General features: G+C 42.7%; 5 protein-coding genes, 1 long non-coding RNA gene and 7 other non-coding genes across 13 annotated transcripts; 3 read left to right on the forward strand and 10 right to left on the reverse strand.

The window, feature by feature from the left end:
• Positions 1–2,004: 2,004 nt before the first annotated feature.
• Positions 2,005–39,634, forward strand: KLHL20 (kelch like family member 20). Its single transcript, XM_060232457.1, has 12 exons — positions 2,005–2,083; positions 2,547–2,612; positions 13,238–13,811; positions 16,847–17,005; positions 20,758–20,852; positions 23,851–23,966; positions 25,871–26,054; positions 28,072–28,215; positions 28,333–28,466; positions 29,273–29,481; positions 30,890–30,996; positions 37,840–39,634. Exons 2-12 carry the CDS (start codon positions 2,590–2,592, stop codon positions 37,922–37,924), a joined length of 1,830 nt encoding a protein of 609 aa, XP_060088440.1. The 5' UTR covers positions 2,005–2,083; positions 2,547–2,589; the 3' UTR covers positions 37,925–39,634.
• Positions 39,635–40,527: 893 nt separating this feature from the next.
• CENPL (centromere protein L) lies at positions 40,528–54,875 on the reverse strand. Its single transcript, XM_060232459.1, has 5 exons — positions 54,632–54,875; positions 50,806–50,955; positions 43,687–43,935; positions 42,432–42,971; positions 40,528–40,774 (listed from the first exon to the last, which is right to left on the reverse strand). The coding sequence occupies exons 1-5, from the start codon at positions 54,650–54,652 to the stop codon at positions 40,703–40,705; spliced, it is 1,032 nt and encodes a 343-aa protein (XP_060088442.1). The 5' UTR covers positions 54,653–54,875; the 3' UTR covers positions 40,528–40,702.
• On the forward strand, positions 54,831–81,970 carry DARS2 (aspartyl-tRNA synthetase 2, mitochondrial). Its single transcript, XM_060232458.1, has 17 exons — positions 54,831–55,121; positions 56,774–56,873; positions 57,734–57,800; positions 58,118–58,219; positions 66,973–67,068; positions 68,520–68,643; positions 68,729–68,775; positions 70,244–70,350; positions 71,062–71,131; positions 72,447–72,626; positions 74,295–74,402; positions 74,773–74,835; positions 76,529–76,681; positions 77,842–78,060; positions 78,737–78,847; positions 79,555–79,630; positions 81,176–81,970. The coding sequence occupies exons 1-17, from the start codon at positions 54,992–54,994 to the stop codon at positions 81,361–81,363; spliced, it is 1,941 nt and encodes a 646-aa protein (XP_060088441.1). The 5' UTR covers positions 54,831–54,991; the 3' UTR covers positions 81,364–81,970.
• A 1,191-nt stretch (positions 81,971–83,161) lies between these two features.
• Positions 83,162–93,871, reverse strand: LOC132567689 (uncharacterized). Its single transcript, XR_009555113.1, has 12 exons — positions 93,819–93,871; positions 91,701–91,735; positions 91,405–91,447; positions 90,472–90,508; positions 89,326–89,387; positions 88,674–88,712; positions 87,893–87,920; positions 87,507–87,552; positions 86,519–86,564; positions 85,362–85,409; positions 83,854–83,886; positions 83,162–83,662 (listed from the first exon to the last, which is right to left on the reverse strand). It is a non-coding gene; the product is annotated as an uncharacterized LOC132567689 (long non-coding RNA).
• LOC132567885 (small nucleolar RNA snR60/Z15/Z230/Z193/J17) lies at positions 85,063–85,137 on the reverse strand. The gene has a single exon (XR_009555150.1). It is a non-coding gene; the product is annotated as a small nucleolar RNA snR60/Z15/Z230/Z193/J17 (small nucleolar RNA).
• Positions 85,673–85,751, reverse strand: LOC132567874 (small nucleolar RNA SNORD79). The gene has a single exon (XR_009555139.1). It is a non-coding gene; the product is annotated as a small nucleolar RNA SNORD79 (small nucleolar RNA).
• On the reverse strand, positions 86,784–86,844 carry LOC132567895 (small nucleolar RNA SNORD75). The gene has a single exon (XR_009555160.1). It is a non-coding gene; the product is annotated as a small nucleolar RNA SNORD75 (small nucleolar RNA).
• Positions 87,759–87,836, reverse strand: LOC132567882 (small nucleolar RNA SNORD47). The gene has a single exon (XR_009555147.1). It is a non-coding gene; the product is annotated as a small nucleolar RNA SNORD47 (small nucleolar RNA).
• Positions 88,015–88,078, reverse strand: LOC132567894 (small nucleolar RNA SNORD78). The gene has a single exon (XR_009555159.1). It is a non-coding gene; the product is annotated as a small nucleolar RNA SNORD78 (small nucleolar RNA).
• On the reverse strand, positions 91,151–91,232 carry LOC132567884 (small nucleolar RNA snR60/Z15/Z230/Z193/J17). The gene has a single exon (XR_009555149.1). It is a non-coding gene; the product is annotated as a small nucleolar RNA snR60/Z15/Z230/Z193/J17 (small nucleolar RNA).
• Positions 92,852–92,931, reverse strand: LOC132567883 (small nucleolar RNA SNORD74). The gene has a single exon (XR_009555148.1). It is a non-coding gene; the product is annotated as a small nucleolar RNA SNORD74 (small nucleolar RNA).
• Positions 93,872–94,030: 159 nt separating the features above from the next.
• On the forward strand, positions 94,031–113,522 carry ZBTB37 (zinc finger and BTB domain containing 37). The gene is made up of 4 exons (XM_060232460.1): positions 94,031–94,223; positions 103,071–104,021; positions 106,443–106,542; positions 110,929–113,522. Exons 1-4 carry the CDS (start codon positions 94,129–94,131, stop codon positions 111,415–111,417), a joined length of 1,635 nt encoding a protein of 544 aa, XP_060088443.1. The 5' UTR covers positions 94,031–94,128; the 3' UTR covers positions 111,418–113,522.
• A 16,531-nt stretch (positions 113,523–130,053) lies between these two features.
• Positions 130,054–141,402, reverse strand: SERPINC1 (serpin family C member 1). Its single transcript, XM_060232461.1, has 6 exons — positions 141,008–141,402; positions 136,770–136,985; positions 134,821–134,958; positions 133,150–133,543; positions 131,272–131,336; positions 130,054–130,308 (listed from the first exon to the last, which is right to left on the reverse strand). Exons 1-6 carry the CDS (start codon positions 141,380–141,382, stop codon positions 130,135–130,137), a joined length of 1,362 nt encoding a protein of 453 aa, XP_060088444.1. The 5' UTR covers positions 141,383–141,402; the 3' UTR covers positions 130,054–130,134.
• Positions 141,403–142,105: the final 703 nt, after the last annotated feature.

Genomic DNA, 142,105 nt, shown 5'->3' on the forward strand with positions numbered 1-142,105 from the left:
AAAGAATAACAGGCTTGCCTAGGTCACCCGGGGAGTCATGGTGAGTGTGCATTACTTGAACCCGGGTCTCTTAAATTGTAGAGCAACACCATGCAGATTGTGCACCCCTCTCAACTGCCGAGGTCTGTATGCCAGTAACAGTGTGTGCAGCCGAGACAGAGGTTTTGTCTCTTCTGCTACTCTCTAACGTGAGCACGAAATCTAACAGCTTAGTGCAAAACAACCACAAGAATAATATCCGTTGGGGAGCGGGGGAATACCTTATATAGGAAAAGAACAGCCTTTCAAATGTCCTTTCTTCACTTTCCCTCAGTCTCCGAGTCTGTTTAAGGCCCCTCTTTGCTTCCAGCTACAGAGCCACAGGCGATGCTGGCTGTCGCCATAGCAACGGCCCAAAGGTGGAACTCGGGCGTCAGCGCTCGAAGTTCCTCCACGGATCGCTAACAGGAAGGGACAGGTTCCGGCTGACGGAGAACACGGGTGGGGGTGGGTGGGTGTGAACTGGCTACGGGCAGTTTCCGGGGCTTATAGGAGCTGATGCTCTAGGAGAAGCGGGCAAACAGCGGCTCCGCTCGCTCCCTCTTCTTCTCCGCCGTCAGCGGTAGTGCCTGGGGCGGGCACCTTCACTGCTCTGCAACACCAAGGCGGATGTTTCTTTAGTGTAAACTCCCGTTCCCAGCTAGAAGGTCAGTTCCGGGGTGGTGTCAAGTGGAGGGGAGTGAACAGGGTGGGAATGCAAAAGCTTTGAGGGATGGGAAACGGGGAGGGGAATAACGTTGTAAGAGCCTTTGCTGGATCGTCGTGCCGAAGGTCCATCGTGTATTCTGTTTCCAATAGTAGATAAGGAGGGGATGATTCAGGAAAACCCTCAAGCAAGACACGAGGGCAATAGCGTTTTTCAGCAGCTATGATTCAGAGGTATACTGCCGTTGTATGCAAAGGTTCTGTTTATCTGTGCTATGGGATGGCCGATGATGGGTCCATTAGCAAAAAGAGCTGCCGAAGCTAATGGGCATTATCAGGTGTGCGGCACTGTGTGTGTTAATTGCCACAGACTTTAGGAGGGTGTGGTGTTGATGAAGCAAGGAAGTTAGTGAAAGGAAACCTATGTTTGAGAAAAATAGAAGAGATGTTATTGGGAGTGAGACTACTGTGTGAATGGTATCAGACATCTTGGAAATAAATCACTGGGATTATGGTCACTTTTTGGATCCATTTTTGGATACATTAATTTAAAACTTTTGCATACTTATTGCTTTTCTTTAGAGAAGAGATTGGATTTATACCCTGCCCTTCACTGGGAGTCTCAGAGTGGTTTACAATCTCTTCTCCCCCCCCCCCCCCGCCCCCAACAGACACCCTTTGAGGTAGGTGGAGCTGAGAGAGCTCTCCAAGAACTGCTCTTGAGCTGAGAGAGTTGTGACTGACCCAAGATCACTCTAGCAGTTGCAAGTGGAGAAGTGGGGAATCAAATCCGATTTTCCCAGATAAGAGCCTGCACACTTAACCACTACACTGAACTGGCTCTTTAGACAGACATGACTGAAACATTACAAATTAATATCTCTTCAATGACTGGGATGGTGTATAACAAAATATGAATCTAGTAGCATATTAAACACCAGTAGATTTTTCCAGGGTACAAGCTTTCATGTGTCAAAACTTACTTTGTTGAATCAACACTGGATATCAATGGGGTGACATGTCGCAGCCAGATTGTCCTCACATCCGACTTACTTTGTCAGATACCCTTGTTAGGTGGCATAGGAGTGTGCCCTCATTCTCTGCATATTAACCAGTAATGCAGTCCACTGCATAGTTATTCCAGTCTAAAACCATTGAGTTAGACTGGAGTAACTCAGCAAATGATTGCACTATACAGGTATCCAATGTTTTCATCTCATATCAGTCAGGTGATAGAATCTTTCAAACGCTTAGGTGATATAATTTAATGTTTAGGTTTACCTGCATGATCAGTCATCATGATTCCTTTTTTTCTTTTTTAAGCCAATGGATAAAATGAGTTGAAGTCAGGAATTTTTGATATACCAGGGCTTGTGACTCACCTCCACTTCATCACCCAGTGAGTAACTGTGATTTGTGTTTATCCACCCATCTCTGCTTTGATTTCTTTATATTCCATTTATAATTAAACTGAATATTGAACATTCTGTAACCATAATGGGATATGGGAATTGTGCTTGGAAGTTATTAATGAACATATAGTAAAATTTCTGGAGTATGTGCTACTGAGCTTTCACCATAGGAGTATTTTTTTAAAAAGTTTGATAATGTTTTATTGTGTATATATAATGTACTTAGATTTGCAGCCTTAGGTGCATCTATATCTTGTAGGTGGCAGTGATGTAGGTGGTAGGGATAAATCACATTGGAAGTAGAATTTAGCAATTGAAAAATAACTGAAATACCACAGCATTCAATTAAGTGCTTGTTTTGCTGCTGGCAGATCTTTGGATCAGTCATTTACCTAAATCTAAACTGTAATGATTGGCAAGGTTGTTACAGACTGTTTTTCCCCCCTTCAGGTCTGGCATAGAAGCGTGGAGCAAAAACTTCTCTTTGCAGTGCATGGACGGAAAGCCAATGCGCAGGTAAGATGCAAATGACAAAAAATTATCTGATCAGACGTTGGTTCTGCTCAGCCAGTACTGTATGCTGAAATCATTTGCACTGGAAGGTAGACAGAAAGCTAATTCAATTTGATACAGAAAGTAATTATGGTGGTTGCGTTAGGAAGGTGGTGGTGAAAAGTGCCATCAAGTTGCAGCTGATTTATGGTTGACCCCTCACGGGATTTTCAAGCCAAGAGATTAACAAAGACGGTTTGTCATTGCCTGCCTCTGCATAGCAATGCTGGATTTCCTTAGTGGTTTCCCATCCAAGTACTAACCAGAGCTGACCCTGCTTAACTTCTGATATCTGACAAGATCAAGCTAGCCTGGGCCATCCAGGTCAGGGTACATTAGGAAGGTTCCCAATGACCAGTCAGGATATTTTCTGTGGGATGATCTAAAAGCTGATTGACTATGGCTGCATTATGAGCTTTTGCCCTTTGAAAGAGAAGACACAGATTGTGTTCCCTTTCCCTGAAGTTGGAGAGGTCCCACATCCATTCCTACAAAACTTGAGAGGGATCCATGTTCATTTTAGCTGGATGGGTGTGAGAAGAATTTGCCCTCTTCCCCTGATGAAAGACTAAAGCAGGGGTGGCCAACGCTAGCTCTCCAGATGTTTTTTGCCTACAACTCCCATCAGCCCAAGCCATTGGCCCTGGACTAGAGAATGCTGTGGAATACCCTTGCATGCTCCCAGGGTTTCATGGAAATATGTCTGAGAAACTATTTTATCTTGTAGCACAGGCCTCTTGGCAAGGCATAGTGTCGTATGCAAGATTGTGAGCTGCTATCAAAAGATATTGGCAGGTGAACACAACACAGTCTGGTGGAAGGCTGCATAGAATGTCTGAGCCTTTCTAAGTCCGGGAACTGACTATATGAACTCTGAATGATACTATGCATTGTAAAAAGCCTTTGACTATGTGAATTTAGGGGAAGGTACTTGTGAGTTTCCTGCATTGTGCAGGGGGTAGGACTAGATGACCCTGGAGGTCCCTTCCAACTCTGATTCTGTGATTCTATGACTGCAGCTGTCAACTTCAATGGCTGCACGAGCAATCTGCAGAGAACCTCCTTCCATCCACTCTAAGCTCCATTGCTCTCCTGATTCTCTGTCTGGTTAGTTACTACAGTCAAGGACTTGCACCATCTTGAGCTTTCTTTGTGTGCTTCTTTGTAAATGGGGGGGCAATTATGTTTTGACTGTACTCAGAATGAAATAGAGCCTCAAACCGGATTTATCCATGCCCTTGGCCTTTTGGTAAATAATTAAAGAAGCAAAATAGCTATGGGACTGTTTTTACCCACTGTGACTTAAGGATGGAGTGGAAAAGAGACTGCGTATGCCCCGTTTTCTTAGAAATCTATATGGAGCAATTTGAGTGTTCTGCTACCAGTAATCAGTTAAATTTACCATTTTTTCCTGTTGCATTAATTTGAGAGGGAAAGAGGTGTAGGCTTTTACTTTGTCTTATGGGTCAGTCAGAAATTGTTGCGAAAAACAGCAAGCGTTGCTAGGAGTTCTCATGAGCTTTGTCATTTTTAACATAATTAGCAACCCCTTTACAAAAATACATTCTAAGTCATGGGAAAGCAGGCATACAAATTAGCTGTTCCATGCTTTTCACTTTCTCAGATGAACTGATTTTGCAAGAACAATTGACCAGATAGTAAGGTAAAGGGACGTGCATGCTCATATACACACGCATATACACGCACATACATATAAATAGATTTGGAATCAGTTTTCATTTTAGGGGATCAGTCTGTCATTAGATATTGCCCTAATTAAATGTTTTCAAATGTATCTAGTACTAAGAATTCCACTATTTGCAAGCAGATGAATCATAGGCTTATGAAACGCCTAACTGTTGTAATTTAGACCAGACAAAAGGCATGGGTTTTGAAATTGGCAGCATGCCCATCAAAATATTGTTGAAATACAATGCTGTCTGGAAGGCAGACACAAGGTTAACCAATATCATCTGTGCACTGGTCTGTTATCTGATACATGCTGCATTCCTTAGCACACTTATCTTGGAGTAAACCCTATTTATCATAGTGGAATTTGCTTCTGAGCCGACATGCATAGGATTGGGTGCTGATGGAGCACTTTCAAAACTGTTTCAGCCATCGATAAAGCCATATGAAACTGACAGTATAGTATTGCTGGCATTTCACACCACTGACACTGAGTCATTTGTACATTTTTGTCACAAAATGTGCTAGAGGAGCTGAGATTGCTCCAGTATACTATTGGATGTGGTGGTTTTGTCATTCCACTTCTAATGTGTAGGCAAAGTCACTGGACGTAAGCAAAATTACTGGACAGACAGTCTAGAATGAAGGCTGGTTTTATGAAACATTTTTTGCAGGTGTTTTTAAACACCTCACTCGTAAAGGTTTTGGATGTTACTCTCTCATTAGCTGTTCTCTTAGCATCAGCTAAAACTGCTAATCTTCCTTTTGGTTCATCTTGGTTCTAGATGGGACATAGTAGTAATGGTACAGTTGACATTTCAGATTTCTGTTCAGGGAATTAGCTAAAACATTATTTGCTGAATAGCATCTTTTTTGCAAAGGAAATTGCCTCTCAGCAGGAGCAGTTAAATATACTTCCTTCTGGGTTAAAATCATAGAATTGGAAAGGGTCATAGAGGACATCTAGTCTCAATCCCTGCTCAGTACAGGATCAGCCTCAAGGAACACCTGGCAAGCATTCATCCAAACACTGCTTGAAGACTGCCTGTGTGACTGTGGCAGTGACATAGTTGTGTGACCATGATTTCATTTCCAATTTTCACCACAACTCTATTTTTCCAAAAGTATAATGCCATCTCTCTCCCGCCTCCCCCCAGTGGATTTTGTTGCAAGTTTTTCTTGTGCTATTCTCCATTTGGTATTTTATCACTTGGCATATTAAACAATATTTTTTTAAAATTTAGAACAAGTTCTAGGAGTTATGCTGAGGCGTAAGCCCCTTTTCAAATGGGTAACATTGATCCATATCAAACTGCTTCACTCTCCAAATCAAGAATAACTTGGTGTTTGAGACTCCCCAAACTTAATAACCTTAACTTCAAAGTATGGTGGATTCTCAACCTGCTAGCTGAGTCATTCATGTTCTGCCGCTCCCTCAGAATATGGGCATTGCTTCAGGAGAAAGAGAAGCCCTTTTGTTGCTGTGGAAAGGAAATGGCAGAATCCTCCCATCCTGGAGGTTGTAGATCAGCTGTGGCTTTGTCTGTGGTTTCAGGATAAGAGTGCTCTTCCTGGACTAGCAGTTGGTGTTTGTTAGTTACATAGGAGTGCAAGACTCCAGTTTTTTGTTTCATTTTATTTGTATTTTACGTTTGTGTGTGCACACACACCTGGAAGTCATGGCAAGCTCTGTGGCTGCCCCCTAGCATGGCAGATATCCAGGGAGGTGGCTGAATAAAGTCTGCCCCTGCCTCCAGGCTCTGGTATTCCAAGGAGGTCTCCCATACAAGTACTTGCCAGAGTCAGCCCTGCTTAGCTTCTGAGATCTGATGAGACTGGGCTTGCCTGGGCTTTCCAGGTCAGAAAGATGCCAGTATTTTTAACAGTTGCATAGACGAGGGAATTTTGGAATGTGTAGCACATTATGTCATTACAGTGATAAAAGCTGCACTGACCCCTGTGCAACTTGTCGTCCCGTGGTTATCTATTTCTAAATTGTAGGGTGATGTCAGTACAAACATAGTAGAGAGAGAGAGAAGGTGTTTTTGTGAAGACAACCTGTTCCTGATGTATGCATTACTTGGATGCACCTCTTCTAACCTGTGCAGTGATTTCAATCAGGGCCTTACAAAATACGGCCTGCATTACTCAGATGGCTGCCTCTTCGATACTTGTGGTAACGCGCAGGAAAGCGTGCATAGCTAAGTGCAGCCCTGCAGATGATGCAGATGATTTGGGCCTTTGCGGTGTGTGTGTGTTTCAAATCCCCACCACCTTTTCCCCCCCAGTGCCTGGCCTCTGCTTTTCATGCCTGTTCTCCAGCCATGCATTTAAGGATGGGCTGTAATCCCAGAGTGTCTGCGTAACTGAGTGAGACTCTCTCTCTCTCTCTTTGCATATATAATTTCTCTCCATTCTCCCACTTGGCTCTCAGGAGCAGCTTGTCTGCAAATGTGGGGGTAGCAGCTGCATTAACAAGTCAAAGTCCAAGGCTTATTTTTGTATCTTGTGTGTTTACAGAGCTCTGTGTGCTTAATATGGACAAGTGCCATTAACTCAACCATCCTGTCTTAAATTTGTTACTGAATCTCAGTCTCTGCTATGTAAGTCAATTTGCTGCTCCTTTTCCATTCTGGAGGAATATATAATGGGCCTATAAGGAGTTGTTTCCAATAAAATGAGTCAGGCTCTGCACAAGAAATGGAATTTTCCTGCTTTTCTCCCCCTGCACACTGCTGCAACCCCCGCCCCTCCCAAGGGTGTATCTGTATAGGACTGCATGCAACACGGGGGGGGGGGGCTGCAACAAAAGAAGCTGTGGAAATCCTTCCATCCCAGTTTCTGCTGGTGGAAAACAAGCATTGAATAGTGTTGTTAAAAACCATCAGATTTCCCAAAAGACTAAAATACAAAACAACAAGCTACCGTCTCTTCCATCATGGCCAGTACCCGCAGTTGTCCCCCAATTAGAATGGCTTTCAGCCCTGCCAGGGAATACTTATTTGGAGGTTAAGTGCCACTGAGTTCCATGGGACTCATTCCAAATTAGATTGAAGCTTTACATTCAGGGCTGCATGTACTTCTGTACACATGCTATCCAGCTTCAGTGCTGAGAAGTATGGAGTTCTGCAACCTGCGTGCATCTTGAAAAATCTATTTGCATAATTTTGTTGAGCATTAATATATTTGGTTCTGCTGGTTGGGAGGAGCTGTGCTGGACATGGCCTTGCCACCAGCTGCTGGAAACCTTATTCAGTTGACCTGGCACTCAAATTTAGAGCACCTCTTCAAAGCCATAAGAACTGTAGTTTGTGGTGGGGGGGAGGAATCTGATTCTCAGGGCTCTGGATTGTGTGCTTTTGCAGAATTACAACGCACAGCTTTACCGATTGTGTTCCTACCTTTGGCTTTATCTAGAAACACACTGTAAGGGAATATATTTTTAATTCCTTGCATGTTCCTTTTTCTAACCACTAAAAGTATTTATTTAACTGTGCAAGGATCATTGTTAGCTGATCAAAAACGGTTAAAGCTGAATTAAAATTCACATAAAACAGTTAATTAAAATGTAGGGCAAGGAGAAGAGATCCAGAGAGCACTAGATGAAACAAAAAAACTTTCACTAGATGGTGGAAGACAGTGACAGAAGGGGGCAGAAAGATATCCCTGGGGAAAGGGTTCCATAATTTTGGTAATAAAAGTGAAAAGGTCCTTTTTGGCTTGCTACCTGCCTAATCTCAGAAGGTGGGGCACCCAAAAGAGGGGCCTTGAAAGGTGACCTTCAGATATGCTGGTCCCAAGCCACATAATGCATTACACCAGCACCTTGAGTTGGATTCTGAAACATATTGGGAGCCAGAATCAGTGGGACACGACTGGAGCGATGTGGCCCCTAATGACCCACTCCAGCATTCTGTACCAGTTGAACTTTCTAAACATTTTTCAAGGGAAGCCCCACATATAGCACATTGCAGTAATCTAGATATTAACAGGTCATGCTCCACAATGACCAGATCTTTTCTGTCCAGGAAAACTGCCGCTGGCTTGGGAAAAGGCACTCCTAGCTGTAGCTGCAGCTGCAAGCCTAGATCCTGATGGACTTCCAAGCTATGAACCTGTTCTTTCAAGGAAAGTACAACTCCCATCTAGAACAGGTGAAATCTTAAATTCTGGTTTAGGCCTTCTGCTCACCAGTAGCACTTGGATCATGTCCAGATTAAGTAGACATAGAATAAGACAACAAGCAGCCTTATCCATGTGCTCGTTAACCTTCTCAAAAAACCTTCCAAATGGTTGGTGAGGCAGCATTTCTCTTTGCAGTAGCCGTGCAGATTTTCCCCTCGTGTGGAAAGAGAGAGGCGTTCTAAAGCAGCAGCCTTTCACACTGTGTAGCGTGGAACCTGGATTCTTCAGAGCCTTATTATAGGTTCCCAATACTTGATGATTAGCAATGGAAATGTTCAGCTACTACTGTTCTTCCCCAGGATTCAGCAGCTGCAGGAACTTGTTGGAATATTCTGTGGTGCACTTAACTTAGAGTTAGAGTAAAGTTTGTAGGCCAGAGGCTAGCTTTTTGTTTCATCTAGGGTTGCCAGATCCTTCTTTGGAGCTTGCGGGGGGGGGGCATTTCTGGAGGGAACAGGGACGTCCTCAATGCAGTGACATCATCACATTGGGGACCAGCACGCTACACGCCTGAATTCCAAACTGCAAATTTGCTGCTTGGAATTCAGGTACGCATGTCCCCCCCCTCCCCCGCCTCTTGCAAAAAGAGGGGGCTGCATGCACATGCACTCCAAGTGTTGAATTCACTGCTAGGAGTTGGTGTGTGGCTGTTGGCCACCCCACTCCCTTCCTACTTGCAAGATTTAAAGGGCCCTCCAGCTGATCTGTGGGCCATGTGCTCCCTCCCGCCCATCAGCTGGAGGGCTCTTTAAATCTCACAGGAGGGGAGGGAGAGGGGTGGATGCTGCTGGGGGTGGGGCTTTCCCCACTGGCTGGCGATGGGCAGGAGCCCCGTGAAATTGGGGGATCCTCCACCCCCGCCTGGGAACTGACATCCCTAGCTCCAACAGAGCATGCCCCAGCGTCTTCCCCCTCAATGTGCTAGAGTTGAATAGACTAATCAGTGAGGTAAGAGTCCCCTCAGCAAGAAAGTGTGAAAAACTGTTTGTTGCATGAATAGGTGAAAAATGAACAGAGCATGAATAGGTGAGAAAAGTGTGTTTTTCATTGACTTTCCTAAGAGAGCTGCTATGATATAGTGGTTGGAGTGTTTGACCAGAACTGGAAAGATGCAGGTTCAAATCCCCACTCTGCCATGAAACTTACTTGGTGACCTTGGACTAGTCGCTGTTTCTTTCAACCTAACTATTCTCACATGATTATTGTGATGGTAATATGAAGGAGGGGAGAAACCACATATAGTGCTCTAAGCATATCTGGGGGAAAAGGCAAGATAAAAATGTAATAAAGAGAAGGCTCTCTGTTTCTTTAAAGTATTTGTACACGCACATTTCTCACAAAAGCAAGCAAGCAAGAAATTACTGTTAAGACCTCTACAGAACATAAACTGAAATGATAACCATGCATTAATATAATGTGCGCGTATTAAAACGTTTACTAATCTCAGAAATAACAATGTTTACCACTTGAGATAGTTCGCTAGTTGTAATTCTCAGAATGTATGTTATAATTTGCCCTCACATTTTTCTATATATAAGTCAGACCTCTAGATAATTAGGAATTAGAATTATTGAGCTCAAGATAAAAATGTGCAGAGTTATCCATGAGTCTCCTTTAACAGGACATTTCCAATATCCTGTTCTTTTCTCTTGAGGAAGTTTCACTTAACCCCGTTAACTATCTATATACAAGACACTTCTAAGATGGGAGGTGTTCTCAGCAGAAGTAATAAAAATAACGGCTGAATCTGATGAAGAGAGAGGCTTGTCATATAATCAATTATTAAAGATTCAAGGTGAAAAAATTGAATTAAAATCTGCTGAAGAGCTGAGTAATAAGTATGATTGGTTTCAAATGCAACAAATAAAAAGTTTGATGGATATCGACATTAAATCTGAAGGAATTAGACGCGAACAAACAGAAATGGAAAAGGTTCTGTTCGGTGGTAACGAAAAATTAATATCAAAAATATATGTTATTGTTGAAATGGTCTACAGAAGAAGAAGTAGTAAAACCTCAAATGATTAAATGGGCAATTAATGTAAATAAGGAAATACAGATGGATACATGGGAATATCTTTGGAAGAACTCTATGAGAATATCAGCATGTCAGAGTATTAAAGAGAATTGTTTCAAGATGATGTATAGGTGGTATATGACTCCTAAAAAGTTGGCAAAGATGAGTAAGAAGATGTCAGATAGATGTTGGAAATATAAAAAACATGAGGGTTCTTTTTATCATTTGTGGTGGACATGTGGAAAAGCGAAAAAGTTTTGGCAAATGATACAACAAGAAATATCTAAGATTCTGGGATATGACTTTTAAAAAGTAGCAGAGACTTACCTGTTGGGATTACAAATGGAAAAATTTCCGAAAGAAGATAGAACTTTAATTTGGCACTTGCTCTCAGCTGCTAGGACATTGTATGCGCAGTTGTGGAAGCAAGAAATAATACCAGAGAAATGGGACTGGATTTTGAAAGTTTTATCGTGGAGTGAGATGGATAAATTAACAAGAACACTAAGAGACTATGAAATGGAAGTGTTTAAAAATGAGTGGAAGAAATTTAGAAGTTATGTAGAGAAAGAAGGGACAATTTTTTAACAATAAGTATTAGGGAAAGTTAGAATATGAATTTAGATTTTGATAGTTAAGGGTACCTTTATAAGTTAACTTTAAGTATATAGCTTTGGCGGGAGTCTAGTAATGGAGGGAGGGGGGCATAGAAAATATCATATGGGTTAGGGATAGAGGTGATATAAATAGATATTGTTACCATATGTTATCAGTAGAAATTGTTTAACAAAAAAGATGGGAGGTGTTCTCAATTTATACTCTTGATACAGTGTATCCTAGAGGTCTTGATGACAAATTGGAATGGTCAGTGTTTTTATAAATAACTAGCTCATATTTTTCTTAGTAGGGTTTTTTAAAGGTCTTTATTTAAAATACTGTCGCTTGCATCAGTTATATATGTCATTAGCACCAACACTTTATCTAGTCATGGGACTGTTTTCACTCATCACCATTTTATGCTTTGCTATAACAGCAAATGCTTTTGTTTAATCAAGGTAATTATTTATATTGTTATATTAATTATGCATAGAAGTTGGATTTTGATACATGTATCTAGAGGAATTTTAAAGTGGTTGCTACTATTACACACAATATGTAATGTTATCTTTTTCTCAGATTTATGTGGCAAAACATGAACCACTTATTTGATCTCCAATTAATGTGAAGATTTAAAACAAACTGAAGAAGGTTACTTTTCGAAACAAGCAGTACCTGGGAGCAACGTTCCCTCTAAGCTGAGTTAGTGTGAGCTAGCTCACAGTTTTTTAGCCTCCGGCTCATACATTTTTGTCTTAGCTCAGGAGAAACGGCCCCAGAGCACACTAATCTATGCAGTAGCTCACAACTTTAATGCCAGGAGCTCACAAAGTAGAATGTTTGCTCACAAGACTCCACAGCTTAGAGGGAGTATTGCCTGGGAGCTCATCCTATGTAACCTTCAAGTTTGTATTTAAGTGGAGTTTTGGACATTGTTACATACCGCTCACAGCATTGTTACTTCAAATTTCTGTGTTTAACACATGAAAATTATATATACACATTATGTTTATGTGTGGTTATTATTTTAGCTCTCATTTTGTAGTTTAAACTGTGTAGTTTCTGTCTTGCATGTTTTTGTACTGGGACCTCTCTCTCCTTGTCTGTTTTGGCATTTCTCTCAAGCCATTTGGGAGCCAAGGCAAGAAACACCAAGAATTAAACAATTTTTTTTTGTAGTTGAATTCTGTTCAGGAAAGGGGGGAAATGACTGTCCTGTTGAAACAAAATTAACGGAATTTGTTAAGAAGAAAACAAAGTTCGCCAAGGAATATGTGAGGTGTCAGGTTGTACGGAATTGTTGCTCAGACTGATACTGGGGGAGGGGGGAGTCTAAGTACTGCTGAAGGGTGGGGTGACAAAATCTCTCTTGTAGGGTTTCCAGTCTGGAGCCTGGAGTTCTCCCACTTTTACAACTGATCTCCAGACGACAGAGATCAGTTCACCTGGAGAAAATGGCTGCTTTAGAGGAAGACTATAGCATTGCACTATATTGGGGTCCCTCCTTTCCCTGAGCCCCACTCTCTACAGGCTCCACCTCCAAAATCTCCCAGAATTTCTCAACCCAGAATTTCTCATTTTGTAGTTTAAACTGTGTAGTTTCTGTCTTGCATGTTTTTGTACTGGGACCTCTCTCTCCTTGTCTGTTTTGGCATTTCTCTCAAGCCATTTGGGAGCCAAGGCAAGAAACACCAAGAATTAAACAATTCTGGCAACCCTACTTCTGTGACTTCTTTGCCCTCTTTATCTAGAGAGGTCCCAGCAGGCTGCGATAAACAGCTGAGCAGCTGTATTAAAACAACTGGCTTTTTCAGTGTCTTTCTAGTATATAGTCTGAAAATTCTCTGTATTATAAAACCTAAAAGATATGCCTATCTGCATGAAATTTGGTAGGGTGACTGTACCCAGCATGAGGTATAATAGATGCCGCCGCCACTATGTGCATTTGTGTGATGACACACCAGTCAAATCATATCTTCTAGCCTGTCTGGAAACTGGGAGTCGTGGCTCCAGCCTCTCTCTGCCTGTGGCAGACTCCTGTGGCCTTTCTTCAATCCGTGGGTTCTAAGTTCTAACTATCTGCCTTGTACTCCTTCACCAGGTGTGCCAGTAATCGAGCAGGCGAAACCGGAATGGACGTCACAAGCCGCTGCACTCTCGGCGATCCCAACAAGCTGCCAGAAGGGGTTCCACAGCCCGCTCGCATGCCTTACATCTCGGACAAGCACCCTCGGCAGACACTGGAGGTCATCAACCTGCTGAGGAAGCACCGGGAGCTGTGCGATGTGGTGTTGGTCGTGGGGGCCAAGAAGATCTACGCCCACCGGGTGATCCTGTCAGCCTGCAGCCCCTACTTCCGAGCCATGTTCACGGGGGAGCTGGCAGAGAGTCGGCAGACTGAGGTGGTGATCAGAGACATTGACGAAAGGGCCATGGAGTTGCTGATTGATTTTGCGTACACTTCTCAGATCACGGTAGAAGAGGGTAACGTCCAGACCTTACTGCCAGCCGCCTGCCTCCTCCAACTAGCCGAGATCCAGGAAGCCTGCTGTGAGTTCCTGAAAAGACAGTTGGACCCTTCCAATTGCCTTGGCATCCGGGCATTCGCCGATACCCACTCATGCCGGGAGCTGCTGAGAATTGCTGACAAGTTCACGCAGCATAACTTTCAAGAGGTGAGTGGCCCCGATCTGCACATGCAGCAGAGTGAAGTGGTAGGATTGGACTGAACCATTGTAGATTGCAGTTTTTTGTGGGGGAGAAATCACTCTCTTGAATGTTCTTCTATGTGGGAGAACTGTCTGCAAGTATAAAATCAGCAGAGCAGGGACAGAGCGGTGCTAGGAATTTTTTTGTTTTGGGGGGGATTGGGATTTTTTGTTTGTGTGAGTATGTGTGCACCTGGAAGTCATGGCAACTTCTGGTGACTGACCCCTATTGGGGGCCTGGAGGATATTCAGGGAGGTGGCTGAATAAAGCTACCCACTGCCTCTCAACTGCTGGTATTCCAAGGAGGTCTCCCCTTCATGTACTTTCCAGAGTTGATCCTGCTTAGCTTCCGAGATCTGACAAGATTGGGCTTGCCTGGGCTATCCAGGTCAGGGTTGCTAGAAATTTCGTTAGTATTTTATTTTAATTTTTTTCCAAGGAGCTTCTAAAATGTGACCAACCATTGTGTAATTTAAGCCTACAAGGGTTGGGTCCTACCAAGCCATGTACAGTAGCCTGCCAGGTGCTTGACAGTCCCAGTATCAGACAAACAGACCAGAAAAGTCAGATGTTTTATCAGTCTGATGATGGTCCAGAATGTGTGTCTGATGGACTGCACTTGGCAGGGTAGGCCATAAGTATGTGGCCGGTATAACTGATGTAAAAATAAAACAAGTCTCAATCCTAGAAGAAGAAATTTAGACTCAACATTGATTTATATTTTTTTTAAAAACCCATAGGGGATTACTTTTTGTATTGAAATATTCCAGTGACAACCCAAGCATTATGGATTCTGAATCTGATCTAGAGTGCTTTGCTGTAGAAATTTGCTGTAGATATTTGCAGGGATCTCCTTGCCCTCCCTGTCTTATATCCTCAAATGCATGTCTTCTAGAGTGATTTGAGGAGGTGACTTCATGCTTCTGCACTAACCTACACTGCATAATGTGAAAACTTACTTATAGTGGACGCATGGACTTCAGATGAAGAAGCAGGGCCTTTTTTGTAGCAGGAACTCCTTTGCATAGTAGGCTACACCCCCTCTGATGTAGCCAACCCTCCTGCAGCTTACAGTAGGCCCTGTATTAAGAGCCCTGTAAGCTCTTGGAGGATTGGCTGCATCAGGGAGGTGTGGCCTAATATGCAAAGGAGTTCCTGCTTACAAAAAAAGCCATATGCAGAAGTAACCTGGTTCCTATCCTAGTCCCTCCCTCTCTTCCTTTCTCTTTCTCTCTTATGTTGTTAGAATTCAGTGATCAATTAGTATTAAGAAACATAACACCCTTCTATTAATGGTGTGGAGCAGATGTTCTCAAGAAATGGTGTTGACTGTCATGTCTCAGTGCACTGGATTAGTTCAGCAGCACCAAAGGGCATTTTGTTGTGGCTTTCGTTAACCGTTACGAGGTCGTACTGTAGTTATATAACTGCATACAAGGGAATTGCTGACAGCAGCAATTTTGGCTCTGAACACACAGTACGGGGCCTCAGCCACCTTTTTCTCCACTCCCTTTTTAAAAGCCAGTTGGGAAGACTGAGTTTGCCTGTCCGTCGAACAGTCCACTTGGTTGTAGTGAATTTAGGCAGGATTCAGACTTGCATAACTTAGGGCCGCCGAGGACAAATTGTAGCTCACCACCTGCTGGCAGCCTGCTTGTTCTTGCAAATCCCAGGTAGAAAAAAGCAAGTAGTTGATCAAGCTGCAGGACACCCAGTGCCCAGACCTTGTTGCAGTCCATCCTTTGGCCTTCCAGGAAACAGCAAGCAATTAGGGAGACCTCCTGTAGTTCACCAACCTGCAGTGGGGGAATTAGGCAGTGTCTGTTCCCCTATTCCGAGCGCAAGGGTTTTTCCGAGTCCTCTCATGTGCTCTGAGAAATGTGCTTTCTATCCTGGGCCCAGGAATTATTAACATGTTTGCAAATTGTCAAGGGCTTGTATTTCACAGCCCTTCGGTCCCTGGCGGGGTTTTTTAGAAGTCTCTTGTTTCCTCTGTAGTGAGTTTGCACTCATGCCCCGCGTGTGTATATTTAGAGAGAGCGCAAAGGAGATGGGAAGGGAGGGGTGGGAAATCAGAGGAGTCCACCTCCTTGCCCTGAGACACTATGTCTTCTGCTGCAAACCAAGGCCAGGAAGGCTTTTCAGATTTATCCAGCAGCATTTCGGTAACTTTTATTTGAGACTTGTTACGGTCTGGATTCTCTCTCTCTTTTTTTGCATTACTAGTAACACTGCTTTATTAGCAGGTGCCAGTCACTATTCAGATGTACTGTTCTCCCACTCACCACTTATGACTGGAAGAAGGCAAATAGAAGACTTCAGTGGTGCAATCCCAAACAATCATATCCTTTTGAGTCCATTAAAATCGGTGATCTTAGAAAGGCGTAACTCTGTTTAGGATTGCACCGTAAATCGCTTGCAGCACTGCCTTTATCCTCGATGCTCTGTTAGGCTCAGTGGTCTTTATTTCTGCAGAGAGCCAGTTTGGTGTAGTGGTTAAGTGCACGGACTCTGATCTGGGAGAACCGGGTTTGATTCCCCACTCCTCCACTTGCACCTGCTGGAACAGCCTTGGGTCAGCCATAGCTTTCACAGAGCTGTCCTTGAAAGGGCAACTGCTGTGAGAGCTCTCTCAGCCCCACCTACCTCATAGGGTGTCTGTTGTGGGGGAAAGAGATAAAGGAGATTGTAAGCCACTCTGAGAGCAAAGGTGGGATATAAATCCAATGTCACCTTCTTCTTCGTTATACCCTGAGAAAATGGAGGCTGCTGTAGTGGCCTGCTCATTGGAACATGGCCTTTGCTCTTCCTGCCAGTCTAACTTTGATCTGTATAGCGTGCTGTAAAGCTGCCGAGCATCCTGAGGCTTGGACACCCTGCTTTTACCAAAGCCTGTGGGAGCAAAGGGCACCCAAGGGCTCTGTGGTGCTTCTCTTTCAGATGCTTTCAACGGTTCTCAAAAGTTTCCCCGCAACCCTGTCTCTCTCGCCTCTCTGCACAGGTGATGGAGAGCGAGGAGTTCATGCTGCTTCCAGCCAACCAGCTCATCGACATCATCTCCAGCGACGAACTGAACGTCCGGAGTGAAGAGCAGGTGTTCAATGCCGTGATGGCTTGGGTGAAATACAGCATTCAGGAGAGGCGGCCTCAGCTCCCCCAGGTAGCCATTCTTTATGGGAGTCCATGGATAGAGGATCTGTGTACATGGTAATTTTCATGTTAGCAAAAAAAACGAAGAGACTCAGCTAAGTTACAGCAGTGGATAAAGATAACAGAGGGAGTGAGGAGGTATGTTTTTGCACATGGCCAAAGTCACGGAGTGGCCAGACACCATTGTGTGGCAGAATTTTTGGCTTAGGTGGGGATGTGAGAATTTCTGTTCCTCTCGGTATACTCTCTAAATATGCTAAGGCCCATATTCGAGTAAGAATGGACTCTGGTTCTGCCCCAGAAGGCATTGCAGTCCAGCTCTGCCTGTGTCTCATGAACACCCTGTAACTAGCCAAGTGTAAACAGTTACAGATTCAGGACAGGCCAGCCAGTGCTAGCTAAATGATGCTTGATCTGTCCCACAGGCGCATATTGTCTATAGTGGTGTTAGTAGGAAGGGTCTGCGTATTGTTGCTTGTATGACCTTCTTCCTGGCACCCACCTTAGAAATGCTTAGCAACAAAAGGATATAAAAGATGTTAATTTTAGGAGCTGGGTGTTGCCTTTTTTGATGGCCAGTTGAACCCTCCATTTAGGCATCCAAGAAATCTCTTTATAATTGATAAATATGTGTATTCTGTTTGACATATGCTTTGAGCAATTGGTTATCTTGGTATTTAGCAGAATAAAGTAGAACAAAATGAAAGCTTTTGTCTTTGTCTCTGGGTGGATCTCCTGCTATTCCACAAATGGCCCAGGGGCCCAGAATATATCAAATACTCCCCCCCCCCCGCAATCTCAGTTTCTGCCTCTACCCTTTGGTTTAAGGAGCTACAGCAAACATGCACAGGTGATATTTTGCCTGTAAGAAGGAAACCCAGTCTTGTCTTTGTCCTTGAGAACAAAGAAGGGGTGCTAACTCTGGGTTGGGAAATTTCTGTAGAGTTCAACAGGAAGTTCATGCTCCAAAGCTTCCATTTTCTCCAGGGGACCTGATCTCTAGTCCGGAGGCTAGTTGTAGTTCTGGGAGAACACCAGGCCTCACCTAGAGGTTGGGCAGCCTGCTGCAAAGGCAGTGGATTGATTTATGAGTGCTGGTCGTTAAAAATAAAAATATTAAATAGCTTTATGCTGGGGGTAAAGTGTAGATGACTGGGGAAGACAATGACAAACCACCCCGTAAGAGTCTGCCAAGAAAATGTCAAGATTTGACCTCACCCCTTGGGTTGGTAATGATTCGGTGCTTGCACAGGGGGCTACCTTTACCTTTTAATGGGAAGTCAGCCGAACTCAGGAAGGTAGTCTTCATTTTCAGAGCCATAGGAGAGGTCAGTCTCTGAACAATTTTGTTGTGGGAGGGCAAACTACAGTAGGGCACACCAAAATGGGGTGGGGGAGAGAAACAAAAGGAACAATTGGAGAAATATGTGAACTAGCTGGATATGTCCTTCCTTTGCACCTTCTCCCACTCTGTCTTGGCTGATAGGAATGGATGAGAGGGCATTCTTGGTCCATTAAGCTACACTGGGTTTTCTTTGTTGCTTTCATGGACTTCTGTAAGCAAAATGGGGACAACTGCTTCCTTGCTTCCAACCCCTTCCTTTGAGGGGGTGAACAAACATGTGGACAAAGGAGACCCGATAGATGTTGTTTACCTTGACTTCCAGAAAGCTTTTGATAAAGTTCCTCATCAAAGGCTCCTTAGAAAGCTTGAGAGTCATGGAGTAAAAGGACAGGTCCTCTTGTGGATCAAAAACTGGCTGAGTAATAGGAAGCAGAGAGTGAGTATAAATGGGCAGTCTTCGCAGTGGAGGACGGTAAGCAGTGGGGTGCCGCAGGGCTCGGTACTGGGTCCCATCCTCTTTAACTTGTTCATAAATGATTTAGAGTTCGGAGTGAGCAGTGAAGTGGCCAAATTTGCGGATGACACTAAATTGTTCAGGGTGGTGAGAACCAGAGAGGATTGTGAGGAACTCCAAAGGGATCTGTTGAGGCTGGGTGAGTGGGCGTCAACGTGGCAGATGCGGTTCAATGTGGCCAAGTGCAAAGTAATGCACATTGGGGCCAAGAATCCCAGCTACAAATACAAGTTGATGGGGTGTGAACTGGCAGAGACTGCCGAAGAGAGAGATCTTGGGGTCATGGTAGATAATTCACTGAAAATGTCAAGACAGTGTGCGTTTGCAATAAAAAAGGCCAACGCCATGCTGGGAATTATTAGGAAGGGAATTGAAAACAAATCAGCCAGTATCATAATGCCTCTGTATAAATCGATGGTGCGGTCTCATTTGGAGTACTGTGTGCAGTTCTGGTCGCCGCACCTCAAAAAGGATATTATAGCATTGGAGAAAGTTCAGAAAAGGGCAACTAGAATGATTAAAGGGCTGGAACACCTTCCCTATGAAGAAAGGTTGAAACGCTTAGGGCTCTTTAGCTTGGAGAAACGTCGACTGAGGGGTGACATGATAGAAGTTTACAAGATAATGCATGGGATGGAGAAAGTAGAGAAAGAAGTACTTTTCTCCCTTTCTCACAATACAAGAACTCGTGGGCATTCGATGAAATTGCTGAGCAGACAGGTTAAAACGGATAAAAGGAAGTACTTCTTCACCCAAAGGGTGATTAACATGTGGAATTCACTGCCACAGGAGGTGGTGGCGTCCACAAGCATAGCCACCTTCAAGAAGGGGTTAGATAAAAATATGGAGCAGAGGTCCATCAGTGGCTATTAGCCACAGTGTGTGTGTGTGTGTGTGTATATATATATATATATATTTGGCCGCTGTGTGACACAGAATGTTGGACTGGATGGGCCATTGGCCTGATCTAACATGGCTTCTCTTATGTTCTTATGGTATGCTTTAATACCCAGAATAAGGTAAAGGTAGTCCTCTGTGCAAGCACCAGTCGTTTCTGACTCTGGGGTGACGTTGCAGAAGGATGGAAGGCTGAGTCAACTTCGAGCCGGCTACCTGAACCCAGCTTCCTCCAGGATCGAACTCAGGTTGTGAGCAGAGAGCTTCAACTGCAGTACTGCAGCTTTACCACTCTGCGCCATGAGGTTGCTCTAGGGGTAAAGTTAGGGAAGTTCATACCAGTGGACAAGAGCAGGGGAGGGCCAATTCAGGTAGACTACCACTGCCTCAACGATAGACCTGGCAGAGCATTGACAGCACCAAGTCCCCCAGGGCCCAGATCTCTCTTGAGACAGTGTTCCACCAGGCCAGCACCAGAGCTGAAAAGGCTTTATGAACTTAAGAGATCTTTACTGTGGCTGGAATTCGGATGCTTGTTTTAAGACATCATTGTAAGATGGATCAGGAAGAACTAAATTTGGGTATGAATTATCTGGCATCGACTGTTCTTTGCTGTCAGCAACCAAATCAGAATCCAAAACCACGGTCTGAAGCTCTTTTTGTAACTTTGGCTTTTGCTAACGGTCTGTGGTTTGGCACAGTGTTGGAAAGGCAGGACCATAGTTTTGGTCATTTCTCAGCCTCCAAAGGCTACAGTGCAATGAATTTATGGAGAAGCCAGGTTCTGAGAGGACAGAGGACTAAACTGGACGTGCTGCTTTAAACCTTGGGATTCCTGTTGTACAGATGGGTGTTGACTGTCAGTAATCAAGCCTGATGCTTTTAGATACCTGGTAACTACATCCACAGAGAAGGCTGAGAAACTCCATAAATGGTGGTGCTTGTCAGGCCTCCTCTGTGCCCTGGTTGCATCCTCATTTCCCCCTCAACCATCTTCTGCTTGCAGGTGCTGCAACATGTCCGGCTGCCTCTGCTCAGTCCAAAGTTCCTGGTGGGCACAGTTGGCTCGGATCCGCTAATTAAAAGTGATGAAGAATGCAGGTAAGATTCCCTCGGCAGAGAGAAACCTGTTACTATTTTGGGGTAGTGGTGGTAAAATCTTCTGGAAACCTTCCTTCAGAAGATGGATTTTTTTTTCGGTGTCTTGTTATCCTGTTCTGAAGATCAAGGTATGTTAGCAAAGGCACAAGACAAGGTTGCCCTCTATCTCCGTTGCTATTCATAATGACTTTAGAGATCTTGTTGATCCAAGTCAAAGAGGATAAAGAAATAGAGGGACTGAAGTTGAAAGGTTTTTCTTCCAAATATAGGGCCTTTGCGGATGATGTGATGCTTATTAATAAAAATCCATTACAAAAGTGACACCTTTGTTGCTGAAAAAAAAAGAGTACGGAGAACTGGCGGGCTTTTATATAAATGAAGAAAAATCGAAAATCTTAACAAAAAATTTATCATTAAGCAAACAGAAAGAGTTACAAAGTGTTACTGGATGTGAAGTTACCTCAAAAGTAAAATATTTAGGTGTGGAGATTACGATGAGAAATATTGATTTATACAAGAACAATTATGAAAAGCTTTGGCATAAAATTGAAGAAGATATGTTAATGTGGAATAAATTGAATTTATCCATGCTGGGGAGAATATCTGCAATTAAAATGAATGTTCTACCAAGAATTATATTTTTTTTCCAAACTATTCCAATAGTGAGAGATAAGAAACAATTTAATCTTTGGCAAAGAAAGATTTCAGAATTTGTATGGGCGGGTAAAAAACCAAGAATTAAAATGAAAATTCTGACAGATGCGCAAGAAAGAGGTGGCTTTCAACTACCTGATTTAAGGTTATATCATGATGCAGTTTGTTTGGTATGGATTAAGGACTGGATAACTTTGTTTAACAGAAAATTATTGGCATTAGAAGGCCATGAAAATGTTTTTGGTTGGCATGCCTATATGTATTACGGGAAGGAGAAGATGGATGGATTCTTTTCACACCATTATATAAGGAGGAATTTGTTGAATACTTGGAAATAATACAATAAATATGGTGATGAGAGAAAACCACTTTGGATTGTGCCAACAGAAGTTATAAATGTATCTTCAAATCCACAGGAAGCAAAATGTTTATCATATAAACAATTGCTAAAGATACATGGAGGCAAAGTGGAAATGAAACTGGTCGAAGATTTGCAGGATAAATTTAATTGGTTTCAATAGCAACAAATTAAAAGCTTGGTAGAGAATATTAGAAATACAGGTATAAGGCATGAACAAACAGAAATGGAAAAAAGCTGTTGGGTGAAAATGAGAAACTGATTTCAAGGACTTATAAGCTGTTATTGAAATGGTCTACAGAAGAGGAGGTGGTGAAACCTCAAATGATAAAATGGGCAATAAACTGTAATAAAGAAATACAAATGGAGATGTGGGAACACCTATGGAAGAACTCTATAAAAATATCGACGTGTTATAACATAAAAGAACTGTCTGAAAATGCTGTATAGGTGGTATATGACACCTAAAAAATTAGCAAAAATGGACAGTCAAGCTTCAGATAGGTTTTGGAAGTGTAAAAAACATGAAGGTTATTTCTATCATATGTGGTGGACTTGCGAAAAGGCAAAGCAATTTTGGCTTATGATTCAACAAGTGATTTCGAAAATCTTGGGCTATAATATCAAGAGAGCACCAGATGTCTTTCTGGTGGGATTACAAATGGAAAGCTTTCCAAAGCGCGACAGGGCTTTGTTGTGGTATTTGCTTTCAGCTGCGAGAACATTGTATGCGCAAATGTGGAAGCAAGATAAAATACCAGAGAAATGGGACTGGGTCTTAAAATTACTGAACTGGAGTGAAATGGACAAACTTACTAGAATCTTAAAAGAATGTAACTTAGAGAAATTCAAAGAAGATTGGGAGAAATTTCAAAATTATGTGGAGAAACAATGGAAAGTAAAGAGACATTTAGTAGTTTTTGATAATATCAATTGAACTTTTAATGGGAAGAGGAAATGTGAATATCGATATTTGATTTAATATGCAAGCTAGATGAATAAGAATTAAGTAGAGGATAAAATATAATAATTACCCTTGTGTTAAGATAATGGTAATTTTTAGTGAAGATTCTATAATTGTAAATTTTACCTTTAGATTATTTTTTATATATTTTAAATACCGGTGGAGGTCATGAATTAGAGGTGGGGGGGGGGAAATTTTGTAATGTATTGGCTGATTATTTTTGGTGTTTAATAGAGGTATACTTTTCAATATATTGCAAAAATAATAAAAATTGGTTTTCTGAAGATCAAGGTATGTTTGCTGACCATCAGGAGGTGGTGTATATAAACAGACTGAATAAGGTTAGAAGTTACCATGGGAGTATGTGGATGGGAATATATATGCAATATCATCTTTCATTGGTGAAAGCAGATGTATGTGTATTCTGCCTGCATGCGTAAATGGGTTGATCCCGAGAAAATATCACCTTACATCTTGGTAGCCAATACAGCAAGAACTGTCTGTATGAGTGACTCTGAAGTACATACGTCCTCCATATTTTCCATTTCCTAGCACAGTCTTCTTTCAAATGTTAGACTCCCTTACTCCGTTTCATTCAGACAGGTTGACTAGTTAGCATTTTTAATACATTGTGACTGTTTACAGTTGGCATGACCTTGATCTATGGCTTTTTCTAAGTAAGCTGAGCTACTAGGAGCATATCAGTGAAAAACTCGTTAGGATTTATGGTGCTGACTGTGAATTGTCCTCTTTAGAGTGCATTGCTTCTAATTTTAAAATTGCCACTTTTACAGTGCAATCCTGAGCAGTTACTCCCCTCTCAGCCTTTAGTGGACTTAAAAGGGCGTAACCACTTACAATTTGCACTATTAATCTGAGTGTTCAGAATATGTAGGGAACTTTTGAGTGGTGTATTCTGTTTGGCTGCTTGTAGTTGGTTTACATTTTAAAATGATGGATGGGGCTCTTGGCGTGAGAGTAATTTGGTGGAGATAAATGTATAACCTGACTGTCCTGTGCAGGGACCTAGTGGATGAAGCCAAGAACTATCTGCTTTTGCCCCAAGAGCGACCACTGATGCAGGGACCAAGAACTCGTCCACGCAAACCCATCCGCTGTGGAGAAGTGCTCTTTGCAGGTACGTAAGATTCCGCAGGGCTTGAAAGGCAGAGATATACCACCAGGATTATGGTTGAGGATAGCAACAGCTCATATTTAGTTTGGCCCCATCTTTCCCCCTCTCTCCTTTGGGGGTTAGGACAAATCTGGCTTATTTAAGGCACTGGCTGGAATGGGCTATTCATTCATTCATTCATTCATTCATTCATTCATTCATTCATTCATTCATTCAATTTCTATCCCACCCTTCCTGCAAACAGGCTTAGGACGGGTTACAACATTAGGTTGAAACAATAAATCAAACATTAACATTTGTAAAACTATTATTGAATTTGTTTTACTGTCTTTAACTAGTTTTCAGTGTGACTGTATCACTTGTATGTGACTGTATCTCTTAGGGGAGATTAAAAATCAAATAAATAAGCTATGGTTCCAAGACAAGCTATGGTTCCAATAAGCTATGGTTCCAATAAGCTATGGTTCCAACAAGGGTTGTGTTTCCTATGCCTTACTCTTTCTATAGGCATAGGGAACACAACCCTCGTTAGCTGCATAGCTGTTGCTGTAGTTTCCAGTAACGTGTCTTGCACAAATTTCCTAACCTCGACAAAAAGTGCTTTGTATTATATAGGTATGTTTTTCTCAGGTTTTACATTGGAACCCCTCCCCTTCTAAGCTTTCTCTGCTACCTTCCGCCCTTTCCCCCAAATACATCACCAACCATCAGCCAGCATGCATAGATCCTTGATTCTGCATGAAGAAGAGTTGATTTTATACCCCATTCTTCACGATCTGAAGGAGTCTCGGAGCAGCTTACAATCTCCTTCCCTTCCTCTCCCCACAACAGACACCCTGTGAGGTAGGCAGGGCTGAGAGAGTTCAGAGAGAACTGTGACTGACCCACGGTCACCCAGCTGGCTTCATGTGGAGGAGTGGCGACTCAAACCCGGTTTTCCAGATTAGAGTCCACCATTCTTAATCACTACTCCAAGCTGGCTGTCAGCTTGGTTCTCAATCTATAGGAAGGTTATAGATTGAGGCATTAATCCAATGCCGACATTTGGAAGAGGAGGGAGAAAAAGAGAACATATGTGTCATCTTTCTAAAGCCCCACACTGCACAGAAGCATCATTAGGGCAGCACAGAAGCTCTTTTAGGCTGGAAGAGGGATAGTGGATAAGAACCAGTTCCATGAAGCCAGTATTCATTTATTGGATTAGATCTCATGGATCCATCCTACTAGCAGTGGCTTGTTCCTTTTTTCATAAGCAGTCTTTCCCTGACACTGGAGGCTGAAGACCCAACAAGGTGCATTGGTCAGAGTGTCAGACTAGGGTCTGGGAGACCAAGCACCACATTTGGTTGTACAAGAGGTGTCTGTTGCATGTGGCTTTGGTTAGTGCCCAGCTGTGTGCCCTTCTGGATGGAAAGCATCCCTTCTCTGGCATGCAGCCTCACTGGGCAATGTTGGACCAGGCACCCTCTCTCAGCCTAACCTAATTTACAAGGTGGTTGTGATAAAATGGAGGAGAGGAGAAGGATGTCAGTCACCTTGAGTCCCCATTGAGGACTGCTCCTCCTCCTTCTTCCTTTTCCTCTTCTTCCTCTTCTGTTTGAATAATTGCAGGGTCCTCCTTGAGGACTCATTCATTTTACCCACACTTAGGCTGGCAAAAGGAAGGATGCACAGCCAGGTTTAGTGCCCACCCCATCTTTGCATCTTTTTCACCCTCCTGTACCTGGAGCAACACCAGAGTATGCTTTCCAGAGTAATGAGGAAGCAATACTTCTGGCGTTGAAGGTCAACTGGAAGGAAACAGCTGGGCACATGTGGGGTTTCTGACCTTTCTTTCCTCTTACCTTATTTATTTTTAAATGAAATTGCTCCTGTCCACCATTTGGTTTCCCATTTGACTTCCACAGTGGGCGGCTGGTGCAGCGGGGATGCGATTTCCAGCGTTGAGCGTTATGACCCTCAGACCAATGAATGGCGGATGGTGGCTTCCATGAGCAAAAGGCGATGCGGCGTTGGCGTCAGTGTCTTGGATGACCTTCTGTATGCAGTGGGGGGCCATGATGGCTCCTCCTATCTGAACAGTGTAGAACGGTGAGTCACTGCAAGACAAAATTGCAGGCTCCCTAATGCTTATTTGCTTGCTGGAATAATAGCAACTGATAAATAACTGATCCAGCACCACATTTGAATGTACAAGAGCTGTCTGTTGCATGTGGTTTTGGTTAGTGCCCAGCTGTGTGTCCTTCTGGATGGAAAGCATCCTGCTGCAATGATCTGCCCTCTGGTATACAGATGTAAAACTCCTAGAAATCCAGAAGGCCATTTTTGTTTTCTTTCCCAGGAGAAAACTGAAATTTAGGAGAGGGAGAAAGGGCTAAAATATACACAGCACTTTTTTTTCTTATAGAGAGAAACTTTCTTATAGCTTTAGGACTAGAAATGTGTTTTGCATCATTCTAGTATATAAATTTGTACTGTTTGGTGTAGTTATTACATTTTAGAAGCATGTTTTGCTTCTTTTTTTGCTGTCAAGTAACAGCTGACTTATTAAAGGGTTGGAACACTTTCCCTCTGAAGAAAGGTTAAAACGCTTGGGGCTCTTTAGCTTGGGGCAACGTCAGCTACGGGGAGACATGATAGAGGTTTACAAGATTATGCATGGGATAGAGAAGGTAGAGAAAGAAGTACTTTTCTCCCTTTCTCACAATACGAGAACTCGTGGACATTCAATGAAATTGCTGAGCAGTCAGGTTAGAACTGATAAAAGGAAGTATTTCTTCACCAAAGGGTGATTAACATGGAATTCACTGCCACAGGAGGTGGCGGCGGCTACAAGCATAGCCAGCTTCAAGAGGGAAATGGATAAGCATATGGAGCAGAGGTTCATCAATGGCTATTAGCCACAGCTTATCATTGGAACTCTCTGTCTGGGGCAGTGATGCTCTGTATTCTTGGTGCTTGCGAGGGGCACAGTGGGAGGGTTTCTAGTGTCCTGGCCGCACTGGTGGACCGCCTGATGGCACTTGGGTTTTTTTACCACTGTGTGATACAGAGGGTTGGACTGGATGGGCCATTGGCCTGATCCATCACGGCTTCTCTTATGTTCTTATTGCAACCCTGTAGGGTTATCAAAACAAGAGATGAACAGAGGCGCTTTGCTATTGCTGACCTCTGTGTAGCAACCCTGGACTTCCTTGGTGGTCTCCCATCCAAGTACTAACCAAGGCTGACCCTGCTTAGCTTCTGAGATCTTACAAGACCAGGCTAACCTGAGGAACATAAATGTGTTTTATATAATTGTAATATATAAACTAGTACTGTATGATGCATTTATTACATTTAGAAGCGTAAGTGGCTGAACTTTATTCAAACAATGCAGTTACATCCAGTTGGAGGCCTAACATTGCGGTAGTAGGGCAGACAGAATTTACCAATGTGGTACCATGCAGGCCGAGTATCTCATTTAAATTGGGCCCTCAAACCCTCTGTGTGCACTGTACAGCCATAGCCCAGGCATGTGACACATTGGTGTGCTGATATTGCACAAATAGCCGAACACATAGTGGTCCAGTTTAAAAGAGACTCCAGGTGTGTGCAGTGTTACACCCAGTAATTTCTCTTCTGCTGTAGGTCCTGTTTAAATTGAGCCTTTGGGATAGAGGAGCAGACTTCACCTGGAAGAGATTTGCTTGTGCCAGTTGAGATAACAGGGATCTTTCTAAAAGACTCATTTCCTTTATTATAGAAATCATGTAAATCCTTCCTGTAAAAGGTTCCTCTCCATACGGTCTGCATTATTCATAAATGGAGGGACAGTGGTGTTGAAGCACGCCCCACAAGCAGCTATTGGTCTTTCAGACAGCTTTTGGCTCTTTCCCAAACAGATTGCACCTGCCTTCTGCCTAACGGATCTCAGCATTGTGAGCTATCAGTAACTCTGGATATTGAGTTGATCTGCTCTGTAATGTATCCTTGCTGGGCATCGTAGCTGCATTCGGATGTCACAAGCAGAATCAGAAAGGGCCTGCAATGCGAAGCCCATAAGCAAAGCTTTAGAGCTCTAGGGAGCACCGGGATGAAGATTTCACCTGTTTGCTGCCCTTTTTAGATATGACCCAAAGACGAATCAGTGGAGCAGTGACGTCGCACCCACTAGCACCTGCAGGACCAGCGTCGGGGTGGCAGTTCTTGGTGGCTATCTGTATGCCGTGGGTGGCCAGGATGGCGTCTCCTGCCTCAACATCGTTGAAAGGTATTCCCTTTTTTAAAAAGTGGAGAGGGAAGAGCAATATGTAATTCAAGTGTTTTCAGAAGGAGATGGAATCCCTGGGTGAACTTTCATTGAAATGCTTTTGGTGTCTTGCTTCAGGTATGACCCAAAAGAGAACAAATGGACTCGAGTGGCTTCCATGAGTACCAGGCGACTCGGGGTGGCTGTGGCTGTACTAGGGGGCTTCCTTTATGCTGTCGGGGGCTCTGATGGGACATCTCCTCTGAACACAGGTATCTCCCATATAGGAGCTTATCTCTTTCTGTGAGTCTGCTGTCACCTGGTTGTCCATCAGAATATACTGAAGTTCTTTGGAGTGACGTATTGGAGAAAGTTGTTGCTTAGAATATAATAGCACCCAATAGACATCACGATTGTCCAGCTCTGGGTTTTTTTGTAAACCAAGTTGTTTTGCTTCATTAACTATATATGAAATAGATGCTTGGATTTTCATCTGCCTGGTAATCAGTTGAAGAAATTGCTTTTGCAACTGAAGCCAAGCATTGGCATGTGTCTGTGTTAGGGGGAGAACCCCATTTCATGTTTCTCTATTCACGTACAGAAAGGTCTGTCAGCTGCTATTTTCTGTGATAGCCAATTTGACCTTCCAGGTTGAAAGACAATGTTTATATGAATGGCAAGTGGTTGAGAACAGATCAGATCCCGTAAACCCCCTCCCTGCTCTATAGGAAACCACTGCAGGGAAGCTGCATTAACTATTCCCTGCAGTGTAGGAAAGCATTGCGGTGGGGAGAACAAAAAATTAATGGTATTTAATCCAACAAGGAGAGGTCTGTTGCCTTCATGTCCTGATGATGGGCTTTTGGAAGCATCTTGGCTGATCCCTGTCGAAACCAAATTTTGAACTAGATGGGCTGTTTGCCTAGTCCGGAGGGCAGCTGCTGTAGTCTTATTGAAGGAAGGAAATAGGAATGGACAAATGCTTGTTTTAGTCATTGATGGTTGGTTTGGGTGTCATTGTTGCTTTGTAAGGACCTTTAAGAATCTGTTTAATCAATTATATGTGGTTCCTCTGCAGTGGAACGGTACAACCCCCAGGAGAACCGTTGGCACACAATCGCGCCCATGGGTACCCGGCGTAAGCATCTAGGCTGTGCAGTATACCAAGACATGATATATGCAGTGGGAGGTAGAGATGATACTACAGAACTCAGCAGCGCTGAACGATACAATCCCAGGACCAACCAGTGGTCTCCCGTGGTGGCCATGACATCACGCCGTAGCGGGGTAAGCTTGGTTTGATTTGGCTACTGTTGACTACTGTTGCTACTGAACTATCGTTATTTAGACTGTAATGAACTGAATCGACTGCAATGAATGTGAGGAAGGCCAGTGTGATTCTGAACTGTAGGTAAGGAGATTTCCTATGTCAGCAGATGACACCTAAGTGCTTAGCATTTTGGAAAGAAAAAAATGTAGCTAGCAGCGCAATGATTTTTTTTATTCCCCAGTTCGTGTCCGTTCCAGCCTCTCTTTCCATTTGAAGCTTTCAAGTGGCAAAAGAAATAAAAAAGCACAGTGCCACACCCACATGTATTGTATGAGTAGGTGATGTGGCATTTCACATGTGTAGGATGCCCAAATAGCGCAATAATCCTTAAGGAACATATTTTTTAATGAGCTTAACAAAGGGGAAATAATCTACACCTTGGATGACCTGTGTAAGTATAGTCTGTCCACATGTGCCTGATCTGGGCAATCCTCATCCTTCAAAATGAGTGGGGTGGGTGGGTTAAAGGATATTGTGGACCTTTATCCAGTGGAAGGTTTACACTGACAAGGAAGGGACATTTGTCAGTGGAGCAGCCCAAATATCCCCTAATATGCTTCTCCTAGGGGATGGGGCGAACCCCAGGAATGGGATGAGGGCAGACTCAGAGGTTTATAGAGGGAGGAGGGAATTGGTAGAAAATTGTAGGTATCTTCCATGGGGTCTGCTAGGGTTCTGTTCATGTGCCCAAGCGTTTGGTTGAGAGATGGGTCCTGTTTTCCCCATCTATAGGTCATACGTATATTGAAGTGCATGGGTTAGATCCTATCACAAAGGTTTGCTTGCAGACTCTTCCTGCAGCCATCCAACTCCTAGCTTACGTTGCTCTTGGTAAGCCCCCTATCTCTTAGGAATAGTATCTCAGAGGGCATTTTGAAGGGGGGAGACAGAGACATCACACTTTTGTTCATGGCATTTAGATGGGATCTAACCTTGAGTGTTTAGACGAATAGCCTGATCAACAAATTAGTTAGGTGAAAGCCCTTTCAGTTTACTACTGGGGTCCAAAATACCAAGACCAGAGCTCTGTTTGCAAAATGGAACTTTTCTGCTTCTCCCTCCCCTCAGCGCTGACTTAGTGCTTGCCTTTAGATGCTGCTTCTGAAAGGTGGGGGCTCCCAGGAACAGTGCTGGGTGCAGAGTGGTTCAGTGGAAGGAAGGGATTAGCAATAATTGACCTGCTTGCCACACTAACAGAAGTGCTCTTCTGCTGGCAGAGAACAAGAGTTGTGTTCAATTATCCCTCACCAGCCCACTCTTCCAAAGAGACAAATGTGTCCTACATACTTGAATCTATACTTGATCTTTTCACCAATGCCTTTAGAGAAAGATTTTTTTTAAAGAAAAAAAACAATTATCATCTAGGTTGGTCTTGCTGTGGTGAATGGACAGCTCATGGCTGTGGGCGGCTTTGACGGAACAACGTACTTGAAGACCATTGAAGTGTTTGATCCAGATGCCAACACATGGAGGTAAACTTTTAAAAAACAAAACAAAATTTCCTTAGATTCATTCCGGAAAAGAAAATAAATCAGCGTTGAGAGTTTATATCATAAAGATATCAACGTTGAGCAAACCAGTTTTCAGTAAATGAAACCTCACAGCACCATAAATCAGACAGTTTCATTGAAGGAGTGAGATCCTGATAATCAGTACAACCATTTTTCTTAAAGCATGAAGTCTTGTTTTTCCAGCCAAAGGAATAATAGTTTTGACTTCTGGGAGGACATTTATGAATAGTTCCATATCCATATATATTTTTTTACATATTCTAATAAAACTTCCTTAACTTTTTTGTATTCTTATATCCACCATTTCTGTGTTAGTTTGTAACATCTATCACAGGGAGTACTTGGCCTGTTATCAGTGTTTTCTATATTATCCAGAGCTTTTTTTCCCCCCTGGAAAAAGAAGTGCCAGAACTCTCAAGAGGGAAATCAAAGAGAAACACACAGGTGCCCCTCATGAACTTTTAAACATTTTTTGAGAATTTTGTTTCCACAAAATGGTTCCTGATCCCTGTTCTGCTTCATTCCCAGAAAAAAAAGCCCTGATATTATTCTCTGCTCAGGCAATGGTCTAGAGGTGACTCCTTCAAATGGAATGCCCTGTTTCACTAATCCACCTTGAACTGAGAACATCTGTTTTTTTTAGGCAGTCTGCCTATCTTCATACCAGTTCTTTGGTTTGTGACAAAACCATCCATTCTCCTTGGTTTGGCTCATTCCAGACTGAGCTGAGGAGGAGGAGGTTTCCCCTCAAAACAGTGATGTTAGTGCAGCTCTTTGCTCAGTAAAGGTGAACAGCACAGATGCATCATTGCCTTGTGAAGTCCGCCATTGCCTTCACATAGATGACTTCTAGATTTGTTGTATATCCTCTAGTATGCAGTTCATAGAAATGTCTTAAGTGAATGATGATACAATTAAGCGAGCAGTGCTAAATGGTCATAAGCTTTCTCAGCATGAGACTGTGCGCACTTTTGTTTGGAGACATAGCTAGATCTGAAGCTTTAAAAGGGTTTGGATTATTCTGGTGGTTGCTGAGATTAAATTCTTTAGGTTTGTGCTGGATAAATACCTTGCATTCCTACCATATGTAACCCTGCTAAAGGTTGAATGTTCAAGAGTGCTGAGTATTTCACCCATACCTCCTGAAGAACAGACTGTGTACTGTAGATTTCTGACTGCTCCAGACTGGAATAAAGTTCTGTAGTCTACAATTCCACAGAGGTTATTATCTCTGAAGACACTGAGCCCTGTCTGTCACCAGTGCCTCAGAATAGGCCTGTGACGTTTCTCCTGTGCGCTGCATCTATGCCAGAAGCATTTGAACCTTCAATGAAACTGTGGTGTGCCTAATTCAATCTAAGTTATGGCTTCCCCCCACCTGGCTGCCCCAGTGTTGCCCCACAGTGGAAAAACATGTTTACTCAAAGTTCTTGAATTCTGTCTTAAATTTATCCTGCAAGAACTGCACTTGTTGCTGAAAAATATTCCTTTGGCAATACCACCTTGGATCAACAGGCCTCTTCGGACTTCTTCCTCTGCAGCCTAAAACTCTGATTACAGAATGAGAGTTGTAACCAGGTGGTGAAACTGGAAATTGGGATAGGCTTCCAGAGGAACTGTGAACATACCCACCTACCCCACAGCAGTGAGCTCTTCTTGAAGTTTGTAGTGAAGGCAAACGGCAAACCTTTAATGTAATTATTTTGAGTAAGGCTATGAATGCCCTGACTTGGGTAGAGCCAGTTTGGTGTAGTGGTTAAGTGCACGGACTCTTATCTGGGAGAACCGGGTTTGATTTCCCACTCCTCCACTTGCAGCTGCTGGAATGGCCTTAGGTTAGCCATAACTCTCGCAGGAGTTGTCCTTGAAGGGGCAGCTGCTGTGAGAGCCCTCTCAGCCCCACCCACCTCACAGAGGTGGGGGAGAAGATATAGGAGATTGTAAGTCACTCCGAGTCTCTGATTCAGAGAGAAGGATGGGGTATAAATCGGCAGTCGTCGTCGTCTTCTTCTAGGCCAGGCTAACCAGTCGCATCAGATATTGGAAGCTAAGTAGGGTCAACCCTGCTTAGTACTTGGATGGGACACCACCAGGCAAGCCCAGGGTCACTTTGCAGAGCTACATCTGATGTTTTGTCCTATGCTTGGTCTTGGAGGGGGGATCTAAGCAGTTTTTGTGGCCAGGATTTGACTGCCTCCAAAACTGAGAGGCCCAGGTTTGGGGTCTTTTGAGAGCCAGCTGGTGTAGTGGTTAAGAGTGGTGGACTCTAATCTGGTGACCTGGTGTGATTCTCTCACTCCTCCACATGAAGCCAGCTGGGTGACCTTAGGTCAGGTACAGTTCTCTCAGCGCTCTTTCAGCCCCACCTACCTCACAAGTTGTCTGTTGTAAGGAGAGAGAAAGGAAGGCAATTGTAAGCTGCTCTCAACTCCTTTGGGTAGCGAAGAGTGAGGTATAAAACCAACTCTTCTTCTTTGGTGCTGATGAGACCCATGTAAGAAGTGCTTTATCGTAAACCTCAGTAGAGTCCTGCCCAGAATTAGTACTATTGTGTCCAAGGCCTGAAAAGGTTTATTTCCAAAGTGTAGATAGAAGCCTGGAGGAGTTGTTGCGTGTGGCCTGTTGCATCAACTTTTGACAATAAAGTCTCTGTGGTGTTGTCTTCCTGGGCAGAAAAAAATGCTTATCAGGTCTATCTGTGGAGGGTCATTTGCCCCTCCCCACAACAACCAAGGCTCAGTACAGATATGGAATCCATCTGTGCAAATGTACAGAACTGGTCAAAGGGTAAACTGGGATTTGGATGCATATCCATTTTTTTTTAATTTTATTTAATTTATATCCCGCCCTCCCTGCCGGAACAGGCTCAGGGCAGCTCACAACATAGAAATCCACAATAGTAAAATATACCAGCTATAAAATAATCCATTCAATAAAATTATACATTCAGAATTAAAATCAGCATTACATATCGTTTGGTGCTAAGATCTAGGTATTATTCCATTTTTCAGTGTGACGGCATTCCATCTGCGCTGTAGGCACTACGTTAGTTAAAGGCCAGCTTGAAGAGGATGGTTTTGCAGGCCCTGCAGAATTGGCCAAGATCCCGCAAGGCCCGTATTTCTTCTGGTAGCTGGTTCCGCCAGTGGGGGGCGGCGATCGAAAAGGCCCTTTCCCTGGTGACTTTCAGTTTGGCCTCTTTCGGCCCGGGGATTACCAGTAAGCTTTGAGAGCCAGATCGAAGTACCCTCGGGGGAATGTATGGAGAGAGATGGCCCCTAAGGTAGACAGGTCCTTGACCATATAGGGCTTTATAGGTAATAACCAGCACCTTGTAATGAATCCTGGCCTCATGTTCTGCACTAGCTGTAGTTTCCGGGTTTGGCACAGGGGCAGCCCCATGTAGAGGGCATTACAGTAGTCCAGCCTCGAGGTGACCGTTGCGTGGATCACTGTTGCTAGGTCGTTGCGAGCCAGAAAGGGGACCAACTGCCTCACCCATCTAAGATGAAAGAAAGCGGATTTAACAGTGGCTGCTATCTGGGCCTCCTTTGTCAGGGCAGGCTCCAGTAGTACCCCCAAGCTCTTGACCACTTTCAGTGGCTCACCGTCAAGCACTGGTAGGGGAATTTCCCTTCCTGGACCGCCCCGACCCAGGCAAAAGACCTCTGTCTTCTCTGGATTCAACTTCAACCTACTCAGTCTGAGCTGCAGCGCCAGAAGTAGATTTTCTGGGACACAGTCAGGCCAGCCATCCATCAGTAAATAAAGCTGGGTGTCATCAGCATATTGGTGACAGCCCAACCCATACCTCCACGCAATCTGGGCAAGGGGGCACATGTAGATGTTGAACAACATCGGGGAGAGAACTATCCGCTGTGGCACCCCGCAGTTAAGTGGGTGCCTCCGGGACAGTTCTCGCCCAATCGCCATCTTTTGTCCCTGACCATCAAGGGAAGAGGAAAGCCATTTCAAGGCCAACCCCTGAATCCCCACATTGGCGAGGCAGCAGGTCAGTAACCAATGGTCGACCGTATCGAACACACACAATAGGTCTAACGGCATCAGCACCGCCGAGCTGCCTTGATCCAGATGCTGCTGAAGGTCATCCATCAGGGCGACCAGCACTGTCTCCGTCCCATGACCTGGGCAGAAGCCGGATTGGTGGGTGTCTAAGATGGAAGTGTCATCCAAAAAACTCTGTAGCTGTAACATGACTGCCCTCTCAATAATTTTACCCCAAAAGGGTACATTTGAGACTGGCCGGTAATTTGCCAATTCGGCTGGATCTGATGTAGCTTTTTTCAAGAGAGTGCAGAGCACAGCCTCTTTAAAAGGTGTTGGAAAAAGTTGGATCTATTTACGATGTCCTGTATAGGACATCTAAGCTTCCTCTGGCAAGCTTTGATTAGCCAGGAAGGGCAAGGGTCCAGATCACAAGTTGTTGGGCGTACATTGGAGAGGATTCTGTCAACTTCCTCCAGACTGAGCACGTTGAAGCAATCCAGAGCTGGTCTAGAAGACAGGCGAAGAATATAAAACACTTCAGTGCATATTACATAGTAGAAATTGACTGTGGTTCTAATGTAGCTAGGGCAGTGGTCCCCAGCATTGTGCCATGGTGCCCACCAACACTTTCCTGGTGCCTGGAATTTTTTTTTTTAATGTGGGGGGGCAGGTGGTTTTTTTGCCCAGCAAGGCTTCTCATGGGCCATTGGAAATCAATTGAAGAGTAACTAAACATTGTGTGGTTGGCACTATTTCCTATGGCAACCATTTTGCAGTTGGCTCCACCACCGGTGGCAGCCATTTTGTGGTTGTCAAAATTCCGAAGGTGCCCACAGCCTTAAAAAAAGTTAAGAACACCTGATATAGGGCCTCACCATCACTTCTGGAACTGAGAGTATGACTTAAGACAACTGCCAGAAAGCGAGGTAGAGTGAGACGCTTCCATGGTTGTCCTGTAAGCAGGAACGTTCTCATAGTGGCCTGGGAATCCTTACTTTTGAGGAGTTTTGCAACTGAATATGCAGTGCTAACAAAATGCTCCAGAGATTGAATCCAGACTAACCTTTCTGCAGGCAGAAAGCTTTTGACCCATGTTCAACTTGAAATGTATCCCCACTGAAATCCTGTTCCTGGATAGAGGTGATTCCCTAGGAACACAATTTCAGGGGGCATTTCAGGCTCCTATGTGAGGGAAGAAAGGGAGAACTACACTCCATGGGAGCAAGTCCCTGTGCCCACATTAACTTCTGGTCTGGGTTCAAGTCCAGGACACAGGAGAAAGCCATGCATTGTTGATAAAAATTGAATTGTGGATCCAAAGCCAGGTGGCCTGTGCAAAGGGTGTTCTGATCAGAACTTGTACTGGAAAGCTGCTGCTTCTGTAAGTCTAAGTAGAATAGGATTTCTAGCTCCTATTTATATCCTTGAAGAGCATTTGCTGCTTGATGAATCTGTCAGGTGCAAAAGGACAGAAAGAAATTAAAACTCCCATGTGATACCAAGCTCATGAACTAACATTTTCTTCTGGGATTTAATTTTTCTGATAACACATGTAGATAAATAGAATAATATATATATACACACGGCACATTAATCTTTCCACTGAGAGATTTTCCATGTGCACAGCTGACACTGCTTTATTACTGAGGTTTGTGTGTCTTAGTGTCAAAGCAGATGAGATGTGTGGGAGAGATATGGCAGGAACTTCCTAGGGCTTAAAGCTAAGTTGTAGAGGAGGGAAGAGTTTCAGAATCCTTCTACCCTGGTGTGCTTGGATTAAAGTTCCAACCTCAACTTCAGCTGTGCAGAGCTTCAGTGGAGCTTTAAAAATGTCAAAATCCAGACATAGATCTCCCAGTAAGTTTAACACAGGCGTGTCAAGCTCATTTGTTGTGAGGTCCAGATCTGTGCTTCCAAGGCAGATTTTTTACATTTAACCCCATAATACAACAATGAGTCATTAATTCAGTGATGTACTAAACACTCTCAGATTAATATTTTTACACTTAGCCGTTCAGTTAATAACTGAACTCATTCTCATTCTTTATAAGGTAAAGGTACCTTATTCCCAGAGAAGTCTATCTGGGGCAAGAGACTTTATTTATTTATTTCATTTGTTAATTTCATTTATATCCCGCCCTCCCCCACCTTGGCAGGCTCAGGGCGGCTAACAACATTCCATAAAAACATACAGTAATAAATAAAGCCTTAGATTTACAATATAGAACAATAAGACATTAAAACATTAAATTAAAACCAATCCAATAAATACAGTTATACTGCGGTATAGGTCTTTAGACCGCATTGGCGGATCCTTGATTACCGTTTTTCTTAGCAGTCCGAATATGCTAATTTAAAAAGGGTGGTCTTGCAGGCCCTGCGGAACTTTAATGCAGGGGTGTCAAAAACCTACCTAAGGAAATCTCTAGTTTGAAGCTTGTAAAAAAAAAAATTCCAATAACTTTTATTGCATCCAGAATGAGAATGAAACACTTGTTTTAAAAAGTGAAGGCTGAAACACACCAGTTCTGTAGAAGATGCTGCTTTTTATGATGTCTTATCTGATCATGACCCTAGATAATTAAATCTACTTTCAAAACATATAAATATAGATTGCCATAGAGTTTGAATAAGCCTTAAAAGGAGATAAATTTCAACTGGGCAAGCTACAGCTTATTTAATATTGAAGGTTATTGTTGTACTCCTTATCATCCCACTGATTTTATAATATACCCATTTGAATAGTCTTATTTCTGCATTTGCTGTTGTGTAAGAATGTGCTTTTTTTCCTTGCAGACTCTATGGAGGAATGAACTATCGTCGGCTTGGCGGTGGTGTAGGAGTTATCAAAATGACACATTGTGAATCCCATATATGGTAAAACAACCGGTGAGAGGAATCCCCCTCTGTGTTCATTCCTGTTGAAACTGGTCAACCTGGTGACCTCTGAGCTCTCTGAGGCTCTAGTAAAAGCAAGATCGCACTTATATTCTTTGCTGGTGCCTCTTCCTGTGGGACTGTAATGGATGTTGAACGCATTTCCCCCTCCACTGCTACAATTACAGAAGACCATGCTAACTTCTCCAGCAAACAGTCTGGAGCACGCAGTTTTCCTTGTCTTACCTGTTCTCCTCTTCCATCCTGATTTACTGAAGAAACTGGAATTTGGTGTCACTCTAGTCACTTTAGTAACAACCTAAGAACTCAAAGTGTACTAGAGGTCTGCCAAACAAGGGCCCATTCAGCTCTGTCACAAATGGGCAAGACATCTGTCCCGAACGTGAATGTGTGTCAGTCATAGCCCTCTTGACAGGGTTGTCAGCCACGTTCACATCTACTCTCATCTCACTGAAAAGTAGTTGCATAAGACCTCATTTCAGCAAAGGCAAAGTAAAGAGGATGCTGCAGGTAGGTTTTGCTTAAATTAAATGACCTACAGTGCTAACCGATTTTTTTAGCCTTTTTCTGTTTAACTTTTACTGTATGTCTTTTGGATACTATGAAAACACCTTATTTTGTAGGCTAACTTCAACTGAATAGATTCTGACTATTGCATGCAGTTTTCCAGCTGAAGCTATTTATAAATTCTGATCGCTACCTGGATTTTGGAAAGCAGAATGTTATACCTTAAGACGGTCAGCCTCACTGGAAAACTGAACAAAAGATCAAAATACATAGGAAGAACAGGAATGTAACTTGGTACTTAGCGGTGGGGAAGTTTTGATTGCCCTGAACATTTGAGATGAGCAAGAGCACACTAATAATGTTCTTCCTTTCAGGGAAGAATTTTCTGAGACTGTGTCCTTTTGTATCAGTAACGAGGCTCATTTTCTGCATACATCATATCTCGTCAACTTAGAGGAAAACTCCGGTATAATACCCCATGAACATGTGTGCTGCAATTAAGCAGTTGTTGAGACAGAGAAAACAAGGTACCCTTTAAGAAGCAGTTGACCTTTCTCTTCTGTTCATTTTAATTAATATTTCAGAGCACTCTCGGTGTGTAATTTTTGGGCTCAGAGGCATGATAACTGCCTTATTACACTTCTGAAAGAAGTGCTTAGAATTAAAAGTATTTGCCACCTTTTTTTCTGCAGCATAGCTGTTCCCTCAATCAGTTCAAAAGATTGCAGCCTTAAAACATCTCAGATGGATTAACTGCTGTAAAGATTCCTCACCCCAAAATTTAACTGTATCACTGTTGTAGCTTGCTTGGAGAGCATAGAATCAAAGAGTAATGCAAATTGACCAGTTATTGTACAGAGGTCTGCCAGGGCCTTGACAGGCCATGAGTTCTGCAAGCTGGAGCAACACCCAGATGTTAAGACCTTCTTTATGTAGCTTTAAAGCCTCCACAGCTTTAGTGTATTTGGGTAGATAAAAGTTACAGTTAACATAAGTGGCTGTTGGGGGGAGAAGTTCAGAGGTGAAAGCCCTTCCTTTTGCCCTAAAGGTTGGCATTCTTACGTTTACATTTTGAACATTTGCACCTTTACAAAGACAAAGTATTCTGTAAACAGTTGTTTACATGTATCATTTGTGCTTTTTCTAGCATGAGTTAACTTGTATAAATAGCATTACCTTAATAAAATCTTGTTGGGGTGTTTTTGTTTCATTCTCAACCAAAATAACATCTGGAGCAATTTATCCATTGTGGTATCCTAAACTTCTGGTTGAATGAAGGTGACAGGATCTCTCTAGCCTTTTCTCAATTACTGGGGTCCTTGGGTTAGAAGCCATGTCATTTTTTAGCACTGTGTTTTTCCTCCCCAAGACCAGCTGAACCTTGGGGGTGGCTTATCAAATCTTTATTTGTTCAGCATTTGGATCAATGGGCATTTGATGAGTCTCCCGTTTTTTCTCTGCCCTTACGTTTCATACACGTAGCACTCTTCCTGCAGCCCTGGATTTCCTAAGATCTTCTGCTGGTATTGAAATTAAGTCAAACATCCTGTTGTGATACTCTCAAACTGCTTATACTATAACGTAACATACTGTTTTTCAGGTTTGAAGGAAAGGGTGGCTACTTAGGTACAATGGACAGCAAGTTATTCACTGCTATGACAGTCTGCATGGCTGGCTGGCTGTGTGCAGCAAAGTGCAGGAAATTGCACTCATAAGCAAATTTTCCTGCCTTCCCCCCATTAGCCTATTGTTCCCCCTTCACAGGCAGCTAGGAATAATGTGGAGAGTGAAGTATATAATCCTGGCAGGAGAATTTTCCACTATAAGAGAATATGAGAATCAATCCTATAATGCATATAATCTACAATGGTTGTACATACACCTGCGCAAAAAGTTCCAGTTGTGGGGCTTTTGGTCGTGTGATATAACAGAAGGTTGAAGAGCTAAAAGAAAGTCTCTTTAGATTCACAAAAAGACACCTGATAGTAATACCATATTTCCTTCATATAACAGAATCTGTACTTAATGGGACAATGGCAATTACAGAAATTGACTCAAAGTAACATATAGAACAATGTGTTACTTGGAAGGTACAGTTTTTTAATTCAATGTGCTACACAGATGCAATCCTTTTCACTATATACATACATTTCATATGCTATATAAATAATGTGGTATATTAATAAAAAGAATTACACCTTCAAGCAGTTTTCAAGCAACAAGCCATCTTCACACTGAACAGGTAATAAGTGCATCACAGTATTTTTGTAATTGCCAGTTCTGTCATCAGTGCCAGGATTTCCAGCAGATACGCAGAATGAAGAATCTGTTTTTCAAAACAAATGCAAGTCAGATCAAAGCAGTATATAATAGTCAACTAAAAGCAATTATTAAAAATCACAACCCATCTCCAGTTTTATCCAGAGCCTTCCAACTACACAAAGGCCTGTTGGGTTTGGCATATCCTTGCTTTATAGAGCAAAGAAAGAAGTCCGTGCTCCAGTCCCTATTCTGATTTTCAGTGGTAACAAGATATTGGAGATTTTCTAAGCAGACCTTATTTTGGGCAGGAGCTCACAGAACAGAGCAGCTCTGGAACCTGAAAATTTTATCCTCTTTCTTCCCCCCGCCTCCCAATACTTGTTTCTAGGCTCCATTGTTCAAATCCCCTGTGAGAATTTTGCTGAACTCTAAGATTTGACAAACTTCCTAACATTTTTCCCCACCAAAAAATGGGAAATAACCAAAACACATAAAGCAGACAGATGGAAATCATCATGCCACTGTAGGCACACAGGAGAAAGTAATTTTAACAGTATGATGGAAGCCATGTTCCCTCTAAGCTGTGAGCAAAAATTCTACGTTGTGAGCTACTGCATAAATTAGTGTGCTCTGGGGTCATCCTTCCTGAGCTAAGACAAAAATGTGTGAGCTGGGGGCTAAAAATCTGTGAGCTAGCTCATGCTAACTCAGCTTAGAGGGAACACTGGATGGAAGTAAGGTTTTATGACAATTATAATTCAAGAAGCATTTTAAGGTGGATGCTGAGCTGAGTAATTTAGTACACCGTCCAGTGATGTCAGGAGTGTGGGGCATATACAAATTAGTTATGAAAATAAGTTGTGCTAATGAACTCCAGCACCTCTTTTTCTACAAAATGACCTCTGGTTCTAAGCAACAATACCTACCAATAAGTTCCTTGGTGCCCATTTGCTTCTTCCTCAAAGCATCTCTTTCCCAAAGCAAACAGCTTTCCTCTGCCTCCCTGGAGCAAGTGATGCTTGCTCCAGTAGAGACATTATTTTTGTGCCTGCAGGGAACACCCTTTCAGAAACAGCTGCTTCCACTGCAAGAGGATGTCTGTCTTGCAGTGTCACAACATTTTGTGATTGGTCTCAGGCTCCATGGCAGACATTCCGTAGTGGTGCCCATTTCCCATTATCAAAGTTCCCAAAGTGGCTACAGACTCATGGAGACTGGGAACTTCTAAAGTCTCCCCATTCTCTGTGGAAGCTGCAGTTACATTCTTTGCAGTGGGGACTGCCAGCTGGTGTAGCTCACCATGCAGAATGGCAATTTTGTTCACAAGGCTCCCTTGACTCTCAGCATCAGGTGGGAAGCCTTAGGAAGCTACTAAAAGGAAATGGAGGAAGATCTGCCTCTATGAGTACCTCGTGTTCATGTTTTACAGGGTCCAAACCTTTGCTTTTATAATTACTAGAAGCAATTAAAAGTATTTTGTTAAAATACAGGATTATGAGATATAACCTTTTTTCAGGGAAGGCCCTTTTTACTGCATGGAAAGCACCACTATGGGATCTAAACCAATGCTCAGAAATAGTTGAATGGTCAACTGGTTAATTCTTTTTTGACAGAAAGATCAACTAGCCAATCCAGTGAGAAAACAGCCTCCAACGTTAAAAGATAGTGGAAAACAATAAACCCCATCAATTGACTTGCTGCCAGTTAGGCAGGCTCCATACCTTTATTTTCCCATCAGAATGGGCGGAGGCTACAGACGTAGAGACTTTCACCAGTCTTGTGGCTGACAGGTAGATCTTGAAATGTCTATAAAAGTGATAGCAAAGGCCATCCATGAATAAGTCCACCTGTTCTTGTAGAACTTCTTGTTGGGTGGTATGGATTGAATCCCAAAGGGCTTTTGCATCTTCAGCATGGATGGCATACAAAATGTCCAGAGGATGAGGAGTGCCAGGAACAGAGAAAGTCAGCTCTACTGCTCTTTTGTGGTGCTCCATCTTGTAACCTGTCCACATTGCAGCCATCCAAGCAAGGTTGAGGGGGCTGATAGTCAACAGGCTGAAGGAACAGTCAAAAGTCTGCTGAAGCCAAGTTCCAATGATGGCTGTGAGACTCTCGGCCCCATTTACAAGGAACAAGGGGAAGCAAGTAAAATCCTCCACGATTGTTTCTAGAATGTCATCTCCACGGATACAACAGAAACAGCCCATCCACAGCACTTTGGGTCCTGCCACTTTGGCCCCTGCATTTTCAGCTGTAACCTGGGTGCAGGAAGAGAGTATAGAGAAGAGGGAGAGGTTTATTTTGATATAAAATACACTTGCAAATTTTGAGAACCCCTTTCTTGAGAAACATTTTAAAACCAAACAAAATCAAGACTGGGCATCAAAGAAGACTGCAGAAAATGACTGCAGATTTATACCCCACCCTTCTCTCTGAATCAGAGACTCAGAGCAGTTTACAATCTCCTATATCAGGAATGGCCAACGGTAGCTCTCCAGATGTTTTTTTTGCCTACAACTCCCATCAACCCCAGCCACTGGCCATGCTGGCTGGGGCTGATGGGAGTTGTAGGCAAAAAACATCTGGAGAACTATCGTTGGCCACCCGTCTATATCTTCTCCCCCCACAACAGATAGCCTGTAAGGTGGGTGGGGCTGAGAAGGCTCTCACAGCAGCTGCCCTTTCAAGGACAACTCCTGAGATAGCTATAGCTGACCTAAGGCCATTCCAGCAACTGTAAAGGGAATCAAATCCAGTTCTCCCAGATAAGAGTCCACACACTTAATCACTACACCAAACTGGCTCCCTTTAGCCATGCATCATGAATGTTCACAATCAGCCCAGGCTGTCCAAGAGCTAAGCAGTATAATGACAGTGGCATACATGAGCAAAATGATTGACTTTTATAGTTTTTGTCTGTAAAAGCATTCTTCAGAAGCATTAAGAAAAACCCTTAACTACAGTGGTGCCTACCTGAATGAGGACTCCTGTCTGGTCCCGTTCTGAGGTTTTCAACACTGAGAGCAAGGAGAACTTCACTTTACATGTAAGGTTACTTTCCACATGAACAGCAAGCCCTTTTTGCTTTTCAGCAGCAATAACAAAACCCAGCTGTCTGGAATACTCCTGCAGTCGATCATAAGAAAATTTGTATAGAGGAGTGCTGCTGTACAACGTCAGCTGCTTGCAGAGAAAGAAGTCTATCTGAGCACCAGCATTTACCTAGGATGGAGAGAAGGGTCAGCTTCATAAACCATATCCATGATTTACATCAGAGTGGATTTGATTTAAATCACTAGTCAGTAAGACTTGATTTAAATCATAGTTTTCTACATAAAGACTCATATTCACAATTAGATAAAGATTTCATTTTTAGAATTAACAACTGTTCATATTAGTTTTACAGTTTTATATAAAAATATTGGGTTTTATTACTATTAGAAACACATAAATAGGTAATTATGAAATTATTGAGGTGAAGTATCCTCAGTTCAATAGATTAATCATTCATATTTGGACAACTTTTCTGCTGTACTTTATTGGAAGGAGAAAAATAATCATTACCTTAATAATAATTTAAATTGTTTTATTCAACTAAAACAATAATACTATATCATACGTTTGCTTAAACATCCATGTTTGTTAGCTGATGTGGTTAAACAAAATAAATATTTTTTTAAAAAACAAACTGTTAGCCCAGCCTACATTTGAAAAACTTAAATACTGGGGACTTCCAATTTTGGCGCAGCAGTAGCGGACACGTTCCCAAATGCTCTTGCAGGGAACGGGCCGACCACACTTTTTCGGGGGTCTCCTAAAGTAGGAAGACCCGGTAGGACCCCGGTTGGGGGGTTCTTGAGGCAGGGGGGGCAAGAGGAGAGAAGAATGGGAACTCTTGGTTCTCTTCTGAACTCCTGAAACCCCAAAGCCTAGGCTGTTGCGGATGCCATTGGTGGAGAAGCTGTGAATGCCAGTGAGGAATAGAAGCAGAGGTGAAAGTATTTAAACAATGAAAAAGTCAACAAAAAAGACTCTTTAAGCAAGGTAAATTGGGACCTTTTGATACTTATTTTTATGAAGGCACTAGAACTTGGGTAATGCTGACTGACTAATTGGAATATTAAGAAGAAGAAGAAGATATTGAAGAAGATATTGGATTTTATCCCGCCCTCCACTCCGAAGAGTCTCAGAGCGGCTCACAATCTCCTTTAACTTCCTCCCCCACAACAGACACCCTGTGAGGTGGGTGGGGCTGGAGAGAGCTCTCACAGCTGCTGCCCTTTTAAGGACAACCTCTGCCAGAGCTATGGCTGACCCAAGGCCATGCTAGCAGTTGCAAGTGGAGGAGTGGGGAATCAAACCCGGTTCTTCCAGATAAGAATCTGCACACTTAACCACTACACCAAACTGGCTCACCTTTAAGAATTAAAGGCGGAGATGGTGCAGACCAGGAGAGAAGGGCGGAGAAGACGGAGAACAGAGGAGACTCTGATTAAAGGCTCAGCACAAATAGACTGACTTTGTAAGCAACTTACAAATTGTGGAATTTTGGATGTATTTCTTCATTTTGGATGGATGGACGTAATTTGTAGCCAAGGCAATTTCCTTAGTTGGTATTTTGTTTTGTTTTGAATTGGGACGAATGTGTTGGAGTGCTAGTGGTTGTAAGCAAAAGTGAAATGAACTGACGAACTGGGAATTATAGTGCAGCGAGAAGATGAAAAGAGAAGAATCAGAGGAGGAAGAAGCCAGGAGAGAGAAGAAAGAAGACAGACGATCTAGAGAACTTTTAAAAAAATTTCAGGAGAGACATTGGACTGTATAGAAAAGTTTTGCAGGTGGCTGCTTATGAATGTAAAATAGAAAATATTAACAGAGTGTGGAATGTGTGATAAGGAGTGGATGTGGGAGTGCTTGGGTTAATATGGATAGGTGACTGGTGTAGGTTGAAATAACAAAGCATGAGTGAAGAGGGGAGGGTGTGAGACACATAGCGTGTGAGTGTTTAATCATTACAAAACAGAAGTAATTAATTGTTAAGTTTGATTATAATTATTTAATTAGTATTTGATTAACTATAATTAATTATTATAAAATATAAATAGCTAATTTAAGCTGCTTTATTGTGATCCTGTGATCTAATGAATTTAGTAGGTTAATTTGAATCTGAACAGGGAAAGGAAGAAATATTAAATCTATATTAAATAAGTAACAGCCCAATCTAGGCATAAGTGGCAGCTGGCCGTGGCGTAGCTGCTGCGCCACTAGTAGACTTCCTGAGGACTTCGACACGCTGGAGCGTGGGGAGGGGAGAGGTGTAGCTTGCCATGAGAGAGACGGTCGCCATGGCAACGCCACTGGCGTAGGTACGCAAGGGAAGTGAAGGCAGCTGGAGGGGAGGGCCAGCTCACCCACCCGCATTGGCCAGTCCTGGTGCATGTGCCACGGCTCATGACAGAGATGGGGAGAGGTGGCCCCAGAGAGAACAGAGGCAATGATGGGCAGACCATCAAAGACAAAGGAGAGAAGTCCCACCAACACAGGGAGGAAACAGGAGGGAGGCTGGGCATGTGCGCACGAGAAGCCTGGCTTGGTGGCGAGGCGGGGATAGGGTGAGACAGGCCCACACGGAACCACGGAGAAGCCGTCAATCCCCTCACACGCTCCTGCTGTCAGAGACTCTGCCAATGGCAGGCAGACAAGCAGGAAGTACCAAGTGCAGGAGTTCGCTGTCATAGACAGCGGCTGGAATGTGTGTGTGGGGTGAGCAGCCCAGCAGCAGACACCCCCTCACCCAGAGACCCCCTGTGCTGTCCTGACACCCCCTGCCATGTGCACAGAACATCTCCCCTGGGGGCCGCAAAACTCAAGAGTGCGAGTGCATCAGCCGCAGAACTCTGAGTCCACTTCATCAGCCCCCCCCCCTTAGTGCCCTGCGCACAACAGCCCCGTGGGAAGGCTGAAGGGCAGCACTCCCCTCCCCAGTCCAGCCACGTGGGGGGCAGCATGGCAGCTCATAGACCATTCCCACCCCCCAAAACCAAATCTGCCCACCCTCTCAGGCATTCCCTCGGAGAGGCCACTGGCGGGGGGGGGGGGGTTGCCCAGGGAATGTGCAGCAGATGCCAACAATGGAATGCCATCTATTCTTCCTTATGTTCCTCACCAGGCGTCAGACGTTCAAAATAATCAACCATTGGTATCGCACTCCAGCAAGATTATCTGCCTTTTCTAAAGCTACTTCACCTTACTGCTGGAAAAAGTGTGGCTTTAGAGTCACTTTTGCCCATTGTTGGTGGGAATGTCCTTCCATTATAAGCTTTTGGAACATTATCCTTCACTATATCAAGCTTATCACCTCCTATCGGATACCTCTCAATCCATCTCTGATATTTTTGAATTTATGGGACACTCTCATCTCCAAAGCATGTCAAGATCTGATTACCAGCCTACTAGTTGCTGCTAAAGTGTCTATTGCCTCATTTTGGAAGGTGTCAACTGCCCCCTCACTGACCACATGGTTCACTAAAGTGTGCGATCACTTTGTACTGGAGAAAATCCAGTTCAATTTGCAGAATACTGACTCATCCAGTTTCTATGCTAAATGGTTTCCTTTTGTGGACTACATTAACTCTCAAGAAATCCCTCCCTATAACTCTTTCTGCATGTCTTTGCTTCTAATTCTTAACTGTTGATTGCTATCTTGGTTTTCTGGCATAGGGGTAGAAATTTTTGAGCTCATATTCTGACAAGCTTTTTCTTTCATCCTTCTTGCATTTTTCTATAGGCTTTATCTCTCTTTCAGTTTTATTCCCCCATGTATAAAGATACGTTCTGCACTTTGAGGCAAGGAACCCATTTAGGATTTTTTTTTTTCGGGGGGGGGGGGGGAGGAGGGAAGGGGGTTGTTTTTTCATAAGCGAGATCTGTTTATTGTTTGGCATCAGCACTTTTTCATAAGCATTTATTTATTGTAGTGAATTTATTTGCAGCAGCATGTCATTTTTTGTTGAATGCTTTACATATTTTGACACCGTTCTTTCTCATTTTTTCCACAATAATTTTTATTGGTCGTTTTGTTACGTAGCAATACAAACTTATGTATTATTTAACAGTATTAATAAACAAATACTTTTCCATGTCACTCTTGTCAAACTTGTTACAAGTAAATAAATTCTATTTACCATAAATGAAAAGCTTCTATAACAGTAGGTGTCTCAGATCTTTCTTGTAGGAATTCTAAAATTGGAAACTAGACAGTCACTATATCAGAATGGTAGTTAGAGTCCCTTAATGGTTTCAATTTGTCATTAAGTTTTGCTAGGATATATAAATTCCAGAGTTTATTGTACCAGGTTTAAGGGCGGAGTTTTGTCAATTTTCCATGTACTGGCTATTGTTGCTCTAGCTGCATATCTTTCTTGTACAACTTTGGGAGCTTTGTTCTCTGGTCTAAAATTCAATAGCAAAGCTTCTGGTGTCATAGAAATATTTTGTTGAGTTAACGAGTATGAATGTTATTTAATACTGCTTTCCAGAAGGTTGGATTATGGCCAATGGCTGGGGCTGATGGGAGTTGTAGGCAAAAAAACATCTGGAGAGCTACCGTTGGCCACCCCTGGCTTATACCATCTATTGCCCTCCCCCACAGTGGGCTACAACGAGCCAAAATATTTGTTTTTTCATCTGAAATATGTGCCTGCCCGCCTGTGTATTTTTTTTGAGCTATGTTTTATTTGTCTATTACTGAGTTATTGCTGTATTTTAACTATTTTATTATGACTGTGATCCACCCTGAGCCTGTATGGAAAAGGGCAGAATATAAGTCAACCAAATAAAAATAAATAAATAAATAAATTTGGTAATTGCATTCCACCAAAAAGTTTTTGCCTATAAGGGGTTTGAGCATTGATCCTATGCCTTTTATTTTGCCATAGAAAGTTTAATAATAGTTTCTGCCAGTCCGTGATTTGTGTTTTGGATATTTGAATTGGGACTGCTCTAAATAAAAATACAAATTTAGGTAGAATAAAAGATTTAATTAAATTGTATCGATCGTACCATGAGTAGATTTGTTACCATTCTTTCTCATTTGATATATTGTACAATATGGATAATTAATAAACTTTTGAAAAGTGAAAAAACCCCACTATCCTCCATAGATAACTCTAAAACTGTAGACAGGAGGATGGTGATCTTTAAGGTGGATAGTTTCCAGAATCCTTAGTGTTGATGATGAATTCCCCTAAACAAAAACAAATCAATGCTGTTATTTTATTATTTATACAATTTCTGCTTATTGTATTCATTGCCATGCAGCTCTGCCCAAAAAGGAATATTTGCTTTTCTTCATAACTGTATCAAAATGACAGTAACATGCAGTAATAATAAGAAATATAATTTTGCTCAAACATGACAATTCAAGGCACTCTTTAAGAAATATGATTAAATAAAAATGTTTACCAACCTGAAGATCCTGCCTGTTCAAACATGTTTCTGTCGTCATCTTCATCATAGCACTTCTCATGATGTTGCCTCATTCAGGTCACCAGGCCTTGCATTTCTTTGTTGCAGTGTTTGCATTTTGCACGTATGGCTGCCTTACCAATAGGTAGAGGAATTTCATTAAAATATTCCCAAACTGGGTCTCTTTTACGGCCTGTTGCCATTATAGGTTTTCTCCTCCAGGGAAAGAATAATGTGATAAACCTTGGGTTATACACACAAAAGATCCAAAGTGGAGTATTCTGCTCAAAAAGTTTCACTTTCATTTTTACTGCTTGTCCCTCCCTCCTCACACTTAAGTTTCTTCTTGTGCAGATATATTCCACTCCAAGCAATCTTTTTCTATTCATTGAAGTTTTTGAAACTTAGCACTTAAGGGGTTGATTCTGTGTACATAGGTTTGTAGAACAATGAGATTAAGGTCTTTTTCTCAACTCTGTTCATTTTATAACATTTTTGCTGTGTAGAAGAGGCATGTGATCTTTGTACAGACAAATTACAGTTTTGAGAACTGCAAAACCAAGCATCTGTGTTCTGTGATAATATCTTGTAGACAGAGAAACTGCCCAGTAATCTTACAGAAATCTCTAGAAGATTTCATTGTGAATGGATTAATAGAATTTATTACCAAAAAAATTAAACATTGCATGAATATACAGCCTTATGCTTCAGAATTAAAAACTAATCCTTATTTCATGATGGAATAACCTTTGGATGATAATATCCAAAGCATTTTATTTAAAAAATCTGATTTAAATTTTTAAAAATCCAATTTTTTTTAAACATTGATTTTTATCCATCTTGATTTACATTTGCCAGCCCCAAGTCTAACAGTACAGAAAATAGTACCATAAAAAGCAGTTGTTATCATTTATGATATTCTTAAAAACTCAAGATAATTTGCAAATAATATGATTGGTATAATCCACACCTTATGCACTGGACTCAAAGGTGTTAGGCAGAAGAAATGTCCACAATTCCCACTCTTGAGTGCCCCTCCCCCAGCAGCACCCCACAGTGTCCCTGAAAGTCTTTCCACATTCAGGAGTGGCTTTGGGGTTGGGCAAGGGACTGCAGAAAACACAAGGAGGCAGGAAAGAAGACCTATTTTACAAACAGCACTCTGCTTGAAGTACTATGAATTAAATATCTGTACCATCCATCTCAATCCTCTCTATTATTCAATGAAAATTTTCAGGTATACTTTCAAACTATTTTCCCTCCAACAGCTGGGAAAGGTATAGTGAAATTTTAACAGTACAACAATTGCTAGGAAAAAATGGAGTGGGTAAAAAGGGGTCTCAAAGAGATAAATTGGAAAGGAAAATGGGAGGATCCCATACAAATGAAAAGAGAATCAGAGGAGCAGATTGCAAAAAGCATCAAAACGAACAGACATTTCTTTAGATATACCTGGAACAAGAAACCAGCCAGAGAGGCAACTGGGCCTTTGGATGACTCTATGCTTGCTCTCTGTGGCTTCTAATGCAGTAAGATTGTAGCATCAGATTGAAACTTACTACTCTTCCAATACTCCCATCCTTCAAACGCTTTGTTTAGCTACACTTGAGTTTACAGCAGCCTTACCTGCGTGTGAGGACTCTGCAAAAGTCTTCTCTTAGTTGGAGTCTGACCAAACAGGTTTCCTCTCTTGAGGGATATGCGGCCTCTTGAAAGATGTGCAGTGTTGATTAAGTTCATACCATGGCCCATGGTTTTTCCTCCAAAATCAGTACCCTGCATACACATGTAGTTTTAATACCATGTTCAGTTCATTCAAGAAAAATATCCAAAAAGGCCCTTTGGTCACTGGACTCATAAATGTAGCTCTTTATACATGAATATAAAAGGAATGAATATGTACAGAACAAGGTGTTTAAAACATTTTGCGTATAAAAATAAAGATTAACATTGACATCCATCCTAGAAATGATAATACTTTGGTAAAAATACTTCAGAACTTCAGAAAAATATTCAGAAACCGCTTCAGTGGCTTTTCTATCATTACATGAAAGAATGTTTAAAAATGCCAATGTGTGGAATTGTAAAGGTAAACTGACAGAACAGGAGCAAGCAGGGAAGCTCTGAGTTTAGCTTATGACTTGCAAAAGAAGAAGAAATGGGAGACAGGCTCCCAGTGTCTGGGCTCCCTATGCGTATTGTCTCCACTCCCAGGACATCCTTGCAAACATGCCATGAAGCTTCACCAAATGGAGTGTGTTAAAATGAGCCATCCAAAAAAAAAGATGGGAATTAGCTTATTAATCAAGATGCCAAAAAGGACAGATTTTTGTTCTCATTCAAGCAAACCCCCATACTGTTTCCAGTATGCGTATATGGGTTTGCTTGGCTAAGAGCAAAAATCCGGGGGAATTTGTGGAAAAGAAGATATAATATAACCCAAATATCTTAAAAGGGAAATCTCAGAGCTGGAAATCACATGATCAAGGAATAGGAGCATTTCCTCTCTGAGAAAAGGCTGAAGAATTTAAAGCTCTCAAACTGTAGGTATGGATGTGAAAGCTAATTTCAGCTCTCTGACAAAGGAGTCACAAGGCCAAGAGAGAGGAAAAGAAACATAGTGAGATGGGAAAGTAAGCTTTTGGGATTGCTTCTCTACAATGTATGCAAATACCATAAAATACAGCCTGTCAGCAATACTATTCTTTTTTATACCCCACTTTTCTCTCCAGTGGGAATCCAAAGCATCTTACAACACCATTTTCCCATGTCCATTTTATGCTGACAGGAACACTGTGAGGTATGTTAGAGTGACTGGCCTTAGGTTCCCTAGCAAGGCTTGCTGAAGAATGGAATTTGAACCTGAATCTCTAAGATCCTAGTCAGACACTCTAAATCAGGGGTTTTGAACTCATTTGTTAGAAGGGCTGGATCTGACATAAATGAGATCTTGTCAGGCTGGACCATGTATGTCAAAAAATGTAATGCCAGGTAGCAAGTACACCTTATAAAGGACACAAACACAATTAATTTTTTTAAAAATTAAAATAAAAATATGCTTAAAACATTAGCACTCTTGCAATATTTTATTTAAGCCCATGATAACTGACACCTCTTGCTTTGAATTATTGCATCAAGATGTCTATACTATAGCAATCCTGAGTATGCTGTTTAGGTGTGTATCTGTAACCTGAAAATCTACTTTTGATTTATTGACATCCATTACAGAAATCTCATGCTCAGCTCTAGGACCCAGGTGAAGACATGAAATGGCTGGGCACTGTGAGCTTTTGTACATAAATTGCTTTGTGTGCTGGTCAAGAACATGTGAAGGTATCATGATACAGAGTGAGGGCTACATGTTTGTCTGCAAAACAATAGTCTTCCCAGAAAAATACTTGCAATTCCTATGAGGCAGTGCAAGAATACAGAGACAGCCATGTACAGTGGTCAGGATCAGACTGCTATCTGGGAAGTCTAGGTTCAAATCCCCCATTCTACAAAGGAAACGTATTGGGTAAACTTGGTCTGGACACACACTTTCAGCCTAATCCACCTCACTGGTTTGTTGTTATTCCTCATCCAAACATTGCTTTCCTACTGAGAAAGACAGGATCGCGAGGGCATGAATACAGTGAAAAAGGGAAGGCAAACCCAGTTGCACTCAGGAGAACCACAGCATAACAAGCGCAACAAAAACGCACACACACTGTAGCAAGGCACACAAAAGCCACCACTTAGAGACTGGCAACCTTACAAATGAAGAAAGTAAATTAAAGCCAGGAATGGGTGCGGAGTTGGCACAGAAAGCCACATACTGATAAGTGGCCTATATCCAAACATATAGCCACAGGAGGACACTGCCCCCTTATTTCCAAGCAGGGCCCTCTGACTTCCAACTCCCCCCCTGCCAGGGCGCAGCCTACTTTTTTCCTCTCTCACTCTTTTTTCTTTTGCCATGGCTGAGCCAGCAAAACATCAGCAGCTGGAGCTGGGAGAGCTGAGCAGGGCACTGCAACAACAAAAGCAGTAGGTGAAGAGAAGGGAGGCAGTGGAGTGAGAGGCATAGGAAACTGCGTGAATTAGTCTAGGGAGGGGGGAAACAGATGGAGCTACTGGCTGCAAAGTGCAAGGGTTGGGGAGAGGTGGAAGGAACCCCTCCCCCCCCGCTTGCACACAAGGTGCAGTCCCTTCTTGACTCCAAAGTTTTAAAGTGGGCTGCCTCGACATGGTCACTTTCACAACCCACAGCTTCCGAGAAACAGTAAGCCAAGTGGATGGGAAATGGTTCCCCTTGACTTTTAAAAAAGCCCCCCAACTTTTAAAATTCTGGCTACCCTCCTGCCTGTATCTGGCCTATGCCACTCCAGACTGTGGGGCATCCCACCCGTAGAAAAGGAGCACGCAGGGAGAAGGGATTTCGCCCTGCTGTTTTCCTCAAACAGTTTCGATGTGTGTTTTGTCCAGAGAAGGGCCCACTCCCAGTACTAGATTAAACCCTGTGGAAGCCCCTAGGCAGTCAAAATCTTGGGGGGGCCCCTCACCAATTATCTCAGAGTCGGTACACCTGCCCTACTGCCCGTGTCACTGCTGCAGCCTGCAGGCCCCTTCTCAAAAGCCCCTTTGACGCTGCACAGCATCTCAACAAAGCACTCACCATATTGCTGGAAAGCATGTGGATTAGAAGTCAATTACCTTCATTGCTGTTGGCATTGTAAAGTCATACAAGATTTCTGGTGACTAGTGTTAGCACACATTAAGACAATTACAAAAGAAGAAGATGATGATATTGGATTTATATCCTGCCCTCCACTTTGAAGAGTCTCAGAGCGGCTCACAATCTCTTTTACCTTCCTCCCCCACAACAGACACCCTGTGAGGTGGGTGGAGCTGAGAGGGCTCTCATAGCAGCTGCCCTTTCAAGGACAACCTCCGCCAGAGCTATGGCTGAGCCAAGGCCATGCTAGCAGGTGCAAGTGGAGGAGTGGGGAATCAAACCGGGTTCTCCCAGATAAGAGTCCGCACACTTAACCACTACACCAAACTGGCTCTCCTTTACAGGTTACAACATTCCTCCAAAACCAGAACTGATTTTACTAGACTTATGGGTAGATTTTCCTATTCCAAACCTAAGCAAAGCTCTATACCCCTAGTAACTGCAAAAATGGTGATTGCTTTTCCTTGGAAACGTCCTGGTCCTGAAGGGGCTGCAGTCCAAGCACCGCTCTTCTCTCCCCACCCAAAAACTCCAATCTTATTTTTCGCAGATAGATCCCAGTAGGCAGCCATGCTGGTCTGAAGCAATCGAACAAAGCAGTAGACAAGTGCACCTTTAAGACCAACAAGGTACACTTATCTACGGCTTTGTTTTATTTTTCGCAGTTAGTACTATTACCCATTCAAGGTCATTAGGCCTCACCCCTCCTCCCCAGAAGCTTCAAACCGCCCTCACCTGATTCGGCGCCCCTTCCATCGGCAGCAGTCCTCAGAGAAATAAATCTCTTCCCAACAACAGCAGAGAAAGAAGCGGGCGGGCTTATTTAAAAATTTGCCTCCCAGCAACCACTTCGGCTGAGGGAGTGTTCTGCGCATGGGCGAGAAAGACCCGGCGCCGCTGCCCTCACTCGTTAGGGCTTGATCGTGAGGAGTTAGGGGGCGGCGAAGCATTCATCGCCAATTCAATCATGGCGACCGACAGTGGCTGTGAAGGGACAGTTCCGTGACCTTTAGCCATGTGAGCCCGGAAGAGGCGCTTTCAGCTGAGATCGGGGAGGTGTTTCGCCCATCCTATTTCTTGTGTTGCAGTAGGACCATGCAGAAGATGCGTTTCCTTCGCAGCTCGCTGTCGCTGCTCTTCCCCGGAACGCCCAGAAAGGTGGCTGAGCCTTGGTGCAAATGCTTTTCCAACACGTGGGCATTTCATGCAGCCGCAGGCCCTGCAGGTGTGTGGAGCTCGTGAAAACTCAGTCGGGGAGGGGAATGTTTTCGAAGTGCCTGAAGCTGTGCGCTGGTTATTTTGGCCCTGTGGGGTTTGCTCGTAACAAAGTCTGAAAATGGCTCTGGAGAAATCAACTGTTGGTTAGCAAAAGTCGAGTAAATCGGGGAAGTGTGTGTGACTGGCTTTTAAAGTGAGCTGTTATTATGCTATAAACGACCTTGTACAATTTGCAGGGGAAAGGTGGGCTGTAATTGGGTTGCTAACCTCTAGGTGGGACCTCGGGATCTCCTGGAATTACATTTTATCTTCAGAGTACACAGCTTAATTTCCCTGGAGAAGATAGATGCTTGGGAGGGTGGCCTCCATTGCTTTGTACTCCACTGAGGACCCTGACCTCACCAGCCTCCAGCCTCAAATCTCCAGGAGTTTCTCAACCTGGATCTGGTAATTCTTCCCACTGGTGGCCAGGGAGGACCTGGCAACCCTATCTGTAAACATGCTAGGCTAGTACTTGTTAAAGCCAACCAAAATAAGACAACTCATTGCAAAACGAGGCAGTTTTTGTTTAAATATTGTAATCTAAAACATTATTCTCAAAGTGTCTTTTATTTATTTACGTCATTTACACTGCACCTGCCCCTCATCAGCTTACATCATTCTCTCCTTTGCTTTATCCTCACAACAGCCCTGTGAGGGAGGTCAGGTCAAGAGTGCATGTCTGGCCCAGGGTCACCTAGCAGGCTTCCCTGACAGTGGGAATTTGAACTTTCATCTCCCAGATCTTAGTCTGATGCTGTAGCTACTATACATCATTAACTCTCGTATGAAGATCTTTTGCTGTGTAGAGTTTTTAACTAGTGCTTTTGATGGCTGTGGCTACTCTGATTCTGGGAATGGTGCTGGTTGGCCAAATTATAGCAAGAAAATCACAGGAACTAGATGGTAGTAGGAACCAAAGTATTCCAGGAGGGAAAATAGTTCAGGAGAAAAATATAGAAGCCACTGACCAATAAAAGGTAAAGAAGCCACTTAATAGTCCAATTTGGGCTGCATAAAAGCAGTGGGGAAATTGGCACATATTATCTGTAGATGATTATGGAACACTAGATATTGGGTTGGTTCCACCAACTTTGCTGCTCAACCTGACCCAGTTCTTTTCCTTTCTCCAGCCTCCTCCCGTGTGTCTTGCCATAGCCTTTTTAGTGGTTAAAAGGGACCACTTCTCCCCCTTTTGCAGTTAGAGAAATTAGGGGAGGGACAGTGGCTCAATGGTAGAGCATCTGCTTGGTAAGCAGAAGGTCCCAGGTTCAATCCCTGTCATCTCCAACTGAAAAGGGCCCAGGCAAATAGGTGTGAAAACTTCAGCTTGAGACCCTGGAGAGCTGCTGCCAGTCTGAGTAAACAATACTGACTTTGATGGACCCAGGGTCTGATTCAATATAAGGCAGCTTCATATGTTCATATATATATTCAGTAGGATCCAATCAATCCAGATCCCTTATGTAGTTCATCCTAAACAGACAATGCTCCACATTGCCACTTAAACTGGCACCTCTGCTGTCTTGGTAAATTTAGATATGCTGATGATGGAAACTTTATTTTAGCTTACCGTGAACTTCATTATTTTCCTAATATTATTTTCTTTTTCTATGCAAGATCTCAATAGGTTTGTTGTTCGGACCAGAACTTGTGGGGAACTGCGTTCTGCTGATGTGGGTCAGGAAGTTACATTGTGTGGATGGATTCAGTATCAGAGGTAAGTTAAAAAATGAATTCAACTTTAACTAATTACTGGATTTACAGCAAGTTACTTTCTCCCCCATTGGAGATCTTAAAGATCTTAAAGTTCCTTTCCTTTGGCTGGCTCTGTTTATTTTAATAATTGTCCTGCTTTATATTAACTTTAATAGAGATAGCGGAAGGAATTGCATTGTAAATAATTACCATATTGAGGGGTAATGAATACAAGGAACTAGCCAGTTGTCACATTGAGAAAAAAATCAGGTGGAACTGTGGGATTTCAGAATTTGTAGGTTTGATTTGTTCTCCCACATCAAAATTCCCTTGCTCATTCATGGACAATGTGTAGAAGAAGATATTGGATTTATATCCCGCCCTCCACTCCGAAGAGTCTCAGAAAGGCTCACAATCTCCTTTACCTCCCCCCCCCCCACAACAGACACCCTGTGAGGTGGGTGGGGCTGGAGAGGGCTCTGCCAGAGCTATCGCTGACCCAAGGCCATGCTAGCAGGTGCAAGTGGAGGAGTGGGAAATCAAACCCGGTTCTCCTAGATAAGAGTCTGTACACTTAACTACTACACCAAACTGTAACAAGAAGGGCCTAGCCTGTTCTAATTTTCTATGTACAGGGAATATTTCCTGTGACGTCCCCCTCCTGTGAACTGAAATTGTACCATCCCTCTGGTACCCTTTGCTACATAATTTATCTCAATGTGAAGACTGGCTCTAATTTCGGAGGTTAACTTGAACTGTTATAAGCAAAAAAACCCCAAAGTGGCACCTTTAAGATTAACAAAGTTTTATTCTAGATGCAAGCTTTTGTGTGCAACACACTTCAGAAGTTATAAATGTGTGTTTATTTCTCTTAAACTTTAGGCAGGGGCAGTTTGTGGTTTTGAGAGACTTCCAGGGACTCACCCAAATTATCGTTCCTCAAGATGAGGTAAGAACTATCAAGGATTGTGTCTGAAGTTATGCGCGCGTTTAAAATGCCATCAAGTCACAGCTGACTCACGGTGACCCCAGCAAGGGTATCTCAAGGCAAGCGAGAAGCAGTCATGCCTAAAGAGCTCCTGAACATACATTCTTGTTTTGTAAATATGAGTTAAAAACTTGACCATGCAATGTTGAATCAGCCTACTCCCCAATATTAATTAAAAGATCTAAGTCTGTAGTGAAAGCCAAACGTGCTTCCAAATCTGACACAGGCACATTCCAAGACAGTGTTTCAATCTCTTTAGCCTTTATCTTTTTCTGCAGGCTGCTTCCCATCTGAAAAAGGTCTTATGTGATGCTCCTGTTGAGTCTGTGGTGAGAGTGACTGGGAGGGTTGTCTCCCGGCCTCCAGGTCAGGCTAACTCTGTAAGTACTTTGAGACTCCTCCCCCTGTACTTTTGTTGAAGTATAATGTGGTTATTTTAAAGCATTATGAATAATTTCGTAAAATAAAATTTCATGTTGTGCATGGGAGGTTTAAGGTTTGTCAAACTGCCATATTGGCTACCCCACCACATAGAGTGGCCTGTCTAGCACTGACCAGAGCTCAGGCCTTTTCTGTTGATGCTCTGACTCTATGGCAGGGGTGAGAAACATTTTTCTGCCAAGGGCCATTTGGATATTTATAACATCATTCGTGGACCATACAGGACCCAGGGAGGCCACAGCATGGCTGGGCCCCACAATCCCTGCTAGCCAGCCAGGCTCTGGGGAGGCTGTTGTGCAGTGTGGCTTGGCCGCACAATCCTCGCCAGCCCGCTGGGCCCCAGGGAGGCCATCACATGGCTCAGCTCGTCCCAGCAATCCCCAAGGGCCAGACCAAGTGATCTCAAGGGCCGAAAATGGCCCTCAGGCCTGATGTTCTCCACCCCTGCTCTATGGAATGGGCTCTGTGAAGTGGGGAGGGTTCCCTCTATGAAAGTGCTGCAAGGCCTGCTTGTTAGCTTGGGTTTCTGAGGGGAATTGAATAGCAGGCTTCTTTTAAGGGCAGGTTGTGGGGAGGTTTGGGGTTTGCTATTTTGTTTTTGGTTTCAACTGAAAACATTTTTAGCTATTGTAAGTTGCCTGGAACTGCAAGGAAAAATGGATATAAATGTTTTAATAAATAAATACTAATATTATGCCTGATATTAGTAGCCTCTGCTGTGTACCCTAGTTTGAAATAAACCTAGAATTTTCTAGTACTGCTTGCTGGAAGATTTAGAGGATGCTGGAAAGTCTTTGTCGAGCACAGAAGGTCCAGTACCTGCTGTGATTAGATAGCAGGAGACACATGAAGCTGCCTTATACTGCATCAGACCCCTTGATCTATCAAAGTCAGTATTGTCTTCTCAGACCAGCAGCAGCTCTCCAGGGTCTCAGGCTGAGGTCTTTCACATCACCTCCTACCTGATCCTTTTAGCTGATGATGCTGGGGATTGAATGTGGGACCTTCTGCATGCCAAGCAGATGCTCTGCCAGTGAGCCACAGCACCTCCCCACAGATGCAGGCCAGTATCCACCCAGGCAATTAAGAAAACTTGTTCTCTTAATCTTTCTTAAATGGTAATTGCAGTTTCTACCAGTTACAGCCCCCAGCTGCAGACCACTGAGCTCCCCGAAATGCTGTTTCAGGGGGCAGGAGGGCATAGTGGCTGGGTCTGTGGTGGTAAAGGACGTTCATGGAAATCATCACCCCCTTTTTAAAAAATTAAGTATCTTGAAATCTTTGGGTTGGATACAGGCTGCAGTTGCTTAAAATGGTTCATCCAGGGCGGGGCGGAGCGTTGCGAGAAGATGGTGGACGCAAAGTAAAAGAGCTCCGTTAGCCTCCTTCCCTATCTATCACAACTTTAGATCTAGCGAACTCAAATGCCACCAAAAACAAGAGGGAAAACAGCTCAGCAAAAGCAAAAAAGAAAGGTCACAGTTTCTTCATATTTCGCCCTAGAAGGTCCGGCAAAGGTTTGTGGCCTTACAGCGCGGTCCCCTTCGCTCTTCTCTCTAAATATGGCGGCAATTCCTTCCCCAGCCAGACGTACTTCCTTCTCCTCTGCAGGCAGAGGACGGCCCGATTACTCGAAAAGATCTAGACTTCCGTAGGCTGGATATACACAATTTTTTTCAAGACTCCATTGCAGAGTATATCCGTCCAATAAGTTCCCAATTAAAAGAAATCACAGAGGACATAGCTACTACTGCGAAGATAGCAGAATGGGCGGCAGAATTAGGGCTTGCACTTAAAGGGGAAGTAACCCATATTAATGAGAGAGAAGAAAAAGTACAAAATAGACTCTTTGCTTTGGAAAAATAAATAGAGGGCCCTGAATCTCAAATTTCGTGGGTTTGAGGAGGGGTAGAAGAGAAAGAAGACCTTCCATTGTTCATTTCAAAATGGCTGCAAACAAAATTGGCGCTTAAAGACAACTTGGCGCCTGAAATTGTGAGAGCCCAAAGACTCAACCCAGTAATTCAGGCACATCGTAATCAACCTAGAGACATTTTAATTCAATTTTTTAACACAAGAATTAGAGAAATAATCCTCCAAAAAGCGAGAAGAGAGGATGATCTATCTTATAATGAAAAACGTGTTTTAATATTGCTAGATCTCTCCCCAGAGACTTTGGGAAAGGGCAAGAAACTTAAGATCTTCACATCCAAACTTTATGCAGCTAATCTGCATTTCCGATGGAGCCCGACATCAGACATACTACTTTTTAAAAATGGTGTACTTAACAAAGTATTTGACTTGAACTCTGGCAAAGCTCTAATGAAAGAACTCAATTTAAATTTAACGGCTGACGAAGAGGAAGAGCTGCGGAAGCGTTTTCCGGTCCAAGAAGAACAAGAAGTGGCTGATATCTGATCTACAAGACTGTATAGAGCTAAAACTTCAACCCAGTTCCACACTTAATAGTTAGGCTTCTAGTTTTTAGATAGATAGTTAGATCATTTGTAGCTTTAGATAGTAGCTCTTTTATTAGATAGAAAGGAAAATATTTATATATTAAAAAAGGGAGACGATGATATAAGGATTAACAAGGCTTATTAGGATTTTTTCGTCTTACACTACAATTTTTAGGTTTGTCAACATAGATATTAATTCAAAGTTAAAAAGGGAATGTATGCAGAGATGTTTGAGTGAAGGTTAGTGAGCATATATGGGTGAGTGTTTAAATTTGTAAAGGGATGTATAAAGGGAAGTATGAATGGGGGTGTGAGAGAAGGTTTATGAGTGTAATATTAGGAAAGCAAATGTTTGAATATGTATGCCTATCTGATTTTCTTAGAAAAAGTAATGAGTATCTAAATATCTAATGAGTTTTGCGGGGGGGGGATCTACGCATAACAACTTTAAATGGTACTAACCAACACTTTGGGATTTCACACTCAAATACTATATTTAAATATATTGTTATTCTTATTTTTTATATTTGTTAATGGAAAACTTTGGCAAATAAGATCAAGAGGGAAAAATCTATAAATATTGATTGTCTCTTAATAGTAATGAAATAAGAATTTTATAAACTAGGGAGGTACTTAGTATTCCAAAGAATAGGATAGCCTTTCTTTACTCAAACTTTCTTCCTGAGTGTTGTTTCTATCAAAAAAATTTTTATTAAGGTATAATATAAAAAAAGAGGAAATTTGCGATTCTAGTTGGACCTTTGGAACAAAATTATAACTGTTATATGATTGTGTTTTCTAACTAATACATGTAAGTTCATATGGGGGGATATAGATTCAACTTATTGGGTGTTAAACTGTTTGAATTAACTCTTAATGAAGTTCATGGAGGTCTTAACACTCTATTAGTAGTAATTTAGTAGGGCACAATGTTTGTAAATTAATTATACTTAATGATATTTACAGAAATAAGGGGGGGAAAGGAACATTTTTTTCTTGAAGTTACTGTAAAATATACTCTTATTTCCACATATTGGAGTTTGCTATTAATCTGCTATCTATGGGGAAGGGGGTTGGAATTGAAAGTTTTGCTATTTAGTTTACTCTCACCTTTAGCCCTCCTTAAGGAGTGTTGGTTTCGTGTTAGGGAGACCTGCAGGTATTCTCCCTAGTTTCTTCCTTTATAAGAAGTTCGTTGAAACTACACCCTAATTAAGGGTTTTAGTGTTAAGGTTAATTTTGTATTCTTTAGACTCTTTTGGTCTAGAGATTGTTTCTTCTTTCTTAGTCTTTTAAAGAATCTACCACAAAGCAGTAGTTAAAATTCATCCTAGTCTAACTTCTTAAACCTAAGGTTTACATTGTCTTTTTTTATTTCTACAATCCAAATCCTTAACTCATAATGTCTAAATATCTTAAAGTATTACTTGGAACTGCAGAGGCCTAAAAAATCCCATAAACCGAACCCGTATTTCTAATGCTTTGGTGAAAGAAAGACCCAATGTGGTATGCCTTCGGAAACACATGTCAAAAAGAAAACTTTCCCTTCTCTATGCACTAATTGGTTTGGCCAAATATTTCAAGCCACTGGATCTTCAAAGGCAAGAGGAGTAGCAATACTACACCCTTCATTCCACAGGACACTAAAACTGACCCTAAGGGACGATATGTCTTTGTTAAAGGAATGCTAAATAATTCTCCTCTAACTTTTGCCTCCATTTACTCTCCTAATAGTGGCCAGCTGAAATTTTTGAAAGAAACGTTAGAAAAACTGATAGAGTTTAGACAAGGAGAAGTTATAATTGGTGAGGACTTCAACTCCATAAGTGACCCATTGTATGATAGATCAATCCAAAACAAGGTAAATTCTCACACCCCTATAACAACAGGGCTTCAAGACCTTTTTCATTCCTTATATTTGGTGGACATCTGGAGAACCTTAAATCCAAAAGTACGTGATTATACCCATTTTTCTCACGTTCACAAATTATATTCTAGAATAGACTATGTGCTAACCTCCCCGGCTTTGCTGAATTCTGTAAGCAATGTCACTATAGGCTCTAGAACGATTTCGGACCATTCATGGGTGGTAGGGGAACTGGCCATTCAAGAAAATGACGACAAAGGACCTAAATGGTCCCTTAATAAACTCTTGCTATCCAAAGAACTCATATGTGAGGACATAAGTAAACACATCCAAGATTACTTCCTACATAACAGCGACTGCAGGTTATCTCAAAATATGTTATGGGATGCATTTAAATCAGTACTTGGAGGACAGCGCATCTCAATAGCATCTGCTTGTCAAAAGAACAAAAAGAAAGCTATTTCAGAACTGGAAAACAAAATTCTGGAGCTAGAACAGACATATTAAATTCGGGGGCAAGAAAATGCTAAAAAGACTTACCATAGAAAGGAATGTTAGTGTTTATTGAAATATCGGATATCCAAAAAAATCTGTTAAACCCAAACAAAAATTTGTAACAAAAACTACAAAATCTCTACAAATGCTTAAATACAGAATTCAGCAAAAGCAGGCCAATTCTTTGATTCATGCCATCTGTTTCCCGCAAGGCAAGACTTATACTTCCTCAAAAGAAATAACGAATGTTTTTTATGATTACTATTCCTTGTTATATAAATCCTCTTTAGATGGTAGCCTAAATCCCATGGAATATTTAAAATCAACTAAATTTGACAAAACTCTTACTGAATATGACATGAAATTTATGGAAAAACCATTTTCAGAATCAGAAATTGCAGAAGCTTTAACTTCAATAAAGAACAATAAGGCAACAGGAAAGGATGGTTTTTCCATTGAGTTCTACAAAAAATTCAAAGTCAATTTGTTAGTCCCCCTTTCAAAAACATGTAATTTTGTAATGGAGGGCATACTTCCAGACTCCTGGAAGGACTCAAGAATGATTGTGTTGCATAAAGAAGGAAAAGATAAATCAGACCCTGAATCATATAGTCCTATTTCCATTCTAAATCATGATTTTAAAATTTTTTCAAAAGTTTTGGCTAGAGGATTAAAATAGAAATGTTAGTTCCTATGTTCACACAGACCAAGCGGGTTTCATACCCGACCGATTCATCACGGACAACATAAGAAGAACACTTAATTTAATTCATCATGGTAGAGCATCTCACACAACATTTTTAATACTCTCACTAGATGCTGAAAAAGCATTTGATATGTTGGGAATAGACTACCTTAAAGCAGTCCTGAAACACATGGGTTTTGGTCTGAATTTTTTGAACTCTATAACAGCTATTTATAAATCTCCCAGGGCCCAATTAAGTATCAATAATTTCAGATCAGATGATATTACTTTATCGAGAGGTACAAAACCTCACCTATATTATTTGCGCTCTCATTAGAACCCCTAGCACATGCAGTTCATTCTGATCCGGAAATAGAGGGACTGAGCGTTAATGGTTTATCCCATAAAGTATGTCTCTTTGCAGATGACACGGTTTTTTATTTAAGTAATCCCATCAACTCACTAGGTAAATTAATGCAAACCTTAAATAGCTTTAGTAAGTATTTATTTATTTCGATTTATATCCTGCCCTACCCCACCGAAGCAGGCTCAGTACTCAGACTTTAAAATAAATAAAATGGCCAAGTCCGAAAACTATCCCATTGTTATTTCTCCAGATGTCCACCAACACCTTTCTAACACTTTCCAATTCAAATGGGTAACAAGTTCATGGCGTCATTTGGGTGTCCAGATCCCTTTAAACCTGTCTTAATATATTTAATTCAAATTATAGACAGATTCTTACATCTACTAAACTCAATTTGTCATTGTGGCTGAAGCTAAATTTTAATCTGTTAGAAAAGATAGATTTAATAAAAACCTTTATCCTACCTAAGTTTCTCTTTTTATTTCAAAACCTTCCCATTCCAATCCCAGACAAAATAATTAAACAGTGGCAAAGCAACTTGACATCTTTCCTTTGGCAGAACAAAAAATCTAGAATTTCTTTTCAAACACTCTCTAGACCAACCTCTCATGGAGGTCTAGGTGCTCCTATTTTAGTAAAATATTATTTGGCAGCCCAGCTTTGAAATATCCTTCTCTATGCCAGGAAAGAAAACCAAAAAGCGTGGGTTCAAATAGAAGCAGCCAGTATCCTTCCAGCTCAGCTAAATGAATTTCTTTGGAACATTAAATCTGACTGGAAAAAAGTCCCCATACATAATCCTTTTTTGCAGTTTAATTTAGAAATATGGGACAGATTTCGTGGGAGTCTGGTGCAACCTTCAACACCAATCATGACTTTTTTAGGTCAACCATGGTTTCCTCCAGGACTTCCTTCTCTACATTTTAAAATTTGGAGACAAAACAAAATTCTCAGGCTCACAGACATCAGCTCATTGGGCCGCTTATGCTCACATAAACAACTGGAGTCCAAATTTAAAATTAAGATACCATGGTATGAATACCGTCAAGTGTATGATACTCTAAATAAAACAATTTTGGTGATACCAGCAACAAATCAACTTAATAGGTTTGAAAAACTCATTAAAGAAAAAAACTCAAACGTGAGAGGGATAATTTCAGTAATATATAGTTTATTAAATCAGAAAGATTGGAAGCATGAAACCTCTCTGCAGAACTCTTGGCATTAAGACTGTGTCAAACAACTTACAGAAGAGCAGTGGTCCAGAGTCTGGGTCTCACCACTGTTTAAAACAAAATCAACCATGTTCAAATTACAACATTATAAAATTGCTTCCTGTTGGTATCTAACTCCATTATCTCTCCATAGAGCGAAGCTTAGTCCAAACCCACTCTGTTGGAAGGGTTGTGGGGAAGCAGGTACTTTTTTACATTTCTGGTGGTCTTGCCCGAAGATCCAAAACTTTTGGAACTCTATAATAGACAAAGTGGACGATATATCAAAGCACTCAATACCTCGTTTCCCAGAATCCATCCTTCTGAACCTTTGGCCAAATAACAAATTCACCCCTCAAAAAGCGGAGCTTATCTCCCTACTACTAGCTGGGAAAATTCTACTAGCCAAGCACTGAAAATCGATAAAAAATTCCTTCTCTTACTTTGTGGTTCCAAAAAATATGAGACATTATGATTCAGGATAAAATTGCATCACAAATCCTACTAAGTGACAACCCCAAGGCGGGGGATAACTTTATGGAGAAGTGGTTTCTTTTCCTTAATTACATTAATGAAAAATTTTCAAAGAAAAAATAGAATGCCTAGAAAATATTTGGACTTTGCCTTACATTGATATATATGTGTAATTCTGACTTAACCAATTTGACGAATGCTAGACTATATATGGATTTCTTTGATATATTTAGTTTATTAGTTATTGTAAATGGATTTTTGTATTGTTAATTTATTTTCTGTAAAACTTAATCTTTACCTTATTTTGTACAAATGATATTTGATATCAGAATCAAAGCTGAATTCGTGGGAAAATAATAAAAAAATTAAGTTTTTGTTTGTTTTGTTTTTTAAAAAATGGTTCATCCAGTGGCTTGCAAGAACGCTTCAGTCCTGGACAGAGTTGGTGGAACTGACTGGGGGAAAGCGAGACATTTCCTGGGAATTCATTGAGCTTAGAAGGTGTTTCTGCTAGGAGTAATCAGGACTATTTAGATAGGAAATCCTTTGCTCAGCTTTAGTAAAATGGGTTAATTTACAGATGATGTGGTCACCACAGGATGCGTAGATTTCTTGTGCAGAACAGGTTAGATTCAGTGTAACATTTCCATGGGGGTCTGGTGCCACAGAGCCCATGGAGTGTGACTTTCTCAGCTTTTCCCTCTCGAAAACATGTGAAAGGTGTTCCCCCGAAATCCTTGGGGTGTTTTCACATGGCGTGCAGTGGTGAGGGGCAAGAAACTTATATGCCATGGGTGGAAGGGAACACTGTGCTGGATCCAATCCATCAATATCTTCTAGTAGTTGTTAAGTTTTGTATTTAACCTGAATGCTGGTTCACATATGACCAGGATATAAACAGGTGCCAGAAGCATGGAGAAGTGTGCATCGCCTTTCCCTAGGATGTAATCCCCTAAATAAAACTGACCATGGTTTCTCTGTGCCACTATGTGCCTCTGTCTGTGTGCCTGCCTTTGACTTTGCCTTCTGAATGCTGCAGCCTACTGGTACTTCACAAGTCCAGACAGCTGTTGCATGTTCGTCAAGGCCATGCATGACTTTTAAACCACCTCTTTTTCTTACCCATGTTAGAGAATGCCTACTGGTGAGATCGAAGTGAAGGCAGAAACAGCAGAAGTCCTCAACTCCTGTAAAAAACTACCCTTTGAGATGAAAGATTTTATCAAGGTGAGTTTTCTGATTTATTTTTGCATAAGTGTGATGTTTGGTAATAGTATGTGTTTGGGGATTCTGGTAAAGGCCCTGCTCTTCAAGTACTGCAGAAAAGGAAGTCTGGAAGGAAATGTTTATAAAGGGGCCTTTTGAAAAATGTACAGTTTCCTTGGAGCAAATGATACTTCTTGTTCTAAGGAATGTTTCCAGTTTGTTTTCATCCATTTTACTGGAATATAAACTAGCAATAGTTGTGAAGTGGAGGAAGATCTATGGCCACATCAGGGTTCTGCAAATATAAAGGTTAGGCTTCAGAAGTAGGACTGTGCTTCAAAGCCTTTTTAAAAAACCTGGAAGTTTGCGGGCAGACAATCTGAATTCTGATTCAAGCAAAGCTGAATCTGCATTGTACAGATTTGCAGGTTTATATAGCAATTAATATTTTGTGGAGTCCTGAGTTGTGTCATGAGGAGGGCTTCCCTCTCAAGCATCTGGGGATGCCACAGCAGTAATGTTCCAGGTGCACAAAGTCTTAAAAAGTGTAGTTCTACAGAGTCATAGTATGTTTCCTTCAGACAGGGATGCTGGTTTTGCAGTATTAGATCTTGGAAGAGAGGAAACAGAGAGAGGGAGAAACTTCTAGAGCGAGACCGATTCCCCACTAGGCTTGTTCCGGTCTCTGAGTCCTTTTTCCCCTGGCGCTTCTGTCCGATTTCACACAACCAGGACTGCAACTTGCCTTGCCTCTTTCCCGTGGCAAGCAGAAACGGTTTTAAGAGGATTTTGCTTGTCACGGGAAAGAGGTGGGGCAAGTTGCAGCCCCGCAGCAGCTTGTGTGAAATCGGATTGTGGGGGGAGGAGCTCCAAGACCAGAACAAGCCTAGTGAGAAATCGGTCTATGTTTCTTCTGCTCCTGCATTGCAGGTAAATTTGAGGGAAGAGAAAATAGGTGGTAATTCAGGGGCAGGTTGAAGGCTGATGGAATTATAAAAGGGGTTTGGATTCAGTTGCTCTCCTAATGATGTCATGAAGAGTGTAACAGGAGCCCAAATTCAGAAATGAGCTCTGAAAAATATATCTGTTTCCTGTGTGTGCAGAAGACAGGCTGTTTTGCCAAGCCTGGTTGCAAATCAAGCTGAAGGGAAGTTCACCCATTGCTGTTTTATAGTTATGAGCCCTTTTTACTCAAAGAGAACTGATTTTATTGATAAACTCACATAGAAGTGAACAAATTAGTGGCTGGTTTAATGTTCACTGCAGCCCAAAGCTCCAAAGATGTGTGGAATACTTGTGCGGTTTGTGGCAAATTGGACATGGACAGTTGTTCCTTTTTCTGCTAAGGGTTTGTCAACAAGACATACGTTTGCATTGCTGCTGGTTTTCTGTATAATACAGAGCTTGTGTACTGGTGCACTTTAATTGATTGGGACCCACCATGGCCTATACAAAATCATCTCTTTGTTCAGAAAAACGAGGCCCTGCGAATGCAGTATCGATATTTAGACTTACGCAGCGGTCAGCTGCAATACAACCTACGACTGAGATCCCAGATGGTGATGAGAATGCGGGACTATCTCTGCAACTGCTACGGTAAGAGATGGGCCATTGATTAGTATAATTTGCGTGTTTTCTTTTTTTTTTTCCTTCCTTTCCAATTTATGAAATCTTATTTTAGGATTTGTGGATGTAGAGACTCCAACGCTGTTCAAGAAGACCCCTGGGGTAGGTAAGCTCAGAAGATTTCTGTGCGTGTGTTTTACATAAGTTTGAATTGCTCACATGTTTAATTGAACACACTTTTAGATTAGGCTCTTCCCAAGTGCAGGCCCAGGCTTCTAGGCTGGAGATAGATGGAACTTACAAGCAGCAGAGCTGACTTAAAGGGGTCTCTGCTTCTCTCAAAATATGGATACATTTCCCCACAGTTCCATGTCTTGCTCTGAAAACAAGGGGTTGGATCCCATCCCTTGCATGGAACTTTGCTATCTTCCCCTTTCTCACTGCATCCTCAGAATTCAGTGAAAATCCTTCTTGAGATTGGTGGAACAGGCTGAGGGCAGAGCCAGGTTTATGCACAAGATAAGCAAACTACGGTTAAAAGCTTCAGATTAAAAAATCCATCATAATGAAAGTGAAGATTTTACAAATACACATTGTGGGGGAAGGGGTAATGGCTTAGGGCTTTAGCATGTTTTAGTCCAGCAATGGTGCCTTAATCTAGTTTGTGGGGGGGAGGGGAGGAAGAGGCAGTGGTGGGCAGAAATCTCTCCCATGCAGAAGTGCTCCCTGCACAAGGCACAGTATTCAACCCAAACTGTTTCTGTGCAGATTTTCAGCTTGTTTTCAGTCTGAACTGAGGAAGAGTGCAGCCTTCCTTTGCTGCTTGCCTTACTTCTGCAACAGTGTTTTTTAAAAAAATTGGGGGTAGTGTAAATGATCAGTGCATACATGTGACCAGTGTTCCCTCTAAGCTGAGTTAGCGTGAGCTAGCTCATAGATTTTTAGCCTCTGGTTCACACATTTTTGTCTTAGCTCATAAAAATGGCCCCATAGTGCAAAGATTTATGCAGTAAATTACAAATTTAATACCAATACCTCACAAGATAGAATTTTTGCTCACAAAACTCTGCAGCTTGGAGGGAACATTGCATGTGACACACATTCAGTCCACTGTCAATGCACTTTAGCAGTTTTTGTGAGTGGATTTTGCTGTTTCACACAGTGAAGTCCTATTGCAGTGTGCATAGATTGTAGATTATTTAGCATATATGTAAAAGTGCCCTATACACACATCCTTGGGATTGCCAGTTCTGGGTTGATAAATACTTGGAAATTTTTGGGGGTAGAGCATGTGAAAGGTGGGACTTATGCAGGGGAGGGACCTCAGCATGATATAGTGCCGTAAGAGTCCACCCTCCAAAGCAGCCATCTTCTCCAGGGGAACGGATCTTGGTCATCTGAAGATCAATTGTAAAAATAATGGATCGCCAGGTGCTACCTGGAGGTTGGCAACGATGCCCATTCTCCTTTTCTTTGCAAAGAAAAGAAAGGTGGGACTCATGTGGCACAAAGACAGTGCTTGGGAATCCCTGTAGTAGCTGTTCATCTACCAGCAGATGCTTCTGTTTTATATAAACAACTATAAGTTGGTGCCATTTCTGTTTTGTATCACATCTCTTTTGTATACTAGGGCGCAAAGGAATTTGTGGTGCCTTCACGGGAGCCTGGGAAATTCTACTCACTCCCTCAGAGTCCTCAGCAGTTTAAGCAACTCCTGATGATAGGAGGTTTGGACAGGTGAGCTTCCTGGGCCCCTTTTGTGTTTTCAAGGGAGCTTGAAATAACTCCTCTAATAAGACAGATAACTTTGATGTTCTTAGCAGCCATTCTGTTCCCTGGACAATGGTTTAGAGGCTGTGGTGCTTGTCACTCATTGATTCTCTTGTGAGTAGCCCCAGCCATGGTTTGACTGAATGTGTGCTATGGCAGCCAATTAATAGCTGGTTCAGTCTCCTGAGATAGCCATTTTGTGCCTGTACTCAACATTCTATGTCAGAATTCCAAAGGTGCCCACAGGCTCAAAAAGGTTGGGGACCCCTGTTTTACCATCTCCAAAGTATAGTGTGATCCAAGAGACCTCTAGTGCTTCCTTTGGGATTTAGGCAGGGGAGAGGTCTGTGGCAACCCCAAATTAGGGGTCGATTAGTAAGCTAAGCCATTGAGTCAGGACATCATGGTTATGAAAAATGTGAACTGGAACTTAACTGAACCATACTGTATAAAATAGCAGATAGTGAGAGCAGAATGTTCAAATGGGGAATAATTATATTTCCTGCAACTTGAAATGTGTTTTGTACATGCATGTTCACATTTTGAAAACATGGCAGTTAACATTTGACTAAGTCACAGATATGATCCATTTCATGAATTCCTTCTTTTCATCAGATCAACCTAATTATCAGTTGCGTCACTGGAACATAACTAATTGCTGTTAATTTTCCATGACAGGTACTTTCAGGTTGCCCGCTGCTACCGTGATGAAGGTTCAAAGCCAGACAGGCAGCCTGAATTCACTCAGGTAAACTTGTTTCCATCTCTGTGTTTGTGTGTGGTTTTGTGTTTCTTAATAGCATGTGATAGGGATGGCCCTCTGCTGAGTAGCTCTTCGCAGTGGTTTTGAACAAGTTGAGATTCAAGCCTTTTAGGAGACAATCACTGCAGTTAAATATTTAGTGACTGCTAAGCTCTTGTCTAGAAGTTTAGCGATTGCTAAGCTCTTGGTAAAAGACAGGAGGGCTTGGCATGACTTTGTCCATGGGGTTGCAAAGAGTCGGACTCGACTGTGTGACTGAACAACAACTCTTGTCTAGTAAAGACTTGATCCCCATTAGTCATAAAAAGTTTTTTAGCCTCTGGCTCACACATTTTTGTCTTAGCTCAGGAAGGATGGCTCCAGAGCAAATTAATTTGTGCAGTAGTCTAATCACTTGCTCACAACTTTAATTCGAGAGCACTACGCATTCCGTGAAAACCAGCCTCCGTACAAAAAAGAAACAAATCAATAAACAATAAATAAATAAAGATTCATATATTGATTCATAATAGACCATACAATTGGTCCTCTATAACAAGCAAGGAACGTATTCACTGGGAATCAGTTCCATATTTGCAGCAAATCAATGCTAAATTAATCCAAGAGAATCCAGGTGAAATAAAAATGAAATTGATCAATGTCTCTTAATATATGCAGACATTGATCAATTTCATATTTATTAGGACTAATTCCCAGTGAATACGTTCCTTGCTTGTTATAGAGGACCAATTGTGAGGTCTATTATGAATCAATAATAGGAATGAAGGTAAATCATGTTGTTCTTCAGGATTATTTGACTTCCTTCTCTTTCTTCAGTGTATTTATCACCTATATGGAAATATTGTATTCATTTATTGTTTATTGATTTGTTTCTTTGTTGTACAGAGGCTGGTTTTCACGGAAAGCTTAGTACTTTGGATTCCTCTGCCTATTTTGCCATGATTCTCTGTGTGGGTTACACAACTGTAATTCCAGCAGCTCGCAAAGTACAATTTTTGCTTGCAAGACTGCACAGTTTAAAGGGAGCATTGACTCCAGACTTGTGATATTTCAAGAAAATCTCCACAACCTGACGACTGGAAATCTGATTCTCAGCTTTGAAAGGCTGGGAAGCTATATTCCCTTAGAAAAATGCCGCTTTGGTAGAACTGTAGCATTGTCACAGCCTTGGGTTTTTTTTAAGGTAATATTGTTTGTTAGTTAATGTTGACTTTATATGAGAATCCTAGATACGGAGACACTGATGGCCTTAAGGTGCCAAAGTCCAAATTCTCTTCTCTTTTTCTTTTCCCCTGTGAAGATTGATATTGAGATGTCATTTGTAGACCAAGCTGGTATTCAGGCTCTGATCGAGGGCTTGCTTCAGTATTCCTGGCCTGAGGAAAAGGGGTCCATTGAAACACCCTTTCCGTCAATCAGCTACAGTGAGGCACTAGCCATCTATGGGACTGATAAGCCAGACACTCGCTTTGGAATGAAGGTAAATCATGTTGTTCTTCAGGATTATTTGACTTCCTTCTCTTTCTTCAGTGTATTTATCACCTATGTGGAAATTTTTGCTTACACAGTGGCTTTATTTCTCTTCCCCACCCAATAAAATTGTTATCACAATTTTAGTCAAAGAAGCAACTGTCCAGGTTTTCCTTAATAATTTCGATAAGGTCAGAGCCTCTGAAACCTTTACTTCCAGATGCTTGAACACTGCAATGCATCATTTCACAGTCCTCAGCCAGCAAATCCTACATTCTGGGTTGGATCCAAATTATCTATATCTCTGCTTTCATTTAGATCCATGCTAATTTTTCCATCAGCAAAGCAGAACTTCTGGCATTTCCCTTCCACTGCAGCCCAGGCTGTACAACACTGTTTGTGATGGATGGGGTTGATGGAATAGTATGAGTAAGGCCTGCAGTGGGAGGGGAAAAATTGCTGGAAGTTGCCAGTTTAGGCTGGATCTAGAATGTCTGGTTTTTGAAGGCATCCAATATTTCCTCTTACACTGAAAGCTTCAAATTGAATGTTAGAATAATCACTCTACATAGTCATATGTTTTTTCCTATATTAAAAAGTTGTTTTATTTTCTCCTCTTTTGTTTTAGCATTTATACACTGCATTAAATATCCTCTCAATATCAGATTGCATTTTCCTTTGTAGTACAAATGGAACTATAGATGGAACTCTCTGTCTGGGCAAGTGATGCTTGTATTGTTGGTGCTTCGAGGGCAACAACGGGAGGGCTTCTAGTGTCCTGGCTCCACTGATGGACCTTCTGATGGCACCTGTGTTTTTTTGGCCACTGTGTGACACAGTGTTGGACTGGATGGGCCACTGGCCTGATCCAACATGGCTTCTCTTGTGTTCTTACGTCTATTTGACAAAATACTAGAACATGCCTTAAGGACTTAGGCTTTAATTATAAACCTTTGCCTGTAGTTGGACCCTTCTTCCTCCATTGCAGAGGCTATCCTCTGCTGTGCAGGGCTTTCCTTTGAACCAAGTTGTTTTTTAACTAATTGAAAGATGCTTGTACCACATGGGCAGAGGCTCTTAGCATTGGAGAAACACACTCTGTAGCAGAGTATCACATTTACAGTATGAGTGGTTCCAAGGCTTAAGGGCAAAATCTTGTTGTAAGAATTCAATTGGCCTGTACTATTCAGGTGAAAATGGATCTTTTCCTCTTTGGGAGTGGGAAGCATAATCCTTGTGCCTGTTCAGGGGTCCCCTATCTTATTACAGATTCTTTCAATAATGGTTATAGATTCAGGTGTCTAGCTGTCTGAAGAAGTGTGTGTGCACATGAAAGCTCATACCTTGAATAAAACTTTGTTGGTCTCAGAGCTGCCGCTGTACTCAAACTTCAGTAACGGTGATGTTATTTCTGCTTTGAATTGCGTGCCGTGTTCTGCCAGCAACCCATCAGCAACCCATTTCTACCCAAAATAGCTTTTTAAAACACCTCTCAACATTTCCTCCATACTAATAGGTACATTCACTACTTTAAAGTCGTCTTGAGATTTCAGGACTACTCCGCTGCTCTAAAAATTGTTTGTCTGCATCTCAGAGGGGTTCCCATTGTACGATAGGGATTTTTGACTTTCGTATATCCACCATAGTGATCCTCCCTGTTTTTATTTCTAATGCTCAGATTGTTGATGTCAGTGATGTGTTCAGGAATGTGGAAGCTGGATTTTTACAGAAATCCCTCAATGAGCCTGGGGGCACGGTTAAAGCCATTTGCATTCCCCAAGGAGCGGTAAGTAATGTTAGGCTACATTTCAGTTGGACATTGGGGGATCCATATTTTGGAATGAGGATGTGTGATTTATAACGTTGCTAGTTACAAACCTTTACTACCAGAGTGGCTGTCTGTGCCTCATAAGGGGAAGGGCTGTGGCTCAGTGGAATAGCCTCTGCTTTGTGTGCAGAAGGCCCCTGCTTCAGTCCCCAGCATCTTTGCTTAAAAGGACCAGGTGATGTGGAGAAAAAATGACCTGGGGACACTCTTTTGGGAGGCTTGATGGGCTGCAGTGGGTGGGAAGAGTGGGGCTCCCCCTGTAGTACTTTGGATCTCACCCTTAGCCCCTGACGCGATCTGGTGACACGCTTCTCTATGTTTTCTATAGAGACACCTTCAGAAAAAAGACCTGGAGTCATTAAACGAATTAGCTAAATCACAGTTTAACCAGGTAAGGCATAGCAAGCAGTCTGCTGGGAGTGTCTCCTGTGCTTTGTGAGATGTGATCATTTGAACAGGTCTGGGCAGCAGAAGCATCCCCTGGATTGTGTCGCAGGCGTCACCATAACATACCTAAATCAGTCTCTGCCCAAGGCTTGTTATGTCAAAGCATTCCCTGTACTTGTATAGCCAGGATGCAAGACCCAGATAACTTTGGAATATTTCAGTATCTTGTATACACAACTCCCACTCTGGCACAGTAAATATCAAGCAGATATAAGGGAGAGAATGCATTTAACAAGCAGGTAACTTGATTAGAAGGAGCCCCGTGGTGCAGAGTGGTAAAGCTGCAGTACTGCAGTCCTAAGCTCTGCTCACGACCTGAGTTTGATTCTGGAGGAAGCTGAGTTCAGGTAGCCGGCTCAAGGTTGACTCAGCCTTCCATCCTTCTGAGATCGGTAAAATATGTACCCAGCTTGCTGGGGGGGAAGTGTAGATGACTGGGGAAGGCAATGGCAAACCACGCATAAAAAAAGTCTGCTGTGAAAATGTCGTGATGCGACTTCAACCCAGAGTCGGAAACGACTGGTGCTTGCACAGGAGACTACCTTTACCTTTTGACTTAACTTGATTAGAAATAGAGGATCACTGAAGAAAACTGAGATAGCAGGTTATTGTATTACAGAAACCAAATGAAACAATTTACCTAACTCAGTTTTTAAGCCAAATTATGTTTTTCCCACTTAACTAATCCAGAGCAAACCAACCCAGAGATATGGGATAGGTGATGGGCTGCCCAACTTGGGACCAAAAGATGCATTGAGGCAAACACAAACTGTGCTGACAAAGGCAAAATAGTCCACTGCAGTGTGGAAAGACCAATTATAGTAAGACTAGCTGAACTGTGATAGGAAGTGTGAGAGCCAACAGGAGAAAAGGATATGAAAAGTTAAATTTGAGGAGGAAAGCTGAATGAGAGAAAAGAAATCATATTCAATCTGCCTTGAAAAGGAAGGGTCCAATGTATTCATGTTTGTGATGATTGGAAAGCAGTTCTGGATAGTTGTTTTGTGGGGGAAGGATCAAAAGAGAAGTTATAGGTGAAGTCAGTGACTACTAGCCATGAAAAAAGCTGGCTTGTAGGTTCCCAAGGGCATCTGGCTGGCTTTTCCCATTTTAGGTGCACTCCATTACTTTATAATGCTTTGAACATTAAGGTATTCAGCTTCTGTGAAATCATCTGGGTCCTTTGTGAGCCACTGACAACTGTAAGACTGAGGAGCCCATTGTCCTCCAAACCTACACTCATGGGAATGGTTTCTTCCATTTCACTTATCCACCTTAACAATATTCTGGGGGGTGGAGGGTATTTCAGCTGCAGTGGAAGAGGGAAGGCAAGTTTGTGCATGGTGGATGGATGTCTTTCCACCTGTGGAAATTATCTGTTGGATCTAAACCAATATTTCTGAAGAAATCCCTTCACGAGCTGATGTTTTAAAATCTCAGTTTTTAGAAACATCAGTCAGTTTGTGTTCACTGGTGTAGGTACAGTTTAATGATACATGAATAACAATTGTCTGTACAACTGTGGTCTGGACTTTGAAGAGAGCCAGGGTGAATTGAATGTAGATTTTGGCTTCCTGGTTCCTGCATGCTTCTCAGGAAGTAGTTGGGTTATCCACTTGTCCTTCTCTCCTAAATAGGGCATGTTTCACTTCATTTTGAGATCTGATGGTAGCGTGAAGTCCCTACTCAGTAGGTATCTAAACGAGGAGCAGAAGCTGGAACTCATCCGAACGGTTCAGGCCAACACAGAGGATTTGGTGTTGGTGGCAGCTGGAGGACATGAGAAAGTGGTAAGGAAGCTCTAGGATATCTGACAGCACCATCCTAAACAGAGTCATACTCTTCTAAGCTCATTGACGTCAGTGGACTTGCAAGGGTGTAAGGCTGCCCAGGTCTCTTCTTTGTTTTGCCATCATTAGTTATTATATAGAGATCTTTAGCTGTACCAGGTGAATGTATTTTACATCAACACAACTTCTCACCTTCCAAGCTGAAGAAAACCTGCTGAGGATGCATTTATTGCCCATCAATGTTCTGTTTTCATTCAGTTTTTGAAAACACATTTACTTTTTTTTAAAATCCATAAACAATGCAGTAAAGATTACATCCGCACTAGCCATTTCATATTGAATTATCCATATTTTATTCATGGTTGTGATGGAGGCACCAGACAATGTTACCAACAGTTTGTCACACTCCATTGGTGTGTTTTTTTTTTCAAACCAGATTTCTTGGTCGTCTTAAAACATTTTAAACCCAACATGCAGTTAAAATGCAGCTGAAGTTTCTCAGGGCTCCTTCCCTCTGCTTTTTAGTTTAATTATTTTATATCATGCCTTGTAAGCCGCCCTGAGCCTGCTTCGGCGGGGACGGCGGGGTATAAATAAAAACTTATTATTAATTAGCTACTTAGTATACTCTCATGGCTTCAGCACCCCTGAACCAATAAATATTTATTAGTTCTTTGCAAGGAAAGCTTTGCTGCTTTTCTCTTTTCAGCTAAAGCTATTATTTGTGGAGCCAGCTTTCCATTCTCACAAGAGTGAGGTGGGTTTTACTTCAGAGTTTTGCAATGGATTTTTGCCCATAGGAATCCTATGATCTCCCCCCCCCCCAGCCATGTGGGAGAGGGGATAAATTCAGAGGCCTGCTGTGGGAAGAGAGAGAGGCAGGCAGAGAAAGATAAACTACTGTGAGAGCTTTTGATTCACACTACTGTAGGATTCAAACCATAGTGTCTAACTTGAAGATACTGAAATAAGGGGTCTATCTATGTTCATTCTTGGGAATAGGCTGATTGATTGTTAAACCAGTCATTCATTGTTAAATCATGTTATCAATGCTAATTTTTTGTGTTTCTCTACAATCCCCAGTCTTAGTCTTCTGTATGTAATGATCCAGATAAAAGTGATATCCTTGCATTTTAACACACTTGGAGTATTTATTTCAGTGTTCCACATTGGGAAAAATGCGCCTGGTAAGCGCTGATCTTCTGGAAGAAAGGGGCGTGCCACTCCGTGACAATTCTGCATTTCACTTCTTGTGGGTGGTGGATTTTCCACTCTTTCTCTTGAAAGAAGACAACCACAATGAATTGGAATCTGCTCACCACCCCTTTACTGCCCCACTCCCTTCTGATGAACACCTCCTGTATACTGACCCTGAAAAGGTAATTGGGGGTGGGCTTTTTAATTTCCAGCAGGGTTTGGAGAAAGCTTGGTGGACTCTTTGACATATGCAGGTAGTGTGTTGACACTTGTGTATGTTTCTCTTGCCATCAGGATCTCCCTTGGAGACTGAGCATCTTTTGTAGATTTTGTGTTCAACTGCATTTCTTGTGGCTAGGACCAGGCCACTGTCACATTTGCTATGGGCACAGTCCAAATTTGATTCTTTTCCTGTTATATGCCAGTCAAAAACTTAGGCACAATATATGTCTGTAGTGAGTATCAGTCTACAGTTTAGGGCTAAACCAGGGGTGTGCTTAGGCAGAAACAAAGCCTGAATTAAGTCACAGCCTGTTTTTCCTCACTGCTCTTCTACTGCCATCCTGCAATGTTGTCTTTGGTGTTGCCTGCACAGAACATTTGAAATTTTTTATGTGACTTGTTCAATGCATGTAACAGTAGACTGACAGTAAGAAAACTGAACCGTTAACTAAATATTCTGCTACTAAATTGAAAAATAGGCGGTGGGGACTATGGCTTAGACGATTAGGCCAGAGAAACATAGTGGTGCTTATATGCTATGCTTATAGTGGTGCTCTCATAGGTGAGTTTATATATTCTTTGTACTCCATGTGAAACACAACCTTTCTGTCTCTTTCCTCCACACCATGGCCCCAGGTTCGAGGTCAGCACTATGACCTGGTGTTGAATGGTAGCGAGGTTGGAGGTGGCTCAATTCGAATCCACAACACAAAGCAGCAACATTTCATTCTCGAGTCAGTGCTTAAGGTAAATAGCAGAAGTTCTGTGGGCTGTCCTCTGGAAGTCCACGTTTATTAGTTTTGTGGCACCACATTGTACAGTTATTACATCTTCAACTGACCAAGCTGTACTGAGTAAGAACATATCCTTAAGGTATGTAGGGCTTGGGTTAACCCTGCAAGTGTTCCACAAACATTTGGTCACAATTAAATACAACTGCCACACGCAGTGGCCTGTTTGTGTGTGTCTTCAGCACACCTGTAGTATACCTTCCTGGGCCATCAATTGCTGGAGAACAAACATGAGCTAAGATCCAGCCTAAAATCTCAACCCCCATGCATGGGTGGTGGGGGGGTGACTTTTGCTGATTTCACCATTTTATTTCCAGAGGGTCTACTATCAGCCAAGACCAGTATGGGGAGGCGGGGAGCATTTCAGGTTGCAGTGGGATGTGGACAATCATGCTTCCACATGCCTAAATTCTTCTACCTGCAGAAATTGGAGGCAGGATCCAAGCCATCACAATCACATATTTTAAAGTGTATTTAAATATTACCAAGGTGGATATGGCTAACAGCTATGAGTGTGTTCTATGTCCTTCATAAAGGAGGACTGTTCTTTGAGACTCTCAGATTACTATAGCTGGGCTGGAATTTGAACCCAGGTAGTCTTAAGTCCAACTCTGTATCCTTTTAGGCTGTGGTGGGTCACTAATAAAAGCCCTCTCTTTCTAGGAGGACTCTGAGCTGCTTTCCCACCTGCTTGAAGCTCTGGATTCTGGAGCACCCCCTCATGGAGGAATTGCACTAGGTCAGTCCCTGATGTTCTACCTGAAACACAGATACCATTGATGAACTTTCCCCCTGTGGTTTGACAAACTTATTTTTAAGTTAATTTGATTCTTTAAAAATTTTATGCATTGCCTTTCTCCTTGACCAATGATGGTGGATGGCAAATCATCTTGGGAGTGTCCTCCATCATTAAGGCTTGTCTGACACTTATCTTATTTATCTAGACTTTTACCTAAGGTTTTTGGGGTGTTATTTTTTTTTAACTTCTCTATAGTTTGCTTCTAGCCTAAGGGCTATTTGTGTAGATGTTTGTTTTTATGCCCCTGCTTTGTATTTAATGGCTTGCTTTTAATGTTGATAATTCATTGTCGTTTTTTATGGTATTTTGTCAGCCACCTTGAGCAGGTCTCTGGAACAGGTGCACATTTCTCTAAATCAGGAGTGGCCAACTGTGGCTCTTGAAGTCCCCATCAGCTGGCATGGAGAATGCATTTAAAGTTGCTGTCCTTCCATCTCTCCCTCTCCTGCATCTGTTTCCTTCTGGCTCAAACATCTGATGTTTATTCTATGTGGTTCTTATGTTAAGCAGGTTTGGCCACTCCTGCTCTAAATAACTGTAGTCACAAAAATAGGGTAACCCCTAGGCCAAATTCAGTCATCCTCTTCCCATTTTGCAAAAAGAAGCATATGGATGAGCATCCTCTACAGAAATCTGATTTGGTACGAAGCCATTTTAGAGGTAGGGATATGGAGCTTTAGCTCATCATCCTCATCATCTGGTGCTCCAGCAAAACCAGTTAGCTGCCCAGGCCATAAAGCTCATGGCTGAGATGGATCGAAGGCTGCTTAGATAAACCTTTCAGGGCAGCAGAGGAGGAAGTCATTCCCCCTCTCCCCCACCAGCCAGTCAACCCACATTTGGTAAGTCTACAAAAGGAAAGTTAAACAAACCATTCCAGATCACATCTTACAGAAAAGTAAATTAACAAACTACTAACAGCAGATCACTAATTAAGCAGACCTCACTGGAAATATGGTTTGAGTATCTCCAACTCTGTTGGGAGTTAGCAGAGCTCAGGGCAGTAATCCCTTCTAAACTGGTCTCTGCCCGCAAGTTGGTCCCTTGCATGTCAGCACTACCTGCTTCAGTCGAAATAAGGCAAAAACATCACTTACTAAGGCTGACACATGCATTCCCTGAGGTAGGGCAGCTGCCAGGGCCCAAAGCTTTTAAGAGGACCCATTCATAATAACACCCTCTTACTTGCTAATGCCCCCCTCCCCCATGCATGCATTTTTGCAATACCACAGGGGATTGTGAGCATGGAAGGTGGGAGGTCTTGCAAGCAGGTGGCTGGACACAGGCCCATGAGGTACATGAAGATGGGGGTGGGGCCCTATGCATTTTCTTTCTGGGGCCCCTCAGACTGGAAATGACCCTGGTTTGCACAATATATTGTTCACAACAGGTTTTTTTGGTTATCTGGAAACATCCATGTTCTCTCTCAGTAAAACTTCAGACTCATTTGTAGGTTAAATGGAATACTTTCCTGCTGTTATCTAGGACTCGACAGGCTCATCTGCCTTATCGTTGGGGCTCCAAGCATTCGAGATGTCATCGCCTTTCCCAAGTCCTTCAAGGGAAGAGACCTCATGAGCAACGCTCCAGACTATGTTGCCGCAGAAGATCTGGAGCCTTACCATGTCCAAGTTATGTGGCCTTCAGAGCAAGCCGAGGCTAGTGCTAACTGATTAGAACTGCACTCACTTCAGACTGTGCTTTGTGCCTGGTTTCAGCTGGCCTGATGGATCAATCTCTTTGAAGTTTTTCAGGCTTACATTGTAAGGGGGAACGTCTTGCACTGTGATAAAACTCTGGCTGGGCAGTGAAGAAATGAGCCCTGCAGTTGGTTAAAGAAACATATTGAACTGTTCATAGAACCCTCTAGAACAGAACGGCCTTTTAAGATGGGTGGCAGGATAAGAGAACATCGTGAGAACTTCAGTGCTGATGTTACCGAGATACGTTTAGTTTTGGAAGTTTTAAAAAGCTTGCTGAATGCAGCCACATGGACTTCCATGCCACCAGCCTCTCAGGTAGACTGAAGAGAAACACTGCAGCTGTCCTGTTGCTTGTAAAGGGTTGAGTCAGACCCAGCACCCTTTTCAGGTAGCAGCATATTACATAATCTACCCTGTACACGATTGCTTGGTGGAAAAATGTAATATCACTGTCTAGAAAACGTTGGGATGCACTTCAGATTTGTAGAACCAATTGTTTTGTTAAAAAGCTAAGCAAAATAAATGCTGGTGGCTTCCCATGAGAGAAACACTCAGAAGGAGGATCACTCTAGCCTCACTCATGTCTTGGGTTACGTTGCTTCCTATATTGAGAATGAGTTTTATTCTGAATGTAAGCTTTCATGTGCACAAAACTTAGTTGATCTTAAAGGTACCACTGCTTGACCAATGGGGATGCCACACCCACTAGGGGGGTTGGGTAGTCTGCTATAAGGTCCATAAACCTGAGAATATTTTATACCTTACTGCTTCATTCAATCTTCCTAGTACTGAAATTTTTACTAATTAGCACCCATATCTTCATGCCATGGACTCCACTATGCTATGACCCATTTCTTTCTGCCAAGTTGTGTGTTCTCTAGGTTCCCCAGATCAACTGAATCCGAAAGATACACATTGGGATTACCAAAAGCAGGTAAAGGTAGTCCCCTCTACAAGCAGAGTCATTACTGCAAATTCATTTTTATCATAATGATCAAACCAGAGCCATTGATTTAGGTAAGAAACCTGTCAGAATTTGTAGATGTTTATCACTCCAGGATGTTATCTGCACAACTGCTTGATGTGTGTTGCCTCTGCAATAGCTGCATTCTACCACCCCATACCATTTCAGTCTGCTGGGTACCAGCTTTTCCCTTCTTGGATTAATTCATTCTACGGTCTGAAGCTCCAAAGAGATGGTAAAGGATCACATCTTACAGAAAGGATGTTGTTTCTGACTCTCGGGTGACATTACTTTCACAACGTTTTCTGGACAGGCTTTTTTATGGGGTGGTTTGCCATCGCCCCCCCCCGCAAGCTGGGTAGGCTTCTGAGGCAAAGGAGAACAAAAAATAATATAACTTCCAGACAAAGAAATAGCTTGAGATGCTCATTTGCTTACTTTGTAATTACAGCTTTGGCAACATTTGAATTACACACATAGTAGAATTAGAGACCTGATATTTAGGTTGTTTTCATGCAGGGCCTTTCCTTAGAAAAAAGTCCCTGGGATGAACTTTTGCTTTAAAACAGAAGTAAAATGTTTCTTTGCCTTTCTCCTGAGATACAGTTGCAATGTCACCTAATATGAAAGAATGATCCAACATGGGTTCTCTTATGTTCTTATAGCAGTATTCCAATAATCTGATTTCACAGCTTACTATATTGCATTCACCTACTAGACAACCTTCTGACTGTCACAGCACTTCTTGTCACCTTTTTAAAGTTCAACATTTTTACACTAAAGAAAGTCAAGGAACTTCAGTACAAAATTTCAAAGAACAATTTTATTATGCAGGTGTCATACCATTAGATTTTATCTTCTGGTTAATAATAATAAATTTTTATTTATATCCTGCCAAGGCAAGCTCAGGGCAGCTCACAAGACATGGTAACATACCATGATTACAATAAAATTAGAAATTCATAAATTAGTTAAGTAAATAAATTAAAACCAGTATAAATTGAAGATGCTACCGGTTGAATACATATATATAAAGATGGCTAGATGTCATTAACAGGATTCCACCTTAAAAACAAGTTGGAAAACAATGGTTTTACAAGCCGTGCAGAACTGAATGAGGTCCTGCAGGGCTCACACCTCTGGCAGCTGATTCCACCATTGGGGAGCCATTATTGAGAGTGCCTGCTCCCTTCTTTTTAGCTTGGCCTCCCTTGGTCAAGGGATTTTTCAGAAGATTTTGAGAACTAGATCTCAGTGCTCTCTGGTTACACACTTCCCCTTCTGGACAGGACTGCAGCTTCAAGCCTATGGGGAAAAAAGCAAGGTTAACCTGTGTGTTGCACTCTAAAGCAGAGCACACCTTGGAAAATGAAGGGATCAGACCCTAGATTCTCCATCACAATATCAGAGAGAGAGTTCAAGGTAAAGTTATCATCATTTATCCACTCCCATAATAGATGTCAACTGTGTGTTTCACATACAGGAAGGACACCCACCTTTCAAAGTCCTGTCAGTTTTCAAGTTAACTCCTAAGAAAGAGAAGCATTAGTATAGATGGGATGGAATGAAATGTGTAACAACGCATCAAATCACCATACTTCATGGAAAAAAATCTACAGTAACCAGCATAGCATGTTTCTGAATTTATCTTTTTCCCTCTAGTTTAATGTCGCATAAAATTGCTTTCCAGACCAACAGGTCGCTGCTGGAGCTGGGGCTTTCATCAGATTTATTGAATTTGTCTAACATTAGTTTCCCTTACTGTACTTCATCAATTATAGCTGAAATTTGCTAAATATGTCTGGTACCTCTAAGATTTCTTCTCAACATTGCCACAATGAACTCAAAGGGCAGTCTTAGAAGAAGCAAATATACATGGATCTTTAAATAGGATGGAGGAGACTTGTCTTAGCAGTAGTATGTGCAAAAAGGATCTAGGGGTCTTAGTGGATCATACGCTGAACATGAATCAACAGTGTGATGCGGTGGCTAAAAAAGCAAATGCAATTTTGGGCTGTATCAACAGAAATATAGTGTCCAGATCATGTGATGTAATAATATTGCTTTACTCTGCTCTGGGAAGACCTCACCTGGAGTACTGTGTTCAGTTTTGGGCACCACATTTTAAGAAGGAAATAGACAGGCTGGGACTGGTCCAGAGGAGAGCGACGAAGATGGTGAGGGGTCTGAAGACCAAGTCCTAATGAGGAAAGGTTGAAGGAGCTGGGGATGTTTAGCCTGGAGAAGAGGCAGCTGAGAGCTGATATGATCACCATCTTCAAGTACTTGAGGGGCTGTCATATAGAGGATGTGGAATTGTTTTCTGCGGCCCCAGAAGGTAGGACCAGAACCAATGGGTTGAAATTGAATCAAAAGTTTCCAGCTCAACATTAGGAAGAACTTCCTGACCATTAGAGCGATTCCTCAATGAAACAGGCTTCCTCGGAGCTTTTTAAACAGGCTAGATGGCCATCTGACAGCGATGAAGATCCTGTGAATTTGGGGTATTTGTGGGTTTCTGGCATTGTGCAGGGGGCTAAACTAGGTGACCCTGGAGGTCCCTTCCAAATCTATGATTCTGATTCTATAGCATTTATTTTATCACTAACAAGACTCTTAAGGATCAGTTCCAAGAGTTCTACAAAGCTTAGCCAGGAGAGAACATGCAAATATAACTCCATGTAGTTGTCTAAAGAGTGTGTAGCCAGATACGTCAGATAGGAGCGAAAGACAGATCACCACTGTTCATCTGCTGAACTATGTTATCATCATTGTATCTGCTTTGATCTTCAAGTTCTTGAATTACAAGGGAGGAGATCTAGAAATGGACTCATAGCCTCAAAGATAATCAGGCATTTACTTTCAAGACATCTAATCTGTCCACAGTATTCTGTGCCATATAAGCACAATAAAATGGGTAGTGATCTGGCATCAAAATAGTAAGTGGACCACAGAGTTGACTTTTTGCAATAAGGTTTCAACCCACAGCATGCAATACACTTACCTTAGGCAGCAGAAGACAGACTTCCTCCAGAACACTGGCCAGTTTGATCTGTAATAAAGATAGCATGACCTTAAAAATAGAAGTGTTTTTTTATACTGTTTTTCTCTACCCAAAGTAGTCTCAAAGTGGTTTTCAATCAGCTTCCTCCAACAGACACCCTTGTGAGATTGACCCAAGGTCCCCCCAGCAGGCTTCACGTGAAACCTGGTTCTCCAGATTAGAGTCTGCTGCTCTTAATCACTGCACCACACTGGTGCTCTAGAAATAGTTTCCAACCTCGCAGCAGAGATGAGGCTGCGGCATCAGTTCTGTACTGTTTCAGTGTAGAATTATCATCACTCCCTTTCAGAGAGATTCCCATTGTTTTGTCCAATTTCATCATCAACAGTACACAACATTCATATACACCCAGCATTAGAAAAGTGTGCATGCTCCAACTATTCAGCATAGAAAAGACAGGCAGATGGAGGCAGGGGAACATAAATGCATGGGAAGTAATTCTTTACTTGCATCCTCTAGGCTGGATAAAGCAGCACATGCCAACTAATTGGGGGGGGGGGGATTTACCGTTCATACTATTTCCAATGATCCCATCCCCCAGGAACAGAATTTCAGGGAGTATATGTTAAGGTGCAGTGGGAAGAGGGAGACAAGAGAGATCTGGTCCACTGACGGAAATGCCTGAAATCAGGACTTTGATCTGGTTCATTTCCCCATGCTTCTGGGCAAACAAGGGGATGACAAGCCAGTTCAGACCCTCATCAGCAGTTACACAGAAGGGAAACTTCGTGAAAAGGATTCTCCCAATCCTCAAAAACAGACTGCCAAGCTAGCTGCCCTTCTAGTACAGCAGGCAGCTTTAGCCTCCTGGAAGATAATTAAATTGGCATATTAAAGGGGACTCATTTTGCCTTTGGGGTTTCCAGCCTATAACAGGTAAGATCTCTTGATCTTTAAAATAAGGACAAATATTGACATGCAGCCATCTCAGGAGTCATGTGGGCATTCTACAAAAATACAGGCAAGGTGTGCTCTTCACAGCGGTCACCATAAGGCTCAAAAGCACAGGAGCCCAACAGCAGCACCCACGAGCTCAGCCTCACTTTGTAGACCCACTCACTGCCTAACAACCTCTGAGTGTTACTGCTGGAACTTACCAATATGCTGCAAAGCAGATCACTCCTCTGTCCATCAATCACCTTACTACAGAGAGAAGAGGTTAAAGCATTATTTGTCCTATATTAATAGACAAGCCCCTAATACTTTATCTCATTTTAACCAATCACAAGCTTCTGAGTGTGCGGAAGCCCAGTTAGCCTGGTCTATTTGAAAGCCAGCAGAAGCAGACTGTGTCCAACACTGATTACAAATTAAAATACTGTGGATGTTTCATTGCCCAACTACATACACCTTTTCCCAGAAAGCCTCAGTGTGTTGTTTTCAGAAATCTGTTCTGCCCACTACTCTTAAGACATCATTGGCTTTTCTTGTTCACACAGCATAGCTTTTATGTTCAATGGTGTATGACATTTTGGGGAGGAACATGAAAACACAGAAACACCTACATAGTGGCAATCTTTTTTTTTTTTTTCACATGCAGAATCTGGCTGGATCCAACAGGTCCATATCTTGCCACACCACCTACTCGAATTAGTGGCAGTTCTACATTGTCTTTTCCCAGCCCTGCTGTCCAAGGTTAACTACAAGTACTGGGGAATGAACCTGGGACTTTCTACATAACACTTTAAAAAGGTAAAGGTAGTCCCCTGTGCAAGCACCAGTTGTTTCCAACTCTGGGGTGACGTTGCTTTCACAATGTTTTCACAGCAGACTTTTTACGGGGTGGCTTGCCACTGCCTTCCCCAGCAAGCTGGGTACTCATTTTACCGACCTCAGAAGGATGGAAGGCTGAGTCAATCTGCAGCTGGCTACCTGAACCAGCTTCTGCTGGGATCGAACTCAGGTTGTGAACTGAGGGCTCCAACTGCAGTACTGCAGCTTTACCACTCTGCACCCCCCCCAGCTACTATATAACCCTGCTCCACCCACAACAGAACCTCTCCCTAGAAACGCATCCAACTAAGCTTACAAAGTCAGACATTAGACACTCATTTCTAAAGAGTAAGATATCAGCTAGAAACTTACCTATCTCTCTCTTGCCAGGGTAACTATTGGGAGAATCCTCTTCTAGCTGTACTTTTAAAAGACACATACAAAAAGGAGTTACACCATTGGATCTGCATAATAAATATCCCCAAGCAAGTTTCAGTTTGAAGCTACCCATGGAAACATCTTGGCCAGAACTCAACATTGGTACAGATGGCTAATAACACATATACTTTGATAACTACTAACTCTATGAACATGACTGAACTTTAAATGACCATTTAAAAGTGTAACCTCAGTTTTAAGTGGAACGGTATAGGGTTAATATCACAGGCTCTCATCTGGCAGAATCTAGTCTCATCATTGGTTACAACTGTACTCCAAAACAGCCTCTTATGGGACAAATACAAAAAATGTGCTCTTACCTCAGATGTGGAACTCCATCATTGGAACCTAATTAAGAAACAAAGAATTAGATTGCCCTTTACATTTACAATGCTAAGCAATTAAGTCACCACTAGAATAAAGGACAACAGCAGACACAGGGTTTTTCAGCAAGATTAATCCACATAACTGATTTCAGATCAGACATTTAATCATCATCATTTTGAACCCTGCTGACTGGATTCCAAATAAAAGACCCCAACAACAAGCACATTCCCCAGGATAACTCGACTGCATCCTAGTGCTTCTAGGCCACGTTTGCTGCATGAGGTGTCTAGAAGGAACAGGGCTGAAAGCAAAGCAAAAGTCTGACCAAAAAAGAAAGCTATGCTAGCACATAACCACAGATTCAGTGGCTTATATTGACCTGTGTTGAATGAGCACAAGAGTTTTTTTGTTTTGCCCTTACAGTTACTGCCTTTAGGAATGCTACTGTATAGCAAAATGACTATTTAACTGCATACCACCCCACACCATTTCAAGCTTTAAAGCCTGAACCTTCCAAAAAACTATTCTTGCACTCCCCATGAGTTTCAGTCTGTTGGGTTCTAAGCCAAAATCCATATCAAATGTGCAATGGAGCGGTACATCTGTATAACAAAAGACACCGTTGTATACTCATGAGTATGTTAATTCTGGGATTTCAGTTTAAAGAATTACTGTTAAGGATGTGTATATGCCTTTGGAAACAGTTATAATAGTGGATTGTCCGTGCAATTCATTTTTTTCTAATTAATAAACAGAAGTTCTTCAATGACTTACCATTATTCTCAACATTACTCCAAACATTTCCGAAGTCACCTGAAGTCCAGGAGAAAAAAGGGGTTTTTTTTAAATGACAGGTCACAGAAAATTAGCCAACAAAAAAGAACATGCAAGCAGGTGCCTGAAATCAGATAGAGCTAATTACAGACCTCCATGGTTCAAGTCAAGTAGTTTTTTTTACTATTCATCACACAGGCTGCTTGCATTAAGTGACTGTATTGAGTGGCAGAACCTCAAGAATGCTGCTGTACATGACCCAAGCGGGATTCAAGGAACAGACAGCCACTGCAGGGCATCTTTATGAGAGAACACTATACTGCTTTTTCAAGGTTTCTCTTGGGACACGAGATGCAGTGTAGCTGGGGATTTACCAGGTTTTATCACAGCCTTCTGGGTAGGCAGATTACAATATATTGATAAACCCTAAACCAGATCTCCTAAAGCTATAGACCCAGGATCCACAGGAATCTGCTGCCCATTGCTCCCAACACAGGATGCAAGTAAGAGGGTCCCAACCCCCCGGCATTTCCTAAGAACCAGCTTGATGAACAATTCTGGGAAACTCAAAAGCTCACACAAGGTTGTATCATTTTGACTTCTTTAAATAAAAGGTATATTAAGGCTTTTCTCAAAGTCAACCTAAACCTACCTTTTCCCTCTACCACAGCTTGTCAGTCAAAAGTCCTTCCAATGTAGCTGGATCAGAATGGCCTGCAAGGAAAAGACAGCTTTAATCAGTCTTTAATCTTCCAATTTTATTTTTCGGTAACAATATTTCCACTGTATCAGCATAGATTTAATTATCCTCACAGAGATCAGAGACCTGATTCAACATCATGTACAGTAGATTCAAAGAGCTTGTCACCTTAGCAAAAAGACACAGGCACCAGCAATTACACCATCACAGATAAACTGGCTCCCATCCAAATGTGCCTGCACCAGCTAATTTACTTTACTCCTAAATTGCTGAGCTGCTTGGACACCTCTGGAGAACTATGTCATCTTATAAAGCCCAACACTGTTTGACAAAGATGGTACAAGTTACATTAACATAAAGATTAACATAATGGTACAAGTTACATTAACATAAAGATCTTGCTTAAATCATGCCTGAATTAGTTAAGTACATGGCAGTACTTTTTAAATGTGGTTCCCCACTGCTTGCTTCATATTCACACTTTGCAAGACATTATCAGGTGAATAAAGCTTGAACAGATTTCAATTCCAGGGCAAAGTTTAGTCAATACAGGGCTCAAAAGGCACAGGTTCCTGATACCTGAAGTGATCCTACTTCAGCCAAGAGAAAGTTCCCCGAGCTGAAGGAGTCTTCCTTCAACTTTTAAGTAGTTTTTCCACCAGGGGAAGAGTCACTTAGCTTAAAGCAAAGACTTCAAGTTTTACTGAGTGGAGCAATACAATACAGACCATTCTTATTCCTTTAGCCAATACAAACTGAGTGGCTGTTTCTGCCACAGGCTGAATAAGCAGGGGCCCAAATGCATCATCATATGATCTTATACTGAGGTTAAGGCATCTGACATAATGTGGGTGTCAGTATGAGGTGGCAGATCTGTAAAAGTACTAGAAGCTAGGATTATCTACCTCATTATATGCAAAATGCAAGCAAACTACTCTTAATAATGCAGTCATGTAGATCATCAAATAGACTATGAAGGCCCTTAGTGAGCCTAAGTATGCAGTGGTCAATCCAATGCCTACGTGAGCGATGCCCTGCCAATGTGACAAGCTCTGACCCTGCTTCTGCTACAGAGTAGACTTTTCCTATGCAACGTACCTGTTTGGTCACCCAGGACTGAGCCATACTGAAGAATCTATAAAAGAAATTTAACTGCGTTATATGACTTATCAACTAAAATGTTCCAAGTTTATTTGCAGTTCTGTAAACCTAATGGGTAGGAAACCTAGCAACACATAAACAGGCCTTCTTTGTTTTATAACAAATCTTTTGTCTCACAGCAGCATTGCTCAGGGAAAGCATATTTTTTTCTAATATTTTTTCTAATAAGGGCTTTCATGGGTGCAGCTGCAACAGCATGAACTGGAGGAACACAACTGTTAAGCACCCATGCATGTGGTTCCATTTCCTTAAGGCTTTCCTTTTTTTTTACTCCTGTTTCCTTCATTAACTTTTATTCCCCTTCTGGGAGTTCTTATGCAAACTGAGGCAGGAGGCACTGTTTTTGGCTTCACCTCTCGCAGAAGCCATTTGAGATTTTACTTGGCCTCTTGCAGCAACCATTTTGAGACTTCCTTTGCCATCCCCCTCAAAAATTCTCATATTAAGTCCAACAAACTGTTGTGCTTTTTGGGACTGAGAAAATCCAAAAGGTGTCTGCAGGCTTTAAAAGATTGGGGATCCCTGTTTTAAAGCAACCCCTACTTTGTGAGTAATGCAGTCTGTAACGGAGTGGAGCTATCCAAGCTGATCTTATGATGGATTCAAAGGCCCAATGAGGATGCATCAGACAGGAGCGAAAGACATAAGGTATTCATCACAGACTGTCTGCTGAACTATGTAGTCATCACATGCAAACCTCATTGGCAGGGGCCTCCCCTGAAAGTACCGTGCAGGGGTACTTGCCAGGGAAAGTCCGAAAAGACCTCCAGACAGCCAATGTTCAGCTCCCTGTTTTTGAAGCACATGCTTAAAAAACGCACCACGCCCCCCACACACACACTCCATCTCTTTTCTACAAGTTAGTCTTACCAGGAAATCCTTCTTGCATAAGGACGAAGACATTTGCAAAAGCCTGCAAGAAAACCAGCACACATTATAATCTGTGTGAAAGTAATCTCAGAGTCAAGGTAATTTTTGAAGAGTTTGTTGTGCCTCAGTTTTTAACAAAGGTGGTTAAGTGTTATCATCATCCTACTGATCAAGAGTAGCAAATAAGTGTCATCATCGTGGCACAATGTAAGCCAGAATTTAAAATAAAGACTTCCATCTTTTTGAGACAACCCAGACCAGTTCTAGTCTATATCAACAGTTAATTACAAATTTACCTTTGCAAATAACAGGGGGTCTTGATCTCCTGAGGCTGCAAAGAAAACAATTAAAAGTTAAGGATTCCCCCTTTTCTTTCTGGCAGCATTTCGTATCCCCCTTTTAGTAATTTTATGAAATCAAAATGAGCACATTGCATACAAAAAGTCTTCTACTTTGTAGTTCATGAATTTAATGATTTTAATAATGCCCTATATGCTCTTTGCAATTTTAGAAAAGTGACTGCCTCAAACATGCCTTGAATGTTACTCTTACTCCAGGAAGTGTTTAAAAAAAATTTCTCTCACACCTTTTTGAGGTGGCTTACAATTCAGCTAGCAAATTGCAAGGACATAAATTATAAGCAGACCAATCAGCAGGATTAAAACACACAAATTAAAAGTGCTTAAAACATGAAAACTTCCAGATCAGAATCCACAGCTCTTTGCCACTGCACTATGCTTGGAATTTACTAGATCTTTCCCAGAAACCAAGATGGCGGAAACATCTCAAAGTCAGAGTAGCCACAATGAACAGGGCACCATGGACACTTTCACACCTCCTTTCTAAAATATTCAGTGGAGATGGGGCAGGTAGAAGATTTGAACCTTCCCCCAAAAAAAGATTAAGTCCCCAAAAACATGATGCCAATTTGAACGTGGGCTCTCCCCCATGGCCTAATGAGATCAAAGAAGGATGCCAACTGACTACATTGAAATAAGTCATAAAATCCCTAGGGTCTTATTCATTCATCTTTTTGTAGGTTTAGTAATTATTCCACTTACAGAAAACAGCTCTTAGTTTCCCATTTCACTGCCCCCACCCCCCAAACTACATTGGTCAGGGGCATAGAACGCAAGTAAGAGAAAGGCAAGAATCAATCCACTTTCGCCTGCAGAAAACAAGCTGGATCCAACCTACAAATTGTGAGATTTCCTGCATTTCAATTAGGGCAGGTTTTATACTGTTTTGAGGACTGCTTTAAGCACTCTAAAGCTCTTGCAAAAACAGACACCCCAATTCGAATTCTGTGCTGTCCACAAACATGCAAAAAGGTATTTTGGTACTCATCTGGCAGACAAATGTTCAAGCAGAAAGGCATAGTAGGCCTGGAGCAGAACAAACAGTGAACGTAGAAGAAATGCTCCTGCACCTACTTCTACCACACCCTAGTGCCTGCTCAGAGACGTTGGCATTCATCATGTGCTCAGATGTCCCTACCAACATCATTTTTCATCATGTGCAAGCACACAGATCAGTTTAATCAGGAAGCTACAAAAAGTCCTTCATTGCAATATTCTGGAGCCCACTTAAACGATGGCCATAATTTGTACCATACGCATGCAAGCAGGCACCAGCTACCACTAGAGCTTTGCGCTGCTATGAAACTATATTTTTGGGAGGGGGTTCAAATTCAGCAACCCTCGTGAAACTGATTTATTTGGCCACATTAAGTGCTGCATCATAAACTAACTAAAACATCCAAGTAGTAATGAAAAAGGTTCCATATTTACGAAGGGCAAATTCAAAACATGTGAGGTTTTAGTTGATACTAAAGAGAAATATTAATACGTTTTCATCTTCAGATTAACCTGTAGTTTCAAGTTAACTGGCATTTTCTTGACAGAATCCAATCACTTCAGATCCTTAACTTTTTAAAGAACAGCATGGCTTCTATGGCCGACGGCGCTTAAGGACAATCCGTGGCTCCTTTTACACCAGGCCATACCTAACTACTTCAATCCCGCTCAAAAACTAGGGCTTGTCTTTTTTCCGCTCTCCCCCACCCCCGCCACCACGTAGTAACATGCAATTGAGGAGTTCTACTGAATTCAAAAAAGCGCACACTAGCTTGTAATTTTAGATCACTCTAAAGGAATGCATTCATCTTTACGCGAAATAGAATTCGCCGCTTTTACATTCCCCACTATCCTTTAGATACTACCCAAATGAAGGCCCAAAACAAGTTAGAAGAACGTGGGGAGGGGAGGAAGAGAATCCGCTTCCATCCTTCCACCACCAATCTCCTCTACTACATACGACATATCCTAAAGACCCCACAATCCCCCTAAGCAATGGCTAAAACCATATTAATGGGAAGCCCCCTCCCCAAAGCATGCTTTAATGGTGTAACTCACCGCTCTGAAGGAACCACCTCACACCTGAGCACCCTAGCGACGAAAGAAAGAAGAAAGAGGCGGGGCCGCCCTTATGTAGAGTGCGGGTTCTCAGGATCACGTGATGCTGGGCCGTGCTATTTGCATCTCCTCTGCCTTTTCCCCGCCCCTGGATTTTTTTTAACAAAAACGATGCTTTTCCTTTTGCGCAGGCGCAGTGGGCTTGCCTGGCTCTGCCCTGGCCTCCCGATGGCGGGCTCATTCCTATGGGTGTGGCCACCTGACGCGAAGACCGTTTTGCTACCGCGGGGGAAAGAGTAGTCAATCAGTGATGGGGGGAATTGGGGGATGTTCTTCCGGGGCGGGGCTCGTTCTGGGGATTTCGCTTCCGGAAGGGTGTTCGGGCTCGTCCCACCCCCCCAGGAGGTATGTAGTCGGTATATTTCGGTCCCCTCGGGAAAGGCAGAACGGCTCAGAAAGTGGCTCGCGCGGTCCCTTCACCCTCTCCTCGCGCCTCAAAATCTTGCCAGGTGGGGTCGGAAGTATCCCCCAGGTGGGGGGAGACTCCCCTCCAACCTCCAGTTTCTAGCCCCACTTTTTTTTTCCTGGGGGCAAGAAACACTGCTCCCTAAAATCTGGTTTTTTTTATTCCTGGGGAAAGTGCTTCTCGAAATTCTGAATCCCCTTCAACAATTTTGTTCTCTTTCCATAGCCCGGAGAAAGCTGTCAATGTTCTTTTTTTTCCTCCCTGCTCCGTAAAGAATATATTTGCAAGCTGTCCCTTGGAAAGAACGTCTTTGTGCCCACCCTTTCCTCGTTATTATTTCGATTTTTTTCGTGTTTGGGGGCAGTTTTTCTTTTCAGACGCCCAGTGTTCCTCTAGGTCTATGTGTTGAGGGGCTTGGAATGTGAGGTATTAGGGAAGGGGTAGGGTGTGTGCGCGTGAGTGTGTGGCGCTTGTTTAAGTGAGGAGACTCTGGAGGAAGGGTGGGACAAGAGAGACAGGGAATGGTGGGAGCGGCTTTTAATACTATTATACAGTCCAGTTTACTTTCAAGTAAACTCCACTGAGTTTTAAGGAGGCTTGTCTCTATCTGTGTTTGCGTAGGGCTGAAGCCTTAATCCTGTTGGGTCTTCAGTGTTCATATTGTATATGAGCTGGAACAAGACTTTCAAACAGAAGCATGGGAGCAACAGTAGACTACAGATGAGAGTAAATCCAGCAGGTCTTAAATTCCCTAAATAAAATAAGGGAATAGGGTATGGAGTCTGTGGTGTGTGTTTTAAGATTGCTTTAATTGTTTTAAACACTCTGGAACTGAACAAGTTTTTAAAAATTAAGTACTTAACAGGCTCTGTGATCTCCAAGAAAAAAGTTTCCAGTACAAAGATACTGTCTTGTTACCTTTCTATGTGGCAGTGGTGGTGAAAAAGTGTTAAGTCACACTTCATAGCTGACTGACAGCAATCCCATGAGTTTTCCAGGCAAAGTGGTTTGTCATTGCTTTTCTCTGGGCTTCCTTGGTGGTCTCCCATCCAAGAACTACTGAGAGCAGACCCTACTTACTGAGACCTGATGCAATCAGGACAGGGCTTGTATGTAACAATTAATTGAAAAGTAGTGGATCTTTGTAGTTTTCTTAGCGCTGCACACAGCATCAAGTAAAAGCCCTCTCAGTTTTTCCATGTCTGATACTTCTGCAGTTTTTAGCAGCATATGCTCAAGACTCCCTACTTTGGGTATTATGTACACACTCTTAACAGGTTTTCCCCACTGTGACTATAGATTAGCTGTTTCTTTCTGTATTGGGAATTATGTATGCTGAAAGGAAAGATGGTACTAAGGAGCTGGCCTCCCACCATTGTTTCCACTGTCTTATCCATGCTGTTAAAATATGTAGAAAGGCAGTTTGTACAACTGTATCTTTCTATTCCATTTGCAATATTTGATACCTGATTCCTGCTTTAGTTGCTTTGCCCATTTTTTCTTTCCTGGATCACACCACTAATGGCTAGACCATTAGTACTACCTCCATGGTTTGCAAAGAGCCACATTTGTAATTACTGTCAGTCAAAAGAGCCACATTTACTTTCATCTCTGGCATGAGTTCTGTACCTCAAAGAGGCTTGTAGCTTAGCCATTCCCTTGGCAGTGGCTGTTTCAAGGTGGGAACTACCTGCCAACCAGAACCCCTTCATGCAAGGGCCTTGTCCGCTTTCTGGAAATATGGGTCCCATACCACATCGAGAAACAGTGCACAGAAGAGATACAGGTGGTGTGGTTAACAGTGAAGTGATTTTTGAGCCACTGAGTTATGACTAGGCTGTGCTTCCATATGGGCAGTGCAATACATAACACAGCACATAATCAGTTGACTCCTGTTTCAAGTTCAGGGTGTTTCCACATGACAGCAGTTCTCATTGCTGTTGTGTATTGAGAAGCATTCATAACAGCAACATAGTATCCACAGCAGGGGTTGCCAGACTTGCTTAACATAAGAACCGCATAGAATAACTTAGATATTTGAGAGCCATGAGACATGAATGTTAGATGTTCGAGAGAAGGAAGGAAGGCAAATAGATGGGGAAGGAAGAGGTGGAAAGAAAGCAACTTTAAATGCATTCTCCCAGCCACTGACTGGCTTGGGTTTGAGAAGGGATTTAAAGAGAGAAATGCCTTTTCCAAGCTGGCTGATAGGGCTGTGGGGGTTTCGAAAGCCACACAATATGTATGAAAGAGCCACATGTGGCTCCTGAGCTGCAGATTGGCCACCCCGATCCTCACTATAGTTTTCCCTTCCCTCAACTGTTTTTAATCAGCAAGCTGGGAGTTTAGAGGAGTTAGTAGATCATGGTAATAGATCATTGCAAAGTTATTGTGCTGTAACAACCTAGCAAGTGCTGATTTTTTTTTAACAAAAGCCCTCAGTTGGCACAGGAAAATGGGGGCTGAGTTGAGGGAAATAACACCAGTGTTGGTGGTACGATAAATATGCACATCTTCCCATTCACACAATGTGCCTAGGCCATCTTTCAAAAAACACAATGATAAACTAGGTTTGGGAAATATTGCATCAAAGCAGAGGAAAAAGTAAAAAGTGGACCATTAGGGGAAAATGTCATATGGATGCTTAAAAAATCTCCAGTTTGGATGCCAAACTGAAACAAAACCTCTGTGTAGAAGTAACCTAGAAAGAAAAGAAATTAGTAGTACCCAAACAATGGGAATCCTGCTGAATATTTGCCTCTCTTATACAAGACGAGTCAGGTGATTTTTGACTGTAAGAAGCATAACATGAATTTTAGGGTTTTTTTTAAAAAAATGGGTGTTTAATTTGTTATGGAAGAATACAGTGCTGAAATTATGCATTGCCCAAATCATTGGCCTTCAGCTGGGGAATTGAGTTTTATAAGTAGGACATGCTTCTGCCAGAAGTCAAAAGTGGGTCTTGCTGCCTTCACCTGGATAGCCCAGGCAAGCCTGATCTCATCAGATCTTGGAAGCCTAAGCAGGGCTGACCCGGATAAGTACTTGGATGGGAGACCTCCATGGAATACCAGGACTGAGAGTTAGAGGCAGGCTGTATCAAGCCACTTCTTTGAAAGTCTTCCTACCCCAGTAGGGATCGCCAGAAGTCACCATGACTTACAAGCACACATGCATGCACACACAATGCATCTCCCCCCCCCCCAAAAAAAGTGGGTCACACTGATTACTCTATTTTTTTATTTCCACCCGTCCCTCCCCCCAAAAAGGAGGAAGATGTGTTGACAGAGGCAAAGGACGAGCTTTTCTGACTTTAACAATTATAGCTATTACTAGTTTATAGTTATAGGTATATTATTGCCTGTAGTAATTATATAGAAGATGGGCAGGTGTTGCTTTTCGTTCCTCTTTGTGATAAGTTAATTCTAGCAAATGCTCCCTTCTGTACAAAAGACAACTTCAGTTGTTTCTGGGTGTCATAGGAAGAGGAGAAGAACATGCCATGTTGAGTTCTGACTCATGGCGACCCTGTCCATGGGGCACTCCAGGCAAGGACAAGCAGAAGTGTTTTGCTGTTGCTTTCCTCTGCATATCAGCCTTGCTCTTCCTCAGTGGATTCCCTTACCAAGTACTAGCCATGGCTAACCCTGCTTGTCACCCAACCTGGGAGGAGCCCAGGCTAAGCCAGGCTATTTGTGCTGAACAGAAAGAGGAGACAATAAAAGTGGATTTCATGTCACATCTTGGAATGCAAGATGAATTGGAAAGATTGAGGAACTCGCATTATGGTGTTGTGTTAGCAGGAGTAAACACAATACAGTCTGTCATCAGTGCCAGATCTGTATTGTGAGGTTCTTCTCTAGTTGTTACAGGCTGTCCTTCCTTGGCACTTGTTGTAACAGCCTCAGTGCTCTGTCAAGGGAAGCTGTTCCAGATACAGATACTCTGAATCAGACCTTTTCTGGGATATCATTTTGGGAAAGATTTTCAGAATCGGTATAACTTGCAGGAGATCTATCCTGCCAAGAATTCAGTTGAAGCAAAATGTGTAATCAGACCAGTCCTATTACTACGTGACGTTAGGAAATACTTTAAAGCCAGTTCTTGTGGCTAATTATGAATACATCTGATTATTGTTTCATAACTTCTTTTGGCTGTGTGAGCGTGAATATGTGCTTGTATGTCTATATAGATATTTGTTCAAGGGATTAATTTGTCGGTTCTGTCACATTAGAGAATAGTGTAGAAAGAAGGAATGGCTTTAGGGAAACAGGAAGAACAAATGAAGAATTTGATCCTTCCCTGCCCATGTTAGACAATTTCTCCTTATTGCTATTCTGCCCTTACTGTGCACTATTACATCACTATATGATGTATCAGCAATGTCCCCTGTTGTAGTTGCCTTGTCTGCTTGAGTATCTTTGTTCTTGTGGATGGGTGCCAGATTTCGACATAGTATTGTTCTACACAGTAAATTCTTTTTTTGATTTCTGGTCCTAGAACTATGTATAGACTTCTTCACCTTATCAGCAGAAAGCATAGCAAAAGTAATTTACTTTGATTTGAGCTCAACATAGAGCAGGACTTTTCCAGTATAACAAAGCAGTAGACAAGTTCACCTTTAAGACCAACTAAGTTTTATTCAGAATATAAGCTTTTCCACTTAATCCTTCTTGCTGCAGCCGCCCACTGAGCCTCTCATAATTTTGTTCCTTTGTGTCAGTGGACTCTCAGGAGAACAGTATAGGGACTCATAGATGAGATCTACAGTGGATGGGGGAACTCATCAGAAATTGCTGCCCCCTCTTTCATAAATGGAAATGTTCTTTCATCAGAAGAACTGCATGGCTGGACACATTCTGCTAGCAGAGGCTTAGTTATGGCACTATCTTGCCTACCCGGTGGTGTACATTTTCTTTATTGTGGATATAACTTCCGACTGCTCTAAAGGCATTTGACCTTTTTTCAGCTTCCATGTAAGTAAGTCCCTCATTTTGCACAAGTTTACTCTTCTAAAATCAAACTGGATGTGTACTTCTCTGAAGACCTCCAATTCACTTAAATGCTTAGTTCAGTAACACTGCAATCGCTCTTCTCAGTTGGTAAACACCTCCATCTCAGACCAGGTCCTCAGCACCACTTAGGACCAAGTCCAGGGTCATCTTGCCTCTAGTCAGTCCTGTTGACCAATTATCTAAACATTATGGACCAATTATCTAAGCATTATGTCTCTTTTTTCCATGATACGAGTGCACATCAACCCGGTCAATTCAAATATTGTTAAGCGGCCCATTATTACACAACATTCTCCTCTTGTTGCCTGCCTTAATTCTTTTTCCATTTCAGGATCACCCTCAGTTTCAGTCAGCCAAATGATTGTGCATCCTCCAGTGTTAAGACATCTTTTGATCCTAGTATTTTCACCCATAATACTACTAAGAGAGAGTCTATTTATTTAATAAAAAGAAAAGAGAGAGTGAGTCTATTCTGGCTAAGTGTGCATTGGATTCTATTAATTTCTTTGACATAGAAGTATGCCACCCCTAACATAATATCCAGGAATAGATATGTTGACTTTTGCCCATTTCATCATTTATCTGAAATACCCATTATTCTAGAGCAAACTAAGTAGCTCATAACTCTAATGCCAGTAGCTCATAAAGTAGAATTTTTGGTCACAAGACTTCACAGTTTAGAGGGAATATTGTTACCAGCCAATCTAGAATAGCATCTGCAGCCTTCACCCTAGGGGGACAAGTCACCATCAGGGTAAAACACCCATAGTACACCATTCTCTGTACTGTCTTAAAGCCTGAAGCTCTCACTACCAAGAGCCCTGCACCCTACTTCCCGGATATCCATGGTATGAGAGGATACTGGTTCTTGATCTGGGTTTCTTTGAAGAATCAGTCTCTCCACCCCCCCACCCCCCTTTAGTCCAGTCTCCTCCAACCTCAAGTTCTTTCATCCTCCCTGACAATGAAGAAGTTGCCATGAGAGCAGGGTACTTCTAGCCAATCCCTGAAAGTTTCATCTGTGACCTCTCTGCTTCTCCAGGTCAGGTACTTTAGTCTCAAGGATATGAACTTGTTCACTGATACCCAGGAGCTCACTGAACTGACCCCACACCTGTGCTAGGCCTACTTTGCATAGCCAGCCATTCCCCCACTGGCTTTCTTACCTTTAGGACAGATTTTGTATTTTTAACATATGTTAAAATAAGTTAGCCCTGACCTAGCCTGATCTTGGAAGCTAAGCAGGGTTAGCCTGGTTAGTATTTGAATGGGAGACCTTCAAGGAATACCTGACGTACAGCAAGCAATGGCAAACCAACTCCTAATGTGTCTTGCCTTGAAAACCCTATGGGTTCTCGTAAGTCAGCTGTGACTTGATGGCACCTCCCACCACAGAACGTTAACCTGTTTTGTTTGGAGCTGTATGCACTGGTTTCCTCATCCTGTTGGTAAACTTGTGCAGTTGCTCAACTCACTTCCCTCTTACCCTTTTTTCTGATGTTTTGTTGTTGTGATTTCATCTTTGGGACTGTTTTGCTCACAGACCTGGGAGCTGCTCACTGTAAGCCTTAAATAGGAATGACAGAACTTCCATTCTCCTGTTGTAGCCGCTTACAGGAATTGAGGGCTAGCCAATAAAACAGCGTGTGAGAGTCAGCTATTAGGATCATTGAAGAATGGGTGGCAGTTAAAGGAGGCGTGAATTAAAAAACATAAATCTGCTCCACTGTGAAACTTGGAAATTAAATCCTTGTGTTGGTCGAAAGTGTAATCTGCAGCCTTTAGATTCAGCCCCGTGAACCTAGTTTCACGTAAGTCTAGCTACACATGATTTGTCTGAGGAAATCTTATTATAGAAATAATTCCATCAACCCTGGTTACTACCTGATTTTCAAATCAAATCAATTTTGGACTGTTTAAAACCTAGTCAAGTCTTCATGTTTCATTAGTTTGAGACCGTTTAAACCCCATCTTTTAAAAGAAACCTTTCAAGACTGTTTAGGTGTTCCTGATTTATCTTACCAGCTGTAACAGAACACAGAGTGTGCAAAATGCTAATTTATGCTACGGTATTGGATTGTAAACTATAAAAATATAACATTAAGTCTTTTTTTCCCCTTGCCCAGCTGCTTAACCCATTCACTTTGTAATGTTTTTCCCAAGGGCATTGTCACCATGATAGTTCATTCTAGAGCTCTGGTTTGAATGTTGCTTCTTCCCTTCATGTTCATGGGATGGACTGAAAAACCATGACATAAATAATTCGGTGACTGTTGGTTTAATGACTAGTCTTTGTGGCTACCATTGTGAATGCAGTTGTGGCTGCATTCGACGCTGAATGCAGTGATTAATTTCTAATACTTGGTGGTCTCCCCAGTGGCCAAACTTCACAGGACAGATATTGTTAACCTGAACTGTACTCTTTACATTCTGCTTATCATCCACCCTAATGCCATACTGCCATCCTAAGCAGGTCTACTCAGAATCCTACTCGGATCTATTCAGTGGGACTCACATTCAGGAAACTGTTCTTAGTCTTGCACTGTCTACCAGAAATGGGTTCTGAGCAATGTTCCCTCTAAGTTGCAGAGTCTTGTGAGCAGAAATTCTACTTTGTGAGCTACTGGTATTAAAGTTGTGAGCTACTGCATAAATTATTGTGCTCTGGGGATCATCCTTTCTGAGCTAAGACAAGAATGTGTGAGCTGGAGGCTAAAAATCTGTGAGCTAGCTCACGCTAACTCAGCTTAGAGGGAACACTGGTTCTGAGCATGCCTCTTTGAAAGGTGTTTCAAGTTTGCAACCTCCATTTTCATCACCAAGGCGGAGCAGGAGATGTCCCAAATGGACTGGGGTGGGATTGGGGCTCAGTGGAAGAGCCTCTGCTTTGCATGCAGAAGGTCTCAGGTCCAACCCCTGGCATCTCCAGCGGGATGATCAGGTTTAATTGTCCCTTCTCTTTAAATGCTGTAAGTGTTGGAAGGAGGCTAGCAGTTCTGTAGTCTGTAAAAGGCTGAACTGGAAGAACTCCTTCCAGGTGCTTCTTCTGAGGAATGAAGCCCTGATTGTTAATTGTAAAAGCCATCCTTGTCAAATTGTTACCTTGTTAGCCAATGGTATAATTGGCATGTGAAACTGCTTCGGGAGAGGATGGTTAATACTATGCTGGCAACAGAACCAGGTTTTGGCACTCTTTACCTTATGAGCCTGGAAGGCACTCTTTATGGCTGAAAGAGTAGCTGTACTGGGGAATTTATGCCTGCAGGGAAGACCTTGTTTTAAGTTAGCCTATCTAGATGTTTTTATTTGCGTTCAAGTCTTGTGTTTGTTTGTAAGATGGAAAGGTTAAACTTTTTCTTTGTTGTTTGTTTTAAAAATGTGGTAAATTTGCAGTGCATCTTAGTTGCACACCTCAAGTTCCAGTTATCTGGAAGAAGAGTGGGTTTATAAATGTCTCAAATTCAGACTTTATATGCTGCTAAATGGCCAGGTTCTTTGGTGGAGGGGGCTTTTGTGAATTCAGGTGTAATATTTAGCTACTCTTCTTTATAGCTGTTTTTTTTTTCTGTGTAGTGTAGTGCAACTTATTGTGAGCAACAGGTCTTCTAAGGGTCATTTGTACATCTGAAGAACTAAATGCCCTTTGAATCCTATTCATATCTGAAAAGACATCATGTGTTTTTGGACCCTGTTTTCTTCACGTAATATGGGAGGCCCCATAAAGGTAGATTCTATTCTAACATTATCTGTGGTGGCGTTTCTCTTTGTCAGGGTAGCTCCACCTGCCGCTGGGGCCGTCATGGAGAAAAGTGGGAACATTCAGCTGGAGATTCCCGACTTCAGCAACTCTGTCCTGAGCCACCTCAACCAGCTGCGCATGCAGGGTCGGCTGTGCGACATTGTGGTCAACGTGCAGGGTCAGGCCTTCCGGGCTCACAAGGTAGTGCTGGCTGCTAGCTCGCCTTACTTCCGAGACCACATGTCGCTGAATGAGATGAGCACAGTCTCCATTTCCGTCATCAAGAACCCTACTGTGTTTGAGCAGCTCCTCTCTTTTTGTTACACTGGCCGGATTTGCCTCCAGCTGGCTGACATCATAAGCTATCTGACTGCGGCCAGCTTCCTGCAAATGCAGCACATTATAGACAAGTGCACGCAGATTTTGGAGGGCATTCATTTCAAAATCAACATTGCCGAGGTCGAAGCAGAACTGAGCCAAACCAGGGCAAAGCATTCAGAAAGGCCTCCAGAATCTCACCGGTCTTCCCCATCCCTGAATCATTCTCTGAGCCCCCACCACAGCACTCCGAAAGGGAGCCGGATGGGCCAGGTCAGCACAGTGCTGGACATTCGGGAACTTAGTCCTCCTGAGGAATCTACAAGCCCTCAGATCATAGAACAGAGTTCAGACGTGGAAAGCAGGGAGCCCATACTGAGGATTAATAGGGCAGGACAATGGTATGTGGAAACAGAAATGGCTGATCATGGCGGGCAGGGGGATGACGACGTTAAAGTCCTTGGAGCTGTACGGATCAAAACAGAAAACCTGGAAGAGTGGCTAGGGACAGAGAATCAGCCATCGGGAGAAGACGGCAGCAGCGCCGAGGAGGTCACTGCCATGGTGATTGATACCACAGGCCATGGGTCAGTGGGACAGGAAAGTTACACCCTAGGGTCATCAGGAGCAAAAGTGGCCAGGCCAACCAGCACTGAGATTGAGAGGTGAGTTGCCTCCATTTTGAGACTGCACATAATAACATAAGAGAAGCCATGTGGGATCAGGCCAGTGGGCGATCCAGTCCAACACTCTGTGTCACACAGTAGACAAAAATCCCAGGTGCTATCAGGAGGTCCACCAGTGAGGCCAAGACACTAGAAGTCCTCCCACTGCTGCCTCCCAGGAACCAAGGATAAAGAGCATCATGTGCCCAGACCGAGAGTTCCATCTATACCTTGTGACTAACAGCCACTGATGGACCTCAGCTCTATATATTTATCCAATCCCCTCTCGAAGCTGCCTAATTCCAAGAGTGGTAACCCTAGGAAAGATAACAGGAGAGTGTAGGACTTGACAAAAGGAATGATGAGGTTGTTGGGTAGGGGATTTGATAGCAGAAGATACCAAAAATTGATCTTGGCTCTCAGGGTATAGTGGTGGGATTCCATCCCTCCTTAGAAGGAAGTTCAGATACGGGACTCTTCAGTAGGTATTCTTGGCAGTCAGAAAGAGATCTGGCCAGATCTGTATGCCAGGGAGGGGGTTGGTTTTTTGGAATAGAATGTTTGTCTTCCTTTTAAACAGGGGTCTCCAACCACTGGACCACGAACTGGTACCAGTCCCTGGCTTGATAGCAACCGGCTGCAGAGGTGCTGCACCGCCCCCACCCAGGACCTGGGTGGACGAAAGAGGCGGTGCGGCCTCGCTCCAAAGCTGCCTCCCCCATGGGAGGCAGCCTCAGAGCGAGGCCACACCGCCTCTTTCATCTGCCCAGGTCCTGGGTGGGTGGAAGGGACAGCTCATTTATAGACCCTCTCTAATCAGCTGAGCAGTGGGGGTCTTTACATGGGAGGGGGAGGCAGATTGGCCTCCTGCTGCCTGGCCAGCTATGGGGAGGCGGCAGACACCCCCCCCAGTCTCCCCCCCATGTAAAGACCCCCATGGGGGCAGGGTTGGGGCACAGGTGTGGGGGCAGCCTTGGGTGGTGCCACACACACCCCTGGTCAGTGGAAAATTAGTCTTCCACGAAACTAGCCCCTGGTGCCAAAAAAGTTGGGATCCACTGCTTTAAAAGAATGGATATGAGAAATTTTGGGGTAGATCAGTTTGTAGAGTAAGAGCCTGAGACTTTCAGTATGCATGTTGTTATGCTTTTATTTACATACTTCATTTATATCCTGTTTTTCTCCCCAGTGGATTCAACTGGCTTACAATATTCTTCCCTTCTCTCCATTTCATCCTCACAACAACTCTGTTTGAGCTGTGGGTATCTTAAGGCTCACTCAACCAGCTTCCATGTAGAATAGGTATTTGAAGCTGGGATTCCCACATTCTACTTTGACACTAACCACTACACCTGCTGGCCACTTCTGTACTAGTGTTTATTTATTGATCTTCACTGCATTTGGTGTAAACCAATGTTTTCTTCCGGTTTATCTCTTTGTATTTGTTAGGTAGCCTGCTGATCCGGAGGGTTTTTTGAGTATATGTCTTGTGGAGTATACAGTACGTGGATTAAGAACATAATACATGTTAAAAACCTGAACTAGCTTAATCCTGGTTCTCTCCCCACTACACACAAACACACAACATCACTTGAACACCTGTTTGGGCCATGCCTCATGCCGAACCATAATTAATGCAAGCGTAACTTGAAGCCATGCTTCCTGTTTTGTCACCTGGTCACTAGCTATGGCTCAAATTATCATGGTAAAACATAGCAGAGTTTAAAGCAGTCTGAAAGTGCTTCGAGAGCAATTCTACCCTGAATTAATTTCTCTACAAGGGTTTCTCAGTATTTGGTGTCTCTGAACCTTTTGTTTAGTTGGATTGCCCTAAAGCAGCTAATCCTCTGATCTCCTTCTAAATCATGTCCTTGTCCCAAGAAACTGATTTGTATCATAGATTGTCTTGGCCAGGGGTGGCCAAACTTTGTTAGATGCTTGAGAGCCATAAGACATGAATGTCAGATGTCTGAGAGAAGGAAGAAAAGAAAGAAAGAAAGAAAATAGTTGGAGAGGGAGGGAGAAGTAGAAAGAAAGCAACTAACTTCGAATGTGTTCTCGGAGCCACCAGCTGGCTTGGCTTGGCCAAGTGATTTAAAGAGACAAATGCCTTCTCCAAGCTGGCTGACGGGGCTTTGAGGGCTTCAAGAGCCACACCATACATGTGAAAAGGCCACATGTGGCTCCCAAACCACAGTTTGGCCACCCATGGTCCTGGGTATACTTCAGGGTTTCTTGTTTTATGCTAGTTTGCATTCATTTTCAATCTAGAAACATTTTGCCCCAAAATATATAATCTGCTCCACGTTCTGTCCCACTCACTATATTATTGCCAAGTTATGGTGAGGCAGTTGCATTGTTGCTCATCTTTTTTTTAGTTATATAGCATAACTAGCCATTTATTTCTGTTTTCATCTTTAGATTTAGCCCTTCTGGTAGTGTGGTTACTGTAAACGAGCGGTACAGGTCAAAAAGCGAGTCTCCATGGCGTATGGATGAACCGAAGCAACCTAGTTCCCAGGTGGGTTTTCCTTGCTTCATTTTTCTCAGAAGTTTATATATATATGCGTATGTGTGTATACAACGGTTGGTAATAAACTTTGAAAAAACAAAAGTGATGGCATTTGGCAAAAAAGCCAAGAAGAGGTATTGGACTATGAAAGGGAAGAAAATAGAACAAGTAACAAAATTTACTTATTTGGGAATGGTAATTCAAAATACAGGTGCCTATACTGAACATTGTAATATGAGGGTGGAGAAAGCTGAGAAAACAATGTACGCTATCCTGAGATTTTTTCGCTCTAAGGGGGCCTTCTATGTTCTGGCAGCACTGAAACTGTTCCAATACAAAGTGTTAACACAATTGCTCTATGGTATTAACCTGGGCACTTCGGCTAAAAAACTGAAGGCTCTCGAGAAAGTGCAATCTAAATTTCTTCGTAACGTTTTGCAGCTTCCGCCAGGTGTGTCAAATGCCCTTTTGCGTTTAGAAACTGGGCAAATGAGAATTGAGGCCAGAATTATGTTATCTTCGGCATGTCAATGGCTAAGGATCCATAAAAACAAAAAAGGCCTCTTCCCTTTAATAACTCAAGACCCCTATAGGCCAAGGTGGCTGCAATTGGTCAGAAGCAACTTAGAAAGTATAGGATTCTCACTTGAAAACCTCTTGGCGCAGAGCTATGCCAAAGCAAAAAGTATTATCAAACAAAGAATCTGCGATATAGAGAGACAAAGGGATCTAGAACAGGCCCCCTCTTTTTTAGCAGCTACTGAGACCAAATATGTTATGAGGACGGCCAAGTACTTTTTTTATTTGGAGGTACCAGCCCACAGAAGAGCCTTTACGTTGGCTCGATGCGCAGCCATGCCCTCAAAGGTGCTAGAAGGGAAATATAGAAAAGTCCCGTATGAAGACCGACGCTGTCCTTGTGCTATGGGAGAGGTGGAGTCGATGACTCATATGTTTTTTCGATGCCCTTTCCACCAGGTACAGAGGGATAGGTTTGTTTCCCCGTTTGTAGTTAAACCAATGGCAGACGCGGACGAGGCATGTTTGGAGAAACTTTTGGTGGATGCAAGTCCAACTATCTCTAGACAGATAGCCAAATTTTGCCATTATCTTGTGAAGTTCCATACTAAGAAGCAAGAAACTGCATGTCTTGTATGATCTCTTGGAATTTTAGTTTATAAATGTTTTTATATACTCTGATTTAAAGGATTTATATAAATTGGAACTGACTTGAATTTTAAAATTGGTTCAATTATATTCTAGTTATCTTGGATTGTATAGGTGGGGAAATGTTTATGTATTTTATTGTATTTTATGTTTTTTTAGGAGGGTATTTTATACTATCTTAGGTATTTTAGGAGGGTTTTATATGATGTGTTATAGTTTTTATATTGGTCTATGACTAATAAAGTTCATTCATTCATTCATTCAAATACATACATGTATATGTATATAGTACATTTAACCACTGGAAAAACAAACATGAGTCCTGCCCAACGATTCATAACACACAACATAGGATGGGAGGATCAGGGAGTTCAAAAAGTTTAGCAATGAAGTTTAGCAATACAAGATAACATCAGAGAGCAGTGATAAATAGAAGTCTCGTGGCATCTTGAAAACTAACAAGGTTTTATTGCTTGTTAACAAGCATAAGCTTTTGTGGGCTTCGGTCCACCTCTCGGCACTTTAACCCACAGAAGCTTACACTGGAAATCAAATGTTGTTCTATAAGGTGCCCCTGGGCTCCTGCTTATTTTTGTTGCAACAGACTGACACGGCCACCTCTTTGAGAAGGAAGATGGATTCTGGGTAGCTATTGTAAAACAAGCAGAAAATGTACGAATAAATGAGCCTTCGGTGGCATTGTTTGGGTTAATTGATGGTGATGTCTAGGTAGGTATGGGGGCAGAATTGGTACTGGGATTCGTTTAAAAGGGCTCATCCTTGAGTTCACATCTTTGTTGGCTGTTCCATTATGGGTATTGCTTCAGGCGTGGGGTGTGACTATCTCTGTGTGCAGACAGGCCTTCCTCTGCAGGGCCTGTGACAAGGAAGGATCCCTTTCCTGCAGAGACTGTTGATCTTTGATGCTGTGCAGGAGAGGTTTCAGCTGGGAAGCTGTAGGTCAGTGGCCCCCAACCTTTTTGGCACCAGGGACCAGCCCCAGGGCCAGCAGGGTGGGGGCACCAAATTTGGTCTCCCGCCCCACCTCCAAGGCCCTGGGAAGGGGCAGTGAATCACCACTTTCCCGAGCACTTTAAAGGCTGATACATACACACCCCGCTGATCAGCTGATCGGTGGGAAAAACCGTGCCAACGCTGGGCTCCTGTGCCCCTCTGGCGTGCTCACAATCAGCACTGGGGGCAGCAGCAGTGAGCAACCCGCTGAAAAAGTGTCACTGTCTTTGCCTCCTCCCCACTTTTTTTCTCTGCGTGGGAAGGAAGTGGAGAGGAGGCAAGGGCGGCACCACTTTTTCAGTGGGTTGCTCACTGTTGCTGCCCCCAGTGCTGATCATGAGCATGCCAGAGGGGCATAGGAACTCAGCCTTTGGTGTGGTTTTTCCCACCAATCAGATGATCGGCGGGGGGTGGGGTGTCAGCCTTTAAAGAGCCCAGGAAGGCAGCGCTTCACCATCCCTCCCCGAGCCTTAAAATTGTGAATTATGGAGGGGGTAGGAGGCGCCATGGGGAGGCAGTGAGGCCCTGCACGGCCCGGTTGCTGACAGGCCATGGACCGGTACTAGTCTGGGAGTTGGGGACCCCTGCTGTAGGTTATAAATGCTGGCATTCTATTGCTTTCTCTGTTGGATCCCTCCTGTAGAAGGTGACGTTCTGTTACATTTTAGTCTGTTTGCAACTGTAGTTTCTGAAAGGATACCTGCTCAGTTATTTTTCTAATCCCTTTTAAAAGCTGTTTTAATTTTTTGTCTCAGAAGTCATCCTGTGTGTGAGCCCCAACAGCTTGCTAGATCTTGCCTGTCCCGAACAAACTCTTACATTCACGCTCTGCGTTGTGCAAAAAGTGGGGTGCTGAAAAGTAGTCAATTTAAGATTACTTAAAGTAGACTACAATTTAAGTAGATAATTTAAGACAGCTTCTGCAGTCACAACACATCCTTGAGTTTATATTCATTTGCATAGCCAAAAAATTTATAGCGAGATCAAGTATACTAAGTAAAGCTAAATCATGATATTCAACATGGTTTATTCTGTGTGATGAGGCTGCTCTTCCTTGCCCTGAAATGCTGTAGCTTGAGCATGTAAATATGAGTGAAGGCCCTGGGAGATCTCTCGTTTAAACCAGTTTCTCAACAGATTGTGGCAAGAAGGAATTATATTGTTGACTATTCAAGGTTCCCAAATATTCTCCACCTTCTTCCACTGTTCTCCTGAGACCTCCATAAAGCTGGTGCTTTGAAGTCTTGGCAGTCCTGTGGACAAAATGCCTTGGGGTACCGTTGTGAAGAGAGGGCCATTGTAAGATAGGGGAATGAGGTAACACCGTCCATTCTTCTTAGTTTGGCGGAGCATCTTGCATTGACAGAAACCTTGCTTGTAGGAAAATGTGGATGGGTAATGTTACCTGATTCTCTTTTCACAACAGCCCCCCCCCCCCTTTCCCAGTTTCTTTTGCAACAGGAGTTAGCATGGGTAGAATCATGATGAAGGTTTTTCATCATGATTCTGCATTGCCAAAAGATCCCTGCAACCACATCGCTTCAGGCATTTGGGGGAGAGGAGGGAGTACATTCATCTAGTTTTTAAAAGACATGGGCACATCTGAAATATTTCAGTAACTTCTGTTTTAATCATTTGAATATTGGCCTATAGTGACGAATATTTCTGTGGATGTTTGAATTGATGCTGTGTTCGATTTTTTTCCCTACCCTTAAAACGCTACATATAATCTCAAGCCCTCTTTTGTTGCTCCCACGTCTACTTCATTCATCAAACAAGGAGTGCTGGAGATTTGATTTATACATCAAGTGGGCATATAGTGGGTGAAGGGAACTGAGACCCTACCCACTCCCTTCCCTCCCACTTTCTGTTGCTGCAGCTACTTTTCTCCCACTACCAGAAGGGAGCCAGGATGCAGAGAAACCTGCCAATTCTAATGGATCACAGGAGAGGTTAGGGCTCATCTGCCTGCCTCTTACTGTAAGCCACATTCCCACAACCTGTTTTAGTATGAATGAATGAAGACAGGAGCAAAGGAAAGCCTACCTTGCCCCAGAGCATGGCTTTAAAGCTAGGTCTCCCCACACTAGACCTCATCATGTTTACATCTCAGATAACTTAGCATTCTCTTGAGCAGCCGTAATCATCAGCTTAAGAAGGAAGGCAACTTTGCTAACTGTATTTTCTCCTGTACCTGTGATGTTTTTGCTCTAGGTGGAAGAATCTGCGATAGTTGGAGTGAGCGGCTATGTTGAATATCTCCGCGAACAAGAAGTATCTGAACGGTGGTTTCGCTACAATCCGCGTCTCACCTGCATCTACTGCGCCAAATCTTTCAACCAGAAGGGCAGCCTGGACCGGCACATGCGACTCCACATGGGCATCACGCCCTTCGTTTGCCGCATGTGTGGCAAAAAGTACACCCGCAAGGATCAGCTGGAGTACCACATCCGCAAACACACGGGCAACAAACCCTTTCACTGTCACGTCTGTGGGAAGAGCTTCCCCTTCCAGGCCATCCTCAACCAGCACTTTCGTAAGAATCACCCAGGCTGCATGCCTCTGGAGGGGCCGCACAGCATTTCCCCAGAGACCACTGTCACCTCACGGGGGCAGACGGAGGAAGAGTCTCCGCTTCGGGAGGAAGCTGGCATTGTAGGGGAGACAGCACAGGGATCTGTGTCTACTACTGGACCAGATTGAGATGGAATGCAAGGTGGAGGGGGCGGAACCCCCTCTTAGCTTATAAGCAGACCACATTGAGATGGCAGGCTGGCGATCTGCTTTGTGTCACGTCACCGCTGGACAAAGAAGTTCCCGAGATGTTGCCAAAATAGAAGAGATAGGATAACAAAGTGCTATAACCTTACCCCCCCTTTCTTATCTTTTTTGGGGGGGGGACAAAAACTGGGTCAAACCAACCTCTGATTCAGGGATTGACAGCTTTTTGGGGGGCTTAAATATATATATATATACAGATATATATATATATATATTCAGTAGCGATCCAGGAGGAACAGCTCTTTTTATTTCTTGGCAACCGCTCCTCTGACTGTATTGGTCTTAAGTTGCAATGAGTGCAGATCATTAGATCTGCATTCATCTGAGTTGTTACACCACCGTAGGAGCTGTGGAGACAAGAACTGGTTAATTCTCCCTTTCTAAACCCCGCCCCCCCCTCCCATCTCCCAGGTAATTCTTTTCTGAGAAGAGTGGCTGTCCTGGTAGAAACTACCTTGCCTGTGTGTTTTATCTCATTTTATTTTAGCGTGTCTTTCTTTTTAAAAATTAATACATTATCTAAGGGCTTTTTAAAAAAAATTGCTTGCCCTTTCAAGGTGCGTGGCCTTGCCTATTTTATTATGAGGCAGGCAGACTTTTTTAAAGCAGTATTTTAGAGGTGATACAATATTTAAATAACTAAGCTACTGAAAGAAATGGGGGTAGCAGCTGTGAACCTCACAGCCATGTTTTGGTGGTTGCCGTCTCCAGTTTGCTAAACACTTTGAAATCCCTGGTTGGTCTCTGCGCAGCGCCAAGGCTGAGAAAAAGAGTATCTGGTTTTCCAGTTGAGATACTAAGACCGTGGCTCGCCCCAAAAGCGCGTTGTTTGCCTCGTTGCACTTGATCTAATATCACAGCAATATTTGTATATCAAAATAGTTAATTCCTGAGGGGAGGGGGGAATGATGGTTGGTTGGTTTGTTAGCGTCTACTTATTTGGTATTTTTATATGCAAAAAAATGCAAAAAAAAAAAGAGGTTCTCCTTTATTACTAATTATTCAGGAGGGTCAAAAATTTACAATGCCTACAAGCAAGGATAACTCTTCCTTGTGCCGGTGCAGTATTTTACATTTAAAGTTGCTGGTGAAGAGAAGGGTGTATCTTGTCAAACCAAGTGATAAGAGATTGCCTATATTGTTGTTTTCTGATAGGTTGCTTAAGTGAAAATGGAGAACAGGTGCAAAAGAGCAAATACCATGAAAATGCAATGAAGAGCCTTGTGCAAAAAAAATCACGCAGCATTTTTTTCTAAGTTCTGCTTTGAGTTTTGGTGTTGAGTTGCATTGGCGTACAAAAGAGGAAAAGACTTTTCAGGTTTTGCAGCTGGTAATCGATATTGTGCTGATGATGTGGGCCTGAAATAGAAGTCGGCGGAGAAAGAGGGAAGAAAGCATTTCAGAACTGAAGTGGGGGGAATCAAGCTGGCCTTGACAACAGCCTTTTACTGTTTTGCTGTAACGACAATGGGCCACAAGCGTTCTTGCTTGTAAAAAAAAGAGGATATTTTTCTTAATTCATATTTGGCTGGAAGAACAAACGAATGCAGAGAATTCTTTGAGATTCTGTTTTTCATTTCCTTTTTCTTTTTTGGCATCCTTCCGCTCCACACCATTCCTCATGGCAGAAGGCAGCAACCAGTGACTCTCTTTGTAGTTACAGGAAAAGAACCACCAAAAATAAGTCCACTTGTAGCATCTTCAAAGAGTTAGAAGAGTCATCCCTCCCCACAAATTCTCACTAAGATTGAAGTGGATGGAGAGGGGAAATGGAGATTCAAATGTATGTGCTGCTTTAGTCATAGCTTTCAAATTTACCAAAAAAGAGAGAATTTTTTACATTAAAGAACATTGGGAAAAATATTTCTAGTTACTTTAAAAGGAGAAAAAAAAAGATTTTAATCGTTTAAAAATAGAACTTTAAAAATATTACCAAATTGTAAGGCTTATGTTTATTTATCTATACATATGTTATATATAGTTATGATGGGAATGTTTCTCATTAAAAGCGTTTTTTTTTTCCTTAAGTAGAATGCATCAGAATCCATCCTCGTTTAGGTGGCATAGAGCTGAAGTGGAATATTGAATGTGCTCTTTGCGGAGCTGTGAGTTTCTTCATTTAAGTCCTTACTGTACTAATACTGTGAACAAAGGAGCAGCCCCTAGGTCATGCTGGCCATTGTTTGGTCACTGGTTGACTCCTCCTCAAAGAGCCTGGTCAGAAACATTAAACTCTTCTTCCATCTTTGCCAGGGCTTGATTTTCAAAGACAGATGATCTTGTGAAAAAGGTGTGTTATTTGCCACTGTAAAGACGTTGTAATTCTAATTGCATGCGAAGGAGCCAATGTTCTTGCCCAGATCTCATTTTTTTATTGAGGTTTGCAGCTGGTAGCTAACAAGAAATCACTGGTAATTAATGGGACCAGGAGATCATTAATTGTTTGGGTGGGGGGTGTTGTACGTTGCTTGTACAATGAACTCAGATTTGGATCTCTGGCTGTGGGATGCTCCCTTGGCAATAGTATTTGCCATTCACTCTTGAGACTGTGACTTTTTGTTCAAAGAGCATATTTGTAGCCCCTGCAGTGGGCAAATAGTTCTCGGAGGTGTGAGACTAGTTTCTGCTAATATCGTAGCCATTAGAGAGACGTGGCTCTTTCTACTACTTCAGAAGATCTTGGTACTAAAGGAGTGGCCTTTCACTCCTCAGAGGTTCTGGGTTCTCTGCCTCTCTACATGCTTTGCCCCCCATTTTCTCTCTCCACCTTCCCCCCCCCCTCTGATCTATGCTAAAATAAATAAGAAAAAGCAATTAAAATTCTCTGATAAGGATGGGGGAACATTTATATTGCGCTTCTAAAATTAAGCATTTACATTAAGTGAATTTATGTTCAGGTCACTCTGATTTTCAGAATTCCATTTGCAAAGTATGGGGTTTCTGGGGCGGGGGGTAGGGTGGAATTGGTTATTTTTTATCAGCTTTGTGTGTCATCATTCACTTAGACCAGGGGTGGACAGCAGTAGCTCTCCAGAGGTTTTTTTTGCCTACAACTCCCATCAGCCCCAGCCATTGACCATGCTGACTGGGGCTGATGGGAGTTGTAGGCAAAAAACATCTGGATAGCTACCGTTGGCCACCGCTGCCCTAGACATCTGTGAAAAGGGTGTTCTTCATGCCCTTAGATTAAGCTACGGATACCCCTTGTAAATCAGCCCTTATGAAGCGAGGAACAGAGCCCCCAAATTCGGAGATCTTGCCTCGCCAATTAGGGAGCTGAGGACGGCAGTAGGCTGGTTGAAAGTGCCTCTCTGTACCGGGTGGAATGAAATCCCTGCCCGCTGCTACCCTTCAGTTCTGTTTTCTCCTGAAAGTTTTGCTCTCTTCCCTTAGAAACCCTGAAAAACAGGCTTAAACCCTGAGACTTATGTAGATTCCTTATTCTAAAATTATCTCTTCCTCTTGTAGATCAAAAGCAGCAGTCTCAAGTCTGTCTTGGCTGGCAGATAAGTAACGAAACTTACAAGGCTGATACTGCTGGCCATTGCAGACGCTGGACTCAGCCTCATAATGTTCTGCATAGCAATGCCCAACATTGTTCATTGCCATCTAAGATAGTAACTTTTTAAATAGGAAGTGGTCAAAGTAGGTGGGACTTAGAATGGGGAAGAATATAAACCCTGTGCCAATCCTTACTGGCTGCTTCTTTAAATTGACTTCTTTTGTGTTCAGTGGTATGACCTTCTCCTTGACTCCTGGTAGCAGCCGTTGTGGTTGATAGCACTAGCCTGGTTTAGGCCCAGTGCCATTGGGATCTAAGGACTGATACTGATTTATACTGTGATGCTGGCCATGGAGCAGTTATGGCAGACCTGGTTTCTGCCTGGAGTCTGCAGTGCAGATGCACCAGCAGCCAGGTTTTTTTCCATTTCATTGGAAGTGGGCAGCTTTTCATCCTTGCCGAACTGTGACTCAAAGGGGAAGCGAAGTGAAGCTCTTGCATATCATATTACCTCTTTTAAATAATAGCAACTAACTTAAATCTCATTGCTTTCAGTGAGACGTAGATGCAACTAACTTTAGCTGGATTGGTCCAGCATCTTTTTTCTGGTGCTCAGAGAAGGGCAAAGAAGGCAGCTTCTCTAGAGCAGAAGTGTGTTTCACAGTCCTCGGCTTGCAAAAAATAACCTTCAGAATGTGAAGCCTTGCAGTTGTCTCCTTGAGTCGGCTGCATACGCATACAACTTGCCAAAAGCAGTGAGTTGGATCCAGCCACCTTTTTTACTCGGTCTTGCCCAATTCCCTCCTTACTGCAGCTCCCAGTTCGCTTTGCTGCTTTTGTCTATGAAGGTACCATGATCCTCATCGTAGCCTGTTTGGCACACACGGAAACCTTCTCCTCCCCTTTTGCCCCACAGAAAAGCTGATTGGACCCAACCCTGTTTGAGTGAAACAAACATAGCTCTGAACCATACTGTTGCTGCTTTGGGAAATTGCCGTGTATAGTTGTGAATATGAAAGCAGGGGTCCGATCGGGTGAAATGAACTGAGGTCTCCGGCAGTTTCCGAGTATGCACTCCTGACATTCAGGTACTTGTAGTAGAAATATGTTTCAGTTGTCCTGCACCTTTCAATCATGTACTTTGCTACCTTGGAACGTCTGGATGCGTTTTTTGCCGTGTTTTGTCTGCGAGGTGGTGATGGGTTGATACTTGGGTATGCTTTCTCCCTCTTGTCAGAAAGCCTCTTGAAGATTTGCTTTAATGCTTCAGTGAATCCAGAATCATTTCCTCCTTTCTCTGCACACCCTAATTTAGAATAGTGAAACATTCACAGGATGATGACTCTCTCATTAAATCTCAGTTATAAAGCTATTCCAAGTTACTCTGTAGTAACAAAGCTAGGATCAGTTATATCCCTCTGTGGAAGGTACAGTGTGAGATAGCAACCCTGAATACTAATGCTTGTTGGAACTTTCACTTCTAAAGTTATTCGTGTAGGATGGAAACGTTGTAAAATAAGCCAGAGGCCTGCATTGGAGGAGAGGAACAGTCTTGAACCCCCTACTTCTTCCCACAGTTCTCCCCTTCCAGGGTTCTCATGGGCTTTGAACATTCCCATCTCCCTCTGTTTCCCATCCACACCTTCCCTCTGTGTCTTTCAACATTCTGTACCTCCTGGAGCATGCTCAGTCCTCAACAGGCTATTTGGTTGGGGGTGGGAGGGTTTCCTTTATCGTTGTTTTTCTGCATACCTCAGGAGTTGCCCAGGAATGTCATTCCTAGTCTATAGGTGACCTGGTTTTCTGTTTCTATGATGGACACAGGCCACTCGTTTTACTATGTGATACAGTAATAATATAATGAAGAATTCTTGGTGTAGGTCAGGAAGAGTTGTATTAGTTTGATGCTGTTTATACAAAATCCTGAGTTGGTTTAAAGAGGGGAAGGGGTGCCAACAGCACAGTCATGTTGTTCACCCTTTGCTTACTCACCAGCGGCAATAAGCAGCTCCTTCACTGAGGAGGTGAATGGAATATTAAAGTGCATAGAGGTACTTGCTCGCACTGTTGTATTGTAGGAGGAGTCTGCCTTGGCTATTTCAGCTGGGATTCAGTGATGTTTCCGACCTGGGAAATCACTGCATTAGTTGTTTGTGTTGCTGATATAAATCTGCATTGTATTTCTAACCTGAATACTGCAGTGTGTCATTGTGTGTGGGGGGGGGATGTACATGAGACTTGTACAGAAGCTAGAGAATACAGAGCAAATCCGTCAGTGAAGCATGTGTCTCTCTCTGCCTTCTGGCCTAGCAGAGCCTGCCCTTTGAGAACGAATAGTCAGTGCATCACAAAATGGAGGTGGGTGGGATGGGCTCATTGCTTTGGGGAATGGATGCTGTTTGGTTTCCGTCTCCAGACAAATAGGAGCATTTGTTCCGTTTGTGGTCACTGGGTGAGATTGTGATGCACGGTGATGCTTTGCTTCTCAGTCAGCTGATAAGGAGAGGCCCACCTCTGTTTTCTAAGATGGATTTAAGAACCTTTTGGATGATAGCCAGGATGGGCAGAAAATCTCCCCGCATCCCAGTTGGCTTAGACTGAAAGGGAATCTTCAGTAAATAACCTGGTGAGTGTTAACTGAACCTAAAGTGACTGGCATGGTTGGTTTCCACAACTATTTTGTGAGCATGGTATAGAGCCAGTTTGGTGTAGTGGTTAAGTGTGCGGACTCTTGTCTGGGAGAACCGGGTTTGATTCCCCACTCCTCCACTTGTAGCTGCTGGAATGGTTTTGAATCAGCCAATAGCTATCACAGAGCTCGTCCTTGAAAGAGCAGCTTCTATGAGAGCTCTGTCAGCCCCACCTACCTCACAGGGTGTTTGTTGAGGGGGAGGAAGTTAAAGGAGATTGTGAGCCACTCTGAGACTCTGAATGGAGGGCAGAATATAAATCCAGCATTGTCATCTTCTTTTCAGTGTTTTCTCCCATACCAGCATAGATGTACCAATATCTTTCAGGTCATTATCTGTTGAAGATCAAGTATCTGGAGTCTTGTAGCTGAAATGCTAGCATATTCAAAGGTGATGGTTGTGTTTGCATTTCAGAGAACCAAATTTTTACACCCACAAAAATAATATACATTAGCTCAAACAATTTGCATAAGCTAATAGCTCACATTCTGAATGTGATTAGTGAAAAGGAAAAAAAGGTTTGGAAATGTGAACTTAGGCTTATTGGTAGAGAAGACAGACACTGGTCTTTGATAGGAAGATCAGTAAAGATTATATACTGCATAATTTTGTGTGTGCTAAAGCAGGAAAAAAAAGTGTAACATAAGAATACATCCTTTGCCATCATATTAATATATGTAAACTTTATTTTGCTTAAATGTTGTGTGTTCCCAATTAGGTATTTGGGCTTTTTTTGCGGGGGAGGCATTGTTTTAGGCAAGAAGCAAGTTGACAAGATGAGAGGAATGGTGAGAAGTTGACAGGTAGGGAGACTGTGATAGGAGGCTGTAGAGAAGGAATAAGTGGGCAGGCAGAGTACAAAGGAAGTCCCTTCTTTGTACTTCTGTAGACTCTGCATGGGTATTTACAAGATCAGGTTGAGGTTCTGTCTAGTCCAGCATATATATATATTTTCCCCCAGCAAGAACCTTGGTGAAACTCACAAGCAAGGGTTTTTTTGTAGCAGGAACTCCTTTGCATATTAGGCCACACACACCTGATGTAACCAATCCTCCTGGAGCTTACAGTAGGCCCTGTACTAAGAGCCCTGTAAGCTCCTGGAGGATTGGCTACATCGGGGGGCATGGCCTAATATGCAAAGGAGTTCCTGCTACAAAAAAAGCCCTGCATAAGAAAGGCTTGGGTAACAGGCAGAAGTCATCTAGGCATTGTGGCTGATAGCCACTGATACTGGTCTCCTCCAGCTGGGTTGGCTTGTTTTGTTTTGTTTTTTAACTAATCTGAACCAGTGGCTATCACCATGTCATGTGACAAGGAACCCCTTATGTGAAATGTTTATGAAACAGACCAAATTCCATCTACTATGTAGCAATCATAGGAGCATGAAATGAACATTTAAAAAAAAAAAAAAAGCTGAGGTGCTAATGATACTTTATCAGCTGCCCAATTTTATGCAACATACCGGTACTTCTTGTGGGATCATCACACAAGATTGTGCTGGTGGAAGGCTACTTGCTGTGCCTCTATTTATCATTCATATGAGATGTTCTTTCCATGTTTATGCACTGATTCCTAGAAAGGCTTCCTAAGCTAATGCAAGGAGAAGCCCAGAAATTTGTAAACTTTGGTTGAGAGGATTTCTGTACATTTGTACCTTGTGATAGTCTCTCCGAACTGAAGGCCAAGCCCTCAGTTTAATTCTCAATGTTATGCTTTCCAGCATATTTCATCCACTGTAGCCATAGGCTCAGTGTCCACTCAGATTGCTGTGGTCAGTTCAGAGCCAGATGTTCATTCACAGCAGTTGCAATAACAAAGGGACTGGTAGGCCATGTTGTGGTACAGGTGGCAGATTCATGCTGGTTCATTCAAGCTTTTCCATAACGGAATCCATTTTAGGCCAAAGACTGGAACTTAGGAAAAGCCCTCTTTCCTCAGAGGTACCTCACAACTACTGTCCTCTTTGCATGCCTTAGCTCCCGTAGTTTACCATTTTTCTAGAGTTCGTTGCCCCCCACTGCTCTCTTGTTTTCTTTCCAGTCTCTTTTCAAGATAATTCTGTGGTGTATGTTACAGACTCCCTCTTTAAAACATGCTACCTCTCTTCTTACCCAGCCATTCCTCCCGCACTGGAGGTGGCTTTTTCTGTTCCTGAAAGTACTCCTTGCTTGTAGGTTCTGTATGGGCCCACCATACAACTTACCCCGCTTCTTCCTAATATTCAGTGTTGTTCTTGGAATGGAGTTTTGATGCAAAATGATGAGGGCTGTTTGCCACATGAATGACAGGTACAGTGGGGAAGGAGGGAAGTGGCTTATCTGCCCGCCTCTGCATTCATCTGCGGGGTTTGGGCCTTGGGTAAGGTGCATTTCAAGATGTCTGGGCTCAGGACAGGAGTTCTAAGGAGGAGACTTTAGTGCCAAGTGACATATTAAAAATGCCTTCTTGGCTCACCAAGCTTCTATACAGTATTTAATTCAGCTCGTTCCCTTCCAGGCTAGTGAGTGGGTTGAATACACAGTGGCTTTCTGACAGCTAACAAGGGGGAGTGGTGATTTTTGCTGGATCTACCCACTACAGACCCCTGTTTGCTCCTCGCATGGTTCCTGAGGGTCCCCTGTTCCCCAGGAGTAGCATTTAGTGTGGTTCAGTTGGCTACACTAAGGAGAAAGAGGCAGGAAGGATCCATTTACTGGTAGACGTGCCTTCCATCAACAGAAGAAAACTCTGGATCCAGCACTATGTAATTTGACTAGATTTCCATCCACCTCTATTGTGGTTTACCTTCCATAATTCTGTAGATCCTACTACACTGCCATTATTTCGACTTTCTCTGAATTGCCGTAGCATCCCGTGTTGAGGCTAGAGTGAGAGATACCAGTGAAATCTCATCATGGTCTTTTCTTTGCCTTTAGGGGGACACATGAGAGCAGAACCAGAGGAGGAAATTTCACTAATGGAAGGGGCTGCAGCTAACACCAATTCTCCTTTTCTACTACAAACCTCTGGTTCTCCCTTGTGTTTCCGAGGGTCCCCTGTCTGCATAAACAGCTTATTGGGGGGCATTAGGGGGCCTCAAAAAGATGGGTAAGGAGAAGTCCTATTCTATTGGTGGAAATCCTGTCCATCAACAGATTTTCCACAGGATCCAATACATAACTGGGTTTATGGTTTGGGAACTGCCTGCGCAAACCATTAATAAAGTGTGAAATGACCTTACGTTTTTGACACATGAACTATGAGTGGTAACTTGAGTATCGGGGAACTATTTTTGGTTTGCATGGAGGCAAAAAAGCACACTTGGATTTCAGTTGGCAACGAGCCCCGTGTACACTACAGGCAACACAGATCATGTCCTGGTTCTTGGTGTTCTCTTATCGGGGATCTTGCAGACTAGTAGTCAGTGTTTTAAGAAGCTTGTCCAACAGATACTTTGAGCCGTCAAGTGCCAAGAAATGTCCTGCAGTTGCCATCTTTCCTGGCAGCAGCCTATGCTCTCCTTCTCTCTCCCAAGCTTAGTCAGGCAACTTATCTACTGGTGAGAGCTCCAGGGCTTGTCAGATCATATAAGTAGTCCTGTTGAAAACATTTCCAGGGTTTTTCTTTCTTTTTTACAGACCGTTGTGCAATGTCTTTATGAAAATGTTTGTGTTCACATTTAAATTTGATTTCTAGCTGTAGGTTTCTCAAAGCTTGTTTCTTTTTTCCCTTCCCAAATGCTGCCAAAATAATCAAAATATAGTTGAATTATGCATCTCCCCCACCTTAGGCATAGATAAAACCTCCTATGATTTATGATATATGCATGCCCAGTCCTTTTCTGCTTTTTTTGGCCTGCCTGAGCCACTGGCAGTCCCAAAAGCGGTCCGTGGCAGCACAATCCTACAAACCCGCTTTCTAGTACTTCCCCCCGAGTCCCATCCCAGGGATGCACCTTCCTTGCATCATGCAAACTGGGTGGACTTGGGATTCCTTTTGCCAGGCAATCTTGTCCTTTATTTATTTTTATTTATGTATTTATAATTTTAAATCACCTTTCCGTTTGCCGTGGGTTGGATCTCACTAGCCTGTTCCATTAGTGGTGGATCTTTCCTCCAGGACAAGGAGTTGCCTTCTGAGGCATGGCTGCTGCTGCATCAGGGGGAAGACTCCTTGCGCTGCTGCTCATGGGATGGATCCATGGGGCTGTGGCCTTCCTGGTTTTCATAACAACCCCTGGCTGTCACAGCTGTGCAATGATACAGTTGTCCGAAACGTGGGAGCCCCAATTTAATCGCTTCTAGTCCTATGACTGTCCTACAAACGGCCACGATTTCTTCTCTTAAGCGATGTAAAAACCTGATTTGTCTGTATATTACAGTCAAAACTCAAACCTTCCTCTCTCTCTTTTTTTTTTTGCTTTAAGAATTGGCATGGGTGCGTAAGCAAATGTACCAGGCTGTTTCACTGCAAAGCTTAGAGAAATATCATAGTTGATGACATAGAGACCTTATTAAAACTGCCTGCATGGATATTGTGAGATGGATATGGCCAGCTTTTTCTTTAAATCTCTATACATACTCCTCCTCCTTCTCACAACAGAGAACCAGTGCAGTATAGCAGGTTAGAGTGTTCAGGAGCGGTTTGCCATTGCCTGCCTCCACGTCATTACCCTGGTACTCCTTGGAGGCCTCCCGTCTGAATACTAGCCAAGGCTGACCCTACTTAGCTTCTGAGATCTAATGAGATCAGGCTAGCCTGGGCTATCCAGATCGGGTCCTTCTAATGCCAGAAAAATGCAGCAGCATATAAAATGGCTGGATGACGAATTAGCTTAGCAGTGCTTGCTAGGAAGGTTCTATGTATATTGAGATATTACAGGGTATGTGAATCGCCATTGCTCAATAGCAGAACACCGTATTTGTATGCAGAAGATCCTCAGGCTTCTCTTGATAAATAGATCTCAGGCTTTACTTTTTTTATTTAACCGGCTTGATATCATTTTAGGTTGGTGAGCCAACCAGAGTAGACAGTACTGGGTGCAGTGAAAACATGGTCTACCTCAAGGCAGCTTCATGTGTTCAAAGGGCTATAGCAGACTACAGAGCATGTGAAACTGTACTTCAGCGTTCTGCATGCAAGCCGAATCAGGGCACTGTTGCTTTTGTACATTAAGAACTTCCACACATGGATTGCCTTGTTGGTTTTGTAACTCTGGATACGCATATTAATGTGGATGTACAGTCAGATGCTAGCTACTATATGTAGCCTTTGGTCACATTTGCATGGATTGCCTTGTTGGTTTTGTAACTCTGGATACGCATATTAATGTGGATGTACAGTCAGATGCTAGCTACTATATGTAGCCTTTGGTCACATTTGCAGGGTACAATTGTGCCCCAGGACACAGTTCTGACTTGTTTCTTGCCATCCCATTTAGCAAAATCTGAAAGATTTCTCCAGCTTGTGGACCCTTCTTCTGGCTTAAGTGCTTCAGCAGAAGATTTGTTGAAGTTGGAGCTGGAGGAGGGCTGCATGGAGTAGAAGGATGCAAGCCTCTCTCTGCATTCCAGGATAAGGAGCAGGGCTTTAATTGTAGCAGGAACTCCTTTGCATATTAGGCCAGACACCCCTGATGTAGCCAATCTTCCTGGAGCTTACCGTAGGCCCTGTACTAAGAGCCCTGTAAGCTCTTGGAGGGGGTATGACCTAATATGCAAAGGAGTTCCTGCTACAAAAAAAGCCCTGGAGAGGAGTATACTTTCTCCAGTCATTCGTGTCTATCACTCCACTGACCAAAGTATGAAATGTTCCTCTAGCCTTAAGGGGCCATCCCTTCAGCTTACTTTGGGCTAAGATCTCTTAGGTTAGAAGAACTTTCTCTGTCCAGAGGTAGATTATTGTCCATTGTCTCAAGCTGGCGCACAGTATTGCTACTTAAACCTGTGACTATAACAGTACCCTAGTTTTTTCATACATCAGTAGCTTAAAGGGATGTGCTAGGATTCTGCAACAGGAAGATAGCTGGTCCATCACTACTGCCCTTTCAGCTTTCTCTTGCAATGTGTAGCTGCAAGCATCTGCTGGATGGTCCTTAGTTGCGTAGAGGTAAGCGTGACACCTACTCCTTATTGAGTTGTTTAGCCCCCCCCCCCCGCAAGCCACAGGATTTCCTGCAGCAGACAAGTCAACAAGGAAGGGGAGGTAGAAAAATTTAAAGACATAGTCACGAGCATATTTAGAATAGCTGCTTTCCAATACAAGTATTTAAACATTGTGCCTGTAAATTGGACGAAAGAGCTAACTTTGACCTCAGTGGCTTTCCTGTCCTTTCTGTGTTGAACCGCATTAATAGCGACAATTTAGGAAGCAAAATTATTGTTGTGCTGGTGGAGTGTGTGAAAGGCTTGAAAAAGATCACCCATGGATTGAACCCACTCTAAGGGTTCTCTGCTCAGCTCTTGCCAAAAGCTGGGTGTCTTTCAGGAAGAAGGAAAATTAATGTAGAAGAACGTGAACATGGAAGCGCAAACCAAACGGTATGCTTGATTCATTCTGCCTGGGAAATTGTCTGAACCAAAGGTGGATGTACCTAAACTTTCCCTACCTCCTTGAGCAAGTCTGTAGGTTTCTCAGTATCGATTCTGAATAGGACTTGTGAATGGAATGGTTATCTAGCAGCACTTATCCCTAAGCATAGCCTTCCAAACCGTTGATTTCACTGGACAAATATTTCACTCCTAAGAACATTTTCCTCGAAGTAAGTTCCATGGGATAGATGTGAGTAGGATTCTGAGTAAAGCTGCTTAGGATTGCTCCCGTAGTGGTATAAGTGAGAGCCAGTTGAGCGTAGTTGTTAAGTGTGGCGGCTCTAATCTGGGAGAACTGGGTTTCATTCCCCATTCCTCCACATACACCTGCCGAGTGACCATGGGTCAGCCATAGTTCTCACAGAGTTGTTCTCTCAAGGGCAGCTCTCTGAGAGCTCTGTCAGCCCCACCTACCTCACAGGGTGTCTGTTGTGGGGAGAGGAAAGGAAAGGAGATTGTAAGCCACTCTGAGACTCCCAGTGAAGGCTGAGGTATAAATCTAATCTTTCCCTCTTCTATTCTCCTGTGTTAGGATTGCATTGTAAAGCACTGCTCCTTTTGTGTTGCATAGCAAGGCATTGCCTGATCCTCTTCTGATCCCTTGATCATTGCACCTGAGAAAATTAACTGAATCTCTCTAAGAATTGTTCCACATAAGACTAGATTAGAATCACCAGCCGTCAACAGGAACACTTATTCTGTGGGGGCTGCAGGAACAAGTCAGATTCACAAAGGACATTTAAAAATCAAAGTGACTTTGCCTTGCTCTTTGCTAATATAATCTGATACGTATTAACTAAACCGACAATCAAAGTTACACGATGTAAGATTCCCCTTAAAGGGTATAGTTGTTTATGGGTACAGGTCCCTGGGACACTGGCCCCACTGTGAATGGGAGTTGTGCTTTGGGAAAAGAGCAGGAATTCTTTTCAGTGGGTTTTCCCCCAGTGATTTTAGCAGAGGTATTAAAAAGGTTTTTTTCTCTTTAAATATATGTGAAATAGTCGAATCTGAAACCAGAAGATGTATCCCTGCTATCCTTTAGTTGAACGTTGTGCTTTCTGGGTTAATAAAACATACCGCAGACACGATCCTGCCACCTGAAGCAGCATCCCTGAGAATTAACTGCTGCTCCTCTTTACCGTAATGTGTGGTGAAGAAGGACACGACATGCCTTCTTTCTGCCTCTATGCCCTCCAGTGACCAGGGATGTCTTACAAGAACAGGGAAACATATAAAGTAAATTATTGTTTCATTGCTACACATTTTGGAAGAACAGAGAAGGAGCTAGACAGAGGGGTGCCAGTTTTAGTGGTAGCCTTGTGTCTTCAAATAATGCTTCACTGGAAGGTTTGCCTATTTTCTGTAGAAAACACCTTTTTTTGGTTTGTTTGTTTTTTGAACTGCAGGTCTGTTCAGCAGCAGGACTTCGAGCACTTCCGTAGAGGTATCTGCACCTCTCTGATGCTATTATAATATTGCTATTAATCCTTGCTTTTGAGTTGCTGGCCTTCAACCCATGCATCACGGGTTCTCTGAACTGTATGTCTGTCCTCTACGCCAAGAGTTCAGAAGAATCTGTAGTAGCAATTTCAGATTATTTGAACTCGGCAAGGAAGACAAAATGTGAACCAGAATTTCAGAGCCTTTTAAATGTGAACAGCACCAAAGGGGGGAGGGTGTTCTGGTTTTGTGTACTGTTTTGTAGGTCTGAGTCGCTCGTCACAAGGGTGTGCATGGAGGATTTTAGGGCTGGTTGTCAGTGGACACCCACCCCCTTCCCTCCTGGAAATTATTTCCATGTCCACCACTGTTCATCCCAGGGCTTACAAGCTCAGCATTCTCATGGGAGGCTTACATTCACAAAGTACCTAGGCCCAAATCATAAGTTTTCAACTGCTAATTTAAAGTTAGTTGAAAATCCTCAAAACATGTGAGGGGCAGTGTATAAAATGGAGCATTAGCATTTTAGAAAGGGGGTTGTAGGAGCTTTCTGAGAAGTCTAGATTCTTGCTAGATCTCATAGATCTGTTCTAGCGGCTCATGAAAGCTGTTGCATCAGGAGAAGTCCCTTCCTCTGGAGTGCCAATGCTCCCGGAACAAATACACAGGATCCAATAGAGTACATCTTCTAATACATTATCACTGATATGGAAGATTCCTTAGGCAACTTCAAGACCTACAAAATAGTCTGGTAGGAAACTAGCATTAAAGTTCTGCTTACTTTTTAAGTAAGACAGTGTGACTCCTCAGGGGATACCTATGATCCCTTTCTTTAGCTCCTTAGTTCTGTGTGGTATCCAGTGTCAAAAGCTTGGGAAGGCACCCTCAGCATGGCTGTAACCTGTTGATGAAGGTCTAGAAGACTTATGTCTACCCGTACTTTCTTTCTGAATGGCTTATCCTATCTCATGGCCGTGCTTTGTAAAGTTGGCAAAAGCACAAGCAAGCCTGAGTTACTTCCTCTCCCTCCCTGCCCCAAATGCATCTAACTCTGAATACAAGTCCAGAAATGATGTTCAGCTCCTCTGCTTCTGACTTTTGATGAAGCAGCTTTCAAAAGTTGTGTGGCACTTTAAAAACGATACTTCGAGCGCCCTTATTTCTTCCGCCTCACTCCTGTGGCGTTATGCACTTTAAATTCTATTTGGCTGTAGGTTAGCTGTTACATGCTAGAGTATTATTGTAGATGGAGGGGGCGGGTCGATGCTAGCGCTGACCTGTTGTTCTTGGCCCTCCATCCTAGGAGTATTTCTCTCTTGTGTCTGCCTCAGCGTACCTGTACACGCATATACACACCCCATAATGTGACAGCAAGACCCTGTGTATTCTTAGGGCGCCCCATCCCCTCCTGCCATTTTCAGCCCAGACATGTAATGCATGAAAGGTCAGGATGCAGTGGCTTTTTCAGAAATGGGCTAATTCCTTTTAATTAAGAGTCAAAGAGCTTGGAAGGGGCAGTCTCTGCATTAGACAAAGCTATAATTTTTTAAAAAGGAAGTTAGCCCCAGCTGAGTGAAATAGATGCTACTAAACTTTGTAGTGTACTTTGAACCTTAAGAGTTTGAATAGGGATGGATTACTCTCTTGCAGTCAGAAGCTTGACTGACGTTTTATTGGTTCTAAATCTCTCCATATATGCTCCTGCCTCAGATTATCCCATCCCTTGGTGGATTACTCACTGAGACAGCCTGAAAGCTGAGCCCTCCCATATTAAATCACATGAGTTAGGGTGCCACCATTTTGAATACCGTTGGTCATGCAAAGATGCGGCTGGAGTGACAGTGCCTTTAAGGGTCGGGTTTGCTATGGGTGCCAAACTGCTAGCTTGAATTTATGCCTTACAACCATGTTGGGCACATAGTTGTAAACCAAGATGGCAGCATAGATGGAATGTTGGGATTCCACATCATATCTACTGGACAGTATTCCCAGTGGTGGCACACATACTGTGGCCTGGCTTTGGTAAGATGGGAATTTGAGTAAAGTTCAGAATGGTCAGCAGTGAATCCACCTGCCTGATTTTATCCCACTGTGTATATTAAATATACAATTTTCCCTCTGTTCCAAAGGCATTCTACTCTTGATTCCTTTTAACAGGAAAATGCATACCCTGACGTACCCTTGAGAATTACTTCTCCATGAATCTGAAACTGATACAGATTTACATGGATTATTTTACTTTTTGACATTCTGCGGTTTCTTATTCTGCTCTTTCTTTTTGGTGATGTTGCATTGCTTTGTATTTGCAAAATAAATAAATGGCATTCATTCTTCACTTCCGGTGCAGGTGAAGTGGGATCCAACTGTTTGAAATTGCTCAACGGCAGAACTGCACAGTCAGTTTTGCATTAGCTTTTTCCAAAGCCCCAGGTCTCTGATTTATCCCTTTAGTCTCCCAGTAATCTCCAGGGTCATGAGAAGAGAAGGAAAAGGGAGGTGAGAAAGTGATGGCTTTCATGGGTAAGTTTTGGGAAATGGGGACAGGAGAAGAATAAACTGTAGCCGTGAAGAGAAAAGACTTGTACAAAACATATTTAAAAGCAATTTAACGAAGAAAGAAAGGAGAAAAGCTCTCACGTTGAACAGCTTTAAAAAAAAAAACAATGTGAATGAAAATTTAGCAACTTGGTTAGGAATCTCTGAGAAAATTCTATAAATGTATACTTGAAATTGTTTGTATTTTAAAGCAAATGCATTTTTCCTCTTTAACACTGTGTAAAAGAAACGTTATGCATGTGAGTGGTTTGAAAATTAAATGGTTTAATACTCAAAAAGACCCATGGAGCAGTGCCTTATTCCGTTGACTATTCCCTTATTAGAACTGTAGCTTCTTGGCTGTTTGACTCTGGTCCATACACACCGTCTCTCCCTCTGAACAGCTCATAAGGGCCATTCAGCAACGATTTTTCAGAGTACTGTTCTTCCATAATGAAGTGTTGGTCCTGCTATGGTAACCTTTCCCATGTGCCTGCACCACATTTCCCACCAAATCAAAGGCAACTCTGTGCCTAGGACTCCATACCAGGAAGATGGTAGAGCATCTTAGCAACAGTGGCTGGCTGGTGGGATTGCATTTGCCTTGATGGTGTACAAGTTACTGCAAGCCTCACCCTACTTGATTCTGCTTTTCAAAATAGAGAGCAACCCTCTGATTTTCACTGAAGCTTCTGTGGCAGAAGTGGTTCCAGAAATCATCAGGCCATAATCTTGACAGGGGCCACTTCTGAGAACTCAGCAGCTAAAGAACCCTCTAAGATTCACTTGCAAGAAAGCAGGACCAAACAAACTGAAAGAGATATTTCCTTAGGTAAACTTGTACATGGATGAGTCACGTATGGCTAATGCTGGCACACATTTTCATTTGCTGGAGTTTTAAAGATGAGTGCTATTGATGGCAAATTTCTGTTATTAGCCATACACTTAAAAAGCGGTGCTCCACGTTACTTCCTCAACTAGTGTCAACAGGATTTAAAGTCTGGGTCAGGGATAGCCAAACTGCAGCTTAGAAGCCACATATTTCACACATTGTGTGGCTTTTGAAGCCCTCATCAGCCAGCTTGGAAGAAGGCATTTCTCTCTTTAAAATCACTTTTCCAAGCCAGCTGGCAGCTTGGAGAATTCATTTAAAGGTAAAATTGCTTTCTTTTGACCTCCCCCTTCTATTTGCCTTCCTTCTTCCTTTGTGGCTCTCAAACATCTGACAGTTATGTGTTGCAGCTCTCAAGCATCTCATGGTTATTTTCTTACGTTAAGCAAGTTTGGCTACCCCTGGTCTAGGTTGTATTAACAACCTTATTCAAAAGGGGAGTGGTTTCTAAAGGGACCATGTGTTCTCCTCATTCTTCTGTACTAGAGATGGGTATGGCATAAGGGAAAAGAATCCCTGAACATTGTTTTGTTAATTTCTTTATAAACTCTCATCTTCCAGCTTAAGAGTAGGAGCTCTTTAGAAGGTTCCAGTAACAAGTTGCAAGTGTTTCTGCCTAAACTTAAATTGTTGGCACATCTGAATGTATTTTCTCTGAACAGCACATTCTTCCAAGATTCAAGCTTTCAAAGCGGTGAAATACTGGCAAGATAAGGATGGCACATGGGTCTGGAGGAAGACTTTCAGTGAATAAATTAAATAGCACAGGGGATTTCTTCATAGGTGAAGGCCCCTCATTTGGCTTTTGGAACATGACTGAAATTTGTAGAGATTTGGGAATATAACTAAGGTGACCAAGAAGAAAATATGGTTTTTATGGCAAGGGTGCCATTCCCCGTTTCTGAACATGTCACAATGGAAGAGTGATAGGGAAGATAGCATTTTATTAGCTACATGCCCAGGTGGAGATGAAGAAGAGGCAGGGCCACCAGAGAACAGCTAAGAAGTTTAAGAACAAGGGTTGGCTACTCTGCCCATGAAGAGGATGGCGTTGATGGCAACTTCCCTTATGAAGACTAGGAAAGGCCTGTTGGCTTTGAAGACTACCCTGGGTGCTGGAAATGAACGGCCCATCATCAGAACTGTAGTGGCAGCTGCTGCCTCACTGCCTTCCTCATTCACCTGCCAATCAGATGAAAGATGAACATGCATCAGGAACATGCATCAGGAACATGCATCAGTCTCACAATCAACACCATCAAAGTACACTGAGTGAGGTCTGGCTTCTTCCACAAGGTCCTTAATGGGAGAGTCTTACCTTATGCCAAGTAGTTACGGCATTGTTTTTCTTTCGATCTCCCTCCTAAAGATGAGTGAGCACTACTAACTGAATCATCCCTGTTTTTTTGGAAGGACTCAGGACAGGAAGTCTGAGAACTAACTTTCTCAGTTGTGCCCTACATGAATGAGGCTGCAGCCTGAATGCATGGATACTACGGGAGCGATGCTGTATCTGAACCCAACACTTCTGAGCCTTCCAATAGATGTCTATGATGGAAGGAGGGGCAAGCCTTCCTCTGAAACTAAGCTACCAGCAAATCCTGTTGACACAGCCTCAGCACCCTCCACATACACAGAATTGATAATTGAACCCTACAGACATTTTTAGCCAGACACACTGATATTACACTCTTTCTTTGGATAGAGATGTCTTCATGCTGTATGGCTGAGGCCAGTGTATAAATTTCCAAGGTAAGAGAGGATGGAGCTCACACTTACATAGAAACCACATCATCTGACTTACCGTGTCTTTCCAAACATGTGTACCAAACAATACCTAATTCTTAAAAGGTCTCCATTAAGACCTGATGTTTTACACAGATTCTAAAATGAACCCTCCAACAAAGTCCTGCTGGATACTTAGAGGGCCATCCTAAGTAGAGTTATATCTTTCTAAGTCAATAGAAGGGTGTAATTCTACTGAAGATGGCACTCTTAATATTTATCACTGGTGATATACTACCGAGACCTAGCATTAATGAGCTGAGCTTGCTTTCTTTGACTACTGAGGTTTTTTTAATCTAATTTTTGATGACCAAAACTTAAAGCAAGGGTAGAAAGGGAAAAAGTTCTAGCCTGACTTACCTCCAAGAAAGCTTTGTGGAAAGCATCAGATACGTAAAGATCGTCACGGCCACCAGAAACTATACCTGACAAAGAAGACAATGCAATCAAGTGGCTGTGAGAAAGCAAAATGATGCCGAAATGTATGATATAGCCATATACGATGTTTGTCAAATGCTCTTGGGGAGGGACTGAATCTGGAATGCCCCTTGGTCTACTGAAGTTCTTCATATGATGAAACAGTTGGGCAAACAGAGTGCATGTGGAGCAAAATATGAAGTAAATGAAACCAGACACACATAGGAACACATTATCATGCTTATTCTGTGGCAGCAGCAAACTGAGCTTGCTTCTCTGTCATAATTGCGTCTACACAATGCTGCCCAGCAGAGCTTTTCCAGGATATGAAAGGGATCTCATCTTAAGCTCTAGATTAGAGAATGCTGATCCAGAAAACATACAAGCCCATCATGTTTCCTTGGTGATGCATTTTGCAGATAAAATTGCTTGCATTCGGCAGCACTTAAGACACAACACTTGGATTGGTTCAATCTCAAGATATTATTGGAATGCAGTCTGGTTTTAGTTGTATAAATTGCTTTTATTTGGTGAGGCCGGATGAAGAGGACAAGGCACTTCAAAGTGTGTGTCCCATCACATCCATCCTTGATCCTGATAGCTAATAGTATCATGCTGAGCTGGTTTGATTGATTGGGTCCAGAAGGTAATAAATGCCTCTCAACAAGTGAGGGTAGTTCCAACCACTTTAAAAGAGGTGGTTGTGAGACCCCCTCCAAAAAAAAGGCACCCCTGGACCCAAACAACCTAAACAACTATTGCCCAGTGGCTAACATTCCACTCCTGGGCCAAGTACTCAAGCAGATAGTGGCTACACAGCTTCAGGCAATCCTTGAGGAGATGGATTAGGTAGACCCGTTTCATTCTGGATTCAGATTGGGTTGGAAATGGCTTTAGTTGCCCTGACTGATGACCTTTGTCAGAAATGTGGCAGGGGGAGTACATCTCTGCTGATTCTCCTGGACTTCTCAGTGGTATCCTTCTGAAGAGGCTGGTTGGGTTGGGAATGGAGGCCCCATGCTTTAGTGGTTCTCTTATTTTTTGACCAGCCAATTCCAGAAAGTGGTGCTAAGGAACTACTGTTCTGCCCTGTAGCATTTATGGTGATGGGCCCCTACAGGGTTCCATCTTGTCCCCCATGTTATTTAACACAAAACCACTGGGAGAGGTAGTCTAGAGATTTAGAGTGAGGTGTCACCACTATGCAGATGACACCCAGCTTTATGCCTCTTTGACTGCTAAGTTAGTGGTCATAAGCATCCATGGATGGACTTTACAGTGATCATCAATAAATATTGTGCCAGCCCCGACCTGGATAGCCCAGGCAAGCCTGATCTCATCAGATCTCAGAAGCTAAGCAGGGCTGACCCTGGCAAGTACTTGGATGGGTGACCTCCAAGGAATACTAGGACTGGGGCATGAGGTAGGCAATAAAAAGCTACCAGGGCCAGGAGTCAGAAGCAAGGCAATAAAAAATTACCTCTCTGAATGTGGAAGCCCAGGTAGAGATTACCAGAATATATATATATATATATATATATATATATATATATATATATATATATATATATATATATATATATATATATATATATATATATATATATATATATATATATATATATTTGGTGGAACACCCAATATCATGCTGGTTAACTTCAAAGGAACATAGGCATTCTCTGTCCAATAATTCTCTGTTTTAATTGTTTTATTGTCAGATTTTTAATTGTTCTATTATATTGTAATCCGCCCTGAGCCCATTATGGGAATGGGTGGACTATAAATCCGCAAAATAAAAAAAATAATAATAATAGGACTGACCTGGCAATCTGGCTGTTTCAGGGCTGAAGAGATCCTCCAGACCCATTTGGCGAAGTTTTTCCTTCAAGCTGAAGCTGTCCTCTACCCGGAAACGGGGCACATATACCGAGAGAGTGACCTCCTGGAGGGCATTCAGCCAGCCTTGCAAGCTGTCTGATGTCATCTCCCTCTCCACATCTACTAGAGGGGTGTCCTTAAAGGGCAGGATCAGCACCATAGTGATATCCTCTCCTTTGTACGGTAGCTCCAGCACTTGCACTTTGGAGCTTGGGATGGAGGCATAGCGGAATGCGGCTTCCTGGAACATTGAAGGCACAAAGCAAGCCTCGGCCGTGGCTCTGAAGAACTTCTCCAGTTTTGTGTTTTCAGGAAGGAACTGTGACTTCCAGAGGCCCTGTTATCAGTTAATCAAAAGGAAAGAAAATAACCAGCGCTATGCCAAGCAAGACAGCCATGTGGGCTAGAGCAGATGGGCTTTCTGATACTGGCTCTTTCTTGGTCTCTTGCTCTTTGATGTAATTGATCTTTAAATTATAAAAGGTTGCCGACCTAATTGCTTGGCTGAATTGTGCAAGGAAAAAGAAGAAAAGAGATTGGCTTTATACCCTGCCCTTCATTACCCAAAGGAGTCTCCACTGCTGGCCCTAGACTGTCTGGCACCTCAGGCAAGGCTAACTTCCGGTGCCCTGACCTCTGCACTCATTATATCACCAAATCACATGGGGGTGCCCAATTCAGTGCCCCCAGGAAGCCCTGGGCAATTCCCTAGTTTCCCTAGTGGCAGGGCTGGCCCTGAGTCCCAGAGTGGCTTACAATCTCCATTCCCTTCCTCTCCCCACAACAGACACCCTGGGAAATAGGTGGGGCTGAAAGAATTCTAACAGAAACTGCTCTTGAGAGGAACAGCTCTGAGAGAACTTGTGACTGACTCAAGGTCACATCAGCAGGTGCATGTGAAGGAGTAGGGAATCAAACCCGATTCTCCCAGGTAAGAGTCCACACATGTAACCACTATGCAAAACTGGCTCCGAAACGAAACTTCATCACTGGGCCTGGTTAAAGAGCAAGTCCCCCCACCACCACCTTTGGCATCTTCCTTCCATTCCCTGGTAGTCTATACTCATCCACCTCTCATCTACTGCACTCTCTCTCTATGGTTTGCAGCCCCAGTGCCAAGAGGAGAGTATGGGGGCAAAGACGACTTCTGTTATTTCCCATGTCCCATCAACCCATTTTATGGCCCAAGTTTAAAGAACACATGGACAGTCAGGTTTGGAAAGACTTTGAATAAATTGGCCACAACTTTATTGGTTACAGCTGTAAGAAGCCTTGGCACAGCCTGGGTAACCAGATCCTGGAACTCGCTGCCCCACCAGCAAGTCATTGATCTCCTGTCCACCCAAGCCCCCCAGCTGGGGGCTGTAAGGACCATGGGATGACAGGTTGCTGGATCCCCCAGGGATGATTGCCACTAAGTAGTCCCCCTTGTCATGTGAGCATGAGGGTAGCCGCTGGCAACCACTAAGCAGGGCCCACCCCTTGAATCCCTCAGCCCAGGATCCCCATAGTCCAGAAAATGGACACACAGTCCAGCCTTCCTGAGAATGGTCCCGGCCCTATGCTGATACCGCTACAAGAGCCAGGTCTTTCTGCATGGTTTATTCTCCATACCTTAAAGTAAATGGTATTGACAAGCACCAGAACAGTCAGATCATCAATGGCTCCTTCTGGGATCACATCTGTGATGCGCCTCTCTGTTTTATTCGCAATCCACTCATTAATGAGACTCCTGGACAGTTCTGGCTTTTCCTGAAAACACCAGCATAAAGAAAGGTAGTTTTTCACATGCCTCAATAAAAGAGCAAAAATCCAAATAAAGGAGTGATGTCCTCAAAACAGTAACAAGTCTTGCCACCTTGAATAAAGGGCCCTGAGGACTTATCTAATGTCTTCCACCTCAAATGTTGTCAAGAATGCAAGTCCCTCACACTTGCTCAGCAACTTTCGCCGGGGGGGGGAAAAAAACCCAGCTGGATTAATCCAGTCATTTTACTCTGGCACAAATAGCACACATGGATGTGCTATATGGTCCAGTAGTCAGACTTTTAGCATGGATTCTGGGCATACCATCTTATACCCATTTTGGCCTTGCCCCAGATTTAAAAAAAAGAAATAACAAAGCCCAGATCCTTGTGGATTCAGAGATAAAGGCATGAAAGTACAGGCAAGTCCGCTGAATTGTTTATTGAGTAATAAGCCAATTTCTGGATTCTGTAGCTCCTGAGGGCAATCTCATTGATGATGGACAGACATGGTACATCTGTCCCCAGATGCTGTAGTCTAGGAAGAAAATTTGAACAATCCTTGGAAGTTTAAAAAAAAAAGTGTCCTCAGATCCTTCCCCAATTATTTTGTCAAAGTTGCCAAGAGCTCGCACGTTAAATGATTTGCACAATATGCAAATACAGTGGAACAGTTTGGAAGATGGAAATGCAATAATCCTAACACATACTTTAGCATTCTGTGTCTGCATTTGCACTGTGTCTGCACTGGGCATACTGGGTATACACCATGTGCCACCGTATGAGCGTCTGCATCACGTTGACTGGTGTTATTTTTGCAATGTGTTTTGTACAACTGCATCCATGGGCTGGTTTCCCAGTGGCAAGTCATCATGCAGAAAAGCCAGACAGAACACAACACAGCCCAACTCTTTCCCCTTCTGTTTTGGGGCTTCCTAGTTCAACACATCCCCTAAACCAGCAGGGTGATGACATGCAGACAGAGAGCAAAGCACAAGATTTAATCACTCATACATTCAGGCATCAAAAATTTTGAGAAACTGACGGCTCTAGAACTAAATTACTGCTGCAGCCAAATCTAGAACCACAGAAATCCAGGATGAAGAAAGTGGGGTGACACTTGTAGGGTTGCCAACTCCAGGCTGAGAAATTCCTGGAGATTCAGGGGGTGGAGCCTAGAGAGGGCAGAGTTTGGGGAAAGACCCCAGCAGGGTATAGTGGCATACATTCCACCCTCCAAAACAGCCTTTTTTCCCTCAGGGGAACTGATATATGTAGTCTGGAAAGCAGTTGTAATTCCAGGAGATTTCCAGCTCCCACCTGAATGGAATTTTTTATTTCCATTCAGCTGTGTAGTAACACTTGCTATTGTTATCTTGGCTTATTCCAGAATGAGAGAGAAGATGTTGCAGAAGAACATTAACATTTGGTTGGTACTAGAGGCTGTTAACCCTGGAAGAAACATAGAAAGGATTACTCCCAAGGAAGTATATTGACGAAATTAGCCTACATCTGAGTGCTCATAGACTTTTTTTGTAATATGGGAATGTTAAAATTGGACCTCTGTTACAATATGAAGTATTAAAATATATGAAGGTTTTTAGATGGTTTTATTAAACTTTGTTAGCCAGCATATCACAGTAGTTGTTTAACTTTCATTGCTTGTCCCACCTGGAGGCTGGCAATCCCCAAGCAATGGTCTAACAAAAACTAGAGCCAAGAGAGCTTTCAGAAGATGGAGGGTACACACAAAAATTCATAACTGATAGAGTAGCAGGTGTCACTCTAACCCCTCACCTCAGTACACCTGTGACTTACCCTGAAGTTCAAAGGCCAGAGTTTTGCTCCATAAACCACCTCACTGATGTTCTGGTAGGTCTCATTGAAGATCAGGGATTTTTCTCCAAACAAGCGGTTAGCTGATACCAACTCTGAGGATTTGTTAGCTTTCTTATACAGGCGGCAGTTCAGTTTAGCAAAAAAGAAATGGATCTGGTCTGATGTCTTCTCTGAAATAGTGTCAAACTGGAAAACCTAGAGAAACAGAACTGTGAGCGAAGGAAATGGAGGCCAAGCCTGAAAGAAACATGAGATCTCTTTATGAATCTCAGGAATTCACATGGTATAGTAGCAACCCGCAACTATCATCTGACCAGACTTTAGTCATACTGGAATATAGAAAGGTGTCAGTGTGAATAAGCCAACATCCTGGATTCTATGGGATGGGGGAAGACAAAGCTAGTTTTATAACTGGGAGCTAAATCCATATGTGCAGAAAAGCTAGTTTAGCAGAGGACGGTATTTGCATATGGAAATAGGTTTCTAGGAACCTTGCACTGTAGCTCTGAGCAGAGTTTTACCCTGTGAGTTATACCTAGAAACGCACCCAGGAACACAGCAGTGAATCACAGCAGCTATATTCTGAAGACATTAAAATCCAACAAATCAAGGAGGAAGGGTGAAATCAGGTTTTGACGGGTGAGAGAGAAGGGCTACTGCAACAGGAGTGTGAAGTAAACATTTGAGGGAGATATCAGATCTTTGGTTAATATTCCTTGTTGAGGGAACCAGAATTGTTCTGAGGTGTTACAGTCAGCCAACAGGGTGTGGCTAGGCCTGGTGTATAACTTAGCTTCCGACATGGGTCATATGTTATAAACTCACCTGAAATAGTGTTTTCCTAAGGCACATGTGTAAAACCTAACATCCCACAACTCCTAGTTCATTGTTAATACAGGGGTGTCAAACATGCAGTACAAGGGCCGAATCAGGCCCCCGGAGGGCTCCTATCAGGCCCCCAAGCAACTGGCTGTCATCTGCTTCCTTCCAACTGGCTGTCATCTGCTTCCTTGCAAGGCTTGCTCAATTGCACAGGAGCTACAGAGCAAAACTTCTATTTTCTCAATTTGCTGAGGCTCCTCCCTTGGGGAAGAAGGGCGAGGAGGCAGAGTTTGCTTTGCCAGACTCTTTCAATCTCACAGCAGAGCTACTGAACCAAGCCTCTCTTCCTTCTATTGGCTGAGGCTCCCCCCCAGTCCCCTGGGGAAGGAAGGAAAGAGCCAGAGCTTCCTTTGCCCAGTTTCCTGGATCATATGGGAGAAATACAAAGAAAGCAGTTGTAAGACCAATCAGTACTAACATTTTAAGCATGTTTTAAGTTTTTTAAAAATATATATTTGTGTTTGTCTGTGTTCTTTATAAAATTTATATCTCTGCTACCTAATCTTAAATAGATATACACATGGCCCAGCCCAACATGGCTCAACCCAACCTGACATGGTCTGGCCCAACAAGGTCTCATTTATGTCAGATCCAGCCCTCATAACAAATGAGTTCGACACCCCTGAATGTTAATATTTACCTGAGTTGTGTGTCTTGCTGAAATAAACTTTGTTCTTGTTAGCTTTTAAAAGCAAACCATCTTGTACCTGTCAGTTTACCTCAGTTATCAATCCAGTCTTGTGTAGGTTATAATCAGGCCTACATCCAGTCCCTCAAACAGTTTGCTTCATTTAATTTCCCACTGGAAACCCTAGTACAACGGGGGAGGTGGGAAATTGTGTTGGGGTGGAGGGAAAATTCCTGTGGGAGGGTGATTAGCCCTCAGGAAATCTGTCACACACAAGCCTAAGGACATAATGTTGCTTAGGACTACACAGGTAGAAAATAAGCTCAGTACATTTGAAGCCCCAAAGCACTTTTGTTTAAGAGAATAATTAAGGCATAGAAATTGTAAATAAGCCACATCTTATACTCTGCATCTTGTAAGCAGTCAACAAATTGAGGAAAATTAGTTAAGATTTACACTAAGGAATTCAACTCCCTACACCCACTTTGATTTTTCAGCAAAGTATTAGGCTCAGGGAATCCTCGAAGATGAAATTCAGCAGCTGCAGCTTTCTCAAACACTAGCTACCAACACAACTAGTGAATTTCTGCCTGGCACATCTGTACAAGACACATTGGTTTCATTATTAGATCCCCTCCAGGTGAAATAAACACCCAGGAAGAAAGTCAATACATACTCCAATAATGTTACATCTACAAGTTATTAATTTTGTCCAGACATGTTGATAAAGGGCATGCTGCTTCCCCTCCATAGCATTAAATGATAATGTTGACAGAAATCCAACCCATAAGGCATCCAAAATCAACAGCTACAGGTGTATTAAATGAATTGCACCCTGGTTCATCTACAATGCTGTCCCATCAGATTTGGTAGAGTACAAGTCTAAATACTTCAGTCAGTCACAGCAGTAGCTGGGGAATCATACATCTACCACAGATTTTCGCCCTGTTTCCTTGCTCCTAAATAATATTTTTTCTAACAGTGAAACAGAACATCAATAGAGTTTGTCCAACCTCTTCTTACATAGGCATACAATTATTATTAATACACTGTGTATTTTACGTATGTATGTTTAATCATGCAAGAATACATATTAATGACTACTGCTAACTAGCTAGCTGTAGATAATTTCTGAACACAAAAAGCGCAGGAATATATTTAGGTGTTTAAATATAAGAATATTATCTCACTGCCACAGGAGGTGGTGGCAGGCAGCTACAAGCATAGACGGCTTCAAGAGGGGACTGGATAAACGTATGGAGCAGAGGTCCATCAGTGGCTATTAGCTACAAGGTATAGATGGAACTCTGTATTGGCAAGTGATATTCTGTATTCTTGGTACTTTGGGGAGGGCAACAGTTGAAGGGCTTCTAGTGTCCTGCCCCACTCCTAAACTGTGTGGCACAGAATGTTGGACTGGATGGGCCATTGGCCTGATCCAACATGGCTTCTCTTATGTTCTTATATTCCAACATACAATGAATGAGGTAGGACATAAACAAAGAATGGCTTGTTTTGCAGAGCTATGAAGGTCTGCAAAATTAGGTTTGCCAGTTGTTATTGTTTTGTCTAGATACTCCAGAAATATCACTATATTCCATACCCATGAGAAAACTAGGGTCTTGAGAGGGGGCTTGCAATTTTCAAGTTGAGATAGTGTTGGAAGGGACCTCCAGGGTCATCTAGCCCAACCCCCTGCACAATGCAGAACGTTCACAAATACCTCCACACACTCCAATTACCCCTGCTCCATGCCCAGAAGATGGCAAAAAACAAAAACCTCCAGGATCCCTGGCCAAATTGGCCTGGAGATTTTAACTTATATATACTTTTTTTGCCATTCAATTCACAGCTGATTGATAATCACTCTATGGGGTTTTCAAGGCAAGAGATATTCAGAAGTGTTTTGCTGTTGCCTGCCTCCCCCTCAGGACCCTGGTATTCCTTGGTGGTCTCCCATCCAAATACTAGCTAGGGCTAGGGGTGGAATTCTAGCAGAAGCTCCTTTGCATATTAGGCCACACACCCCTGATGTAGCCAATCCTCCAAGAGCTTACAAGACTCTTTTTTGTAAGCTCTTGGAGGATTGGCTACATCAGGGGTGTGTGGTCTAATATGCAAAGGAGCTCCTGTTAGAATTCCAGCCCTGGCCAGGACTATCCCCGCTTAGCTTCTGAGATCTGAGGAGAGTGAACTAGTTTGGGCTATGTCTGTCTGTCCATCTATCTACCTCCCTCCCTCCCCATCCATCCATCCCCACACACACATATACCAGGAGAGAAAATAAATCATATCTGGGGCTTGACATCACACTTTCTCATATGACTGATCATTGCAAAATTTGTTTTCTAATGTCAGACAAAGACACATATGTGGCAAATAAGCTGACATTATCTGCAGTGACAGCACAAAACATAAGAGATAAATTTGTACAGTCAAATGCTGTTCCCTGTCCCGTGGAGTACGTTGGTTTGCATGATCAGTTGTTGCAAAGAAGCCTGGGAGGTTTACACAGAGCTGTGCAGAATAAAGTGCTTTTGCCATAATCAGTAGTTCTAAACAAAGAAACTGAATAGACACAGACCAAATTCCATATAGAATCAGAGAAGATGTATACGTGTGCCTATAGTCAGCCTTATATAATCTTCCAACAGGATATCTTTGCTTAGACTTAAGCATAAAGGACTCATTCCTACCCTTGCGTTACCTTCATGAGTTGCTCCAGTGTACTTCCACAGGCCCCGAGCTTAGTCATGGCAAAGGCTGTGGAGATGCTGAGAGGAGACATAAAGATGTTCTCATTGTCATTCTTTGAGTCTGCCAAGCGCTTGTAGAAGAGAGTGGCAAAGCGAGAATTGGCCTTGGAAAGCTCCCAGACACGGGGGTTGGTAAAGTCAGGGATTTTCTCATTCTCAGGCCTTTCACCCGCACCTTCTTGGGGTTTCTTGTCTGGGTTACGGTAGATACATATTGGGTTGACTGGGATATCTCGGGGCTTAGCAGTGCAGATATCGTCCACTAAGTGGTGCTGGGGAGCTACAGCAGACCACGTGCAGACCACCAGAAACAACAGCAGATGCATCTTCCTGGAATCAGATGGGGGGCGGGGGAAGGTGGGAGGGGAAAGTCATAAGAGAAGATGCAGCTTTCTTGCACACAAAAAATTATTTATAAATTATACAGTCAGACCAGGCTAATTAAATGCATCTTAATAAGTACATGGAGAAGTCTCTGTTAGCCACTAGTTCTCCTGGTAGGTGAAAGAGGCAGGATTGGTTACTAGGTCCTTCCTGGTTGCTGGTGGGAGGTATGGCGGGGGGGAGGGGGGAGAACTGCAAGCTTCAGGTTGGGAACTCCTGGAGATTTGGGGATGTAGTCTGGGGAGGACAGGGATCTCAGTGGGGTACAATGCCATAGAGCAGGGGTGGCCAGTGGTAGCTCTCCAGATGTTTTTTGCCTACAACTCCCATCAGCCCCAGCCATTGGCCATGCTGGCTGGGGCTGATGGGAGTTGTAGGCAAAAAACATCTGGAGAGCTACCGTTGGCCACCTCTGCCATAGAGTCCATTCTACAAAGCATCCATTGTCTCCAGGGGAAAGGACCTTTGTAGTCTGGAGATGAGCTGTAATTCTGGGGGATCCCCAGGTCCCACCTGGAGAATGGCATCTCTAGAAGGAGGGCCCATGACAACCTGAGAGAGATCCAATGGAGCCAGCAAGGCTCTGAAATTCTGAGCCAACCCAAACAATTGTTGCACCAGGATGGGAGAAGCTGTACTTCCTTTGCAATTTAGCTACTAAAAGC

The sequence above is a fragment of the Heteronotia binoei genome, chromosome 2 (genome assembly GCF_032191835.1).
Source record: "Heteronotia binoei isolate CCM8104 ecotype False Entrance Well chromosome 2, APGP_CSIRO_Hbin_v1, whole genome shotgun sequence".
NCBI lineage: Eukaryota > Metazoa > Chordata > Lepidosauria > Squamata > Gekkonidae > Heteronotia > Heteronotia binoei.

Excerpts from the sequence above, each read along its gene's own strand:
- KLHL20 (XM_060232457.1), top strand. The coding sequence starts at position 2,590 with ATGGACGGAAAGCCAATGCGCAG. Across the intron at positions 17,006-20,757 it reads GGCGGCCTCAGCTCCCCCAG|GTGCTGCAACATGTCCGGCT; the intron begins GTAGCCATTCTT and ends TTCTGCTTGCAG. Across the intron at positions 20,853-23,850 it reads AAAAGTGATGAAGAATGCAG|GGACCTAGTGGATGAAGCCA; the intron begins GTAAGATTCCCT and ends TGTCCTGTGCAG.
- CENPL (XM_060232459.1), bottom strand. The coding sequence starts at position 54,652 with ATGGAAGGGGCGCCGAATCAG. Across the intron at positions 50,956-54,631 it reads TGGAAGGGGCGCCGAATCAG|GGTACTGATTTTGGAGGAAA; the intron begins GTGAGGGCGGTT and ends ATGTGTATGCAG. Across the intron at positions 40,775-42,431 it reads ATTCTGATGGGAAAATAAAG|ATTCTTCATTCTGCGTATCT; the intron begins GTATGGAGCCTG and ends TTTGAAAAACAG.
- DARS2 (XM_060232458.1), top strand. The coding sequence starts at position 54,992 with ATGCAGAAGATGCGTTTCCTTCGCAGCTCGCTGTCGCTGCTCTTCCCC. Across the intron at positions 68,776-70,243 it reads TGTTCAAGAAGACCCCTGGG|GGCGCAAAGGAATTTGTGGT; the intron begins GTAGGTAAGCTC and ends TTTGTATACTAG. Across the intron at positions 71,132-72,446 it reads GGCAGCCTGAATTCACTCAG|ATTGATATTGAGATGTCATT; the intron begins GTAAACTTGTTT and ends TCCCCTGTGAAG.
- ZBTB37 (XM_060232460.1), top strand. The coding sequence starts at position 94,129 with ATGGGGGGAATTGGGGGATGTTCTTCCGGGGCGGGGCTCGTTCTGGGG. Across the intron at positions 104,022-106,442 it reads ACCAGCACTGAGATTGAGAG|ATTTAGCCCTTCTGGTAGTG; the intron begins GTGAGTTGCCTC and ends TTTCATCTTTAG. Across the intron at positions 106,543-110,928 it reads CGAAGCAACCTAGTTCCCAG|GTGGAAGAATCTGCGATAGT; the intron begins GTGGGTTTTCCT and ends TTTTTGCTCTAG.
- SERPINC1 (XM_060232461.1), bottom strand. The coding sequence starts at position 141,382 with ATGCATCTGCTGTTGTTTCTGGTGGTCTGCACGTGGTCTGCTGTAGCT. Across the intron at positions 136,986-141,007 it reads CACTGGAGCAACTCATGAAG|GTTTTCCAGTTTGACACTAT; the intron begins GTAACGCAAGGG and ends CTGTTTCTCTAG. Across the intron at positions 130,309-131,271 it reads TCCACAAAGCTTTCTTGGAG|GTGAATGAGGAAGGCAGTGA; the intron begins GTAAGTCAGGCT and ends TCTGATTGGCAG.